The 144,179-nt window shown below is 37.6% G+C and overlaps 3 protein-coding genes across 3 annotated transcripts; 1 reads left to right on the top strand and 2 right to left on the bottom strand.

The window, feature by feature from the left end:
• Positions 1–5,356: 5,356 nt before the first annotated feature.
• On the top strand, positions 5,357–7,297 carry LOC149189631 (uncharacterized). The gene is made up of 2 exons (XM_089413249.1): positions 5,357–6,300; positions 6,866–7,297. Exons 1-2 carry the CDS (start codon positions 5,730–5,732, stop codon positions 7,120–7,122), a joined length of 828 nt encoding a protein of 275 aa, XP_089269375.1. The 5' UTR covers positions 5,357–5,729; the 3' UTR covers positions 7,123–7,297.
• Positions 7,298–17,844: 10,547 nt separating this feature from the next.
• Positions 17,845–19,875, bottom strand: LOC149189630 (uncharacterized). The gene is made up of 2 exons (XM_089413248.1): positions 18,843–19,875; positions 17,845–18,276 (listed from the first exon to the last, which is right to left on the bottom strand). Exons 1-2 carry the CDS (start codon positions 19,411–19,413, stop codon positions 18,113–18,115), a joined length of 735 nt encoding a protein of 244 aa, XP_089269374.1. The 5' UTR covers positions 19,414–19,875; the 3' UTR covers positions 17,845–18,112.
• Positions 19,876–39,882: 20,007 nt separating this feature from the next.
• On the bottom strand, positions 39,883–115,696 carry LOC149189629 (uncharacterized). The gene is made up of 4 exons (XM_089410289.1): positions 115,503–115,696; positions 56,400–56,487; positions 55,201–55,774; positions 39,883–39,935 (listed from the first exon to the last, which is right to left on the bottom strand). The coding sequence occupies exons 1-4, from the start codon at positions 115,694–115,696 to the stop codon at positions 39,883–39,885; spliced, it is 909 nt and encodes a 302-aa protein (XP_089266415.1).
• Positions 115,697–144,179: the final 28,483 nt, after the last annotated feature.

The following is a 144,179-nucleotide window of genomic DNA, read 5'->3' as shown; positions in this document are numbered from 1 at the left end:
ATCTGACCAAAACCTGAATGCAATATCGGTAGCCTACAACAGGGATAATAATAATCGATGTAAAGATATTAAGTAAAACCATCAAAATTGAATGCAGTTTCGTCTTAGGTAAGTGTCCGAGAACGATAGGGTTGAGAGAATTTCACAATTTCTTTTGAGATTAGACTTTAAGGGTTTATCCCATACGCAACAACGTTATTGGTAAAATCCATATTCGATGTAAATAGAGACAGCTAAGACAATCAAAATGGATGCAACATTCCTTGTAGGGGCTATTGTTTGAAAAGTGGAGCGAGAGGTTTTTGACAGCATTACGGATGCCATTGAATATTTAGGTAGTGTGAGTAGCTATACTTCGTTGATAAGCGACATTTTTTTCAATGGGTTAATTGAAATGGGTTGTTAGTTTATACAGATTTTAATATGTTCAATTGTCATTGTTATGTTTGATTAACTCTGAATCTCTTCCATTGTTATATATAACAATGGTGACGTTGACTTTTACACAAGAATGAGTAATGTTCGTCACTAAGTCATTTTTTATTTTTATTTAAATGAATACTTTTATATTTTTTATAAATCCATAGATCTGTTCGAGTGATGATAGATTTGGTTCTCTTGCATTTTATGTTGCAATTATATATACTTTTATTTTACTATGTCTATGAATCAAACTGCTACAACTTTAGATGGCTAAAGTTATAGATAGATTAAGAGTAGAAGTTGAACTATTGGAAGTAATTCTTCCATGTTATGTGTAGTTGTCATTGTAAGTCCCTAAGTGTCAGTCTAGAAGGGATTGACTCCTATGTAATAGGTTGGATTCATGAAGGTATTGATTCCTATGTAGTGAGTTGGAGTCATGATCTAGATTTGTCGAAGTCAGTTTGTTAAGTGATGAATAATATTATAATGTGATTTATATTGTGTAAATTCTCGGTCTCTCTTCATGTCTCTATTTTCTAACATAGTATCAGAGCAGATACTGGCTTAAATCCATGATGGGAGCGCCAGGAAAATGCGAGATATCTTGAGTGTTATTGTCTCTATACATATTAGTATAGATGTATAAGAGTTCATTTTTAGGGTGAATATTTTTTGTGATCCTATGTGTAGATATGTTTTTCTTTTCGTTTTCTTCACGCCATCTTTCTATCTGTAAAATTTTGTTTGTGCTTATCTTCCTGGAACTTGAAAAAGGAACTTGTCGTTAGTTCTGGTGGATATCTATCCAATGATAGGTCTGTTGGGAATAGGGAGAAGGGTGCAGAAGGCAGGTGGTTGATTGAAACGATGAGGGAGTAGAATTCATTTAAGCGTCTATTGATATGGCTTTTTACGGGTGGCCTTCTTGTAGACTGGGGCTTCTTGTAGATGGAAGTGGGTCTCGTTTTTTGCTTCTGTGGGGACGCTATCTCTGAACCAGAACTTGTATTTTTCTTGCTCATGTTACACACTGCGACGTCTGGCATCAGAGATGGATACCTTGGGTTTCCCGAGATCTGTAGTAGCGCTACACAGCATTTTTAAACCAGGAAAGTGTGATAGACTTTTTTTTTTTTTAAGAATTTTAACAGAAACTGGATTTAAATGAAAAGATTCTTGCAATTCAACATCAGACGGAAGAAACAATGGAATCGTGATAAAGTGATCTGTCATTGGTGCAGTATGTTTGTGTTCACAACAGATGGAGATTTCATACGCGAATCGATCGCAAGGTAAACACCGTGTTTGACGTAGTTGACAATTTCTCGTATGGGATTCATTGTGAAGCTTACTTTAGAGAGTTGGTCGTGGTGGGATCATGGAGCATTGTCGGATGTTGCTGCAAAGTTTTGAGAAATTGACTTTGTGTTTTGTTGAAACCAAAATACAATGTATATGCATGGTCTTAAGTCAAAACAGTTGGCCAAAGGAATACACGCAAATTCCTTTCATAAGCTTATGAGAAAAGATGATATGAGATCATACATTATGACTCACAAATTATTCAGGCTTGGAGAAACGTTGTGTTCAATGTGAGCTGGAGGAGAGTAATGAGGGATCCGAGAATGAGCCGATTGGATCTCGGGAGTCTACAATTTATGCTGCTACGAGTACATGTTGCATGTTGCACGATGATACTTGGACTCAACCTGTCCGCGTGTTGAAGTTTTGAAGCCAGTGTCATGGAGCTTGGAGCCAAGACTAGTATTGTGTCAAGGAGTTGACTAATGCGTGTACCTGTCTGATGTCGATTGGAATTCATGCTCAGATATTATGCAGCCCTCAAGCGTGGAATTAAAATTGTCTATTGTGGCAATGATGGTGGGTCAATCTTTTAGGGTTTATTTTTGGTCTCTGATAGCGTCTGATCTGGGTCTGATTTGTAATGTTAGCGTGATTTTATTCTAATCATATAAAATAACAGGAAAACATTTTTCAAGTGAATGGTTATTAATATTTTTTTGGTGCCTACGAGAACATATTATTGCCTTGGTTATGTTGAGTTTCTTATATGTTAATGTGTCTTATCATTTTTCGGTGTTTCAAGAACATTAGTTACACGTTTTTTTCATATGTATGAAAGTGTATATGTTTAAAAGGTCGTTTTCTTCATATGTATGAAAGTGTATATGTCTAAAAGGTCAATTGTATGATGGACTGCTCGATAAACTCAGTATATAGACAACTTACCTATATAAATGTATTTCGATGGGTACTACTAGGATGGAAGCATGTCCAGAGAGATATTCAATATTTAGGCTATTCTTCGAGGTAGTCAAGAAGTTTCAATTGTACAAAGTTTGTCAACGATTGTCAGAGGCTTTTATGTTTCAAATGGAGGTCAAGTGATAGCTTGAAGATGCGCTGGAGAAGAAAGAACGTGTTTGCGAGATTCCACAGTGGATGTGAGTGCTGATGAAGACCAATGAGACAAATATCATGCTGTTGTAATATGTGTTTTCCATGTAAGCATTAAAGAAGTGCGTTGGAAGTAAATTTTTCCATGTCATATGTAGTTGTCATTGTGAGTCCCTGGCATTAGTATAGAAATTGTTGATTCCTATGTAGTGAATTGCAATCCTGATTTAGATGAGTGTCAGTGTGTTATGAAATGATATTTTAGGGTCCACGAGACTAAAACTAGTTTCGCTTTTTACAATTCAATCCTTTTCCGATTCAAATTGATGATGAGCTAGCCCAACCTTCCAACAATCCCCTTGCTAAAAAGGCAATGCCAAGAAACTGATGCTAACATGTTCTCATAACTTTCTCTGATGTCTTTCAATGTATCACATTCCAAAATGAAATGTTTTTCCAATTCCACATCCCTAGACGTGCAAAATGTACACACCCATTTTTTCCAAGCCTTTTTAGGCTTTTTCCACTGTTCTGTTTCACACCGAAGTTGATGTGAGTTGGTGGTTATTTGAGCAATAAGAACCTTTTCTCAGCACCAAATGCTAGCTCCAATGAACTCTTTTGGTTGTAGATCACACGTAGGGTTCAATTCCTCAATGTAATATTTATTTTTTCTACCCAAATCTTTTCCCCATACCTTTTTACAAAACTTCTTCATAACAAAATCCTTTAGCTTCTTGCTATTTGTGGGACATGCATTGAGGTAGATATTCCATTTTTGCATCCATGTGTAGTTTTGTTTCATTCATGTTTTCTTTCTTTCACTCATCCCTTCATTGAAGATAACATTAGGCCATCTAACTACTCTCATTTTCTCAATTCTTTTTAGATATCTTATGAGTCACACCATAGCAATTACTTCAATGGGAGTTGGTCATGTTTCACTCAACATTATCTGAACTTTTTATTTTGAACTGGCTCATAATCAAGTGTTTTTGGATTTTCTCAATTTGTTTCCATTTTGAGATGGGAGTGCTGTTAGCCCACAATTCAACCCATATAGCATCACTAGACAAACTAAGAGTCCAAAAAGCACTTTAATCGTTTTCCAATCCCACAACTCTCCCTCTCTAGATCTGTTTTGAGGAGCATATAATGCTTTCCACCCTCATAAAATTCTCTTCTTTCTACAGTCTGCCCAATTAAATTTATTGTTCAAATCAATCCCAGTATACTTATACTCATTTACTTCAAAAATATTTTCTGAAAAGAAAATTATGCTAGCTCTACTTCCTTTTATTAAAAAATATGCTTGCTCTACTTATATTCTATATAATATATATATATATGTAATTATTGTGAGGAATAATATTATAGTATAATTTGTCTGGTGTAAAATCTAACTGTCCCCCGTCTCTCTATTTCTAACATGAAGTGTTCGAACAAGAGTGAATCTAGGAGTAAGTCAGCCTCTCTATCACGATCAAGGTTTTATCATCACGGCCGCATGTTGGTCGCAACTCATTCTCCATATCCAAGTCGTGGTCGCTTTCCAAGACACCACATTCAATGTGTATCTGGAGCTCTAATTGGAGCCGGAGCCTGACCGGATTTTGCCAGATCTGGAGACTAAAAAGAAATGTCAGCCACGTGTCAGACGGACCAATCCACTATATAGTGAGAGAGTTGTTGACAATGGATTGACACTGCAATTGCACAATGTTGTTTTTTATCAAGTAATATGAAGTAGGAGTGTTCTATAATGAAATTTTTTTGGAGATTTTGGTGACAGAATCCGGACAAGAAATGAGGTTAAATCTTGATTTGTTGTAATTAAATGGTTTTTTAACTGCATATTTGGATTCAGCACCCTGGAAAACTTCTGGGACGCTTTGATTGTGCAGAAACTAGCTATCAAACTTGCGATTCCAATAAATTGCTGAGGGATTTTGACATGAAAAGGCCACTGGAAAAGCTTCCAAAAAATCACATTATAAACAACTTCTATGAAGTATACCCGCGAATTCCTTAGGGAGTAGTCTACGGAGGCAGTAGAATGGCCCCTTTTCCGGAGTAGTCTACGGAGGCAGTAGAATGGCCCCTTTTCCGGCTCCGGCTGCCGGAAATTTCTTCCTCTTCCGCCACCATCTCTCCGCTTCTCCGCCACCCTCCCGGTCCGCCCTGACATTTCCCTGACATTCCTGCCTGACATTCCTGAGCTGTAATTCCCTCGCGAAGTAATCCCCATTCCCTCCATTCGAATTCAACACCCGCGCCCATTCCCTCCCTTCGAATTGTGGTTTCGCTGTGCTCTGATCCTCTGCGAACTCCTTCCGCACTGCAGCTCGGAGGCCCCTTACTCTGGTTTCGCTGTGCTCTGATCCTCTGCGAACTCCTTCCGCATCGCAGGTACCCTCCAAAACACAGTGGTTGGCGGTGGTGCTGTCGCTAGCAATCTCCTCCGTCTTCAGCGTTCCAAAACACTTATTGGAGGGCGAGCGGCGAGCCCCTTAGAAGCATCCTACGACTGAATACGTGCACTCATAATGAACCACATAATAGGATATTCCATTTTTTTTTGTTGATTTGTGCAGACAGGTGCGGAGGAAGAAGAGGATCGCAAGTTACCTGTTACCTCTTTTCTGCAGCTTGCCTTTCTAGGCCTTTATAAATTCGAAGCAACAAGAGGAATGGGGTACCGCAGTCCTGGTCCCATTGACCCCTCAGCCCAGCACCCGGCAAGATTTGATTCCTCGTGCGCGCAGAGAGGTACAGAAACTTTTCCAGTCTATCATTCGCCTTTAAATTGGAGCACTCACTCTGGTAAAGTCTCGGTATTACAGATACCCGAGATTGAGGCGAACTGACCAAGGGGCGACCGCGTTATGATGAAAGATTATATGGAGAAAAAGGGGAAGGTGTCCGGGAGCAGGCCGAATGCAAGTAATGGATCACTGCATAGACATGCTCACATGAGCAGCTCTGGTGGAGCAGTTGGGGTTCATGGACTTCATGGCAATCCCAATCTCAGGCAACAAGATGATCATCATCAGGGGCGTAGCATCCAAAGATCTCGGAGCTTCTGTGGGCGCCCTTTTCAAAATGAAAAAGTTGGGGCAGCTTCATCTACATCATCAAAATTGAAAAAGAATGCAGGGACGATGAAGAGAAGGCCAAAGACACATCCAGAGCTTCTCAATCGGGACGATCGCCCTGTTTTAATGAAAAACAAGAAGATGAATACTCCACTGGAGGCATTAAGCGCTAATAAGTTACTGGTTACCGTCACGGTTGCGCAGAGCATTGGTCCTCTGCGTTTATTACTCTCTAAAGATGCAGCAGTGGAGGATGTGATTAAAGCAGCACTGGTTCTTTATGCCAAGGAAGGGCGTAAACCACTTCTCAGCAGTGATCCAACTTCCTTTGGCCTCCATTACTCACAGTTCAGCATCGACTGTAAGTATTTTGATTTGTTAGTACTTGAATTTGTTTGTTCTTGTTTTGTAAAACTGCATTAAATTTTTTACAATATATTTTCAAGAAGTTTAAACTTTGATCCCCTGTATTTTCTAATCTTCAGAATTTAACTGCATTTAAGCCTGTGATACAAAATATTTTCAAGAACTTTAAACTTTGATCCCCTGTATTTTCTAATGTTCGGAATTTAACAGCATTTGAACCTGTGATACAAAATATTTTTTAATGTTCGGAATTTAACAGCGTCTGAACCTGTGATACAAAATATTTTCAAGAACTTTAAACTTTGATCCCCTGTATTTTCTAATGTTCGGAATTTAACTGCACTTAAACCTGTGATACACGATAATTTCAAGAACTTTAAACTTTGATCCCCTGTATTTTCTAATATTTGGAATTTTACTGCATTTAAACCTGTGATCAAGTGATGGCTAAACAGATTTAGGTAACCAGCAGATTATCATCCCATTCTGTTTGTTTGAACTAACTGAATATTTTTCGCCTCTTTTAACTCTGTATCTGAGTAATTGGACTTTAATTGCAGGTTTAAATCCAACTGATAAAATTAAGGACCTAGGTTCCCGCAATTTCTTCTTATGTTCGAAGGAGAAAGCAAAGGAGAACTGCATACTAAGTTTCCAGAGAGGAGAAACAGTTGTTTCAGAACGTTTGTGCTTATCTCCATCTCCATGTGGAAAAGATGTCCAGAATATTTCTAGAACAACACAACCGTGGTACAAGCAGCTGATTCAGAATTTCTTGATGGATTGGGATTTTCTGGTACAGAAACTGAACATTTGATATATACATTCGAAGAAGCTGGGTGATGTTTATGCGTCTGGCGCTCCATTGACTGTTGCGCGAAATAACACCTTTGTTCATACGGCAATGGCGGGAGTGGTGGACCAGATCTGCAGAATTTTACCCAGCCGTTCGGTTGTTGTTATCCTTACCAATATACTGGAAAATTTTCCCACGCTGTGAGAAGGAAATTTACTAATCAGAGATACAAGGCAAATCTTGTAAATATTCATTTGCTTTATTTTTCAGTGAAATATAATTTCCTTCTAAAAATATTGATTAAAATAATATGCAGCGTGGAGAAATTGAAACTAAAACTGTCCGGATTAATTATTTTATTTTATGTTTTGTTTTTTTATTGGAATTTAGTTATATTATTTTATTTTATTGTGTAATCCCACAAATTACGATTTTTATTATTTAAAATATATTTTAAAAAGTATGAATAATCAATATTTCAATAAAATGTGAATTATATAGATTTCAAATTTATTATTTTAACAAGTATATGTCAAATTTTAGATAAAAATGAAAAAGAAGTCTAGGTCAAATTTTAGAATATTTTAAAAAATATGAATAATCAATATTTCAATAAAATGTGAATTATATAGATTTTATAACTCAAATTTATCATTTTAACAAGTCTATTTCAAATTCTAGATAAAAATGAAAAACAAGTCTATGTCAAATTTTAGATAAAAATGAAAAAAATACGAAAACATAATAAATTAAAAACTATTCAATTTAAACTCACATTCTTAACTCTGATTTAATAACTGGCTCAGTTTTAATTAACATAAATCGAAAAAAAATGATATTATTTTCCACGAGATATAACCAAAGTTCAAGATGAATAGGTTCCTGTTCATCCTTACAACTACATGACCTACGCCTATTTCTTGAAAATTTGTCTTGTCATCTCAACTATATGACCTACACCTATTTCTTGAAAATTTGTCTTGTCATCTCAAAGAATATTATCCTTGAGATGGTGGTTCTCCCTTCAAGATGCTTTGCTACTTTTGTCAATTTCTAGAACATTACTAAAATATAGTTATGTTCCCAATGGGTGGAACCTTGGTATAAGCATAGAATGCAAGTGAGAGAGGAGTTAATTAGAGTGATGGTTAAGCCTAGTTGTAGATTTTAACATTTTATTACAGTAGTAAATTTTTTGAGTGTACTTCATCTTAGAGTATTGAAACGTTCCTCCCGTTTCAAGTAGGCAACCTTCATCATAAGAGAATAAAAATAACTTGTAAAAGTGGATAATCCACTTATAATATTTAGGGCATTTTGATACTTTAGCATGAATTATATTCCAAAAGATCTATTATTATTTTAGTTTTTTTTTTTAAATTCAATAGTTTAGAGATTAAATACTCAACAAGGTAGGATCATCTTAATTGTTAGGTAGGATCATCTTAATAAAGATAAGGGATTTGAGTATTTATAGTGTAAGGGAAGAATTTAGAATTTGTAATATAAATAAGGATTTATATAAAAAGTTGTACATTTATATTTGAAAAAATAATTATACAAATAAACTAGTGAGGTTGTAAGAAGTGATTGTGTGGGAATATTGTGAGTAAGAATAACAAATGACAATCTTAGAGCTTTAAAACCAAGGTATTGTCGATGTTTTAGGATTTTTAATAGTTGGAAATTGGGTTTGTTGAATTTTTTGATAAAAATGTCTTAAATGCTTTATGTTGGGTGTGCGTTATGTTCTTTCTACGACTAGTCCCACACACTACATGTTGCGCTAGGTACAACGGGGATATCATGGCAGGTGGTAGTGGGCATTGCCTTGAGATTTTTTTTCATGTGAACCCAATAATAGCACAGGGGATTCACTTAATGAACCTCTGACATATAACATGCGTTCGTGACATATTAAACAATACCTACATATTGGAAAATCCCTCTAAAAATCACATTATTTACCCCCCTACCAATATGAATGCAATACAACTTCCCAATTTAAAAATCCCCTACTTTCACTAGATATTGTAGGTATCTATTTTTTCATTAACTTTTTTTATACCCATTTATATTTTTTCATTAACTTTAAGCTCCCTTTTTCATATTTGTCAATATAAAAACCCTTTACCCCCTATCTATCCCCCAATATATTATGTCATTTTTCCCTCAATACATATCCCCCAATATGAACCCACGTGGCAAGCTATTGCCTGTGTTCCCTGCATCTGTGCGAGCTTGCCTTCAATTGTTGCTGTGGTGGTGAAGGTCTCATTGATCTAAGGCTCAATGCACACCTTCAAGACTGATTCTTTGAGCCATGTTGCGTCCACCTGTTCTTTCAGCGCTTTGGCATGTTGCACCTGAGGGAGCCTCTGAGTGAGGGCCACCATCTGCGCAGTTCCTTTCACGCTCTCATACTTCTACTGGAGTTCTCACGCCTCTGTTTCTAAGCGCTGGATGTTGGGGTCCTCTTGCAGGTTTGTGAGGACCTCAAATGACTCCTCCAACATTCTAGTGCAGTCTCTCACTGCACTTCTGATCTCGTTTAGTCCCACTGTAATAGCATTGCCACGCTATTCTTTTACCTCCGGAGGGGGGGATGATTGCGCCTTTAATCACAGCTCTACGATTTGAAGGTTCAGCTCCAACTAAAGTTTTTTCATTTCCTCCCATGACTCGCGCACCCCTGGTGCTATCCTGTGGATGTGCACCTCTGTTGGTGTGTCTGTTGGGATGGTCAACTCAAGGATGCTTTGACAAGCTTTGTCCAGTACCTGTACCAGTTGTCAATTTTTCGACACCACTTTGTCGCGCTACAAGCTCAACTGTTCCATGTTGATTTTCTGCTCGCTTAGTACTTGCAGCACACGGCTCTCCCTAGCCCGTAGTTCTACAGTAATCTCATCCTGCAGAATGTATAATTTCTCCCACGGGAGTGTAGCCATGTTGATGTTGATACCCTTCAATGTGCTAATCGTAGGCTTGTCAGCCTCATTTGTTGTCCCCAGTGCCCCCTTCGGCAGCACTATGGTATTTGTCACCTGAGCACATAGCATCTGCCCTACTGCCGTTATCTCGACTGTGAGGCTGGTCAAAAGGGTACCAGCCTGAGGAGTGTGCACCTGCAATTCCTACAACTGCTCTCTGAAGGCCCCCAACTCAATCTGGTTCTCCTAAACAAAATTCTAGAGGACCTCGGAGGTGACATCGTGCACTGTCTCACCGATGTCATGCAAATCACCGTCAGTAAGGGTGATCAGGTCAATAGACAACTTCAATGCCTTGACCTTCTTGTGCCGCCCCATCCACTCAGTTGGGTGCTAGCACTTCAACTTTGTTGACGCGGTTTGTGGGTCCGCGCCTCCCTCCTATTCATTTGCTTCCTGCCCATGCGAAGGCGACTTTTGGTCCTTGTGGGCCTTTTCGGCTGCCTCCTGCGCTGCTGCTACTGTGCAGCCTTTTTCTGTTCAGCTGGTGTCTGTGTAGCGTCCCGCGCCTCCTGCACTTCTATTGCGGCTTCCTCCTTCCTTCTCTTCTCTGCCAACTGCGCCATGTGCAGTTTGGCCTCTGCCTTCTTCCTATGCGCTACAGATTTCTCTATTGCCGCAATGTCTGGAGCGCGCAACTCTGATGGCCATGTCTCTAGTACATTCAAGACTACATCGTCCATGGCTACAAAGGGTAGCTCTTTCCATTTCTTGGCTGGGTCCTTGCGTGCTATGATGTATATGTTGTGGAGGTCCACCTTAAACACTGAAAAAATTTGCAGGTTGTTGTTGACAGTGGGTGATAACCTCAGCTTGCGGTTGATCCCCATTTTGAGGTTCATCTCCATGAACACCCAAAATATCTTACTATCGCAGATCCGGTTTGCATCCTTTGTGGCCTAAAGCGAAGCGTACTTCGTGGCCTCCCACAGATCCTTGTCAATTGTGGGGAACTGACTATCCTCCGGTAATTGAGAAAAAGTCTTTGCGCGTGGTTGTACCCTTGGACCTTGCAGAAGGATCATGCTCCATAGATCCGGTGGGCGACTACGATAACGATGATGAATTGGACTACTTCTACAAGATAACCATGTGAGAGCAAGACTAGGTGAATTCGACTGTGGATGGATGAATCTCATGGAAGCACGAAAGCTCCTGCACATTGGATTTGGACAAGGAAATAGAACAATGGCAGAACCAGTGACATGAGGTAACCACACTGAACTGTAACATGATGACGAGATCCTGTGTTGCGTATCGATGGAGGTGAGGGATCTGCCTATGTATGATGGGTTAAGTGAGGTGGATGACTTCCTGAGCAGATTTGAAAGTGAGGTGCCAGAACACAACGTTTCGAAGCTTTGAAGTGGGTACTGTGCGCTATGCCTGTGAAGTGGTGGGGTCCGCACCAAAGAAGCTTTGAGGATTGGTGCAAATGTAGAAGGATGATGTGCATGCAGTTTGGGAAGCCTCAGATGCAGTTAACAGACAATATTGTCAAACGAAACGGTCCGCGCGCCCACCTATCTATATGGATGTAGAAATATGGTGCGAAAACTACGCGGATGCACACAGTCTTCGCATTAGGAAACACAATCAGTAAGTAGGTGTGGGAAAGGAAATGGCATGAACAACCCCTCTGGTTGGAGCCGTGAAGTATGGAAAGACCAAGTGTGGAGAAGGATATCCATGTAGAAGCCTTTAACAAAGTATGTGAAGCGCTTAACAAGGTCCATAATGCGTAGCGGACTGACTGGGAATTGCCCGTACCAGTGGTTCTATGGGCCTATAGAACCACGTGTAAGAACCTGACGGTGCAGGCACCTCTGAGGTTGGAGTATGAAGCAAACACTGTAAGCCCCATAGAGCATGAAATACCTAGTCTATGCATGGAAGCACCAGTAGATACGAAGGTTCGCGGAACCTTGGAAGAAGAAATCCAACAGGGCAATTTTAGGCTCCAAGAACTTGAGAAAGAAAGGGTACGATTAAGGAAGAAAAGTGCTTTGGTAGAAGCAGAAATCAAAAAGTTGGAGGATGAGATAAAGGAATATTTTCTTGATAAGAAGACTTGTGTGATAACACAGGATGCGCACGATCACGTTGACAAGTTTGAGGACTATCGTCACAAATTGATCAGTCTGATGCCTTGGCTTGGACCACACATTACTAAGCGAATCAACTAGGGTGGCACGCTACAGATGATAAAGTGCGCGACGCCGCCAGTAACAATAAAAGATGGGAATTTTCCATGAAAAGTGACGGATGATTAGATGACACCCTATATAGGTGGCGTGACCACTTGATTAGTTGTGGAAAGTATAGTCTTAATGCTCCTGGCAGTTGAAAGGAGGCGCAGGACTATAAACTATTCTGCCCGAGAGCTGTGCGATGCTGGAGCTGCGCGCAGAAGCAAAGAGTCACAAGGTTCACGCCTGCACAAGGGGGGCTAAGCTACCACGTAAGTTGGCTAGAAAATGACTGTTGAAGTCACTATTCATGATGTGATGCTCGACTTGAGACCAAATGGAGTGGGCGACAGGCATTTAAGATGTGATTTATGGGCAAGATTTGGGAAAATCTGCTGCCAAGGGAGCATTAATGAACCGAATTTGGGGGGAATAGTCGAATTCAAATTCAAAAGGTGCTATAAATTACAAAGGGATGCCCAGCACACAACACTTGGTCATTTTCAAATTGAGCAGTTTTATACCCCACATAGCCTGAGTAGAGCCCTGTTTGACCTGTGCAAAATGTTAATTGAGCCCCTGAGTACGCGAGTGATAGATTTTTGGTCGGACACGATGGAAACATCTGAGGAAGTTATGGAAATCATAGAGATGACGGCCGAAGAGGCCGTGCAGGCCCTGACTGTGGGAGATGCCTTGAAGGTGCCGAGATTGTGGCAAAAATCCCTAAATCCCCATGCATGCCAAGACCAAAGAAATACAAACAAGCGATGGTTCCCGTATGTGTGTCCCTGCTAAACCCGCTGTGCACTAGGCCGACAATGGAGGAGAAGGGGAAAGCCATTAACATAGAAACCAACGAGGAGAAGGAAGACCTGGAGGACCTTATCATCGAAGAAGACGATGATGAAGGCATGGAGGAGGAAACTGAGCTAGCACACCCTCCAACAAAGCTACCTACCTATATCCCCCCACGGAAGGGGAAGGCTAAAGTTCCCAAGGATCTTGACGAGAGCAAGAGCTCTCTCAAGACCCTGCTCCTCCCAAACAACATCATTTTTTAGGGTGTGCACCGGGGATAGGTGCCTAGCTTAAAATTTGAAGATTGGGATCTCACTGACCACGAGAAGTTCCCTCACCTAGAGACCGCGCAACTCATAAAGCCTAAGCATAACACTGCAACAGGGGTTACCGAATTAGAGCCGTGAAAATGGTTGCGTGGAGTGGAAAGGCAGGGTTAATAAACTTGGTTTGGGTGTCGCATTTCCACCAGCGCCCTAATAACAATTTTTGTCATCAGGCAGTTGCTCTGCCTGGTGCATGGTGGGTATTTGTGGCTGGAGGAGCCCATCCCCATCACGGAACACTTGATTCACCACATCACCTGGCTGCCATGCGAAGGAGAGGACCCCACAGATATCTCGAAGGGGAAATGTAGTGACTTGGCCATTGTGGAGGCCATGAAGAAGAAATATAAACTGGAAAATAAGAAGAGGGGCTACACCATATCCATCATCAATGACAAAGCAGTAAGAGTGGCGACCCAAATACTGGTAGGTAAGGTTATGCACAAGTGCCACGCAGACAAGGTACCCATGGCAATGGTAGCACTTGATGAGCAGTGCACGGAGAGGGTCCAATTTAACTGGTTCGAGTTCCTCTGCAAGGAATTCTTGGAGAACTAGCGTGAAGCTCAAGAACAAGGCAAAACGTTCCACTATGCATGGCTTCTGCTATCCATAGTGCTCGTGGCAAGGGAATTGCCGGAGGATAGTCAGTTCCCCACAATTGACAAGGATCTGTGGGAGGCCACGAAGTACGCTTCGCTTTAGGCCACAAAGGATGCAAACCGGATCTGCGATAGTAAGATATTTTGGGTGTTCATGGAGATGAACCTCAAAATGGGGATCAACCGCAAGCTGAGGTTATCACCCACTGTCAACAACAGCCTGCAAATTTTTTCAGTGTTTAAGGTGGACCTCCACAACATATACATCATAGCACGCAAGGACCCAGCCAAGAAATGGAAAGAGCTACCCTTTGTAGCCATGGACGATGTAGTCTTGAATGTACTAGAGACATGGCCATCAGAGTTGCGCGCTCCAGACATTGCGGCAATAGAGAAATCTGTAGCGCATAGGAAGAAGGCGGAGGCCAAACTGCACATGGCGCAGTTGGCAGAGAAGAGAAGGAAGGAGGAAGCCGCAATAGAAGTGCAGGAGGCGCGGGACGCTACACAGACACCAGCTGAACAGAAAAAGGCTGCACAGTAGCAGCAGCGCAGGAGGCAGCCGAAAAGGCCCACGAGGACCAAAAGTCGCCTTCGCATGGGCAGGAAGCAAATGAATAGGAGGGAGGCGCGGACCCACAAACCGCATCAACAAAGTTGAAGTGCTAGCACCCAACTGAGTGGATGGGGCGGCACAAGAAGGTCAAGGCATTGAAGTTGTCTATTGACCTGATCACCCTTACTGACGGTGATTTGCATGACATCGGTGAGACAGTGCACGATGTCACCTCCGAGGTCCTCTAGAATTTTGTTTAGGAGAACCAGATTGAGTTGGGGGCCTTCAGAGAGCAGTTGTAGGAATTGCAGGTGCACACTCCTTAGGCTGGTACCCTTTTGACCAGCCTCACAGTCGAGATAACGGCAGTAGGGCAGATGCTATGTGCTCAGGTGACAAATACCATAGTGCTGCCGAAGGGGGCACTGGGGACAACAAATGAGGCTGACAAGCCTACAATTAGCACATTGAAGGGTATCAACATCAACATGGCTACACTCCCGTGGGAGAAATTATACATTCTGCAGGATGCGATTACTGTAGAACTACGGGCTAGGGAGAGCCGTGTGCTGCAAGTACTAAGCGAGCAGAAAATCAACATGGAACAGTTGAGCTTGCAGCGCGACAAAGTGGTGTCGAAAAATTGACAACTGGTACAGGTACTGGACAAAGCTTGTCAAAGCATCCTTGAGTTGACCATCCCAACAAACACACCAACAGAGGTGCACATCCACAGGATAGCACCAGGGGTGCGCGAGTCATGGGAGGAAATGAAAAAACTTTAGTTGGAGCTGAACCTTCAAATCGTAGAGCTGTGATTAAAGGCGCAATCATCCCCCCCTCCGGAGGTAAAAGAATAGCGTGGCAATGCTATTACAGTGGGACTAAACGAGATCAGAAGTGCAGTGAGAGACTGCACTAGAATGTTGGAGGAGTCATTTGAGGTCCTCACAAACCTGCAAGAGGACCCCAACATCCAGCGCTTAGAAACAGAGGCGTGAGAACTCCAGTAGAAGTATGAGAGCGTGAAAGGAACTGCGCAGATGGTGGCCCTCACTCAGAGGCTCCCTCAGGTGCAACATGCCAAAGCGCTGAAAGAACAGGTGGACGCAACATGGCTCAAAGAATCAGTCTTGAAGGTGTGCATTGAGCCTTGGATCAATGAGACCTTCACCACCACAGCAACAATTGAAGGCAAGCTCCCACAGATGCAGGGAACACAGGCAATAGCTTGCCACGTGGGTTCATATTGGGGGATATGTATTGAGGGAAAAATGACATAATATATTGGGGGATAGATAGGGGGTAAAGGGTTTTTATATTGACAAATATGAAAAAGGGAGCTTAAAGTTAATGAAAAAATATAAATGGGTATAAAAAAAGTTAATGAAAAAATAGATACCTACAATATCTAGTGAAAGTAGGGGATTTTTAAATTGGGAAGTTGTATTGCATTCATATTGGTAGGGGGGTAAATAATGTGATTTTTAGAGGGATTTTCCAATATGTAGGTATTGTTTAATATGTCACGAACGCATGTTATATGTCAGAGGTTCATTAAGTGAATCCCCTGTGCTATTATTGGGTTCACATGAAAAAAAATCTCAAGGCAATGCCCACTACCACCTGCCATGATATCCCCGTTGTACCCAGCACAACATGTAGTGTGTGGGACTAGTCGTAGAAAGAACATAACGCACACCCAACATAAAGCATTTAAGACATTTTTATCAAAAAATTCAACAAACCCAATTTCCAACTATTAAAAATCCTAAAACATCGACAATACCTTGGTTTTAAAGCTCTAAGATTGTCATTTGTTATTCCTACTCACAATATTCCCACACAATCACTTCTTACAACCTCACTAGTTTATTTGTATAATTATTTTTTCAAATATAAATGTACAACTTTTTATATAAATCCTTATTTATATTACAAATTCTAAATTCTTCCCTTACACTATAAATACTCAAATCCCTTATCTTTATTAAGATGATCCTACCTAACAATTAAGATGATCCTACCTTGTTGAGTATTTAATCTCTAAACTATTGAATTTAAAAAAAAAAACTAAAATAATAATAGATCTTTTGGAATATAATTCATGCTAAAGTATCAAAATGCCCTAAATATTATAAGTGGATTATCCACTTTACAAGTTATTTTTATTCTCTTATGATGAAGGTTGCCTACTTGAAACGAGAGGAACGTTTCAATACTCTAAGATGAAGTACACTCAAAAAATTTACTACTGTAATAAAATGTTAAAATCTACAACTAGGCTTAACCATCACTCTAATTAACTCCTCTCTCACTTGCATTCTATGCTTATACCAAGGTTCCACCCATTGGGAACATAACTATATTTTAGTAATGTTCTAGAAATTGACAAAAGTAGCAAAGCATCTTGAAGGGAGAACCACCATCTCAAGGATAATATTCTTTGAGATGACAAGACAAATTTTCAAGAAATAGGTGTAGGTCATATAGTTGAGATGACAAGACAAATTTTCAAGAAATAGGCGTAGGTCATGTAGTTGTAAGGATGAACAGGAACCTATTCATCTTGAACTTTGGTTATATCTCATGGAAAATAATATCATTTTTTTTCGATTTATGTTAATTAAAACTGAGCCAGTTATTAAATCAGAGTTAAGAATGTGAGTTTAAATTGAATAGTTTTTAATGGTTAAGAATGTGAGTTTAAATTGAATAGTTTTTAATTTATTATGTTTTCGTATTTTTTTCATTTTTATCTAAAATTTGACATAGACTTGTTTTTCATTTTTATCTAGAATTTGAAATAGACTTGTTAAAATGATAAATTTGAGTTATAAAATCTATATAATTCACATTTTATTGAAATATTGATTATTCATATTTTTTAAAATATTCTAAAATTTGACCTAGACTTCTTTTTCATTTTTATCTAAAATTTGACATATACTTGTTAAAATAATAAATTTGAAATCTATATAATTCACATTTTATTGAAATATTGATTATTCATACTTTTCAAAATATATTTTAAATCATAAAAATCGTAATTTGTGGGATTACACAATAAAATAAAATAATATAACTAAATTCCAATTAAAAAAAAAACTTAAAATAAAATAATTAAGCCGGGCAGGTTTAGTTTCAATTTCTCCACGCTGCATATTATTTTAATCAATATTTTTAGAAGGAATTATATTTCACTGAAAAATAAAGCAATGAATATTTACAAGATTTGCCTTGTATGTCTGATTAGTAAATTTCCTTCTCACAGGGTGGGAAAATTTTCCAGTATATTGGTAAGGATAACAACAACCGAACGGCTGGGTAAAATTCTGCAGATCTGGTCCACCACTCCCGCCATTGCCGTATGAACAAAGGTGTTATTTCGCGCAACAGTCAATGGAGCGCCAGACGCATAAACATCACCCAGCTTCTTCGAATGTATATATCAAATGTTCAGTTTCTGTACCAGAAAATCCCAATCCATCAAGAAATTCTGAATCAGCTGCTTGTACCACGGTTGTGTTGTTCTAGAAATATTCTAGACATCTTTTCCACATGAAGATGGAGATAAGCACAAACGTTCTGAAACAACTGTTTCTCCTCTCTGGAAACTTAGTATGCAGTTCTCCTTTGCTTTCTCCTTCGAACATAAGAAGAAATTGCGGGAACCTAGGTCCTTAATTTTATCAGTTGGATTTAAACCTGCAATTAAAGTCCAATTACTCAGATACAGAGTTAAAAGAGGCGAAAAATATTCAGTTAGTTCAAACAAACAGAATGGGATGATAATCTGCTGGTTACCTAAATCTGTTTAGCCATCACTTGATCACAGGTTTAAATGCAGTAAAATTCCAAATATTAGAAAATACAGGGGATCAAAGTTTAAAGTTCTTGAAATTATCGTGTATCACAGGTTTAAGTGCAGTTAAATTCCGAACATTAGAAAATACAGGGGATCAAAGTTTAAAGTTCTTGAAAATATTTTGTATCACAGGTTCAGACGCTGTTAAATTCCGAACATTAGAAAATATTTTGTATCACAGGTTCAAATGCTGTTAAATTCCGAACATTAGAAAATACAGGGGATCAAAGTTTAAAGTTCTTGAAAATATTTTGTATCACAGGCTTAAATGCAGTTAAATTCTGAAGATTAGAAAATACAGGGGATCAAAGTTTAAACTTCTTGAAAATATATTGTAAAAAAATTTAATGCAGTTTTACAAAACAAGAACAAACAAATTCAAGTACTAACAAATCAAAATACTTACAGTCGATGCTGAACTGTGAGTAATGGAGGCCAAAGGAAGTTGGATCACTGCTGAGAAGTGGTTTACGCCCTTCCTTGGCATAAAGAACCAGTGCTGCTTTAATCACATCCTCCACTGCTGCATCTTTAGAGAGTAATAAACGCAGAGGACCAATGCTCTGCGCAACCGTGACGCTAACCAGTAACTTATTAGCGCTTAATGCCTCCAGTGGAGTATTCATCTTCTTGTTTTTCATTAAAACAGGGCGATCGTCCCGATTGAGAAGCTCTGGATGTGTCTTTGGCCTTCTCATCATTGTCCCTGCATTCTTTTTCAATTTTGATGATGTAGATGAAGCTGCCCCAACTTTTTCAGTTTGAAAAGGGCGCCCACAGAAGCTCCGAGATCTTCGGATGCTACGCCCCTGATGATGATCATCTTGTTGCCTGAGATTGGGATTGCCATGAAGTCCATGAACCCCAACTGCTCCACCAGAGCTGCTCATGTGAGCATGTCTATGCAGTGATCCATTACTTGCATTCGGCCTGCTCCCGGACACCTTCCCCTTTTTCTCCATGTAATCTTTCATCATAACGCGGTCGCCCCTTGGTCAGTTCGCCTCAATCTCGGGTATCTGTAATACCGAGACTTTACCAGAGTGAGTGCTCCAATTTAAAGGCGAATGATAGACTGGAAAAGTTTCTGTACCTCTCTGTGCGCACGAGGAATCAAATCTTGCCGGGTGCTGGGCTGAGGGGTCAATGGGACCAGGACTGCGGTACCCCATTCCTCTTGTTGCTTCGAATTTATAAAGGCCTAGAAAGGCAAGCTGCAGAAAAGAGGTAACAGGTAACTTGCGATCCTCTTCTTCCTCCGCACCTGTCTGCACAAATCAACAAAAAAAAATGGAATATCCTATTATGTGGTTCATTATGAGTGCACGTATGCAGTCGTAGGATGCTTCTAAGGGGCTCGCCGCTCGCCCTCCAATAAGTGTTTTGGAACGCTGAAGACGGAGGAGATTGCTAGCGACAGCACCACCGCCAACCACTGTGTTTTGGAGGGTACCTGCGATGCGGAAGGAGTTCGCAGAGGATCAGAGCACAGCGAAACCAGAGTAAGGGGCCTCCGAGCTGCAGTGCGGAAGGAGTTCGCAGAGGATCAGAGCACAGCGAAACCACAATTCGAATGGAGGGAATGGGCGCGGGTGTTGAATTCGAATGGAGGGAATGGGGATTACTTCGCGAGGGAATTACAGCTCAGGAATGTCAGGAATGTCAGGCAGGAATGTCAGGGAAATGTCAGGGCGGACCGGGAGGGTGGCGGAGAACGGGCGGAGAGATGGTGGCGGAAGAGGGAGAAATTTCCGGCAGCCGGAGCCGGACAATTTTCCAGCCGGTGCCGGAAAAGGGGCCATTCTACTGCCTCGGTAGACTACTCCATTCCTTAGCTAGCTGCACGATGTTTTTGGGAAAGAGAGCTTTTCGGTGGCAGCTTAATTGCTGTCATAAGACGGCTATTGACCACCTTGCTTTTACTGCTTTATATCAATTGATTATCAATGGTTGTTGTTTCAAGCTAACTTATGGATGCTCAGAGGTCCCTTTGAAAAGTCTTGCGTTATTTTGGCAAGTTTCTCTTTTTCTTGAAGTTTATTTGATATTTCTGACTGCACATGTTTTGTTGTCCGCCAAGGGAAGGGTTTGCGCGCACCGGAAGCATGGTGAGCCCGTCCCTTTAAACAATATAATTTGTTTTAGGAATTGTCTTTGGGATTTGGGGATGAGATTTAGGAATAGCCCCGACATTTCAAAGCTCCATTTGAAAGTTGCGTTGCGCAGGTCTACAAGCTTAAACAATAACTTCTTTCGGTTACCAGCAAGGATTGCGGAGTTATTGTAGCATCAATTTTAAATTCAAAAGCTTCAAGGAACACTTCCCGCAATGCATTTTTACTGTTACAATCCTCTAGAACCTGTTGTTATTCAGACAATGTGAAAGTTGGAGGCTGCTCAAAGTGAGGCTAATTATTTTAGTTCCCTTGAAGTAATCTTCATGGATGGCATAGTCCATGGACCCCTCTCTCTACAACCTAATATGCCATTAAAATATAATTTAATGTGTAAAAGGGAAAATTTGTTCGATTTAAAGCCTTGAAGGTTTGATTTGTATATTCGGTAAAGCATTGCCTTGCATACCTAATTTGGCTTTTTTCTTTTCTTTTCATATTGTCGTGTAAGTTATTGGAAACACATAATAGATTTTATGTGGTGAAAAATTTATCTCTATATGTAAAATTATTGCAGGATGTTTTTGATAAGTTGGAAACTGATCAACTTCATAACAGGGTCTTTATTTTCAATCATTCATTTTTCTAATTCAAATAGAGAACGCAACACATCACAATCAAGTTTATAATATTATGGCTAAGAAAATAAAATAGGTGGATAGTCTTGGGATACAAATGACAATTGAATATTATGGTTAAAAAAATAAAATAGGTGGATAGTCTTGGGATGCAAATGGGAATGTCTTTCGAAAATATCGTAGAAGAGTTTGAGACTCAGGTCAACCTTCATAATGATTTGGAAGAGAAAATTAAGAATCTCTCGGATCTAGAAAATGTTATCTGGAATTTGCAAGATGGAAGTGAAAGATGTTTAGTGAATTGGAAAATTTGCATATTAAAAATCTTAGTCGAAATGCTTTGTGAAAAAACTGCCCCTCTTCCCGCAGATAAAAATAGGGGCTTGAGAAAGAAAATTACAATGAATTTTTGTTACATTTGAATAATAAGAATGAGATTATTTAGGGATTGCAATAGTGCACATAGAACCTTGAACTAGAAATCATTCAACTACAAAATCTGCCCCTCTTCCCGTAGATAAAAATAGGGGCTTGAGAAAGAAGATTACAATGAATTTTTGTTACATTTGAATAATAAGAATGAGATTATTTAGGGATTGCAATAGTGCACATAGAACCTTGAACTAGAAATCATTCAACTACAAAATATTGCGAGAGACTGTTATGATCTTTGATTGTATCTTTGATGTTGATATGCTTTTTTCTAGGCTCACCTACTTCGTAATGATCTTTGATTGTATCTTTGATATTGATATGCTTTTTTCATTACACACTTTTAATGTAGAGTATAAGTAAATGAAAGTTAAAAATGTTATTTTGTTTATTAAAAGGTATTTTCTATTTTTCAATATTTATTGGAAAGGGGATATATAAAATTATTAATTTGATTTTGAAATACCATATTTTTAATAATATTTTGTTTTTCAATATTAATTAATAAAAATATTTCAATACTTAAAATATTACAATACCAACTTTAATAAATATATTTATATTGCATATTGGAAATATATATGTTTTGATTACGTAGGGAATTCCATATAATAAGGTTTGAAATTATGGTAAGAATTTATTCTACCGGTCATATAATAGAATTGAATATAAAATTGGATATAAGTGAAAAAGATAATAATATTGCAACCCACTTAAATTAGATCAAAATAACTTTCCTTTAAAAAAAACATATCTCACTTTACACGGTTGGACTCAACTCTTTTATGTGCTAATGAGTTGGATCCCACTCTTTTATGTGCTAATGAGAAAAATGACATGGGCGAAATTTAATCTATATGTGAATTTCAAATTTTTTCGTTTTATCTATTTGAATATTTCTTTTAGTTATTAATTTCAGTGATAGTTTATTTAATTTATTATACATTTTTATTATATTAATTTATTATTATTATTATTAAATCGTTAGTATTATTAATTTATTTTGATGGTTAGACTTTCTAAAATGAATTTATTAATGGTTATTTATTAGGAAATAATTTATTTTTAATCTTTAGTTTATCAGCTAAATAGAACACTAGGCTGTGGATGCATTTTTATACTCTCAATGATAGCATGATATATTGCAAACAAAAAACCAATAACAGTCATATGACCATGGGTTCTGGTACAGAGAAACAAAGGTCGAGAGATCTGTCCAAAAGACTGAACTCCTTTGTTGTTTGCCGTAAAATTCAGTGTAAAGAGGGTATGATAGTTTCTTTAATTTCTTCGCCTACGGAATGATTCTCGGAGCAAGAAACAAAGATCAAAACGTTCACCCAAAAGCCTGAACTGATTTGTTGTTTGCAGATTTATTTCAATAGAAACATATTCAGAGTACAATGGGTCTTGGTGGTAGAGTGTTTTAGCGCATTACTTGTTTACACAGTCGTCAACATAATAGTTAAAAAAGAGTCCCCCAAATGCTTGATCTGATTCGTTGTTTGCAGATTATTCTGCGAGAGCAGTTAGGGTCCCTTTTGTTTAATTTATTGACCCTTGGCGGGAGAAGCAAAGATTGAAACGTTCTTCACAAGTCTTGGACATATTCGTTATTAGCGAAATTATTTGAATCCGTCTATACTCATGGAGGAAAAGTGTCGTATTATCCATTTAATTTATTCACCCACAAAATGGTTCCTGGTAGAAGAAACGAAGAGCAGAAGATTCCCTGAAGGCTTGAATTCATTAGTTGTTTGTACATTAATAGATTACCACCATATTCAGCGTAGAAGAGTCAGGGTTGTTGTTGTTTAATTTATTCACCCACATAACGGTTCTTAGTGGCGGAAACAAGGATTCGAACATTCCCCCAAAGACTTGAGCACTCGTTGTTTGCAGACTGATATGAATACCATCATATTCGGCATAGAACAGTCGGTGTATTTTATGTTGAAGGAGTCACGGTATTCAGTTTTTAAATTTATTCATCCAAATAATGGTTCACAGTATGGTTCTTGGCGGAAGAAACAAAAAACTCAAGATTCCTCGAGAAGCTTGAATCATTGGTTGATTGAGGAAATATTTGGAAAAATCTTATTTCTACCACTATAGGATCATTAATGCGCTACTACATGCGTCGGAGATAGACGTTTATAACACGCCCAGGGGTAACACGCCGTTTTTTATTTTTATTATCTAGTCATCTCTGACTATCTCCGGCACATGTAACCACGCATTAATGATCCTACAGTGGTGGAAATAGGATTTTCCAAATATTTGAATGTAAGCTTATCTTTCGATTTAATTTATTCATTAGCATAATGAGCGTTTAAAGATGAGTGGGACATGTTATGGGAATATTCAATTGGATAAATATTATTTCCTCCCGATCCAGTCCTCTCTCTCTCGCCAGGGCACGACGTATCGTTTCTGTAGGGAAAGGACAACGGCAAAGAAGATTTCCGCATGAGGTCAGCGGTCAGGTAATTGTGATGATTAGATGCCTGCCAGGACGCGACTACCGGGAATTTAACCGCGAAATTCAGTGTGGATCTAACAACTCTGCGATGATTAGGGCAAGCTAGCCAAGGTGATCACCATAGATCTAACAACTCCCACATGTTTTCGGATTATGGAATTAAACTGAAAAACGTATCGGTCTGCACAGAATGATGTATCGTGCCTGCCAGGAACAGACAAACCACAACAATGAGTTTCGCATGAGGTCAGCTGGTCAGCTAATCTCTGTAGTTGGGTGCTGGCAGTACACGACCATGGAATTCGTCTTGGATGGAACAGGCAAACCACAAAAATGAGTTTCGCATGAGGTCAGCTGGTCAGCTAATCTCTGGAGCTGGGTGCTGGCAGTACACGACTTGGATCTAAAAGCTTCCCAAGCGATTTCTTATTATATAACCAAGCAGGAATGTATGGGATCAGCCCGAAGATCTCAAAAAATGATCAAATATAAGTGAAATGAGAAAAGTACAAGCATAAAAAATTACTACACCCCATGGTAAAAGGTTAGTTTTATGTTATGGATAATTTATTATATTAGTGTGTTTCATAGAAATTATTAAATTTGTTAATGTAAGTGATTAAGTTCATATAATTTAAATGTGTTTGCAATGTTTAAGTTGGGAAATTTATTTAAATATTTAAATATGCAGTTGTTGAAGGTTGATGCTGGGGAAGATCTTCGATTTGGAGAGAAGAAAAGGCCAGACTGGGACTTTGAGTTTAAGTCGATTGTTGGTTTTTTCAATATTTTGGAATTGGACGGATATAGGGGCGGTCAAAAAATTAATCGCACTTATTTGTCCAATTCCCTGATATTCGGGGAATCAACAATCCACATAAAGATAGCCATACTAGGATGGTATTGCGATAGCCATACTAGGATGGTATTGCGATGCTGCTTTGAAAGATCCCTAATTTGGAGAGAAGAAAAGCCAATAGGGAGATGGTATTGCCATATTCATAGGAAGTACTTTTCTATTCTATTATAGAGAACATTTCTTAATAATATAGTTGTTTAAAGGTTGTTAGTTCAATGCAAGATTACTACCTTAATTTGAATATTATTGAAAAAACAAAAAGTTTTACATTTTATATATATTATTAAACAAAATATTTTTATGGTTTCTAGAGAGACAATAATATGTTTTTAATTATAACTATAATTTTTATCAAACAAAAATGAGTTGTCTTAAAAAATAATAATATTTGTCTTCTATACTGTTTTTATAAAAATATTTTTTTAAAACAATAATTTGAGACATTAAATTGAAAAATATTTAAATCAATTTATAAATTTTTAAAAACACTTCAATTTTCTTTTTAATCTCAAATTAAAACAATTTACTCAAAAGTTGTAAATATACCGGTATAACATATATACGATCATATACATCACAAAGTGGCAAGTTTTTATTTTTTTGTGGCGCGATTAACTTACACACCCTCGTACATTTAATGGTTGAATAACCAAATATCAAAATAATCCCCCAGATGTTTGATCTGATTCGTTGTTTGCAGATTAATCAGCGAGAACTGCAAGGATTTTGATTTTATTTTTGGTTCTTGGCGGGAGAAGCAAAGATTCAAACGTTTCTTTGCAAGTCTTTGGACACATTCGTTATTAGCGACATTGAGGAAAAGTGTCGCATTATCCGTTTAATTTATTCACCCACTAAATGGTTCTTGGTGGAAGAAATAAAGAGCAAAAGATTCCCCTAAAGCCTTGAACTCATTAGTTGTGGGTAGAATTAATAGATTACCACTCTAAAAGGCAGGGTTGTTTTTGTTTAATTTATTAAGTCTAGAAGTTTATTTTACAGTCTATTATAAAGGTGATGTATAAGTATGTTTGTTCAATTTGGAGTTGACACGTATCTCTTAAGTGTTACTTTTAAAATAAAAATAAAATATTCTCTAACTTGAAAAAAAATGTCTAACTATAATAAGAAAAATAAATAAATAATGTTATCAATGTTTAATTACTTGTCCAAATGACATGATATAATTTGGTGTAAAGTAATTAGAAGTAAAAAAATGCTTAAACTTTATAATTTTCAAAAATATTTTAAACACCTATCTTAAATAAACTATTTGAAGATGTATGTTAATTAATTTCTAGATATCAACTTCATATATGTATATATAGAAAGAAATGTTAAATTAAAATATTTTAATGTTGTATATAATAAAATATCTTACATGGGTTATAAATAAAATATTTTAATATAAATTAATATTAGTGTATACTTAAAAATATATTAATAATGACGAAATCATTTTAATAGTGATAAAATAGTTCAATCACACATTATTTAAAATATTTTATATTTTGTTTATATATATATATATATATATATATGTGGTTAAAACATTTGAAATGGTTTAGTATTTTACATTTTTATATGTTTAAATATATGATGTTGTTGTCAAAATTCAACAAAATTTTTTTGGACTTACAAATTTAAACCATGTGATTTTTATAGCATTTAAAAACACAATTTAACCAATAAAATAATTATACATTAATTTTTCTCAACTCATATTAAATCCGTACTTAAAATAAATTTATCCGAGTTCAGCGATATAGCCATATTCTTAATGACCGAGACAAGGTTCAAACCTTCCTCCACGGGCTTGAACCCATTCGTTGTTTCCATACTCAAAGGAATACCTCATATTCTATGTTTAATTATTTTTTTTACGCACATAATTGTTTACATTGTTATTTGAATACGTGAATATTCAACGTAGATGAGTCACGGTATTCATTTATAAAATTTGTTCACACAAATAATGGTTCACGAGATGGTTGGGTGGAAGAAACAAAAACCTAAGATTCCTCCCGAACCTTGAATCAGGTTGATTGCAGAATTATTTGAATGTAAGCTTGTCTTTCGATTTAATTTATTCATCGGCGTAATGAGCGCTTAAATATAAAAACATAAGTGAAATAAGAAAACTACAAGTATAAAAAGTTACTACACCCCATGGTATAAGTTTTATGTTATTAATGTATAAAAATACAAGTGAAATATGGTAAAAGTAAATTTTATGTTAAGGGTCGTGAATTATAATCTTGCGTTTCACTAATTTTTTTTGTAAATGTAAGTGATTAAGATTTTATAATTTAAATTTAAATATTTAAAAATGCATTCGCTGAAGGTTGTTGCTTTGAAATTCTACTTGATTTGAAGAGAGGAAAAGTTAATACTTATATTGATGGGTTAGAAAATAGAGAGATCGAAGAGTCATTACATACAATTCCAAAACACATTTTAGTATATTTATTTTTATTGATCACAACAACTACACATATTTAGAACATAAATCTCTAAATTCCACATATCTAGATCATAAATACAACTCATATATAGGAAACACTAATTTCTACACACTTGGGAACTTTCAATGACAACACATGGAAGAATTACTTCCAATACCCTACCTTAATGATTACATGGAAAACATTGAAAACACATTACAACAACAAGCATAATCTTTGTCTCATTTGTCTTCATCAATAATTACATGCACTCTGGAATCTCGCAAAAAACCGCTCTTTCACCACCACATCTTCGAGCTATCACTTGACCTCCATTTAAAACTTAACAGCTTTTAACCATTGTTCATGAACTTTGCAAGATCAATAATGTTGACACATATGTTCATCAAGGCTTCCGCAATAAGAATCGTCAAGTAATGAACCATCCTATGGACCAACCAAAATTTGTCGGATATTTTGCTTTTGGCTATATGTAAGTGGCTAGGATGGAGGTTTGGATACTGAATGTGTTGAAAAGTTGATCAAACAACTTGACCTTACTAATACACAAGAATTGATGTTTTAAACACCAAGGATTCCAATTTAAGAACCACCAACCCTTTTTATAACCAATAAAGACACACATGAATTGATGTTCTAGACACTAGGGCTTTCATTTTAAGAACCACCAACCCTTTTTATAACCAATAAAAGAAAAAACACCAACCACAAAAACGTACAAAGACAAAATCAATGACCGTGCTTTATTGATCTGTGCAAATAAGATCAAATATAATAATAATAACTTTGCATATTGGTATTTTCCATTAGATTTGCACCTTTTGGATCTCGATCTCTAGATAAAAAATACCACAATCTTTTATTATTTTAGATATAGAATGAGAATGCTAACATTCCACCTGCACGCTGCAACTGTACATCTTGCACCATTTAATAATCTTGAGAACTGCCATTTGAAACATGTGGACATTGCTCACAATTGTAGATCCACACTAGATCAAACCAAATCTATGATAATCCAACGTCTTCACAAACAGATCTTCTCTTCTTTTACAAATATTTGTCCACAACGGAACTTCGCACAATAGCACCAACACTAAATCTTCACAATTCTCCTTTGCATGAAACTATCCACAATCCAAACACAGATCAAATATTCATACAACAAATAGATCAAACACTCGATTAAACTAATCTATGTATAAAGGAGTATCATGGTTAAAATTGTATGATCTCAGCCCCTCTCGTGAGAGAGTCAATGTTGAACCAACTCTGATACCATGTTAGAAAATAGAGAGAGATCAAAGAGCGATTACACACAACACCAAAACACACTTTAATATCTTTATTAATCACAATAGTTACACATATATCGGACATAAATCTCTGACTTCCACACATCTAGATCATAACTACAACTCATACATAGGAAACAATAACTTCTAGATTGACACTTGGGAAATAAGAAAAATATAAGTATAAACAATTCCTACACCCCATGGTATAAGTTTATGTTATGAATTGATAAAAATATTAATGAAATAAGAAAAATACCAATATAAAAAATTCCTAAAATCTATGGTAAAAGTAATGTTTATGTTATGGGTTGTTTATTATATTCTTTTGTTTCACTAAAACTTTATTAGAAATTATTATATTTGTAAATGTAAGTGATTAAGTTTATATAACTTAAATGTTTTTAGGAATGTTTAATTTGGGAAATTTATTTAAATATTTAAAAATATAGTTGTTGAAGGTTGTTGCGTTGAAAGCTAGCAGATTTGGAGAGAGGAAAGCCAATACTTATATTGACGAGAGGTACTTCTCTATTTGAGCTAGATTATCAAGATAACACATTATGAAATTCCAAGCATTATGGTCATAAGAAAAAACAGTAAATCTGTGGTAACTTTCCCTTTGGGTGGCCACATCCTTGGTGGAAAAAACAACAACATTCGTGAGTCTTGGTGAGGTTAGGGTGCATCTTTATTAGTGTGACAAAAATTGATTGACTTGGATTCAATTTAGTTAACCGAGTCAATTGTCAAGGGATCTAAATGGTCTCCAAATTACATTAGAGGTTGGTTTGGTTTTGAATCAATTCGTTTAGTGTCTAATCTAGCTGGCTCAATACCAAATTTGTTTAATTGATTGAGTTTGTACCTACTTGGTCAAGATGATATTGATTTTACACCTTAATGACTTGTCTAATATATTTAAAAAAATTGACTAACTTGTATCACTATTCAAATACACTAACATAATTGAGAATAGAGTTGAAGGCATTTGGAAAAAGTAGAATGGTAGTCCTTAAGGGATGTTGTCTTCAAAACTATTTTTGATGAAGCAAGTCATGTAAGGTGTCCCAATAGTAGGGAACCACCATGTTTTTTCATAAATCATTGAGGTCTGAGAATACAACCTATGAGCTTAGAGATTGGTGGCCTTAAGTGTTTCTCTCGCCATAAAGCTACTTCTCATTGAGTTGCTATGGTTGGCTTGTGCTGGTTCATACCTCCATTGACTTCAAATTTCAAAATCCCCATTAACCATGTAATACATTAAGGAATTTATAATTTTATAAGCAAGGAGGACAAGTTGAAACTTGCCTCCAATCTTCCTTAAAATAAAACACAAGTTTCAAGTAGGTTGAGGGTGAACTTGTAATTAATTAGATATGTGACAACTTGTAGAGAACCCAAAAAATTTATCTCTACAAGCACTAATTTCTTATTTTATGTTCACTTTTCCATCTCATCAGACCATCTCAAGTTGGACTGCTAGAAGATGGAATTTGTAAGGGTCTATTGTAATGTGTGGTAACTTCCATTCAATAGGATGCCCTCTTCTAATTTTCTTAAAGAAGGAAAAAATGCTTTGAAAATTAGGCTTGAAATATGAATTAGTAAAGGGTATTCTCAAATGGACTTGAAATGAAAGACCAATATGATTTTAATGACTTAGATGAATGAAAAATGCTTAGCTATTTAAGTTTGAATTAACGTTGGCACAAAACTTATAACAATCCAAATTTCTCCCTATTTGAAGTACTGAACCAGGTGTACAAGCTTGTTGTTGGCTACAATTTAAGATTCTTTGATATTGTGATATTTGGGAGTGATATTTCTCAAGAATTATACTACTATGCTAAATGCCACTTACTAGAACAAATGCCGAGAACAAGTGTTAGGAAGCCTTTTGAAAGTTGTAATGGACCAAAATTGTGTACTTTGTTTTACAAACATTGGCATTATCAATCAATAAAACAAGTTTTTATCCATTAACTACAAACCATTATATTAAGGATGATTCTTTTGGAAATTCTACAGAGTCTATACCACTGTTGTTATAGCTCAAGCATGAGATCTATTTAAAGGCCATTGTTCTTGTTGGGCTTCGTAATTCATACAATTTTCTTATCTTATTTCTTATTTTTATGATTTTTTCTAAGACATTTTATGTGCAGAATGTGATAACTTGCACAATATAGATTCTAGAAAGGAGTCAATGGCCTTTCATTATTTTATCTCTTTTGAATTGGTTTAAACCACGAAAGGCATGGTTTACTTACGATTTGAATTGTTATTTGAACATGGATATCTAAAACCTGATGGTGTTCCCGGGAAGAGTTAAGGAAGAACAAGTTATGTGGGACTATTCAGGTTAAATATAGCTAGCTAAATAAGATTTACATCTATCTTAGATGAATCAGTTGGAGAAACCAACCCCGATATGTCAAGAAACAATGGATATTTTTGTAATTTGAATAGGGAATCTCGAGAATCTTTAGATTCTGAGGATTGCTATCTATTTGAAATAGGTTCATTTTGTAATATAAGAATGAGGGATTGAACCTTAGTAAAAAACAAGAGACCGCGAGATATAATTTTTTTGATCTATATTATAAAACTCTATAGACATTTCTTGTAATTTTCTTGTTATAATTTAATGGATACATTTATGGTTCAACTTTAACTTATTGCATTGAGTTAGCCATGAGGTAGTTGAATTTTAGCTATCCTTTCTTGTATTATTAAGTTTTCATTTCGATTTCAATTCTTGTTAATCAATTATTTAGTTCTTTAGATATACTTGTTGTTAATCAGATTTGTTGTCAAGGTGTCAGTTTTTGCAGCAGCTATAGTTGAATATCAAAGAGTCATATTTGTTGCAATTTATTCTTTAGAGTGTTATCTTTCCTTATTGTTTCTTTTTTATTAATGTAGAATTGTTAAATTGATATCATTTCTTGTGAATCCATTTCTAACTATAATTGTTGTTCCTTTCTTGTAGATGTAATTCCTTAGGAAATAACTTTGTATTCAGTTGGATTGTTTACTGTTTTTGGCAGAAGACTTAGTGATATGATTCCTTTAGTAGTATTGATTGTTTAATATTGAAGTCTCGAAGTCAAGTATGAGTTGTTTCTTTTAGTAAGTGTGAGTTTTTCTTTTCATTCATATGCATTTATTTTCCATTAGGACCATCAAGTTAGGTGACATTAACACTGTCTCTTGCACAAACTATGTTGATAATCTCGAAATAAATAGATGAAACTCCGGGTTGATGATTCAATGTGTAGAATTAAGTTGGTCCTTTAGGAACAACAAAATGGCCCAACATTTTGGTTTCGTTACTAGGAAGGTTGTCAAATAAGTGTTATCTATATATCTGAAGGATTGGGTATTAAAGACCAAAGGTAAGAACCCACACATGCACTAAGTAAAAATCTTGTGCCAGTGCCTACCCTCAGTTGATACATTTAGATTTTTTCTATTGTGTATGACTAGGAAGAAGCATAGGACTACAAACCAGGTAGCTATAGATCAAAAATCTACCCAAAAGACCACTAAAACCCAAGGAAAAGTTGGCCTTGGAAGAATGACCTTTATAGATGAAATCATTTGCAAATCAGACTCTCAAGCATTGGTAGGTCCCCGAACAGTATTTGGGAATGGTTCTACTATTTCCCCTGGAGTAGCAGGGTCATCTATTGTATCTAACATTGAGATTCGTGATACAACTATAGGATATGAGAAAATATTTCCAGATACAACTGTTAGGCATCTCAATCCTTCTAGTAAAACTGAGGGGAATTCTTGCAATTTTAAAGAAGGGGAAGGTGAGAGGAGTGAGCCATACCCACAACTTTCTGAGGTGAAATTTCCTACAACACCTGTTGTAAGGTGAGAATCTAAAGTTCTTGATATGAATAGTGTTGTGACACTTGGTCAAAGTCTGGAACCTCGCCAACATATTATTTTCTGGATAATAGCTCTTGATCATGAGATTATAGAAGATTACTGGTAGATCTTTAACCAAATGGAAAACACAATAGCAGGAACACAAACTTCAACCATAGAGTATCCTATTGTTGATCCAGATGATAATGCACCAATTAAGGCTATCCTGTTATAGAATATTCCAAATTTCTATGGAATGGGTTCTGAGGATCCTGGTGAATTTTTGTTTGAGTTTGATGTTCTATGTCAGGGTTATGATTATACTAATGACCCTAAAAAATTAAAACTATTTCCTTCTACCTTAAATGGAGTAACATTACATTGGTTCATGGGATTAGGGGGTGGTACTATAACCTCATGGGGCCAAATGAAAGAGGCCTTCCTTACTAAGTATCAGGACTATTCCTCATCTAGGGATTTAAAACAAGAAATATTTAAAATGATATCAAAAGATGATGAAACTTTGGAAGAATATCTTGAAAGATTTTAATATAATTTGCAAAGATCACCATACACTACTATACCCAAAGATATATTGAAAACTGGTTTGATTAGGGTCATTAAAGATGAATGGATATAAACAGTTAATTTAATGGGACATGGTGACATTTCCAAAGAGGAATATGATGATATCATAAAACTGTGTATTAGGTGCTCACAAGGTAGTACACAAACCAAATATGGAATTCGAGATCCTCTAAGCAGATCTATCATAACTACAGGTGAAGGAGTTACACAAGCAAAAATTGGTAATCCTTTAGAATATTTTAAAACTCACATTTTGAGTACATAAGTACATAGTTGGATATCTTGCAGGTGAAGAAAAAGCAGGTTAATGGAGAATAATCCCTTCCTTTTTTCTATCCCTGTTTTGAGAAGAAGTAGAGTCACAAAAAATTTCTGTTGGACACAATTAAAATATGTGCTATTTGTGCTAAAGATCACTCAACTAAATGTTTTCCTTCATTCCTTGGATTGAAGGTTGTATTCAAAGAGGCTGAGGAAGATCTAGAGCCCACATACCTTATGATACAGTGACGATAGTGGCAGACCCGCCCTCTAGTTATGATGCATGACCCTTCTCTATTTTATTCTGGACAGTATGCTCAAAAATAGATTCCTAGATCAATGTGGCAAGATCAACAACCTTTAAATACCACCTGGCAATCTCAACCATACTCAAGCTTGCCCTGGATAAACTAGCCATTTGCTGGACACTTATGGCCATATCAAAGATATCCTACATCTTCATGGCAGAATCCATTCAAATAAAATTTCATATCCCGCGCATTGGACAAATTTACCTACTCAGGGACCAACGTGGTCTAAGAACTGGGAGCATCCTGCGAGACCAATTAATCAATCTGTCAGAACATTGCCTCAATCACAACCACCAATAAAATCTCCACTCCAGTTAGCCCCAAATGTTCCACCTCCATTGCGTCTTCAATTACCTGCTCAACTAAATCCTAATTTGAATAATAGGCTCATCCAATATTTTGAGATCTTTGAAAACTCACGTTGTGGTTCTACCTCTTTTGCATGTAATGAGCTGCGATTGAGATCTGTATGGACTATCTTTCTAGAATATAGTATATGAAACCAAGGGCAGGAAGACAATGAAAATCCTATTTCAGCCTTTGGAGGAACATCCCTTTTCCACCATAATTTTCACTGAAACAGAGGCACCTGACAAGAAAACCACACAACAAGAGCCTATTATAACTACAAATGTTGCTCCTCCATTACCCGAGAGACTTACTGTGATCAAACCACCGGTATATTATGGTTTTGATCTCATAGGGGAACTAGTTTTTTGTGTTAAAATTCATCTTCTCTAGGCTATCTGGGATGTCCCAATCTATGCTAGAACCATTAAAGAACTGTGTGTCAAGAAGGCTGGGAGAAAACAAAAAGACTCTCCTATAGTCCATGTCGTTAGGACACTTTCTGATCTCATCTTGGGGAAGAAAATACCTATTAAATATGATGACCCTGGAAACCTAGTAGTTACTATTGAAATTTAGCTTCACAACTTCCCAAACACATTAGTGGACTTAGGAGACACAATAAACATTTTTGACTATAGAAACTTGTGGGATTGGAATCACAACATTAAAACCAACCTGCATTATGTTGGAATTAGCTCACTGGTTAGTAGTAAAACTAGAAGAAACTTTGGATGATATTATCATTTCAGTAGATTCCTGGGAGTATCTATTGGACTTTATAGTTATTAATCCTAGAAATAGGTTGAATGGACATCCTCTGATATTGGGCAGACCACAGTTGGCAACTGCAAACACATATATAGGTTGTCCAACTAGAAACATGACAATTGAAAAAGGGACTGTCGTTACAAATATTATCTTATATCTGCCCGCTAGAGCCAACCTATCAGTCAACTACTATCAATCGTTTACTCCCAAATATCAGGAAGAAAATTTGCATTCTCCCCTTAATATGGATGAAGCTCTTACTTTTGAAAGGAGAACTGAGGATGATGTAATTAATGGTTGTATTAAACAACCTTCTACTATTGGGAATCCAACATGTCAAATGTTAAAAACTATGCTTGATAATGAAGCCCAGGGAGATCCACTAGAGGTTATAAATAATGAACCTATATCGACAACTACATTCCATAATAGTGTTCCCATCGCAATTGAGCCTGGTAAGAATTTGAACATTAATGCTAATCTGGAAAAACTGCAACGTAAAAAATTAATTCAAATCCTCCAAAAATATAAATAGACTTTTTCTTGAGATATTCTCATATGAGAGGCATCAATCCCCAACTGTGTATACATCACATTTATATAGAAACACAAAAGAATTAATTTTAGACAACTATGGCTAAGAAAATAAAATAGTTTGATAGTTTTTGGATACAAATGAGAATGCATTTCCACAATATCAAAGAAGAATTTGAGACTAAGGTCAACCTTCATTATTCTTTGGACGAGAAAAATGAGAATCTCTCCCATTTAGAAAATGTTATATTGAATTTTCAAGATGGAAGAGAAATATTCTTAGTGAATAGAAAAAGTTTCATATTAAAAACCTCAGTGGAAATGCTTTGTGAATAAGTTTCCCCTCTTCAAGTAGATAAAAATAGATTGTTAACATTATGGGTTAACAATAAGAACAAGAAGAAGACAAATCAATGGCACATAACACAAGATGTATATGGGTAAAGACACTACTCAAAACTCCGCTATCTGTATTACATATATTAGAAATATGAGTGAAGATACAAATCTTGTTCTCATTAGAAAAATTCTACACAATTATTTTCAACTCTCTCAGTGCACAAACTAGCTCAAGCTAAATCCTTAGCCTATTCATCATCTCTCTAAGCCTCTAATATCTTGTGTAATTCCTAGGATGAATAACTTGAATTTAAAGAGAATTCATGCTTCCAAAACTGCACAATACAAACATAGGATCAATCTCTAATGCATGCATGATATTTACACTCCAGTAAATAATACCATTGATAATATACTGTCTCTGGACTCTAGTCTCAAATGGGTCTTTCTCTGAGCTAACATGCATGAGTTTCTTATGAGGGAATCTTTAGTTAACTGGAGTAGCACTAGTGGATACATTAGTGCACCAACTCACTGTTAGTCCTCTATTAGTTCCAAAAACAAGTTAGAACTAATTTCACTGAACTTAACTCAATAAACTGAGTGTTGGGACTCAGAAATGGCATATTTTCATCCACCTTTTTCTTCACTATTCCTTACATTTCATCATCCCATTAACCTTTTATCATATCATTTTCATAAATACATTTGGGTTTCACCTTCTTATTTTCCATTTTATTCATTTTTGTATTACAAGTGAATTTATGATTAAATATTAGAAAATATACATATTTTTATATATATCTCAAGAATATGTGAGTTTTGTGATGTGTACGAAATATGTGAAGAATTAATATGTCCTCCACCATATTAAGGAGATAATTATGCAAGCCTATTCCTAAGGAGAAAATCATGTTGGTTGGCATATCTTATCCATATCTCGTCCACCATATTAAGGAGATAATTATGCAAGCCTATTCGTAAGGAGAAAATCATGGAGGATTTGGTTAGCATATCTTATCCAAGATATGTGAGAGATTTGTGGAGGATTCAAAGGGATCATCTTTTGTAATAATGGGAAAGTAGTTGAAAATGCTTGAGAGATTTGTGGAGGATTCAAAGGGATCATATCTTGTAATAGTGGGAAATTAGTTGAGAGTGCTTGAGAGAATATTGGATATGTAATTATGAAATGGTTATTTTCCTCATGTATATAAGAGAGTGCTCTCTCTTCATTTTGATAATAATGAATAATGGAAATATTGTGAGCTCACATATGTTGTTTGTCATTCAATTCTTCACATGTTGTAATTGTTTTTCCCTTATGCAATTTCCTGCTTTCCTATTTAGTGTTTCAATGCCTTCCTAGATTAATTTGATTTCAGTAATTTAGATTAAATTAGTTCCACTTCGGTCCTGCATATATAGTGCATGTGCCTCGTAAGTCTACGAACCTCGGATTGACAAATTAAATAGTTGGGCAAGTAATACAACATAATTAAACGATAATATTTTCACCCAACATTTTGGCGCCATTGCCGGGGAGGCACGATGGATTGAAGTTTAGTTTGATTTTTCATGCAAGTGTGAATTTCAATTTCTGCAAGTGTGTTTGATTTTCGCAATTGTGAAGAGTGTTTGATGAATTCATGGTTCATGGTTGTAATTGAAGAATTCAATTACTAAATTAATGAGCAGTCCTTGTAAGAGGGTTTAATTGAGTATTGAATTCAAGATTATCTCTGTGGTTGTTGTTTTTTTCAATTTTTAGTGTGCTGATTTGGAAGAGTTTTTGTGAACTAAAACCTTGTAAAAGGATTAAAAACTCAGAAAATTATTAGCACTCTGTTTTTAGTATGTAAGAATTCCCTTTTCAACATGGTTTAACAATGAGTTTCAGCTTGGAACTACTCACTCAGAACCTTGCAGAAGTCGGAATCTCCTCTTCCTTGGAAGAGGAGATCTTGACAAGAATTAAAGGTTCAACTACTCCCCAAGAAACAAAAAAAGATTCAACATCTGAAGAATCCTGCATTTCTGATGGTGAAAAATCATTCGAACAAGAGATCGAGGAAGAAGAACAACAAACCAGAGAAGAAGAACAGGAGTTACAACATGATCTAAGTGAGAGAAACTGTGCTTATCAAAGCTTTATCGAACAATGGTTCCAGGTAAGTACTAGATTAGATTCATCTTTTATTTTTTAGTTGATTTGCAGTTACAGCAACTAGACTCATTCACTTTCGAATATTTTCATCCATCATTTAAAAAATTGCTTCTGGATATATTGTTGTTATTGCTAGGTGAATGGCTTCATTGGAAGTTTAATTACACGTAACTAATTTTTTTCTAATTAGTATAGAGTAGGTAGGATTTCATTTTGAGTTTTTAGCTTTGCTTTTACCTAGAATAAATATGCTCTCCTCCGCGCTTAGTGCAATCGCGAGGATCAAAAGATAGGGATGATTTAGACTAATTTCAAGAATAAATAAATGTTTTGCAATATGCAAATCATTATGTCCATTTGTTAAAAAAAAATTGAGAGAAAGTTTAGTTTGTTTCTAAACTTTAGTTTTTTATTGATTAAAAAAAAAAAAAAAAATTAAAAACTAACCATTTTGTTTTTGTAAAGATAGGGTTAATTTCAATTTTTTTTAAACTTTAATAAAAAAAAATTCATTAAAAGAAAAAAATAAAAATTAAAAAACAAAAAATTAAAAAAAATATAAAAATAAAAATAAAAATAAAAATAAAACAACCAACCAGCGTACTCACAAAAACAAAAAAATAAAACATAAAAAATATTAAACGCATTGCCGAAAAAAAAGAAAAAAGAAAAAAAAGAAAAGGGCATTGCATATTGCAGGCCTGAGACTGCAGATTCACCAACACAATTCCGACGACCTTGGCACGCCCGGTAATGCTAAAATAAATAAATAAACATTGATTTTCTTGGGTTGATTTTCTTTGCAGCTTTATCCAAACTGCAGCTAAATTGCTCGATCAACATGCTCGAATTACTATTTTTGTCATCGATAATTACAAAATGCCCATAGGAGGAGATAACAATTTGATTTTGCAGTTATTAATCCAAGAATGGAGGCGGCAGTTTAGCCAGATTTCAGCAAGTAACTCCCGATTTCTCTACATGCACAGATTTGATACATAATTTTGCGTCCAGATTCCCTTTACCGTTAACGCAGATGATGCATCACCACTTTAGTTGACGCCGTAGCCAGCGCTGCCTGGAGGGATTCAACGTTTTGTATTCGATATTGATAATGACATCTATACGGTGGGAATCATTCTAATCAGGCCCTCACACTTAATCCACCAAGTTGAGGATAACTGTTTGGCTTTCAATCCATTCATTGAAAGGATTGAAAGGATCATAGATTTTGAAACCATGAAGTCGACTGTTTTTCTCCAGTGTGCATCTATACTCCCTTTTTTTAATGTGTTATCTCTATAGTATCTGGAGTGGCTTATGTATCTGTTACGATTGATCTGGCCTTAATTGCCGCATTCATTGGACCCCAAAACCTGGTGAGAGCTGATGTTCAAGTTAATCTGCCGATTCCTCCCGTTGTGTGGGATGAAACACTCACCAACTACACACAGAATTATCCAAATCAGAGGAAAGGTGACTGCGCTTTGAAGCACTCGAACAACCCTTATGGCGAAAATATCTTCAGGGGATCAAGTGGTACTAACTGGCAGCCAGGTGATGCAGACACTACATGGATCAAGGAAAAAAGCTTTTTCAATTATGGACAGAGTCTGTGCCCTCAGGCGATATTTGGGAAATGTGGGAACTACAGTCAGATAGTGTGGAGGAGCTCCGTGAAAATCATATGCGCAAGGGTCGTCTGCAACAATGGGGGCGTTTTCATGATATGCAACTATGATCCCCCTGGCAATGTTCTGGGTCGACCAGCGTATTAAGGATCCAACGCATCTGAGCTTCATTCTGTTCAACTATAATACGCATTTTTTTTGCAATAATGCCCTCCATGTCTCGACACTGATGCTCTGATATCCAATGCTTGCGATAAAGTCATCGAAGATGAGCGCAAGTCAAAGATAGATAAGGAGACGACAAAGCTCAAACAGAAGATCATTCACATGATGTTAAGTGGCAAAGGGGACGAATTGAAGCCCAGTTCCTGCAATTCTGTCAATGGAGAAATGTTAATGGATAATCAGGAATGTACATTTGTACCTCGAATGCTATGAAGGGATGAATATTTTGATCATTAAATGAGGAATGATCGATGGAGATGGCACACGAAGGTGACAATTTTTATGCAGGAATGGTGCTAAGTTTTTCAGAGTGAAGACAATATAATGCAAAAGTGATTTTTCGAAATCACATCATTGGACGCTTGAAGGAACTAATTCTTCACTGCACATATCATGACATTTTCCACTACAAAAAAATCCTTTTGCGTCATGACTACTCACCTATTTCCTTGCAAACGCCTAGACCATCCTTATGTTTCAGCCCATCTTCCATTACCTTATCTTTCATGACTTCATGCACGCCTATTTTTCTGAATCACATACATTCCTTTATCCTTTTTAGTTTATTTTTGCCTTCTAGTTTTCCTTTTGAATAAAACTCATTCCCTTTCCATGATTACACTGCCTTGTTTTCCTCGCCATGCTGATCCACACTGCTTGTCCGTGAGTTCTTTCCATTTATATTCCTACCAAATATTTTTGTACAAACTCGCGTTGACTGATGTGGGATTCCTTAAGGCCCACCTTTCAACAAGTCTTGCCCCATCGACATTAGCACCTTATCTGGGAAATAGACTAGAGTTCCTTTTGAGTACCTAGAGGCTTGCATGCCTTAATGGCAAGTTCTCTCGCTGACGATCATGGGAATACATCAATGTCCCTTGATCCTTAGATCTTGCAAATGGCTCGACGTCAACCCCTTTATTCGCATTTCGCAAGATGTACTCGAGTACCTTGGCACTCATTGACATCAATGGTGAGTTGCCTCGCATTGGTTAATGGCATGCATCAATGGCTGGTAATCCAATGATTTATTTTCATGCTCGACATCAACACATTCTTTTACATGATTAGAATTGTACCAAGAAGTTTAGTAGCAGGTGAAGAGTATACACTTTTTCACGACTACCTCAGCAGTTACAACAACATGAATTCTGATCTATGAGAGTACCACAGTTCCACTTTCAGCATTTATCTTTTCCATGATTCAGCATCAGCAGTTCAGATTCCTTCATTTCCCAGGATCCAGTTACAACAACATCAGTCACATTTTCCTGATCTAGCAACAACAATAGCTACATTCCTATTGCATACTTCATCATTCTTGGGTAAGTAGAGGTATGTTGATTTTTAATCTTTAATCATGCAATTCCTTATATGCTGACTTGAATATTTTGGAAAATTCCCTCACCATGCTACATTTCCTTTCATGAACCATGTCAAGTTGCATGAGGACATGCAACCAATTCAGTTGGGGGGGGGGGGGGGGGGGGGGGCGCAGAGAACTATATTCACTAGATATTCACTACCATGATTCCATTTCTTCACCACTATCACTCCATTTTTCTCATTTACCATTCACCAACATTTATTTTCCAATGATACTTTGTTGCACTTTGCTTCATACGCAATATTGGCATGCTTAATTAATATTACAAAAGGGCTTTCTTATGCACATTATGATTTCCAGTGAGTGTTTACATTATTATTGAAGAAAAGAGAACAGAAAACGAAATGAATGTTGTTAACACAAGAACCAACATTCTTTCTATTCATGGTGGTCACACAAGAACCAACCATAAGAAAATGTAAGTTGTTACTCATGTCTTTCACATATCCTAGAAACATTCATTATTAAAAGACATCATCATGTAAAAGCCAAAGTTCAAGATGCCAAACGTTCTTAAAGGGACCCATGCATGGTTGCATGAGGACATGCAACAAGTTCGGTTGGGGAGGATGTTGGGACTCAGAAATGGCATATTTTCATCCACCTTTTTCTTCACTATTCCTTACATTTCATCATCCCATTAACCTTTTATCATATCATTTTCATAAAAACATTTGGGTTTCACCTTCTTATTTTCCATTTTATTCATTTTTGTATTACAAGTGAATTTATGATTAAATACTAGAAAATATACATATTTTTATATATATTTCAAGAATATGTGAGTTTTGTGATGTGTAGGAAATATGTGAAGAATTAATATCTCCTCCGCCATATTAAGGAGATACTTATGCAAGCCTATTCCTAAGGAGAAAATCATGTTGGTTGGCATATCTTATCCATATCTCCTCCACCATATTAAGGAGATAAGTATGCAAGCCTATTTCTAAGGAGAAAATCATGGAGGATTTGGTTAGCATATCTTATCCAAGATATGTGAAAGATTTGTGGAGGATTCAAAGGGATCATATTTTGTAATAATGGGAAAGTAGTTGAAAATTCTTGAGAGATTTGTGGAGGATTCAAAGGGATCATATCTTGTAATAATGGGAAATTAGTTGAGAGCGCTTGAGAGAATATTGGATATGTAATTATGAAATGGTTATCTTCCTCATGTATATAAGAGAGTGCTCTCTCTTAATTTTGATAATAATTAATAATGGAAAGATTGTGAGCTCACATATGTTGTTTTTCATTCAATTCTTCACATGTTGTAATTGTTTTTTTCCCTTATGCAATTTCCTGCTTTCCTAGTTAGTGTTTCAATGCCTTCCTAGATTAATTTGATTTCAGTAATTTAGATTAAATTAGTTCCACTTCGGTACTGCATATATAGTTCATGTGCCTTGTAAGTCTACGAACCTCGGATTGACAAATTAAATAGTTGGGCAAGTACTACAACAGAATTAAACAATAATATGTTCACCCAACACTGAGTGATCTAATTTCCAACTCAATTTAAACTCATACTAGACCCCTAAAATTTAGGGATAACATGTACATGACTATAGAAATACTATCAAATCGAAATTCATAATCTAACTAAGTTAATTAAACTTAATTAACTATTTACAAGTTGTTCTGAGAATAGAATTCAATTTTAATTTTTAGGTTAATTCAAGGACAAATTAAACTCGAATTTCTTGTTGCCATTTCTAAAAACTCCCTCTCAACAACAAAGGGATTATCGACTAACCTGATCCTATCTCCGTGAAACTCGAATTTTCATCTTGACAATGCCTTTGTCAAAATGTCAGTGATCCGGATTTAGACAGGAACGCAATAGATTACAGAGATAACCATAAATACAGAGATGCAATAACCATAAACACATAGATGCAGCGGAAATAATGATTCATTTCATTAATGGAAAATACTGAATACAACCAGAAATGGAAATAAACCAGCTAGGGCGATGGTAGCTATCTCTGAGAAGAGATGTGCGGCTACATGCCTCTGAACTGTTCCGAACTGTGTTACAATGAGGCTCGAAGGCCTATTTATTGTTGAGAAACAATGGAAAACCCTTCACATCCCGAAACCTAACCCTAGAAGATGAAACGCCAAATTGTGGGCCCCGTTTGGGTAAATTGGTACATCAATTTCCCGGGGTCGTAACTTTGGCATACGATCTCCGTTTGACGCGTACCATAGCTCGTTAGAAAGATCTATCCGAGCACTACCACTTTGGGAAGGGCAACATCGGTCTATAGACCCATGTTGCCCCCAAATTCCCAAAAAAACGTCGTTTAGGGCCTCAAAACGGCTCCGGAAGTTCAGGACCCGAAAAACTGCTAAAAATAGTAAGTTGTGCTACAATTAAGGAAACTGAAAAGACTGAAAGAGACAGTTGTGGGGGTCCAAATGGGTTGGTGGGTGGCCACCAACATCCACCTGGATCATTCCTCCCCCCTTAGGAAGCAATGGTCCCCATTGCGTTGAGTTCCTCCATCTGCTGAACTTGTCCTGCAATCTCTGATGTGTCCAGTGATGGTGGGAAGCATGGTCGACGATGGTCCACATTGAACATTTGGTGCAGGCGAAGGAATGGAGGAATTATGTGCTCCAAAGCATTGTTCCCCATAGCCTTGGTACTGCTATAAGGACCATGTCGGTGTGGTCTGAGCTTCTGATGGGTTCTGGTAAGGCGTTCTTTCTGTCGATGCAACCAGACTTTGTTGCCCACCTGAAACTTATGTGGTACCCCTGTGGGTGAGGAGAAGTTGTTCCTGTGTTCTGTCATGACCGTATCCTTTTGCTGCTGCTGCTGCATGGAGGAACCCTTTGCAGGGGTCATGGATGTAGCAACGATCTTCCCCTTACTTTGGGAGTGAACCAGACAAATGAATTTCCTGGTCTGTGATATGAGCTTGCTGCCTTTCTTAGCAGTGATCAAAGATGTGGCAGTAGGTGGAGCTACCTCTGGTATCCTGTATACTGAATCACCCAAAGAAATAATGACAACGCGAGGCCTTGACTCATACACAGCATGTCGCCTCCACAAGTATGGCTGGCCTAATAGTACATCACAAACATCCAGAGGTGTAACATCACACAATACCTCGTCTGTGAATGGTTTGATGCTGTATGGAAGGCGGCACTGCTGGCGAACTTTGAGATCTCGTCCTTCATGAAGCCACCCGATACTGTACGGCTGTGGGTGTGGTGTAGTTGGTAGGCCCAACCGCTTCACGACCTCTGCTGAAACCAGGTTCTTTTGGCTGCCACTGTCGACAATGAATTGCAGCGGCGAACCCTTCACCCACATCTGTGAGTGGAAAAGACGCTCCCCTTCCTCTGGATTTTCGGGCTCATCTTTCTGGATCTTGGCGGTGGCAACAGTGGCACTGGGATCCGCATCAATGATCTGCCTCCCTTTACCATTCCCCTTGTCGGGTTCTGGCTCAGGATCGGAACATGCATCTGATTCGGAAGCCTTCAACTCGGCCACCAGTGACTGCTTGGTCCGACACTCACTTGTGTTATGAGTGGGACTCTTGTGGAACTCACACCACTTCCCTGTGTCTTTCTTCGGCTTCATGGTGTTGTTCTTTTCTTGCGGCTTCGACGGGTTGTATTGGGTCACCCCGCCTTGGCTTTGTCCTTTGGGCTTCGGATTTGCAGATCCAAAGTCTCGCTTCTTCTGTTTGAACTTTTGCTCGATTTTGACAGCATATCGGTACGCCGTGCCGAGCGAGGAGATGTTCAAGAACACCATCTCTTCCTGGATGTATCTGTGCAGGCAGCCGCGGTATTTGAGTACCAGATGCAGCTCAGAATCTTTGATACCCAACTGTGTGCGAAGGGTATGAAAAATGTTTGTGAACTCCGGCACATCTTGGTCTCGTCCCTGCCGCAATGTGGTCCATTTGATGTATTTGTCCTCATAGCTTCCGACAGGGTAGTACTGCTCCTTGATGGCATCCCGAAAGTCATTCCAAGTGGGTGCGGCTGAAAATAGTGAGCCTGTACTTTCATCCTTCTGCTCGCAGTAGGTTTCCCACCAGTCCTTGACGTGGGGGGCTGCTTTGAGAAGAGCGAAAACGATCTTTTCCCGACTTGAAAATTCATGAACAGAAAAATACCCATCTAGCAGATTTAACCATTTATCTACGGCATCTGCGTCTATTTGACCCTCGAATATGGGGATTTCAAAATTAACTTGTACCTTGAACGGTGTGGCGTTTCCAGAGTTGCTGCTGGAAGCCGATGCGTCACTTCTGGGTAGCCGCTGAAGGATCTGCGCAAAGCTATCCATCATCGCGTTCCTTTGCCGCTCGAGCGCTTCTTCGAGCAAGATTTTGATAGGATCTCCTGCCCCCTCGTCTTTCTTCTCATCCGCCATGGGAGGCCGTCGGGATGTGCGAGGCTGGTCTTGCAAAGGTTCGACCAGTTCAAGCCCTAACTCCTTATATCCCGACCTCGTTGGGGACATGCAAAGAAAAACAGAGAAAAAACGGACCGCTCTGATACCACTGATCCGGATTTAGACAGGAACGCAATAGATTACAGAGATAACCATAAATACAGAGATGCAATAACCATAAACACATAGATGCAGCGGAAATAATGATTCATTTCATTAATGGAAAATACTGAATACAACCAGAAATGGAAATAAACCAGCTAGGGCGATGGTAGCTATCTCTGAGAAGAGATGTGCGGCTACATGCCTCTGAACTGTTCCGAACTGTGTTACAATGAGGCTCGAAGGCCTATTTATTGTTGAGAAACAATGGAAAACCCTTCACATCCCGAAACCTAACCCTAGAAGATGAAACGCCAAATTGTGGGCCCCGTTTGGGTAAATTGGTACATCAATTTCCCGGGGTCGTAACTTTGGCATACGATCTCCGTTTGACGCGTACCATAGCTCGTTAGAAAGATCTATCCGAGCACTACCACTTTGGGAAGGGCAACATCGGTCTATAGACCCATGTTGCCCCCAAATTCCCAAAAAAACGTCGTTTAGGGCCTCAAAACGGCTCCGGAAGTTCAGGACCCGAAAAACTGCTAAAAATAGTAAGTTGTGCTACAATTAAGGAAACTGAAAAGACTGAAAGAGACAGTTGTGGGGGTCCAAATGGGTTGGTGGGTGGCCACCAACATCCACCTGGATCAGTCAGTATCTTCGTCCTCCATGGGAATGTACTCTAACAACATAATCCACCTCAATACATAATCTATGAGATGATGATATCAGATATCAATATGCTTGGACCGATCATGAAAAACTAGATTTTCATAGAGTTTGATACAACTTTGATTATCATAGTAAATCAAATTTGGATCCATCTACTGACCAAACAAACTAACCAGGATCTTCCTCATCCAGATGGCCTCATATATTGGCTGACTCGCATCCATGTACTCTACCTCTACCAAACTAAGTGCAACCAAACTCTGTTTCTTGTTGTACCAAGGAATTGTCGTTGACCCAAAACCGAAGATCCCTCCTAATGTGATCCTCTTGTCAGATGGACTCCCTATCCAATCAGCATCGTTGAAGCCTTGAAGCTTCACTCCCTCTTTCCGTCTGTACCATAATCCATACTGAGTAGCACCCCTGAGGTATCTTAACACATGTTTTTCCGCCTTCCAATACAGCTTGGTAGGCCTAACCATTGCTTGACTAAAATGGTTAAATGCATATCACATATCCAGTCGTGTTTTCACCAAGTACAAGAGTGAACCCACAAGCTGCCTATAAATAGTGGCTTCCACTACTTCCCCTGAAGTAGCATCCTTCTTCCTCCAGTTACCTGCTAGAGAAGTCTCCATGGGTTTGCTGCTCTGCATGCAGAATCTACTGAGTATCTCATTTCCATACTTTCCTTGAGACACAAGCAACCCCCCATCATCCTACCATACCTCCATTCCAAGAAGGTAATGCATGATCCCTATGTCCATTTCAAACTCTCTTGCAAGGTCCTCCTTGCAAGAATTGATCAACTGATGATCACCAGTGAGTATAAGATCATCAACAAAAAGTGCAATGATCAACAATTTACCTTCCACCACTATGTGGTACAGGTTCACATCCGCTTCACTCTTCATGAATCCCAACCCAGAGAAGTAGATATCTATCCTGGTGTACCAAGCACGAGGTGCTTGTGTTAGCCCATACAACACTCTGTTGAGCCAGCACACATGCGACTGATGGTCAAAGGTTTCAAAACCTTCAGGATGCTCTATGTACACCTCTTTCTCAATCATGCGATTAAGGAAGGTTGTCTTTACATACATCTAATGTATCTTCCAAGCCATCTGTGTTGATAATGCCAATATAGATCTGATTGATGAGTACTTTGCAACATGAGCAAATGTCTCATCATAGTCAATCCCCTCTACCTGTGAAAAGCCACGAGCCACAAATCTAGCCTTATGCTTCTCCACACTACCATGTAAAGCTTGATTTACCTTGTAAAGCTAACAAGAGCTCACAACTAACTTGTCCTCCGGTCTTGGGACCACATCCCAAACATTGTTATGAAGTATGGAGTCATACTCCTCCACCATGGCATCAACCCAAAACGGTTGCTGCACTGCTTTCTTAAAGGAAGATGGCTCTGTCACAACACATTCGCCCATAAGAGCCATGTATCTAGTGTACCTCTCAGGTGACCTCCTTTGCCCTTGTTGAGAAGTGGGTGCTCCCACATTATCCCGTGCATCATCCAACAATCTGTTAGGCTCTCTAGTGTGCTTTCTTCCCTCTCTGGAAGACTCTTCTTGAGTGGATGTCTCCACTTCCTGATTCTCTACATGTGGCTGCTCCACATCGATATGAGGCTCCTCAACCTTAGGAGATAAAAGCTCCTCATCCGCATGTAGCTCAAACTCCCTCTCAAGGGAAACTCACATGGCCTTCTCCTCATCGAATATGACATCCCTCTGAACCACTTCCATCCTGTTGGTCGACAATTACAGCCAATAGTTGTGAGGTGTATCATTGTAACCCACAAATATCACCAACTCTATTGTCAACTCAAGCTTCATTCATGCATCTTTGATCACATGGCAATATACCGATGACCCAAAAATCCTGAAGTGAACAACATCTGGCCTCTTACTGGAATAAACCTCCTCTGGTGTCTTCATCTCAAGTATCTAACGTGGGCTACGGTTCTTAACATAAACCATTGTGTTGCATGCCTTAGCTCGCAAGTGTAGTGGTAGGCCCTGATTATGCAATATCGCCCTCGCTTCCCCTACTATGCTTCTATTCTTCCTCTCGGCCACCCCATTCTGCTGAGGGTTATGGGGTGTCATCAACTCTCGTTTAATACCTTCCGCTGCATAGAAGTTCTTAAACTCGTTTGAGACATACTCACCACCATTATCACTATGTAGAGATTTACCCTTCTTGCTTGACTCTTTCTCCACCAATTATTTAAGCTCACAAAATTTCATGAAGGTTTGATCCTTTTTTTGCATGAAAAATATCCAGCAGCATTTTCAAGAAAAGTCATCAACAAATATAACATAATACCTGTGTTTGGACCTGGACATTGTCGAGAATGGTCGAGACACATTTGAATGGACTCACTCTAGGATAGACTCTGCTCGAATGTCTTTATCATGAAAGGAAGACTTGGTGTATTTTCCCAAATTACACCCCTTACATGTATCAACTTGCTCAAGTGTACCTTTGGGAAGATCGGTACAGATCTGCTGCGGTATCTCCAAAGCCCCATGATGCAAGTGGCCTAATCACCTGTGCCACAACTTGCCAGCATATCGACTCTACACCCTTTCTTCTTTTGTGCTCAAAGAAACACACTCCTCTACCTCCAACTTATAGAGATTCTTTTCTCGAATCCCTACCTTCTTTACTTGACCCATGGCTATGTGTCGAAGGAACACCTTTCCTTTCGAGAAGATCATGTCATAGCCTCTATCCTCAAGAATGGAAACAGATACCAAGTTCTTCTTCTACCCGAGCACATACATAACATTATTCAAGGTTAGTAGAGCCCCATGCTCCCTCTAAAAAGTAATTGTGCCCAATCTAGTAACACTATACTTCTCGTCGTCACCCATCGCAATATGCATCTATAGATCTTTCTCCTCTAAGTCACTGAATAAATCTTTATTGCTAGTCATGTGGAACGAAGCTCCATTGTCTAAGTACCATACACTTCCCATTGTTGATGACACCATGCATGCAATGAGAGAAAATTCAAATTCGAATTGAGACGCCAAAGCCTCACCCGTCACTCCTCCAGAAGATTTCTTCTTGGACTTCTTTAGTGGACAATTTGTAGCAAAATGGCCCAACTCATGATAATGAAAGAACTTAACTTTCGTCATGTCTTTCTTCTTACCTCCATTATAAGAATCCAATTTGGAATGGGAAGCTTTCCATTTCCATTTCTTCATCTTAATTGTTGAGGCACATTTCTCTTCATCATCAGTCTTTGGTGAAGAGACATCCCTGGTGTTCCTCCTGATCTCCTCCTGCATCAAATTTGATCACAGTCATTCCCAATCTAGTAGATTCTCCTGATCATTGACAGAGTCCTAATAACTATGCCAACTCTTTGGGAGTCCTAGAAGAGCAAGATTCACCATATCATCCTCGAAAACCATGATTGCAACACTTCCAAGTTCACCACGACACTGAGTAAACTTTGTCAAGTATTTTGGAATCATGTCGCCTTTCTCCATTTTGATTTTTTGAAGTTTGTCCTTTAGTGTCAATTTCCTTTGGTCACTTCTCTTATAATACAAGTCTTGCAATTATTTCCACATAGCATACGAAGTTTCCTTGCCATGGAGACTCGAGACAATGTGGTCTCAAACTCCCTAAAGGATTATCTACCTTGTCTTCACCACACACTTCTTCCATTCGACCAAATTATGTGCATCCGATGTTGCTGGCTTAGGAATTTCTTGATCAATGAGTTTATTTAAGATATTATCCTCTACCATAGCCTCCATTCTATCCCTCCAGGCTATAAAAATTGAGCTGCCTTCCAAGGCATACTCGAGCCGCAAACCGTAGAACGCCATATGATGATCCCAAAGTATTTATTGTAAATTTGAATTTCACGTGTAACCCAAAACTCAAAACTTGGAAATCACCTCTAGTATATTTTTCTGTGCTTCGATATCATATAGAAAATCTTGTAGATTCACAAGCTCATGCAATGTATTAAATCACAAGACAAAAATCTACTTTTACTTTCAACCAGCGGAAGCCAATAGATCGATGAAAACAACTAGAACAAGAACAAGATAAATCAATGGCACATAATAAAAGATGTATCCGGGAAATCCATTGCTCGAAACCTCGCTATCTGTATTACATATATCAGAAATATGAGTGAAGATATAAAGCTTGTTCTCACTAGAAAATTTTTGCATAAGTATGCTCAATTCTCTCAGCTCACAAGCTAGCTCATGCTAAATCCTTAGCTTATTCAGCAACTCTCCAAGCCTCTAATAGCTTGCGTAATACCTAGGATGAATAACCTATATTTAAAGGGAATTCATGCTTCCGAAACTGTGCAATATAAACATAGGATCAATCTCTAATGCATGTGTGATATTTACAATCCAGTAAATAATACCCTGATAGTACATTGTCCCTGCACTCTAGTCTCAACTGGGTATTTCTCTGAACTGACATGCATGAGTTTCTCATGAGGGAATATTTAGTTAATTGGAGTAGCACTATTGGATGTACTAGTGCACCAACTGACTGTCATTCCTTTATTAGTTCCAAAAACAATTTAGAACTAATTTAACTGAGCTTAACTTAGTAAATTGAGTGATCTAATTTCCAACTCAATTTAAACTCATTCCGGACCCCTAAAATTTAGGGAGAACATATGCATGACTACAGAAAGACTTCCAACTCGAAATTCCTAAGCTAATTAAGTTAATTAAACTTAATTAACTATTTTACAAGTTGCTATGAGAATAGAATTCGATTTTAATTCTCTGTCTAATTCAAGGACAAATTAAACTAGAATTTCTTGTTGCCATTTCTCAACAAAGGCTAAGATAGAGAGAAGGATACACAAATATGGAGGGGGGAAGAGAGGGGGAGAGAGAAGGAGAGAGGGATGGAGAAAGTGACAGGGTTGGAGAGAGAGAGAGAGAGAGGGAGGTAGGAGAGAAAGGGACAGCGAGGAAGGACAAGAGAGGAGAGAGGGAGGGAGAGAGAGGAGGAGAGAGGGAGGGACAAAGAGATGGAGTTAGAAGGGGAGAGAGGGAGGGAAGAAGAATGAAATAGAGGGAGAAAAGTGGAGAGAGAGAGTGATAGGGATTGACAAGGGAGAGATTGAGAGAGTGTGAATATGTTTGGGGGTAAGATAGAGAGAAAAAGGAGAGATGGAGGGCGATATAGATATGAATGAAGGGGTGGTAAGGGAAGAAGATTTCTTTCACTAGATGCATTGATTTAAGTGTAGATGGTTATTTTTAATCCTATTTGCTTGCACTATATGCATTGATTTCATTGTATATGGTGACTTATAATCCTATTTGATTTTTTGCATTATATGCATTGATTTTAATATAGATGATGATTTCTAACAGTATTTGGTTGTTTGCACTAGATGCATTGATTTCAGTGTAGATGTTGATTTCTAATCCTATTTGATTACTTGCAATAGATGCATTGATTTTAGTGTAGATGTTGATTTCTAATCCTATTTGATTGCTTGCACTAGATGCATTGATTTCAGTGTCATTTTTTTCTAATTCTATTTGATTTCTTTCACTAGATGCATTAATTTTAGTGTACATGTTGATTTCTAATTCCATTTGATTGCTTTCACTAGATGTATTGATTTCACTATAGATGTTGATTTCCAATTATATTTGATTGCTTGCACTAGATGCATTGAGTTCAATGTAGATGTTGATTTCTAATCCTGTTTTATTGATTGCATTAGATGCATTAATTTTAGTGAAGATGTTGTTTTCTAATCGTATTTGATTGCTTGCATTAGATGCATTTATTTCATTGTAGATTTTTTTTCTAATCCTATTTGATTGCTTGTATTAGATGTATTTATTTCAGTGTAAATGTTGAGTTTTTATTTGATGTGACTAGATGTATGATGGTACATTAATTTTACAGCGATTGGATTAATAGTGTGATTGATTTTAGTGTAAGCACACATAAATTATTAACAACGTACATTGAGTTTTGTGTTATAGTAATTCAACCTATTAATATTGGAGAGAAAGAGAGAAGGTAAGATGTTTACTACAATAGTTCGAGATAAAGATTTGAATGGTTTACGATTGTCGTTTTTATATAATCGATATATGAAAACTTGGCAAAACCTACAAGGGTGACAATAAGAATAGTAGAAAAAAATAGTTTGAGATTAATCACAATGAAGACTATTTGTAATTGTCTACATTTTTATTATTCAACACTATTACAATGTCACTTGGTATTCAAAAAAAATATTTCATCATTAAAGTTATTAGAAATATTTATCATCTCAAGCGACTAAGGTAACTTAGAAAATTAAAAAATAAAAATGCTCTTGAAGATATATTTAGTAATACACGGAGGGACGCTATTAAGAATTAATTAGTTGTCAAAAATTGTGATACCTAAAATTAAATGAAATAGATGTGCACTATTAAAAAGCCTGCAAACTATTGACAAAATTGTCTCCCTTCTTCATCACCACTAATTACTAATAGACAATTACATACACATATATAAATATAAAACAATAACTATAGCCTTCACAAACATTACCACCCAAATCCAAACATATTAACACACAAACCACTCAAAACATATAAACATAGACTTACAAACCATTCAAAGAAAACAACATAGACTAAATTAAAGAAGAGAATGATATAGACATGTTAAACAAAAAAAAACATAATGTAAATTTCAAAGTATAAAGCATATCTCAAACATATACAAAATAATGATAATCTAAAAAAATGACATTGTTGACCTCAATTGGAACCAGCGAATCCATCTAAATCCGTCTCTATCATGTCCCAAGAAATCTCAAATTTCTAAAAAGACAAACTTTCATTTTAGAAAATCTTTTGGTCTTCATTTCTTCCACCAAAAACCATTTTATAGCTAATACTAGACTTCTCCTCAATGAGTATAGACGTATTCAAATAATATCAATAATTGTTGAATTGAGGCTTATGTGATCCATAACATTTATCAAGAAGAGCTTCGGCGTAAATCACATGTATAAAACCTTTTTCGACGCGTTTTGAACCAACTAGTGTGGTTCATCGTCAGGACAAGTTGAGGAGTCAGATCCTGGCTGCCAATTATATAGGGAGAACAGATCATCCAAACATCTAGGTTGACTAGGTTGACCATCAACGACTATCTAAAACGGCTAGATTATAAATAATAATAAAATATTAATAAGTCAAAGGTAATATATTAGTTATTCTATTTTATCATATTAATATATCTTTCTTGGGTTAATAAATTACTTAATTTAACTCATTTATAATTTATTTGATCACACCACTCTAGATAAGTAAAAGGGTGGGGGGGGGAGTTTATAGAATGTTAAATTATTTTATTATATTTATATACTAAATTATCTAATTCTAATTTATTTAATCAATTGTATCATGACTAAAGGGGATTTATTTGTTTATTGATTATTATTATTATTTTTTTTGGAACAAATTATTTATGAGTATTGGTTAAAATTGATTTATATTCTTATTTTTATTTTACTTATATGGTAAAGGTATAAACTTAGTAACAAATAGGAATGATAATATTAATAAATTTTTTGATAAGGAAATAGTAATAAAAATTAAAATGACCGTCAATTTCTTATTTAAAACAAGTAGGACAAGAATAGGACAAAAGTAAACGACTAAATAAAAAGGGAACCCTAGGAGGAGGGAAAAGACAACTCTAAGGAGAAGGAACTGGGGAAGAAGGGGAAACCTTGATGAGACTAAGAGGAAAGGGCAGGGATCCAGCAACGAGTGATCTTCCAGTCATCATCTCTATTGATATTGTTAGGCCTTTTTTCAATTTCAATCGATTCCCTGAATTTACGGTGATGGAACTGCACAACCTTGGTAATAACCTTGGCCTCCACAATACAAACATGTTGCTTGGCCTTTTCCGCATGCTCTGCTAATGCTGAAGACTTGGTTCTCCCATGTCTAAGGTCAGTTGCATGTTCATTTATCCTTTGATGGATGGAGCGCCCAATTTCCCTGATATAGGGTGTCCCACAAGAACAGGGGATCAAGTAGACACCCTTCATGTCCTTAGGGTCAATGGGATCTTTCACCGAATGGAGGGATTTATGAATGGTGTTGAGGGGCCTAAATTTTGAGGAAATATTATACTTCTTAAGGATCCGAGCAATCTTGCCCATGGTTCCCTGGACATAGGGAAGATGGACACCTATCAGGTGTTCTTTAGGTTCTTTTCTACTAACAGAATTTTTAGAGGCTTTAAGGAAAGCCTTTTGACATAGATGCCTACTATATCCGTTCTTCACAAAGACATTAAGGAGATGGGATTTTCCTTATCGAAGCTCTTATTATCAGAAATCCTAAGGGAACGAGTAGCGAGGGTGTTGAGAACCCCCAATTTTTGAGTGGGGAAAAGATGGGAATCGACATGAAGATACTGCTCAGTATGTGTTTTCTTCTGGAACACTGAGTGGGAGAGGGAACCGTCCTTATTCTTAGAAATAAGAATATCCAAGAAGGGGAGGCCCATTGACTTCTTTTTCCATGGTGAACTTAATGGCAAAGGATTGACAGTTAAGGTGATTGAAGAAGAGATCCAACTCCTCTTGGCCATGGGACTAGATGACATTAGTGTCATCAACATACCTTTTCCAAAGCTTGGGTAGGAGACGGGCCGAGGCTAAAGCTCTGGCTTCGAAATTTTCCATAAAAAGATTCGCAACAATAGGGGAAAGGGGTGAGCCCATGGCAACACCACAGGTCTGTTCAAAGAACTCACCCTTGAAACAGAAACAAGTGGAAGTGAGACAAATCTCAACCAGTTGGGCGGTATCGGGATTTGTTAGGCGATAGATCACTTCCAAGGCCTCCTTTATAGGGATAGAAGTGTAAAGGGATACCACATCAAAGATGACGAGTATGTTTTCAAGGTCATGCTTAATATCCTTAAGCTCATTAATGAAGGAAGCAAAGTCTTTCACGAAGGACTCTATATGGCCAACTAGGGGCTTAAGCTTAAGGGCAGGGAACTTGGCTAGAAGGTAGGTCGGACAACCAATGGTGTTGAGAATACGCCTCAAGGGGCCCCCTTCTTTGTGAATCTTTGGCAACCCATAGATCCTGGGAGTAATGGGACTACTCTTAATGAGTTTATGGCAAAGGGAATTCACAGAGCTACTGGATTTGATGGCAAGAGCCACCGCCTTAGAAATCTTCTTAAGATGGTTCTTGGGCAGAATTTTATAACTGCCACTATTCTGAAGATGATCTAACATCTTCTTGCGGTAATCATCCCTGTTAAGGGTGACCGCAGCTCCCCCTTTGTCAGCCTTCAGAACGACGATGTCTTTGTCCTGGTTTAAGGTTTTAAGGGCAATGAATTCCTCATTACTGAGGTTATTTAGGGGGGCTTAGCCTTTCTAAGGAAGAGAGCAAAATCCTACCTAATAGTGTCCTTGATATTATCTGGAAGATCTTTAATCCCGTATTCCATGTCGTAAATAATATCATCCACCGGGATTTTTCTAGGGGCTAGGGTAAAGTTTAAACCTTTGCCAAAAAATCTAAAAACAGATGGGGAAAAAGAGAAACTAGACAAGTTAAAAACTCTATTGTTCTGAGAGGGAGGGGGAAGAATATTCTCGTCTAAGTTCAAGACCTCATTGTTTTTGTTAAAATAGTTATTATTCTCCGGCGATAAATTAATATCATTGTCATTACTAATGTTAATGTTATTGTTAATAGATTCATTATCAATATTATTATTATTATTAATATTATCCTCGTTATTAATAACACACAAATTATTAATATTAATATTATTATTATAATTACATAACTTACCATCATCATTATTATTATTATTATTATTATTATTATTTGTATTATTATTATTATTATTAATATTAGATACAAAATTATTGTTATTATTATAATTACGTGAAATATTAAAACAAAACATATGCGAATGGCACTTACCACGCAGCGGTGAGCTCTTACAGAATCTCCGGCTGGTAGCATCAACACTGCGGGAGGCAGAAGGAACTGGCGACAACAGAATGCCACGCTGCATAGGTAAACAATTACATAGGCTAGCAACAACAATGATGGGGGAGGCAGAAAGATCCAGCGACATAGAGATTTGAGTGTTGTCATCCTTAGAAAGGCTAAGCTCCTCCAGAAGAACCTCAGTAATGAGGAATTCATTGCCCTTAAAACCTTAAACTAGAACAAAGATATCGTCGTTCTGAAGGCTGACAAAGGGGGAGTTGCGGTCATCCTTAACAGGGATGATTACCGCAAGAAGATGTTAGAGCATCTTCACAATAGTGGCAGTTATAAAGAGTTGCCCAAGAACCCTCTTAAGAAGATTTCTAAGGTAGTGGCTCTGTGAATTCCCTTTGCCATAAACTCATTGAGATTAGTCCCATTACTCCTAGGATCTATGGGTTGCCAAAGATTCACAAAGAAGGGCCCCCCCTGAGGTCTATTGTCAACACCATTGGTGGTCCGACCTACCTTCTAGCCAAGTTCCTTGCCCTTAAGCTTAAGCCCCTAGTTGGCCATACAGAGTCCTTTGTGAAAAACTCTGCTTCCTTCATTAATGAGCTTAAGGATATTAAGCTTGACCCTAAAAACATCCTTTTCAGCTTTGAAGTAGTCTCCCTTTACACTTGTATCCCTATAAAGGAGGCCTTGGAAGTGATCTATCACCTAACAGATCCCGATACCGCTCAGCTGGTTGAGATTTGTCTCACTTCCACTTTTTTCTATTTCAAGGGTGAGTTCTTTGAACAAACCTGTGGTGTTGCCATGGGATCACCCCTTTCCCCTATTGTTGCAAATATTTTTATGGAATATTTTGAAGCCAAAGCTTTAGCCTCGGCCCGTCTCCTACCAAAGCTTTGGAAAAGGTATGTTGATGACACTAATGTCATCTGGTCCTATGGCTAAGAAGAGTTGGATCTCTTCTTCAATCACCTCAACTGTCAATCCTCTGCCATTAAGTTCACCATGGAAAAAGAAGTCAATGGTTGCCTCCCCTTCTTGGATATTCTTATTTCTAAGAATAAGGACGGTTCCCTCTCCCACTAAGTGTTCCGGAAGAAAACGCATATTGAGCAGTATCTTCATGCCAATTCCCATCATTTCCCTACTCAAAAATTGGGGGTTATCAACACCCTCGCCACTCGTGCCCTTAGGATTTATGATAATAAGAGCTTCGATAAGGAAAAATCCCATCTCCTTAATGTCTTTATGGAGAATGGCTATAGTAGGCGCCAAGGTCAGAAGGCTTTCCTTAGAGCCTCTAAAAATTCTGTTAGTAGAAAATAACCTAAAGAACTCCTGCTAGGTGTCCATCTTCCCTATGTCCAGGGAACCATAGACAAGATTGCTCGGATCCTTAAGAAGTATAATATTCCCTCAAAATTTAGGCCCCTCAACACCATTCGTAAATCCCTCCGTTCGGTGAAAGATCTCATTGACCCTAAGGACATGAAGGGTGTCTACTTGATCCCGTGTTCTTGTGGGACACCCTATATAAGGGAAACTGGGCGCTCCATCCATCAAAGAATAAATGAACATGCAACTGACCTAAGACATGGGAGAACCAAGTCTTCAGCATTAGCAGAGCATGCGGAAAATACCAAGCATCATGTTTGCATTGAGGAGGCCAAGGTTATTACCAAGGTTGCGCAGTTCCATCACTGTAAATTCAGGGAAGCGATTGAAATTGAAAAAAGGCCTAACAATCTCAATAGAGATGATGGCTGGAAGATCAGTCGTAGCTGGATCCCTTCCCTTTCTTCTTAGTCTCATCAAGGTTTCCCTTTATTCCCCTGTTCCTTCTCTTTAGAGTTGTCTTTTCCCTCCTCCTAGGGTTCTCTTTTTATTTAGTCTTTTACTTTTGTCATGTTCTTGTTCTACTTGTTTTAAATAAGAAATTAACGGTCATTTTAATTTTTATTACTATTTCATTATCAATTTTTTTTTTAATATTATTATGCCTGTTTGTTACTAAGTTTCTATCTTTACCATATAAGTAAAATACAAATAAAAATAAAAATAACAATATAAATCAATTTTAACCCATACTCATAAATAATTTGTTCCAAAAAAACAAAAATAAATAAATAAACCCCCTTTATTCATGATACAATTGATTAAATAAATTAGAATTAGGTAATTTAGTATATAAATATAATAAAATAATTTAACATTCTATAAAAACCCCCCTTTTACTTATCCAGAGTGGTATGATCAAATAAGTTATAAATGAGTTAAATTAAGTAATTTATTAACCCAAGAAAGATATATTAATATGATAAAATAGAATAATTAATATATTAACTTTGATTTATTAGTATTTTAATATTATTTTTAATTTAGTCGTTTTAGATAGTTGTTGATGGTCAACCTAGTCACCCTAACCATTTGGATGATCTGTGCTCCCTATATAATTGGCATCCAGGACTGACTCCTCAAATTGTCCTGACCATGAACCACACTAGTTGGTTGAAAACACGTCGACAAAACTTTTCTACATGTAATTTATGCCGAAACTCTTCTTAATAAATATCAATAATAACAAACATGTCGAGAACTTAGGAAGAACATTCGAATCTTTGCTTTTCCGGCCGAGAAACATTATCCAGGTCAATAAATTAAAAAAAAAAAAAATCCTGGCTTCTCGCTAAATATTCTGCTAACAACGAATAAGATCAACCATATGGGGGAATATTTTGAACTTTGTTTCTTCAGCCATTAACTATTATGTGGGTTTGTAAGTTCATTCCCAAAAAAACCAAAAAAAAAGTAATCCTATATGTCTGCAAGCAAGTAATGAGCTAAAGTCATTTATCACCCTAAAATAGATTCATTTAATTTTGGATTTATTAATTAAATTAATTTAGATTCATTTAACTGTGGATTTATAATAGATTGAGAAATCAAATTGTCTGGATCCATTTTTTGAGTGTGAAATTTGAAAAAAGAAATTTACAAACTCTAAAAATTTGATCCCGTGAATCCCGTCAATATGTATAACTAAAGAATTAAATAGATACAATCTAGTTTAATTAAAAACCTATTAGTAGGAGGAAATGCTTTAGCTCATTACTTTCTTGCAAACATATTTGATTACGATCATATGCAGCACAGCAGAGAGTAATCAAGGTTTTTTGGTTTTTTTCGGAATGAACTTACAAACCCACATAATAGTTAATGGTGGAAGAAACAAAGATCAAAATATTCCCCCAGATGCTTGATCTGATTCGTTGTTTGCAGATTATTCAGCGACAACTGCCAGAATTTTTGTCCTTTTTTTTAATTTTATTGACCCTCATCATGGTTCTTGGCGGGAGAAGCAAAGATTCAAACGTTTCTTCGCAAGTCTTTGGACACATTCGTTATTAGCGATATTATTTGAATACGTGTATACTCATTGAGGAGAAGTGTCGTATTATCCGTTTAATTTATTCACCCACAAAGTGGTTCCCTGTGGAAGAAACAAAGACCAATGGTTCCTTGTCGAAGGAACAAAGACCAAAATATTCCCCTCAAGGCTTCAATTCATTCGTTGTTGGTAGAATTAATAGATTACCAGCATATTCGGCGTAGAGGTGTCAGGGTTGTTTTTGTTTAATTTATCCGAAGCAAGGATTCAAGGATTCAAACATTCCTCCAAAGTCTTGAAAATATTCGTTGATTGCAGACTTAAATGAATACCATAATATTCGGCGTGGAACAGTCGGTGTAATTTATTCTGTTTTAAAATTTATTCACCCAAATAATGGTTCACCGTAACCAAAAAACCTAACATTCCCGCAGAACCGTGAATCATTGGTCGATTGCAGAATTATTTGAATGTCACCTTATCTTTCGATTTTATTTATTCATCGGCATAATGATCGTTTAAAGATCAGTAGGATATATTACGGGAATATTCAATTGGAAAAATATTACTTCCTCGGGATCGAACCCGATCCAGTCCTTCCTCGCTTGCCAGGAAACGACGTATCGTTTCTGTAGGGAAAGGACAACGGCAAAGAAGAGTTCCGCATGAGGTCAGGGGTGACGCAATTGTGATGATTAGGTGCCTGCCAGGACGCGACTATCAGTGTGGATCTAACAACTCTTCGATGATAAGGACAAGCTAGACAAGGTGATCACCATGGATCTAACAACTCCCACATGTTTTCGAATTACGGAATTAAACTGAAAAACGTATCAGTCTGCAGAGAATGATGTATCGCATCTGCCAGGAACAGACAAACCACAAAAATGAGTTTCGCATGAGGTCAGCTGGTCATCTAATCTCTGTAACTGGCAGTACACGACTATGAAATTCGACTTGAATCTAAAAGCTTCCCAAACGACTTCTTATTATATAACCAAACAGGAATGGAACTCAAAAAATTATATTTTAATTATATTCACCATGGATCTAACAACTCCCACATGTTTTCTTATTACAGAATTCAACTAAAAACATATAATTCTGCAGAGACGATGTATCGTGCCTGCGAGGAACAGACAAACCACAAAGAGGAGTTTCGCATGAGGTCAGGTGGTCAGCTGTCAGCTAATTGCCGTAATCGGATCAGCCTGAAGATCTCAAAAAATGATAAAAATATAATTGAAATAAGAAAAATACAAGTATAAAAAATTCCTACACCCCATGTTATAAGTTTTATGTTATGAATTGATAAAAATATAAGTGAAATAAGAAAACTGCAAGTATAAAAAATTCCTAGACTACATGGTAAAAGTAATTTTTTTGTTATGGATTCTTTTTATATTTTTGTGTTTCACTGAAAATTTATTAGAAAATTATTTAATTTGTAAATTTAAGTGATTAAGTTTATATAATTTAAATGTGATTAGGAATGTTTAAGTTGGGAAATTTATTTAAATATTTAAAGATGCAGTTGTCGAAGGTTGTTGCTTTGAAAGCTACTGGATTGGGAGAAGGGAAAATATATTGACGAGAGGCATTTTTGAATTTGAGCTACATTATAGAGACAACATATTATGACATTTCAAGCACTGTGGCGATAAGAGAAAACAATAAATAGGTTGTAACTTCCTCTCTTCGGGTGGCCACATCCTTGGTGGGAAAAACCAAAAACAATGTTTGTGAGTATGGGTGAGGTTAGGGTGCATCTTTATTAGCTGTTGAAGGTTGTTGTTTTGAAAGCTACTGGATTGGGAGAAAGGAAAAACCAATACTCATATTGACGAGAGGTATTTTTCAATTTGAGCTACATTATCGAGATAACATATTATGACATTTCAAGAATTATGGCGAAAGAGGAAACAATAAATAGGTGGTAACTTCCTCTTAGGGTGGCCACATCCTTGGTGGAAAAAACAGAAAACAATGTTTGTGAGTCTTGGTGAGGTTAGGGTGCATCTTTATTAGCGTGACAAAAATTGATTGACTTGGATTCGATTTAGTTGGCCGAGTCAATTGTCAAGGGATCTAACGGGTCTCCAAATTGGATTAGAGATTGGTTTGGTTTTGAATCGGTTCTTTCAGTGTCTGAACCAGCTGGCTCAATACCAAATTTGTTTAACTGATTGAGTTTGTACTTACTTGGCCGAGATGATATTTAATAGATTAACTAACTTAGATCACTGTTCAGACACACTAACATAATTAAGAATAGAGTTGAAGGCATTTGCAAAGAGCAGAATGGTAGTCCCTAAGGGATGATGTCTGCAGAACTATTTTAGATGAAACAAGTTATGTAATGTGTCCCAATACTAGAGCACCATGTTTTTGCATCAATCATTGAGGTGTGAGATACAACTTATGAGCTTAGATTTGGTGGCCTTAAGTGGTTTCTCAGGCCACAAAGCTGTTTCTAATTGAGTTGCTATGGTTGGTTTGGGCGGGTTCATACTTCCATCGACTTTAAATTTCAAAATCCCCATTAAATATTTAAATTTTAATTAACGTTGGGCACGAAACTTATAACAATCCAAATCTCTCCCTGCTTGAACTACTGAACCAGACGTGTAAGCTTGTTGTTGGCTGCAATTTAAGTTTCTTTGATTTTGTGAGTTTTGGGAGTGATATTTGTCAAGAATTCTTCTCCTATTCTAAATGCCTCTTACTAGAACAAATGCCGAGAAAGAAGCCTTTTGCAAGTTTTAATGGCCAAAAGTTCTGTACTTAATTATTATAAATATTAGCATTATCAATCAATAAAACAAGCTTTTCTCCATTAACTACAAATCATAATATTAAGGATGATTCTTTTGGCAATTCTGCAGAGTTTATAGCACTGGCGTTATAGCTCGAGCAAGAGATGTATTTAAAGCCCATCATTTCCTTATTTTGGGTTTTAATACCTTTTTCCCGAAGGTTCTGAAATTACGATTCCTTCATAGGAACTCCCAAGAAGGAAACAACTAGTTGAATTTAACTAAAAAATCAATTATGTTAATAAAATCAAGGTAACGCAGATGAAAAATTAATTATGTTAATAAGATCAAGGTCATGGTGATGTAATTATTTGACATTTGAAAGCTATGCGTTACTTGCAACCTAATTTATCGTAACATATGTGTTTTTGAAATGGTCAATTGGTATGGGATATTTGGTTAGAAAATTCATGCCTTGAAAAATTCAAGGCTATGAGAATTTTTACTTACACTTTTAGTTTATTGCTTTTAGATAAGGTTTTAAAATGATGAAGTGCATAAGAACTTTTTGGATATACCAAATATGTATAAAAAAGGAATATACTCATAGAGAAATTATATTGAGAGGTATTTTCTATTGTTTTGTTAAAAAAGTCTAGTTCTCTTAAGTTAAGTTATTTTTTAAATAATTTAATTCTATTTATTTGTATGTAGTTGGAAAAATTGTTTTGTAATCATTAATATTTACTTAAAATGTTTAAGTTCTTTTAACCAATTTACATTTTTTTTACTAGATTGCACATGTCCAACCCCATCCCCAATGTGCAATCTTATGCAAGACCATACATGTCACGCCCCTACACCTGCGGTAGTTTTCCAACTTCTTATAGCGAGGTGCGGCACTACCAATCATTTTCTTTTCACCAATACTTACAATTGTAGACTACCCCTAACATTCCGCTTATCCTACTTAGTTTGTGTTTCACAACCAATTATTATTAATGTGTTCCTTTATACAAATAAAAGCCCATAACATTCACATAAACAATATTATACAAGAGAAATTCACAACAGTATAAAGGGAGGGGCAACTCCCAGCAATATGAGTCTGCCCGAATCAATATATATAATCTTATATATTAGCAGTTGTTGGGTCCCAGCCTTGTCTTCCTAGCCTCCTCATTCCCCTTTTTTTAGGTCTTAGGGTTTCCGTCTTCCCTCTCCTTAAGATGTGTTGTAGGCGGTTGGTCCCCCCTTTTTTCCCGGTTTTCTCCCCGTTAATCCCTGCATCCTATAGTATTAGTACGGTTTAGTCCTATTATTATGGGGTTTTTGTATTATTAAAAGGTTAATTATAATTAGATTAGATTTTTGTTTCCATAATTTCATTATTTATGCATTCATATTTATTTATACTATACCTTTAGAATTGAAATTCTCGTTAATTAATTTCTTATATATTTGATTAGTAAAAGCCCTCTTTAAACCTTATAAGTAATAATATAAATTTGTATCGAATAAATAGTGATTAATTAACGAATATTATTTATTAAATTTATTATAAAATTGTGAGATGAGATCTAATTTTACCTTTGGAACATTAGACTTAAATGATAAATAAGAAAATATTATTGATAAATATATGATATACCAATAGTATTAGTTAGTTTGGGTTAGTTTCTTTTTATAGATATTCAATTATTAATAAACTTGTACTTTAACAATCCTTAACTATGTTATTTACTAAATACTATTGGTTTGTGTCTTAATAATGGTGGAATTATTAAGTAAATACAGATTATTTAATTAATATTAATTATTATATATAACTTATTGATTTCGAATGGGCCATTATATTTAAATAATAAATAAAAAAATGATATATTATTCGCATATTCATCTATTAAAAAACAAAGGGACCTTAGATTTAAATAATTATCATTAAATAATTATACAATTACCTAATGTAACTAAATGGTAATTTAATACTATTTGTTTGTATTTAAATAATATTGGAATAATAATATATATAGATTATTTAATAAATATGAATTATTATACTAGATATAATTTATTAATTTAATGATATAACAAGAATATTAGTGGTTTGACTAGGACTATTAGGTCAAAATTAGCCGTTGACAATATAGCCGTTGGAGTCTCTGCACACTCTATTTAAACAAGCTGAGCCGGATTGGTTCTTCAACTTGTCCTGACGATGAACGACACTGGTTGGTTCGAAACGCGTCAACAAAAGATTGGTTATGTGATTTTGCCGAAGATTTTCTAAACAATATATAATCTTCTTTTACAAGTACAAGTTAAATCTTGGGAAACCCGAAATTTACACTTACCCAATTTTCTAACTTCAGAAAAATCGGTTGCCCAGCTTGTCGACGCCTCCACATGGTCGCCGCACGACTCACCAACCCTTCGTTCACCTCGTTGCACAATCATGTTGTTTTCCCAACTTGGGTGTGCCTCGTCGTAACTAAGTCGCCACACACGGGTGCCTCTGCATGAGTCACACCTCCATTCACAATCTCAACACTTCATTGTTTCCACCGTTTCGTCGTGCACGACGCGCCCTCACTTGGTCACATGTTCGCACGATTTTTCGTTTCAGCGTGCACGGCATGCCCTCGCCCGGCCGCACGTCCACCCGTTCACCCATTCACCCAACTCTTCCATCCGAACTCATTCACCCGAGTCGCCACACAACTTCACCCTGGTCGCCACATGACTTCACCCGGTTCGCCCGAACGACCTCACCTGGGTCACCCGAACGACCTCGCCTGGGTCGCCCGAACGACCTCACCCGGGTCGCCACACGACCTCGCTCGGGTCGCCAGAATGACCTCGTCCGAGTTTTGCCAGAACGAATTTTCTGAATGACTTTCCTGAACGAATTCTCAAACGACTTTCTCGAATGAATTCTTGAACGATTTTGTCGAACGAATTCTCGAGACTTTCTCTGTCCTCAACACTTGAGTAGTTTTGGATGCTTCTGTATAAAATTATCATCCTCCCTTGTGGAATCTTCAGTAGATAAGTTCTTCCACTTGATGAGATACTCTGAAATGGATATATTTCATAGTTGTTGAGTTCTTGTTTCTATGACTGCTTCCGGTTCCAATATAATTTTTCCTTCCTCGTCAAGTTCTGGTAATATTGTTTGAACTGGGAGCTTGTCGCCTATAACCTTCTTTAAACATGAAACATGGAAAATTGGGTGCACTCGAGAAGCTGTAGGAAGCTCCAATTTGTATGCCATAGTACCAATCTTTTGCAACACCTTGTATGGACCATAATACTTTGGTGACAATTTGCTATCGTTCTTAGCTTGCTTGAGGGACATTTGTTTATATGGTTGTAGTCGTAGGAATACCCAATCACCTACATCAAAACTTCTTTCACTACGATGTTGATCTGCCTGGTGTTTCATTCTATTCTGTGCCAACAAGAGGTTATCCTTTAAGAGTTGGAGAACTTGTTGTTAAAGCTCGATGTGATGTTCCACTACTTGAACCTTAGAATTTTCTCTTAAATATGATGTGATGGATGGTGGCTGATATCCATAAAGTTCCATAAGTGGGGTCATTTTTGTTGCAGTATCAAAGGAAGTGTTATACCACCATTCCGCCAGAGGAAACCATTTGACCCATTGTGTCATTTTATCAGATACAAAGCAACGAAGATATCCTTCCAAACATTTGTTTACAATCTCCGTTTGCCCATGAGATTGAGGATGATAAGATGAGCTATGAGCTAACTGAGTACCAAGACAAGAAAATAATTCAGTCCAAAAATTTCTTATAAAAATGGGATCTCTATCACTTACAATAAATTTTTGGTTTCCATGTAGCTTTTGAATTGTTTCCATAAATGCCGTAGAAACTGTACTGGATTTAAATGGATGTGATAATGCACAAAAGTGTGCATACTTGGTAGGTCTGTCAACTACCACCATGATGACACTCTTTCCCTCAAACTTGGGTAAACATGTGATAAAATCCATTGAAACCTCCTCCAAACATTGGCTTGGAATGGATAAAGGCTGTAATAGACATGGTGTCTTAATTGCTTTAGCTTTATTTTGCTGGCATACCAAACATTCTGCCACAAACTTTTGAATATCCGATTTAAGGCCTTCCCAAAAAAATTCCTTCTTAGCCCTGTGGTAAGTTTCTAAAAATCCTGAGTGCCCTCTCAAGGGAGAAGCATGCAATTCCATAAGAATCTTTGTTTGAGTTGGGAATTCTTACAGAGGTATAAGCGATCTTTGTACCATAACGAATCATTTTTCCAGCTAAATGTATCAGATGTATTGGAATCTTGTTGTAACTTTCGAATCAGTTCCCACACTTCTTCATCATTCTTCCATTCCTCCCTTGCTTTGTTTATTCAATTTGGTTGGATAATAGAAATGGTGCACAACAATGCTTCCACATCCTCATCCTTTCTTAAGAGTGCATCTACCATAACATTTTGCTTCCCTTTTTTGTATATGATTTCAAAATCATAACCCAACATCCTTGTGACCCATTTTTGTTGTTCTTCAAAGGATAATATTTGTTCTAAGAAGTATTTAAGGCTATTATGATCCGTTTTTACCTTGAAGTGTCTTCCCATTAGGTAGGGTCACCATTTCTTAAGTGCATGTAGTATTGCCAACATTTCCTTCTCATAAATAGCTTTGTGTAAATACTTTCCCTTGATTGGATGAATTTCAAAAGAAATGGGTCTTTCATCTTGCATTAAAACAATACCAATTCCATTTCTAGAAGCATCACATTCCAAAATAAAGGTTTTTGTGAAGTCTGGTGTAACTAAGACTGGTGCTTGGCACATTGCCTCTTTAAGATCTTCGAAGGCTTTTGTTTCTTCTGGAGTCCATGAAAATGCATATTTCTTCAACAATGTTGTTAGAGGTGTTGCTATTTTCCCATAATTCTTAACAAACTTGTGATAATACCCTGTCAACCCAAGAAATCTTCACAAATGCTTTATAGATGTTGGGATTTCCCATTCCTTAATGGATTCAATTTTGCTAGGGTCTACCTTAACTCCTTCATGAGATACAATATGACCTAGATATTCCACCTCTTGTATTCCAAAGAAACATTTGGATCTTTTTGCATATAATTGTTTCTCCTCCAATAGTTCTAGCACCCTGTCAACGTGTTCAACATGATCCTTCCAAGACTTGCTGTAGATTAGTATATCATCAAAAAATACTAACACAAATTTTCTAAGGAAGGGTTTGAAAATGGAATTCATCAAACCTTGAAATGTAGAAGGTGCATTGGTAAGGCCAAAAGGCATGATCAAAACCTCATAGTGACCCTCACAAGTTCTAAATGTTGTTTTCGAAATGTCTTGAGTCTTTATTCTGATTTGATGATATCCTGAAGGAAGATCTAACTTGGTGAAGTAAATTGATCCATGCAATTCATCCAATAATTCATTAATGACAGGAATGGAAAACTTATCTTTAATAGTGAGCTTGTTGAGCTCCCTATAATTCGGACACATGCGCCATGATCCATCCTTCTTGTGCGCTAATACTACTGGAGTAGAGAAAGAACTTTGGCTAGGTTGAATTATACCAGCCTCAAACATTTCTGCAACCATACCTTCAATTTCACTCTTTTGGGAATAGGGATATCTGTACAGCCTGATGTTTGGAGGAACACTTCCTGGAATCAAATGAAGAGCATGATCATGATCATGAATAGGTGGGAGAGCTTTAGGAGTCTCAAATACCTTGGAATGATTGTCCAAGGCTTTTTGGAGATCTGGAGCAATAGATGAATTCGATGTGGAAACATCTTGTGAACATAATTGTGCAATTACACCTCGTTGTTCCTTTTTTAGAAGCTTTGTCATACCGTTAGAACTTATTATCTTTCCCAGTGTCCCTGCAATACCCCTTAATTCAACTTCCTTTCCTTCCGCATAAAATTTCATGAAAATCTCTTGAAAGTTAAAAGCTATTGTACCCAAGGATTGTAGCCATTGAACTCCTCGTACAACAACAGCACCTCCCATTGGAATGGAAAGCATGGGGCTTTTCAATACATATTCTCCCATGGATAGCTTGATATTATGGCACTTTCCAAAGCAATTTATCGTTCCTCCATTTGCAACCATCACTTGACACTCTGGTGCTGGGTATAGGAAGTAATTCAATTCTTTTGCTATCTTACAATGAATAAAATTGTGGGTACTTCCTGAATCAATGAACATTATTACCTTTTTCTTCTTGATTTGTATTTCTATTTGACGTGGTTAAAACCCTCAAAGAGGGAAATAGTCCACGGCCTGTGCCAACGTGGCTACTACAGGCAATTTATTAATCAAAGAATGAAAATTTACATAAGCTTCTCTCATGCACGGATTACCCGAACAATGACCCTCCATGCGCTTTAAATAGAACTCATGGACCAATCGGGTGTCAAGCCACGGATCAAGTGTCGGTAATACCGAGGAGAGAGTGAACCGTCGGATCACTACATATCGTGACCGTCGGATTGTAAGTTACAAAATGTACAACGGTAAAGAAACACACTTTACCTAACTCTATACCTAACTCTATACTAGACCAAGTTGAACTTAACTATTTCCTATGTGTCGGAATATCCTAACATCCCCCCTTAAGAACAACTTGGGATAGGATTGAAGGATTTACAAATATGACACAATAGGAGAAGGAAGGAGGCACTAGAGCCTATCCCCCCTTAGTGACAACTTCCTGAACTCCAAGCATATATCGAAGTTTAGTGAACTTCGCCTCTGTGAGAGCCTTTGTGAAGATGTCTGCAACCTGATCATCTGTTGAACAATATTGCACTTCAAGAACATGGTCATGAATGAGCTTTCTGATGAAGTGCATGTGTAGTTCAATGTGTTTGTTGCGCTGATGCTGGACTGGATCTTTGCATAGCTGAATGGCACTTTGATTATCACACCAAAGTGTGGTTGGATGCTGCTGCTCAAAGCCAAACTCTGATAGGATCTGACGAAGCCACAAGGCTTCCTTACTAGCTTCCACGGCACCACGATACTCTGCTTCTGCTGACGAAAGAGAAATGGCAGCCTGTTTCTTACAAGCCCATGTAATAGGTCCTGAACCAAGAGTGAAGACATAACCGGCAGTAGACTTCCGATCATCAGGGTCACCAGCCCAATCAGAATCAGTGAAACCAACTAATAGAGGAGCTGCTTTGGCACTGTAATGAATCCCAAACTATATTGTACCTCGAACATAACGAAGTATTCTTTTAGCTGCTTTCCAATGACTTTCACCGGGGTTTTGCATAAAACGAGCAACAAGGCCAACAACAAAGGAAAGGTCAGGATGAGTATGAGTTAAATACAAGAGTTTTCCTACAAGTTGACGGTATAAGGTAGCATCAACTTCAGGAGAAGTACACGAGACTGAAAGTTTGACTCCAGACTGAAATGGAGAAGGGGATGGCTTACAGTCGTCCATGTGAAAATGACGAAGAATATCACAAGCATACTTGGACTGGGAAAGGGAAATACCCTCCTTGGATTGCAAGACTTGAAGACCGAGAAAATAGTGTAAGTGTCCTAAGTCTGTCATTTCAAATTTCTTTTTAAGGCTGGACTTCACATGGTTTATAAGGTTGGGATCACTACCAGTAAGAATAAGATCATCAACATAAAGAACAAGGATGATAAGAGAGTTTCCCACTTTCTTGGTGTAGACAGTATTGTCAGAATAACACCTAGAAAAGCCAGATTCTAAAAGAAAACTATCGATTTTGGCATACCAAGCCCGAGGAGCTTGCTTGAGACCATAAAGAGATTTCTTAAGTTGACATAAAAGGCTGGAGTCTGTTTGGATGAAGCCAATGGGTTGTTCCATATAGATTTCTTCATGCAAGTCCCCATGCAAGAAGGCAGATTTAACATCCATCTGATGGACTTCCCATTTTAAAGAGGCAGCAAGGGAAAGAACAAGGCGGATAGAGTTCATTTTAGCAACAGGGGAGAAGGTTTCAGTGTAGTCAATGCCTTCAACCTGTGAAAAGCCCTTAGCAACAAGACGAGCTTTATGTTTATCAACTTTCCCATCTGGTCCATACTTGGTTCTGTAAACCCATTTACATCTAACAAGTTTGCGTCCCTTTGGTAGAGGAACAAGATCCCATGTATCATTTACCAACAATGAATGATATTCTTCATTCATAGCTGCTTCCCAATGTGGATGGCCTGAAGCTTCTGCAAAAGTGTCAGGATCATGATTTACTGGAGCTTGAGCCAGTAAAGAAGAGGCTCTTTCAAACTGAGAACGTGTACGTCGCTGATCTGTAGGATCACCGGCAAGATCACCTGCTGCATCCCGAGTAGCACGGACCCATCTTGGAAGTTGAGGATCCTGAGAAGGTGGGGGAGGATTATCATCCTCACTTTCATCATCTGAAGAAGAAATGTTTTCAAAAGTAGAAGAGATAGGAAGAGGTAGCACATCCGCCGGACTAGGCTCGCAGGCCGATTTATTTTCATCAAATTTTACATCTCTTCTAATGATAACATTTTTGGACTTAAATGGAATAAGTCTATAACCTTTTACATCTTCAGAATATCCAACAAAAGTACATTTCTCACTCTTAGGTTCTAAAGATTTATGCTTTTCATCTGGAATATGGGCCCATGCTTCACTTCTAAAAACACGAAAGTGACTTACATCTGGTTTAATGGAACTCCAAGCTTCTTTTGGAGTGATATTCTTTAGAACCTTAGTAGGAGTGCGATTGATTATATAATTTGCACAATTAATTGCTTCGGCCCAAAAACTAAGACTGAGTCCTTTAGATTGCAGCATACAATTAGCCATTTCCTTTAAGGTGCGATTTTTCCTTTCAGCTACACCATTTTGTTGTGGAGTGTATGGAACAGTATGTTGCATTTGAATTCCATTTTCGGTGCAAAAGTTGATAAATGTGTTTTTAACATATTCTCCACCATTATCAGTTCTTAGCTTAAGAATTTGATGTCCATATTGTTTTTCAACAAAGACTTTGAAGGCCAAAAATGTGTTAAATACTTCGCTCTTGAGTTTTAAGAAGTATACCCAAGTGCGTCTGGAGAAATCATCAATGAAAGTTAAGAAATACTTGCAGCCAGAGAATGAAGCAACAGGAAGTGGACCACATAAATCACTGTGCACAAGCTGTAAAGGGGCTGAGGCGTGCCAAGAGGCACGTTTTTCAAAACTGTCTCGATGATGTTTTCCGAGTACACATCCGGAACAAACACCATCTATGCAAGATACCATAGGAAGACCTGTCACCATATTTTCTTTACATAGATGCTGAAGGGAGCGATAGTTTAAGTGACCAAATCGCTCATGCCAAAGTTTGCTCACTTCATCATTATGAGCAACAAATACTGAGGGAAGATTTGATGACCCAAAGTTGTGAAACTTATACAACCTTGTGGAATCATCAGCAATATCAGTAGCTAGAATCTGTTTAGGATCTCTCAGATCCTTGATTACAACATCATGAGGTGAAAATTCAACAATTTTACCTTCACCTGAATGAGTTATCTGATATACAGATAGAAGGTTGCAGGATAAGGTTGGAACACATAATACATCATTAAACTGACCATTGTCTAGATGAACAGTTCCAGTCCCTACAACATTAAGAGATCTATCATCACCAACATATATACTTTTGGTGTTACAATCATTTAAAGAAGAAAACATGGCTTGGTTTTTGGCCATGTGATAAGAGGCTCCAGAATCAATGAGCCACTCATGAGAATGAGAAGAAGAAGATACATTTAATGCATAACCAGACTGAGATGATTGACAATGACATGCAGAAAGTGCCATTCCTGAAGTTGAAGTTGAAGTATGCTCCACATGGATGTTATGTTTCTTCATTGCGGCTTCTAAGGCTTCCATCTTCTTAAAGCATTTAGATTCTAAGTGGCCATCTCGATTACAAAAGTTACAATGTCTATCAGTCTTCTTCCATTTGTTTTTATTGGTCTTATCATTTTGCTGAAATGATCTTTCAGTTTGAGGCTGAGTTTGCTTAGGACCCTTGTTTGGTTTAGGACCATTCTTTTTAGGATAGGACTTCTTAGGATTCTTTGAATTTGGTTGCTGCTGGGCGGCTAACGCTTTCTTGGAAGAGTTTCCAAGATTAAGAAGACCAAGGTGTAAGAGTTTTTCTTGTTCTCTTATTAAGGAATCACAAAAAGAGTCAAAGGAAGGGGCCTTGTAGTCTTTTCCTTGACAAATGAAAGCTTCCCTTGTAGAATGGAAAGTGGAAACAAATACAGAGTAGGCTGGTCCCAACTTAGTAAGGATGGAATAAATAAGGTTAATATCTTCTTTCTTAACCTTAACACCTTCCAAGAGATATCTAAGGGTCTTGAATTTGGACAAGAAATCTTCAATGCAAGAAAAATTATTAGGATCCAATGTAAGCAACTCATTTTCAAGTTGATGGGCTCTAATTTCATTTTTAATCCCAAAAACGTTAGTGATTTGTTCCAATGCTTCATGAGGAGTATCAAGTTCTGCAATATGGAATCTAAGATCAGGAGAAATAGACATCCCTATCAAACCACGTGCTTGATCTTGTCTATTTTCCCATTTTGCAGCCTTGTCTTCATCTTTTGGTTTCTTCTCTTGGCCTGTGGCTATTCGGTAGAGACCTTTACTTCTAAGTAAATCTTCCATGTAGGATATCCATTGGAAGTAGTTAGTGCTGTCAAGAATGACTTGGCATGGACTTTCCATTTAAAAAAAAAAAAACTGAAGCTGAAGATGCTTAAAGTAAGTGTTCCAATGGATAGATCTCGAAAAATTAGGCGGTTTTAAAAAAAACGGCTCTGAAAAAGGCTTCCGGATGAAGAAGTTATGGCTTTTTGAAAAAAAAATGTTGAAGTTGCCGGCAAAGTGCGCGAATGTGCGGAAATGAAAAAATATGCCCCCACAAAATGGAGACTTGAACCCAAGACCTCTACTCTCTTAAAATAGCTTTGAACCAATTGATCTATACAAAAAATTAGAGAGAGAGAGAGAGAGAGAGAGAGAGAGCGAGCGAGGGGGGCCTCGGTTTCCATGCTTGCCTTGAGAAAGTTCTTTTTCCCTACAAAACACAAAACCCAACACGGACATGCAAAGAAAACGAACCTTATGGCTCGAAGTTAGCTTTAGCCAAAAAACTAAATATTTTTAAAAATGAACCTTGCGGCTCAAAGTTAGCTTTAGCCGAAAAACTAAATATTTTTCTCAATGTTTCTGATTTTCCGAGATCACACTAAGGTGCAGGGAAAAGAGCATACGCATGAGAAAAATCCTTCCTTTCTGTTTCTGATTTGCCCAGATCGCACAGAGTCGCAGGGCAAAGAGCATACGCAGAAATGAAAGGTATAGATCTGGTTAAAAAAAAGCTAAATAAACTGAAACCGAAATAAGTAGAGAGAAAATAACAGTAAACTGCAAATAAAGACTGTATACCTCCAGATCTTAAAAATGATGCAGCTAGAGCTACCGGAAACCTTTTCGCGTGAAACGAAAGGGGTTCCTCACTGGAATAGATGCTCTGGACACAACAGAGCAGTCCTCTCGGTCCGAAAGCAGTCAGAAACAGCAGATCTAGGAAACGGCAGTCGGATGCAGTTCTACCGGCTTCAGATTTGGATCACCAACGGACGCGGCCCTCAAATAGCCTGATACCATGTAGGAATTTATAGGGTAATTTCCTAAGAAAGAACACCAAAAGGACACCGCTCACAACCAGATCACAGATCAATACACCAGTATTTTTGACGTGGTTAAAACCCTCAAAGAGGGAAACAGTCCACGACTTGCGCCAACATGGCTACTACAGGCAATTTATTAATAAAAGAATGAAAATTTACATAAGCTTCTCTCATGCATGGATTACCCGAACAATGACCCTCCATGCGCTTTAAATAGAACTCATGGACCAATCGGGTGTCAAGCCACGGATCAAGTGTCGGTAATACCGAGGAGAGAGTGAACCGTCGGATCACTACATATCATGACCGTCGGATTGTAAGTTACAAAATGTACAACGGTAAAGAAACACACTTTACCTAACTCTATACCTAACTCTATACTAGACCAAGTTGAACTTAACTATTTCCTATGTGTCAGAATATCCTAACAATTTCTATCTTGATGGTTTGAGGAGTGGTAATTCCAGCCAATGCATTACAAGATATGGTCAGATTCATTTCTTCTTTATCTAGGCTTTGTTCCTGGAGTATATCCTCTTCTTTTGACCTTTCTTGCTCATTTTCTTCTTCCTCTTCACAATCTATGTAGAATAGTTTCTTCTCGGCACACTTATAACCTTTAGTGTATTTGCTATCACAACTATAACAAAGCCCTTTTTCTCTTTTTTCTTCCAATTGTTGTGGTGTCAACTTTATAGATTGTGGAAGGCTCGGAGAAACAACACTTCCATATTTATAGTTGTGAGTGGTATGCTTCCTGGTTTCCATAATTTTTCTTTCCATTTTCCTTGCTAACCTGAATGCCTTTTCTAATGAATCACGTTCCCAAAGGCAAACATCATGTTAGATATTATCCTTTAAAGTCCCTATGAACAAATCAATCCTATGCTCCTCTGGAATATTTTTTACCCTTATGTTCAATTTTTGGAACTCCTCAATGTGATCCATTATTGAACCCTTTTGTTTGAGACTTATCAATTGGCTAAAAAAAGTGTTTCTTTTTGTATCCTCATAATGTGCTGTCAATTCTTCCGTAAAAATTTCCCAAGTGATAATTTGTTTATGAGAACAAAGCCATTGATACCATACAAACTGATTTGGTTCCAAATATAAAGTTGCAATATGTACCTTTTGTGTGTTTTTCACATTATTGAGATCGAAAAATTGCTCCATCTGTAATATCCATGTTGCAGGATCCTTGCCATCAAACTTCCTCATATCGATTTTTGGAATATGGTGGGTCTTCGATCCAACATTAGAGTCTATGGAATCATGATTAACATTTCTTTTGTTTTCATCATGAGTTTCCTTTACTACCCTTTCAACATTAATGACCATTTCTTGTAGTAACTTATTCATATTTATCTTCAATTCTTCCATCTTATCATCCATGCTATCTATTTTAGCGTCCATGCCATTTATCTTAGCTTCCATGCCATCAATCTTAGCTTCTATGCCTTTCTTTAAGAAATCCATATTAACTTCTACACCTTTCTTTAAAACCTCCATCTTAGCTTCTACATCTTTCTTTAAACCATCCATCTTAGATTTTGTTACTTTTTGTGCAAGTGACACTTGTTGTAATTGGTCTCGTAATTTTGATATATCATGTTGCATTTCTTCCTCTTTTTCATGAGTCATGCTAGAGCTTTCTGGTTGCTTACTAGTTGTTTGCATTTTCTTTCCTTGAGGCATCAATTACCAATAATAATGCTTTACTATTCCCTTTGAATTCCTTCAAACTAATTTTTCAAACCAAGTTTATGCAAAAATGAAAAAAAAAAAACTACAGACGTTTTTTCACTTTGTAGGAGCTTGATATTGAATCTGATGTATCTCTGCAATTTCGAATCATCCAATTCTGAAATTGTGATTTGTAGTAGCCCTCTGCGTCCTATTTCCAATGCCACCAGTCTGATCCAAATTGGATTCTCCAAGGAAGAGTTATGCACAATCTCCCAAGATGACCTGATTATAGACCTTTCCAAAAGAGCGAACTTGTATGAAGTGCCAGGTGTCACTGTTTCGGCCTTTGGCTCTGAAAAATATATACAAGAAAGTAAAGTCCATCCTCTTTCTGTACCTTCTTACAAAATTTCAATCCTATGCTCAGAGAGAAAGTTATGACGATTTTCCCCAAGTCACCTGTTTGGAACGTAATTCAGGAGTCTGCAAAAAGACCAACTTCCTCAGATCATATCTCCGCAAATATAGCGCAAAAAGCTCTGAAATTCAGATCTAAGGTTTAGTGCGATTTCTTCTCAAATGGGTTTTTTTTTCACTTTTGAAACATCGTAGAAAAAAGTTATAGTGAAAATGCCACGATGACCTATTTGGAGCAGTGAAACCCTAGAATCCAAAACTCTGATACCAAATGTTATGAAACCAACTCACAAAAAGATAGAAAAGATAGATCAACGCCTTAGAATTCAACCTCTTCGAGCGGGCAACCTCCTTTACATTACATAAATGAACAATTAATGGATGATTCAAATGACAAAACCTCATTTCTATATATAGGAGTTTAAGAGGTCACAATATAACCAAGCCGACCTAACAATAATAATATAAGGGCACAAAAATAACAATAGAGGGATTCTATGGGGCACAGTAATAACAATATGGGGTCAATATGGGCACAACAATATTAATAAGGGATATAACTACAATATTAATGGGGGCATCACTAGTATTATGGGGACCTAACAAATTGAAGAAAAACTCAGAGCAACATAATGAGATGTTGCCAAAGAAGAAGGTAATGAGGCCTTGTATTTTTAATTATGATAATTGTTTTTATGGTTATAGGATTTGTTGAAAATGAGTCAGACATATTTCAAATTGAGGAGTTAGTTTTAGAACTGAAGAAAAATTGGAAGTTGTCAGGACAGACATGTTGATGAGGAAAAAAAATCATGAAGATACTATTCTTGAAGAAGTTAAATTGATTGTTAGAATCAGTCAGGAAAGTGAAGGACAATTACTAAGGGTTGTCAAGGAAGAAGAAGGAAAATATGTTGGAACTGATGAACAACATAGTGATGTATTTGAGGGGAATCAACTACAAAGGAAATTGGAGGACGATTTACTTTTTCAAAGTAAATTTACAGATATTGAATAGAGGTTGTTTTGACAGCAAGAAGAGTGTAAGGATGAAAGGGCGGTAGTAAGGATCCAACAACTTCAAAGAAAAGACAGCAAACAACAGTTTGAAGGTGAGTGGACAGAGTACAACAACAATTGGCAAAGTAATTATTAGTAAAAGGATAAATTGGACATAGAGATTGAAAGAATAATAAGATTGATGATGAAGGTGCCTTAGAAGAAAATAGTAGTAAGAAGACCAAGGAGCAGCAGAAAGAGAAAGACAATAGGAGACTATGAAGGCATAGCTAGTAGAGAAAAGCAAGATAAAGTGTGGAAACCTAGAGAACAACAACAAACAACATCAACAACCAAAGGAAAATTATAGAACAAAGTAGGGGATCTAGGGAGACAAAAGAAAAAAGCACATGATCAGGAGATCATGATTATTTTAACCTTGGGAGTTTGATGCAGGAGCATTGGCTCAGAAACATCATTGTATTCTAGTAGACATAGGAGGTCTTGAATTTTCAAAGAATTTGGATTCCTATGTATGTAATTATTAATTTTTTGAGTGGTTATAGTAGAAATTAATTAGATATTGTGAGGATATTTGTAAATTCTCTCGAATGTAGGAGAACATGGGTGATTAATGATGATGAGAGAGTTAGAAATCAATTGTAAGTCTTGGACTAGAAAGTGGTTTCATGATTCGAGGAGCTAGAGAGGATTCGTAGGGATAAGTAGGAGTCAAAAGTAGACTTATAGGATATTTAACATTTAGTTCAACAAATTAAGGATCTGAACCAGAATTAGTTCAATAGAACCTTTTGCATAAATGTAAGCCTAAAAGGCATAAAAATTTAGTAGTTAGAGAGTAAATAGAGGAGTAGTTAGAGAGTATTTAGAGGAGTCAGTCAGTCAGACTGTAAGCCTACGGGAAAGAGAGGAGCAAAGACCACTGATATAGAAGATCAAGCCAAGGAAAAAGTTCTTGTGTAAATACTTGTTTAATAATACAAACAACTTGATTCTGAGTTCATGTGTGTGTATTAAGTAATTGAGATGTATATGGTATTGTTGTGGCCAGCAACAACCCCCCCTAATTCAGCCTAATATCAGTCATAATGATAGATTGAATAGGGGACCCTTAGTTAATTTCCAAAAAAAAAAAAAAAAAACAAAGACTTCTTTTGAAATTACAAGCATAAAACGTAGAAAAAGGTCCTTAGATGGCTTAAGCCTAGACCTGTGTTCATAAAAAAACAAATCCTAAGAGATGCCTTCGTTTCACCCCTAAAAACCAATATACGCACCGCCTCGGTATTAATGAACGACATCGCATCGCAATACACTAGCGTCCATAAAGAAAAGCTTCAAAGTCCGCTGATCTGCGATGTTGCGATCACGCGATCGCATATCGCAGAAATGAGGCTGGGCACATTGGCAAACATTTGAATCATTGTGATCTGCGATATGGCGATCTGCGATGTTGTGATCACTAACCTTTGCGATTGCGCGACATGCGAGGATGAGTTGGCAAGTCATAAAAGCACCTCGGTACGACTCTTTCGGGCACGCCACCCAAAGAAAAATCCACTTACCATTACCTGACTTGGGAATTATGCGCATTCAATGTTAGTAATGAATTAGTTGTTAGTTATTAAGTGGCATAAAGACGCGTGCCTTAATGCGGATTTGTTTCACGTAAGGTGGCGTATCTAATCTATCTCTTGCATTTAAAAGTCTCCCATCACCCTTCTGATCAATCTTTCCATTTTCGTTCGTAACCTGCAGGAGCAAAGTGTGAAGGCAAAACCAAATAGAAACGCTAAGCGAGATGGGGAAGAAGAACAAAGCTCAGAGCTCAGAGACAAGGGAAAAGACCAAAGAGATTGCGCCCCTCTACACAGATACTACATGCAATAAAGATGCAGGCATCTCAACTTGGGAAGGCATGTATAAGATATTGGAGGAAGAAAATCCGAGAATAATCAAGGTAACTGCTGCTGTCGCAGGTGCATCACATTCTTCAGAGGCATCCCTGGAAGATCTAGCATGTTCTTTCCTCCATAGGATAGCAGTGAGGCCAAAGATCTTGCCATACACGGACATGATCAAATGGATACTAGATGATGCGGAGTTGCACCATAGACAGTTCAAGGTCCAGGGACATGGGCCCGTAGGATCGTTTGCAGCTCAAGACCTGAAGCTCATGTATCATCTACCCGAGCTGCAAGCGACCTACAACGCAGAATTTGTTGAGAAGTTCGCAGCAGAAAATCCGGACCTATCAGACACAACTAAGGAGTGGTCAAGAAGAGATGAACCATTAAAGAAAGATAAGAATGGTATGTATAGCACTGGTTCTCTTACTTCTCCATATTGCTTTGCTACAGCCATGCTCTGTAGAATATTCGGCAAGCCAGATATCAATAAATTTTCACCTGAATGGCTACCGCTGATTGATGCCGCGACTAGCTCTGAGATAGTCGATTAGGCCAAAATCCTTTCTGACACTCTGTACATGGCAGTCCTCCACTACCGTTCTAAAAGATCCCACTCCCAAAGAATCTATCCGCCTTTTTATTTGTCTGCCTACATAATGGATTCTGTCTATCTCGTATCAAAATTCCCTACCATGGGTTGGCAATGGACTACCCAGGACCCATTGCCTATTCATGTCTATCATAAAATTCTGTGGGATTCCCAGTTCGCCCCCCATTTTTACCAGATTTGCCATGGACTTATATTACCCATACAGAAGATAATATACGATAAAGATCTCCCAAGATGCTCTCCCGAGGCACAGATTGATATCATCTCCATCGCAAAATGGTTTGGAGAAGAATGGTTTACCTATATCCGAGTTTTTGGAAGCACAGTACCCCCGCATGTCCTACCCTTATATATCCCAGATAAATTGTTGGCTCGAGAAATCGCTTATCAGACTTGTTCTGAAGGTGGTTTAACTAAGGACCTAAAGAACAAAAAGAAGGCCATTTGGCCTCAATTCCCAGTCACGTGTGGGGTCTTCTCTTTATTCGATGTAGGGCACGCTTTTGGTGAGGTGGAGAATGTGACATGTCTCCAACTATTTAAACTCCCACCAAGGCCATTCGACCCAAATAAAGTCGCCCAGGAATTTACAACTAGCGTCAGGATAAGTGTTTTCTCTGGACAGAAAGATCCGTTTGACGATCTTTTTCAGGGAAAAAACTCGCTCAAAGAAGTTTTGCAGGAAGCACAATCGAGGCTGTCCCCGGACGACCTCCGGAAATTCACATTGTATAGAGAAAGGAGGCTGGCTAACTTCTTATGCAGAATGGTTTATCTTTATTGATTTATATTCTGATATCAGTTGAATGATCTTTATTACCAGCTGATGTTAGAAATATTTCTAGATCGCATAACAAAAGAAACATCCCGGGTTAATGTAAATTCTGTGTGTTGTTTTTCATTTGATTATAGTAATTTAGATTCAAGTTTGCAAGATAGATTTACAGTAGTTTTAGAACGTTTCTTAGAAATAACCTAACCAAAATTCCACACACACACACATACACATCCCATGCATCGGGAAGCTGGTCCTGTCATCCCCAGTCGGACCCGCTACTCCAAACGGGCAAGGAGCCGCCAACCAGGTTCCGGACCGGGTGGGTATCCCCCTTGTTGTTGACCCGACCTCAGGGCCCTCAACATTTCTGGCGCTAGAAGGAGGGCCTGAGCATATTGTCTGTTGGAATGTTTTTAAACTAGAAATCCTGGAAAAGGATGCCTGCTCACAGAATTCCAATTTGGAGTTGCATCCATGTTCCTACTTCTTCCAACACTCCACCAGATGTGGTAAGACTACTATCTCAGGTAAAATTCAATGGTGAGAATAATTCTTCTGCATTTCATCATGCCCTGCATTTTATTCAAACAGTTTTGAGTGCTGATATTCAAAAAATTGACGAAGGCGTTTTATGCAGGATTTTCACTCTTACATTCACAGCAGAAGCTAGAAGATGGTGCAGAAACCTCCCAGTTGCATCAATCCACAGCTGGGACCAATTCGTTAGAGCTTTCATCTTGGAATTTGATTGCTATGAATATGACCAGGTATACGATGAAATCGACCATCTGCGGAAACAAGACGAGCCCGTAAGGGATTTCAATATACGATTTCATCTTAAATGTCTACAATATGATCTTGAAGATGAACTCACAGATGAAGAACCTTCGGATTATGATGAGTGTTTCCTACCTCCTGTACCTGATCAGACAGAATTTAGTCTAGGAGTTTTGCATGCTCTAACATCAGAAAACGCAGGCGAAAGTACTGAAAGGGAAGGTGCCCTGACATCAGAAGTTGACTTTAATATAAAGTCAGACAACATCATTTCAAATCAACAACTCCTGGTGCCAAGGTTAGATCCACCTACTGTTTCTCTTTCAAAAAGTATCGACGCAAAAAGGTATGATCTAAAGCTCGATGCTTATTGTGAATCTGATGAACGAGGTTTATTTGATAATTTTAAATACATTGTTCCAGATCTACATTTTTCTCTTTACCCCGATGTTTTTAGTAATGACGATCTTCTCCCTCATAGTATCAAGTCTATTCCAACAGAGGGTTATTCAAACGAGACATAAATGGGTTTCCGAAATAAAGAGACCACTATATCACAGTCTACGACTCATATCAAGCAAGAGCTGCCTCATCTCCCTTGTCTAAAAACACATAATGAAAAAGAGGAACCTAGGGAAAATTGTAAAGTCTTTCGTGATAATTGCTTTGATAATTATGATGATATTAAATTGTCGCAAGTAACTCAACTAGGGTCAGATTATAAGAAACATCTTAGATCAGAAACTGTTCCGTCTAACCCTCATCTCAAAGCAAAATCTCATTTGAATAATTTTACTATCCGAGACGATACTCCTATCTACGATTCATATCCAGAGGAGATCTCCATCCCTGATCACAATCATGATTCAATTCCTGATTCACAGAACCCGGCCAGTTCTTGTGAAAAACACAGAGTTTCAAGTAACTCCCAGACGTGCGACACCACTGTATATATAGATACCCAATCATTTATTTTTCACTCACTTTCATTTTGTACAAAATCAGACTTATTTTTAAATTTGCAGAACTTTGATAGATTAGATTCTGGCGATTTATATATAAAAACTCTCATCTCAAACGAAATCGCTAAAAACTCAAAGTCAACAATCAACGGGTTACAAGCCATCGAGATTAAACAACCTATTTCACAAATCGGCTTGTTATCCTTTCTATTGAAAGATCACTGATTTATGAAAGAGATTCATCCCAATTTTTGTGATCCAATAGTTACTCAGTTGGAAAAAACCTATCATTAGAAGACGAAATCAGACAAGATTCCAACTAAGTTTATCAGTTCCTATTTCCTAGCCAACAATTTCTATCCAAGGGGAATTCAATTCTTTTTACTGATGCTTGGGAGACCCATACGGCTAGGAATAATAATGAATCGTTGGTTCCATTGGAAATATCATTTTTCTTAGTTATTTCCTATTTTTAATTAGAGTAGGAGTAGTGGTAATTTAGATAGGGTATTAGTTTGCTTTCAATAAAGTTAGGCAAAGTCAGTTGTATTCTCTACATGACCCTAGATAACAATTGCCCATCCAAAATAAAGTTTGTGCCGGCTAAACAGTATTTGACGGTTACTGAAGAAACCTTGTCTCTGTTAAAGATTTTGGAATTTCAGCTCTTATGAACAGAGAATTTTCTGGGAGTCTGACCTTTATTATCAATAGATCTTTAACCCAGAGATGATGTTAAAGTTCAAACCCAGAAATTTTTTAAAGAAAGTTATCTCGGCGAGGAATTCGTTTTTAGATCAGCACAATGAAAGGTATCAGTATTAGAATAAATATTCTCTATAAAAGCAACCATTATCAAAAGCAACCCTATCATTTGTCGTCCAGAACTTTCTTAAGGAAAGAGAATTTGACTTCCTCCCTGCTAAAGGAAAATGCAACGTTCAGAGAGATGACCCAGAAAGATGCTATATCTCGAAGAATAAGAGGTCTCATCACGAGCCGACTTATCATGATCACAGATGTTATAACTTGCTGACTTTGCCAAAACTGTCTACCAAAACAGGGCAACGACTCAAGATTGTTGCGATCAAAAGACAAGGGGTCTCATCACGAGCCAGCTTGTTCAGCAAAAGTATAAATCGAGTGAGTGACTGTGTCATAATTTGGCCACCAAACCAAGACATTGTTCTTTAGAGATTATTTAAAAAAAAAAAAAAAAGGATCAGCAAAGGTATATTTCTTTTGAAAAAGTTGTTAAAAAACCCGAAGCTGGATAAAGGATCATTCTTGGATAATAGGTAACCCTGTCGAGGCTATGGACGCCTGCTGGTAGCAGTGGCTCTACCTTCGACAAAAGGGCATTCTTAAAATAGGGTTGATACATAAGAGAACTCTTTATTTCTATGTCTTAACATGGCCAAGTAGTAACTGATCTAAACTCGGAAAACAACCTGGGAATGCAAGTAATTGAAATAAGATGGGGATAAAACAAAACATCATTGATGCTTTGAAGTATTGTTTGTGATTATCTTTTTATAATAAAGTTCGAATTTCCTGAGAAAATTTTTAAAAGAAAAATCCGAAAACATCAATAGAAAAAGAGCAGAGATAACTGGTTCTCCCAAGTGAATCGCCAATTGTTGTGGCCAGCAACAACCCCCCCTAATTCAGCCTAATATCAGTCATAATGATAGATTGAATAGGGGACCCTTAGTTAATTTCCAAAAAAAAAAAAAAAACAAAGACTTCTTCTGAAATTACAAGCATAAAACGTAGAAAAAGGTCCTTAGATGACTTAAGCCTAGACCTGTGTTCATAAAAAAACAAATCCTAAGAGATGCCTTCGTTTCACCCCTAAAAACCAATATGCGCACCGCCTCGGTATTAATGAACGACATCGCATCGCAATACACTAGCGTCCATAAAGAAAAGCTTCAAAGTCCGCCGATCTGCGATGTTGCAATCGCGCGATCACATATCGCAGAAATGAGGCTGGGCACGTTGGCAAACATTTGAATCATTGCGATCTGCGATATAGGGATCTGCGATGTTGCGATCACTAACCTTTGCGATCGCGCAACATGCGAGGATGAGTTGGCAAGTCATAAAAGCACCTCGGTACGACTCTTTCGGGCACGCCACCCAAAGAAAAATCCACTTACCATTACCTGACTTGGGAATTATGCGCATTCAATGTTAGTAATGAATTAGTTGTCAGTTATTAAGTGGCATAAAGATGCGTGCCTTAATGCGGATTTGTTTCACGTAAGGTGGCGTATCTAATCTATCTCTTGCATTTAAAACTCTCCCATCACCCTTCTGATCAATCTTTCCATTTTCGTTCGTAACCTGCAGGAGCAAAGTGCGAAGGCAAAACCGAACAGAAACGCTAAGCGAGATGGGGAAGAAGAATAAAGCTCAGAGCTCAGAGACAAGGGAAAAGACCAAAGAGATGGCGCCCCTCTACACAGATACTGCATGCAATAAAGATGCAGGCATCTCAACTTGGGAAGGCATGTATAAGATATTGGAGGAAGAAAATCCAAGAATAATCAAGGTAACTGCTGTTGTCGCAGGTGCATCACGTTCTTCAGAGGCATCCCTGGAAGATCTAGCATGTTCTTTCCTCCATAGGATAGCAGCGAGGCCAAAGATCCTGCCATACACGGACATGATCAAATGGATACTAGATGATGCGGAGTTGCACCATAGACAGTTCAAGGTCCAGGGACATGGGCCCGTAGGATCGTTTTCAGCTCAAGACCTGAAGCTCATGTATCATCTACCCGAGCCGCAAGCGACCTACAATGCAGAATTTGTTGAGAAGTTCGCAGCAGAAAATCTGGACCTATCAGACACAACTAAGGAGTGGTCAAGAAGAGATGAGCCATTAAAGAAAGATAAGAACGGTATGTATAGCACTGGTTCTCTTACTTCTCCATATTGCTTTGCTGCAGCCATGCTCTGTAGAATATTCGGCAAGCTAGATATCAATAAATTTTCACCTGAATGGCTACCGCTGATTGATGCCGCGACTAGCTCTGAGATAGTCGATTGGGCCAAAATCCTTTCTGACACTCTGTACATGGCAGTCCTCCACTACCGTTCTAAAAGATCCCACTCCCAAAGAGTCTATCCGCCTTTTTATTTGTCTGCCTACATAATGGATTCTGTCTGTCTCGTATCAAAATTCCCTACCATGGGTTGGCAATGGACTACCCAGGACCCATTGCCTATTCATGTCTATCATAAAATTCTGTGGGATTCCCAGTTCGCCCCCCATTTTTACCAGATTTGCCATGGACTTATATTACCCATACACAAGATAATATACGATAAAGATCCCCCAAGATGCTCTCCCGAGGCACATATTGATATCATCTCCATCGCAAAATGGTTTGGAGAAGAATGGTTTACCTATATCCGAGTTTTTGGAAGCACAGTACCCCCGCATGTCCTACCCTTATATATCCCAGATAAATTGTTGGCTCGAGAAATCGCTTATCAAACTTGTTCTGAAGGTGGTTTAACTAAGGACCTAAAGAACAAAAAGAAGGCCATTTGGCCTCAATTCCCAGTCACGTGTGGGGTCTTCTCTTTATTCGATGTAGGGCACGCTTTTGGTGAGGTGGAGAATGTGACGTGTCTCCAACTATTTAAACTCCCACCAAGGCCATTCGACCCAAATAAAGTCGCCCAGGAATTTACAACTAGCATCAGGATAAGTGTTTTCTCTGGACAGAAAGATCCGTTTGACGATCTTTTTCAAGGAAAAAACTCGCTCAAAGAAGTTTTGCAGGAAGCACGATCGAGGTTGTCCCCGGACGACCTCCGGAAATTCACATTGTATAGAGAAAGGAGGCTGGCTAACTTCTTATGCAGAATGGTTTATCTTTATTGATTTATATTCTGATATCAGTTGAATGATCTTTATTACCAACTGATGTTAGAAATCTTTCTAGATCGCATAACAAAAGAAACATCCCGGGTTAATGTAAATTCTGTGTGTTGTTTTTCATTTGATTATAGTAATTTAGATTCAAGTTTGCAAGATAGATTTACAGTAGTTTTAGAACGTTTCTTAGAAATAACCTAACCAAAATTCCACACACACACACATACACATCCCATGCATCGGGAAGCTGGTCCCGTCATCCCCAGTCGGACCCGCTACTCCAAAAGGGCAAGGAGCCGCCAACCAGGTTCTAGACCGGGTGGGTATCCCCCTTGTTGTTGACTCGACCTCAGGGCCCTCAACAAGTATATGATCTTGAGTTATTCTGTGTAACATGGGTTACAGGTGCAGATCTAGAATCAAAGGTGAAATATAGAGAAGTGTAACATAACAACTTCCAACTACGGTTGGGTAGAAGTTGTTGAGGTAGCTCCACAGTTGCGATTGTGGGTAGAGTTGTCTTAGAGATAACAATTCCAGCAAAAGAAGTGTTGGGTAGAATTGTTAGTTAGCAAGAGGTTCGAGGAGAGAACCATAGAGCTTGTGTTATGACTTTGTACACATCGATGGTATAGGAAGAAGCCTTTAGTGTTACAGTGAAGCGGAGGAGCATAAAGGCGCGAGTGGAGTTAAGTTAAGGAGAAAGTTGTTCCAGAACATTGAAGGAACAGAACCTTGAAGAAATTCAAGTCCACAGGAGGACATTGAAGAAACGACATAAACCCAAAGTAAAGAGTAGTGGGGGTAGAGAGTGTACGGAAGCTTGATCGCCGTTGAAGTCCCACAATTGATCCTGGCCATCGATCGCAAAAGTCAATGCTCACGTCACAGTCAACTGTGGGATTAAGTGAGTTGATAACCCGTGTGCTAGTTGAAGGGCCGCAGATCATAGGATTTAAAGGCCTCGTCATCTAACAGATATTGGGCTGTAAAGAGATTGAACGTTAACTGCAAGGGTAGACTCGAACTTATATAGATCGAGTGCTTATAATTCTCATCGGCTCCGTAAAGGTATTAAAATTCGTGTAATTGATCCACCTGATATCGTTGTGGACCGTCGGATCAAGCATATCTTGATCAACGGTTATAAAGCGTGGGGTTAGTTTGTTGATCAGGAAAAAGTGCAGCCGTTGGATTGAAGGCAAGATCGACGATGGAGAAAGATCGTGATAAAGAAATTGGAAGAGGACCTGAGGAGGTTAGAGGCACAGATTTTATGTTATTTGAAGTCCGGTTGTGTTGTCGCATGTCGCATGTGAAAGGCGATGAAGGCACATGATGGGGTGATGCGATATTGCGACAACCGTTGATCTGATGGACGAAATCAACGGTGGAAAAGGATCATCGCATATCGCAAGTCGGGAGTTCCGAAAGTATATCCTATTGAGTTGAAAGGTTTCGAGAAAAGGATGAAGGGTTGAGTTATAAAGTCCCGATAGAAAGATTGATGAAGGGTTAGACTATAGAAAGTCTAATGAAATGTATTCACATGAGATTAAAAGAAGGGTCCTTAAACCTTAGCTTATGAAGGTTTGACCGAACATGTCATAGAAAGTCTTTGGACGAATGCGATTATGCATTTTTATATGCATATTGTGGGTATAACGGGTTTTACTTGCCTCAGGATGATAGGTATTACTGTAATTATTAAGATATTGTGTACACTATCTTTGGTAGGAGCATCTATTTTGGGATTTAAGGTCCTTTTTCTTTGTAATTAATGAGACAATTAAATGGAGTAAAATTGTAAACAAATAGAAGGTCAAACGAATGATACTTTTGGCATGCTGTGTACAGGGAAATCAAAGATAATTCTTTATTCTTTCGTATTTATGTATCTTTAATGAGATTATATATATTAATAAATGTTTGTAATGTGAATTTTTATATTTGAGTTGGGTATGTTCATAGAACCCACAGCATCTATATCTACGTGTGTAAAAGAGTTGTTGGAAAAGAAGCAAGATATACAATCAAGTGAGATGGTATCCAAATAGAAGACCATTTGAGAGGTTTTTTATTTATTACTCTAAGGTGGTTCGTTGATTTTTATTTTTTTCCTAATTGAGATGACACATTTATTTAAAGTGTGTCACATTCAATGGAAGAGCACTTAACTTTCCATCACGAGTTTGGTGGTGTGATTCAATTGCCTTAACATGAATTAATCACTGAAGAAACAATAATATTCATATTTTATATTTAGAAATTCATATTCTATATTTTGTTTCTAAAGAGAAAATTTTATTGTCTTTACAGAGACAATAACTAGGTTTAAAGATATATTATCTTTATAGAGACAATATGTGTTTAATCGTAGCTATGGTCCTTTGAGAGACAAAAATGAATTGTCTTTTCAGAGACAATAATACTTGTGTTCTATATTGTCTTTCTAGAGACAATTTTTTAAGACAATAATTTGAGACACTTACTTGAATATAATATTTAAGACAATCTGAAAATTCCTTATTTTCTAAAATGAAGGCAATTTACTTTTAAAAAAAATGTTTTAAAACCCACCTCCACGTAGTAGTAATGCGTTTAGCGAATTGAGCGATGCTTTTGTGATAGAAATAGTTTTGGCTGAAACTTAATTGTTCTCAAAAGAATTTCGATATTGACCACCTTGTTTTTACTTATTTATATCGATTGATTATGAATGGCTGTTGTTTCAAGCTAACTTATGGATGCTGAAAGGGCCATTTGAAAAGTATGGCGTTATTTTGACAAGTTTTTAATTTTATTTTTTTATAGAGATTATTTGATATTTCTAACTGCACATGTTTTGTTGTCCACCAAGGGAAGGGTTTTCTATAGTTTGTTAAGAGCGCACCGGAAGCATGGTGAGCCCTACCTTTTAAACAAGATGCTTTTGTTTGGAATTGTCTTTAGGTTTGGATTTGGGGATTGGATTTGGGGATGAGATATAGGAAAAATTCCTGCAGTTCAATGTTCCATTTGAGAGTTTTGTTGCATATGCCTACAAGCCAAAACTATAACTTCTTTGGGTTACTACAAACATTGTGGAGTAATTATAGCATCAATTTTAGCTTCAATAACTTGATCTCTTCCCGCAATGCATTTTTACTGTTACAATACACCAAAACCTGTTGTTTTGCAGAAAATGTAAAAGTTGTTGGTGACTACTCAAAGTGAGGCTAATTATTTAGTTCCCTTGGAACAATTTTCATGGATGACATACTCTATGGACCCCTCTCTACAACCTAATATACCATTAAAATTCAATTTAATGTGTAAAAGGGAAAGTTTCTTCTATTTAAAACCTTGGGAAAGTTTCTTCTATTTAAAACCTTGAAGATTTGATTTGTATATTCGGTAAAGAATTTCCTTGCATACCTAGTTTGGCCCTTCCTTTTTCATATGGCATGAATTATACTTCTGCAAAAATAATTTGGCCATGTCACTATTTATTAGTCAGTCTGCATTGTGTAAGTTAGTGGAAATATATAATTGATTTTATGTTGTGAACAATTAATCATAATGTGTAAAAGATTGCAGGATGTTTTTGACAAAAAAGAAATTAATGAACTTGATAAGAGGGTCCTTCATTTACAATCATTCATTTCTCTCTTTCCGTTAGAGAAAGAAACGCACAATAATTAATTTTAGACTATCATGGATAAGAAAATAAAAAGGTTGATAGTTTTAGGATGCAAATGAGAATGTTTCTCCAAAATATTACAGAAGAATTTCAAACTAAGGTCGACCTTATTGATGACTTGGACGAGAAAAAATCTCTCTCGTTTAGAAAATATTATCTCGAATTTGTAAGATGAAAGATAAATATGCTCAGTGAATAAGAAAAAGTTGCATATTTAAATGCCGTAGTGGAAATGCTTTGTGAAGAAGATGCCCCTCTTCAAGCTGATAACAACAGATTGTTTAATCAATATGGGGCCTTGAAAGAAAATTACAATGAATTTTTGTTACAGTTGAATAATACGAATGCGATTCTTTAGGCATTGCAACTGGAAATCATTCTAACTACGAAATGTTGTGAAGGAGACTATTATCGTTGATTTTTTTAGGCTCACTTATTATTTCTTCCCCTCTAATGATCTTGATTGTATTTTTGATGTTGATGTGTGTCTTTTTATGATTTTGTTAAACTTAAATTTATGGAGAGTATAAGTAATTAAAAGTTAAAAATGATTTTTTTTTTGTTAATAGGTGTTTTCTATTCCCCAATACTAAAGAGATATAAAGAGATATGTAATTGATGAAATTCTTGATTTGATTTGGAGATGGCATATTTTTTAATAATAAAAGAATTTTTTCAATGTCAATTAAGTAAATTTAATACCAATTTTAAGAAATATCTTTATATTCTGTATCAGGAATATGTATGTTTTGATTATGAGAGACTTTTATAGATACAAAAAGGTTTGGAACCATTATGAGAATATACTCATTATGAGTTCAACATCTCACATGGCATAATTGAACACATGTGAGGAGGATAATGATATTTCACCCAACCACCTGAGCTGTGAGGAGGATAATGATATTTCACCCAACCACCTGAGCTAGATTGAAATAACACATGCGAGGAAGAAATTGACATTTTTCCCAACCACTTGAGCTAGATCGAAATAGCTCTCCTTAGAGAAGGACATCCACCTTTTACCATTGGATCCATTAACCACTTTAGGCTACTCAAAATACATGGGGCTAAGCTTTGATCCATTTATGTATGGATAGGTTATGAGATCATTTTTAATATAATAGATCTATATACATACAACCACACATTTCCCTCAACCACTTTAGCTAGATGAAAATTACTCTCTTTAAAAGAGGACATCTCACATTACACCATTGGATCCAACCCTTTTGGGATAATGAAAAGAATGACACATGGTGAAATTTGATTCATATGTGAATTTCAATTTTCTTTTAATCTATTTGAACATTTAATATTTTATTTCTTGTTGTCAAGTTGTCTAAGTTCTCGAGAGATTACATTAGGTCTGACTTGTGCCTTGAGAAATCACGACACTCAGGGCATCTAAGCCATGAAAATGACACGAGGATCTGAGTGTCATCTAAGCCATGAAAATGACACGAGGATCACACTCTGCTTGGGGCACACTAGCCCTTAACATGGCTCGATTTTTTACCACGAAGTTTCAAACTGGTGACCTTTACATCATAGACTGGCTTAATAGTACACCCTAAACTTAGCAGTGAACCCTCTATTATATTCTCCGTGAGTGAATATTTAAATTTTGTAATTATTATTTTAAAGAGATTTATTTTTAAATTTTATTTAATTTATTATCATTAACGATTTATTTTGATGGTTACAGTTTCTATGATGAATTTATTAAAGGTTATAATTATGACTTATTAGGAAATAATTTATTTTTAATCTTTTCAATTTTATTTATCAGCCAAATAGAAGGCTAGGCTGTAGATGCATTTTTATACTCTCAACGCAACCAATGAAGTAAAGGTCGAAAGGTTCCTCCAAAAGCTTGATTTCTTAAGCGTAAAGCGGGTATGATAATTTCTCTACTTTCTTCACCTACTACGCAGTGGTTCTCGGAGCAAGAAACAAACATCAAAACGTTCACCCAAAAGCCTGAACTCATTCCCGTTTGCAAATTTATTTCAATACGAGCATATTGAGAGTACAAAAATGAAGGTATTTTTTTGTTTCGTTAATTACGCACACATTATTTGTTGCTTGTAAATGGTTTTAGCTCATTACTTGTTTGCAAACATATTTGAATCCAATTATGTGCAGCCCAGAGTTGTCAAGTTTGGATATTCCCCAAATGCTTGATCTGATTCGTAGTTTGTAGATTCTTCGGCCAAAGCAGCCATGGTATTTGTTTTCAATTATTTTAGACTCGGATAATGGTTCTTGGCTGGAGAAGCAAATATTCGAACGTTCTTCCTTCCTAAGTTTTGGACACATTCGTTATAAGGGAGGAAAAGTGTCGTACTATCCGTTTAATTTGTTCACCCACAAAATTGGGTTCCCGGTGGAAGAATCTTTGTTTTGATGCAGAAAGTAAAATCCCAGAAATTTATGCAGAGTGACAACACAGTAACAGATTAAACAGAATATTGCGTGGTAGAACTGGAAAATGACTATTTCTTTTTTTAGTTTTGTTTTCACCAGCGCACCACAATTTGCTCCGTGATTTTCTCATCGTTTTTATACTTTAGACATACTTGTAACAACATTTTATTTTTTATTTTTTCATAATATTCCTAATATTCAATAGGAGAAGGGTAGAAATTAAAAAAGGTAGGGTGGGCCAGCACAAGAATCTAATTTCTTAATTTTTCGCTAATTTTACACGGATATTTACCTTTACTTAACGCATGAGTGATGGAGGATTTTGTATTCTTGTTTTTGCAACACATTCACTCAACATCTTTTTAACTGGAAAAAAAATAAAAAAAAAATCTGCTCATTGTAACAAAAAAACAAACTACTTGCTTGATGTGCTTGTGTATTTCGGAAAATGGTTGTTGTCACTTGTTTAATGCGGTGGTTGGAAGAAATTTTTCAACATTCTCTCTTAATCACAATCACAAATATTCATTATCCCCAAATAATCTCTCAAATGAATCAATTATCTCCTTAAAAAAATGTAGGAAGTTATTTGAGATGTATTTTCCACCTCTGTCAATAGTCAAAACTTTGATGTAGTGTCCATTTTGCTTTTCAACAAAAGCTTTGTATTGACGGAAGCACTCAAACACTTCAATGTTTTGTCTCAAGAAGTAGATCCATATCTTCCTTTTATAACCATTTGTAACCGTCAAGGAATAATAGCTACCACCAATTCATATGGTGTGCATTGGTCCACATAAATGCCAATGGAAAATCTCCAAGGGTGTCTTTGCACTTACTTTCTTGCTAGAAATGATTCTCTATGTTGTTTTCCCAAGATGCATCCTTCACATATGTTATATGTTTTTCTATGAGTGGAAATCCCTTAATCATGGCCTTCCTATGCAACAAATTTAAGCGTCCAAAATTAAGATGACGAAAGCCATAGTCAATTTTCATCCTTGACCTCTACATGAAAATTTGTTTTTGTAACAACAACTACCTTTCTTTCATCTTGTGAATCCATTGACAATTGTTCTTGTGCACCTTCTTCCCTCTAATATGGTTTTATATTGAGGGCTTACATCATGTTTCTTGTCATTTTCACTTTTGTAACCAACTACTTGCTTGGAAATTTATCCAAGATTGTGCACTCTCCACTTTTAAAGAAGACTTTGTAGCCTTTTGCATGAGTTGTCCTATGCTTATCAAATGGTGCTTCAAACCAGCGACAAAATATATGTCTAAAATATATTTCTTCTCCCCCTTCTTTGTTAGGATGTTGACTCTTCCTTTTCCCATCACTGACATTTTATTATCGGTCCCTAATATCACTTAAGAGTTCAAACTTTCACCTAGTTCGGAAAACATTTCTATGTTTCCTATCATGTGGTTGCTACAAGTTGAATCTAGAAAGCATACATCTTTTTGTTTATCTCGTGCTACATTGCATAATAAAAACATGTTGTCTTGGTTTTAATTTTCTTATGTGAAATTTGAATTTGGTTTGTTACTAAGATCATGTTGCTTCTTCGTACATTCATTTGCTTAATGTCCATACTTCTTACAATAATGACATCGAGCTTGAGATTTGGATATTGATTGGTGCCTTTTCTACTTGAGCTTAAAGGGCTTCCTCTTCCAACTCTCTATGGATTTCTTCCTCTTCCTTTAGAATTTGATCTTCCTCTGCCTCTACTTTGACCAATGGAAACTTGTGTCCTGAAGACATGCTCCAATGAAGTATTTGATGTTATATTCCACTTATGTTTATGATAAATCAATGATGCATGAATCTCATCCACTAAAAATTATGAAAGATCATTTGCCTCTTCTATGGTTACAATAGCAACATCAAATCTGGATGAAAAACTCTTTAAAATTTTCTCAACTATCCTCCTTTCTTAAGTCTCTCACCATGAGACATGATCTGAGTATCTAATCCAATAACTTGTGTGAAAAAGGATTTTATATTCTTATAAACATTCATGCATATGGTGTCAAAATATATTCTTAACATTTTTAGTTTAGTTGTCTTCACTTTTTCCATGCCTAGATAGGATGTCTAGAGAATATCGCATGCTTGCTTGTACTTTGTTGCTACTGCAATCCTTGGAAATATGCTCTCATGCACAACTTGAAAGATGTAGAAGAGGTATTTTAAATCCTTATTTCTATTGTTTTTCAACAAATCATTTTCTACTTGTGTCAAAGCATTGTATGATGGTATTTTCTACTTGTGCCAAAGCATTGTATGGTGGTGCATCCATTCTCCACCAAGTCCCAAATATCTTGAGAAGAAAATAGAACCCTCATTGTAAGAACCCAATAGTCATAATTTTGCATTAAACTGATATATTTGTGAGTTAGTCAAGCTTGTGCTTGATGTTGTTGCCATCTTTAACTATTAGAGAAGAAACTTCTTTCTTGCAAATCTATTTTGGTAAATTTGTTTTCAAACGAACCTTTGACACCAAAATTCCTTGCAATGAAAATATTTTCCCAAATGTACTTCTTGAACCTGCTCTGATACCACTTTTTGTTTGAGGCAGAAAGTAAGACCCATAAATTCACAGTAGAACTGAAAAAATCTCTCTGCTTTAGCATGCAACCAAAATATTTTGTATTAAGATTTTATGAGATGCAAAAACAATCACAAACCTAAAAACTTCATCTCAAGTGAAAAATGTAAACTTTTACACATTTAACTACTCTTTTATTTATGTAGTAACTCACTGACCCATAATTTTTTTTTTTCACTAGTCCACAATAATATTCAAAACATACATTCATGTAGTAATAATATGACGAGACTAGAAATTGAAAAAGGTATTGCTCCACATTACAAGCTTGGAGTTAACATTCATCAACTTCACATGGATATTTAGATTCAGTTAAAATGCATAAGTGTTAATGGACAACAAAACTCTTTTGCATAATATTCAAAACATACATTCATGTGTAAAGACTAGAAATTGAAAAAGTTATTGCTCCAAAGTAACCTGGATACTTACTATGAGTTATGAGTTAAATGCATAGTAACCTGGCTATTTACTATGAGTTAAATGCAACAAAAAATTGCTGATGTAGGGATGGAGGATTTACTCTTTGCAACAAAATATTGCTCGCCTAATCTGCTTATTTATTCTGGAGAATGGTTGTTGCTAGTTGTTTAATGCGGTGGTTAAGAGTAAATCTTCCATTGCAACAAAAAATTGCTTTCCTAATCTGCTTATTTATTCTGGAGAATGGTTGTTGCTGATTGTTTAATGCGGTGGTTAAGAGTAATTTTCCAACAAAGAACTAGAGCCAAAAGATTCTCCAAAGTCTTGAACTCATTCGTTGATGGTAGAATTAATAGATTTCCGACCTATTAAGCGTAGAAGAGTCGGGGTTAATTTTGTTTAATTTAACGTTTGTTAATAACCGAAACAAGGATTCAAACATTACTCCAAATGCTTGAACATATTCGTTGTTTTAAAATTTAAATTAATACCATCATTTTCAACTTTGCACAATCGGTGTATTCTATATTGTAGGAGTCACACGGTATTCCATTTTAAAATTTATTCTTCCAAATAATGATTCACCAAAGGCTTATTTTATGACCACTGTGAATGTGAATGTGGTGTATAAGTATGTTTATTTTTTTAAATAAAAATATAATATTTTTTAAATAGAAAAGTAATATGGACTACAATAAAAAAATGTTATTCTTATTTAATGTTATATATAATAAAATATCTAATGTGAATTATGAGTAAAATATTTTAATATTGACATATATTTTAAAATATATTAATAATAAAAAAACCAGTTTAATTTTAAAATATATTAATAATAAAAAAACCAGTTTAATAAGCACATTATGTAATGTCAATAGATCTATCTTAAATAATGATCTAGATATTTAACATTTGTAAAGAAATCTAATTTATTCACATGCAAAGTTCTTCAGAATGAAAAATACAATGTGTAATTTCTCATTCTTATAATTTTGTATATGACCTTGTGAGAAACACCTTAAAATGTGTAGCAGATATTGAAGATCCCCAAGGTGGTGGAATTCCAATCGGCTACGACTGTGTTCGTGTGAATAAAAACTTGTTTTCATAGGCAGAGTGCATCGATCCAACCAGAGAAAAATGAGTAGTATTTATATTTATGATTTTGTTTCTGTCTGACAGAGCCGCGGAGGTGATATTACCAATATGCGCTACTTCTTTGCCTTTTCCGTTTGTTCCTCCACAGGACGTATCTATTTTGCTGTGGGCAGGACAGGAATGGCAATCCTTTGGCATCTGCAGAAGCTTATGATGTGGAGGATAAGTGGGAAGTTCTTCCTCCTATGAGCCAACCACGCGACGAATGTCATGGTGTCTATGGAAGGAAAATTTATGTTTATAAGTGGGCGCAAAAGGATGGGGTATAGCCGATTGGAGGGAAGTGCATAAGTTTTCGATTTGAGGGAGGGAAGGTAAATATGTAGAGTTTAGGAGGATTTTTAATTTCATGTTAAGTGAGCATTACTCGATGTAATGAGTGTTAAGTGAATTATTTAAAAATCATGGAAAATTGTTTAGTTAGGACTATCTCTCATGGAAATGGTCATAGATGAATGACTAAATTAAAGCAGTTGAATTCCAAAAAATGATATCTAATATAATGCACTGCTAAAACTGTTCAATAATTAATTTATTATTATCTGTGATAGTTATTAATGTTATTAATTTATTTGATGGTTGAATTTTTAAAGATAAACTTATGAATGGTTAGAGATGACGAAAATAATTTATTTTTAATCTTAAATTTAATGTATCACCTAACCAGAAGAGAAATATCTATGGGCTAGGTTATAGATGTATTATTTTTATTCTCAATGCAACGATGTTATAAGGCAAACAACAAAACAATAATAGTAATATGACCATGGGCTCCGGTATAAGAGAAAGGGTCAAAATATTCCTTCATGAGGCCTAACTCCTTTGTTGTTTGCCGCAAATTTTTTTGAATACAATACTAACTCCTTTGTTTTTTCTGATGGAACTGGGAAGACTCACCGAAGTGAGCTTCATCATTGCATTGAAAACATGAAAATTTATACATCCTCGCTACCATAGAAACTACAACAACTGTAATTATTTCTTCAACTACTCCTACCGACTTCACCGCTTGCCACCGACTAGCTGCCATGGGTACATGCGTTGGGTGGCGTGATTATTCTAACAAAACTCCCCTTAATCATGACGACCTAAATTTTAAAGTACCTACTGGTTTCAGTCTTAGTTAGGCCTTACAACAGTACATAAAAAAAACTTGATAAGGGGGCTTTCATATTTTGGTGCTGGTTTCACATAGCACCACTCTCTTTAGTGGACACAGTGTTGCAAACATTCCTATCTGTCAACACTCCACTAGATTTACGTAGACACTTTTATTTGTCAACACTCCACTGGATCTACGCCTTTTTTGTCAAATCCTTTCACCACCAACCTTGCTTTATATCTCTCATTATTTTCATCGCCTTCATGTGTAATCTTGTAAACCCATTCGTTTTGTAGAGGCTTTCTACCTTTTGGGAGGTTTACCAATTCCCATGTTTTATTTTCCAGCAAAGAGTTCATTTCTTCTTCCATTTCTTTCTTCCATTCTTTATTGTGCTCAACTTTACAAGCTTCTTGAAAACAATTAGGCTCACCTTCATTAGTCAACAAAATATAGTTTGAAGGAGGATACCTTTGTGAAGGCTTATGAGCCCTAAAAGATTTGCGAACCGACTGTGGTGATGCATTATTAGGTTGAATCTACTGTAAAGGTTCCTGCAAGGTTCCTTCTTCTTGGTGTTCATCATTTTCCATTGAATGTTCTTCCTACTCTTGAATTTGTTGTTCATTTTCTTGCATTGGTGGGATTTTTTCATGGTGCTCTTCAAACCTGCCAATAACTTTCTTGATCTCCAGCTCACCTACAATCCTCTTAAACATTTCTAACTCATTAAATATAACATCCCTTCTTCTAATAATTTTATGTTTGACTGGATCCCATAGACGATTACCAAATTCTTCATCCGCATATCCCAAAAAAATACATTTCATAGATTTAACATCTAGCTTAGTTCTATTTTCTTTGGGAATATGTACAAATGCTTCACATCCAAATATTTTCATGTTAGAATAATTCAACTTCTTACCAGTCCAAACTTCTTTAGGGATACCACCATCCAAGGTTGTAGTTGGAGATATATTTATGAGGTATGTTCAAGGAAAGTATATCATATTATTGTTATATGTGAATGACATGTTGATTGTTGGGCATGATAAGAGTAAGATCAATAGATTGAAGAAAGATTTGGGTAGCAAATTTGCAATGAAGGATTTGGGACCAGCACAACATATATTGGGCATGCGGATTATGTGTGATAGGAAAAACAAAAGGTTGTGGTTGTCACAAGAAAAATATATCAAGAAGGTGTTTGACAGGTTTAAAATGAAGGATGCCAAGCCAATTGGTACACCCCTTGTAGCCCACTTCAAGATGAGTACTAAATTATGTCCTAGTGATGACAAGGAGAAGGAAGAGATGAGCGGAATGCCTTATGCTTCAGTAGTCGACATCTTGATGTATGTCGTGGTATGCACACTACCAGACATTGCATATTTAGTGGGAGTAGTAAGCATGTTCATTGCCAAACCAATCAAACAACATTGGAAAACAATAAAATTGATTTTGAGGTATCTCAAGGGTACTAGTCATTATTGTTTATGTTTTGGTCATAATGACATTGTGATTGAAGGATTTACAGATGCAGATATGGCTGGAGATATAGACACTAGAAAGTCCACCATAGATTATTTGTATACATTTTCAAGTGCAACAGTGTCTTGGATGTCAAGGATACAAAGAATAATAGCTCTCTCTACAATAGAACTAGAGTACACAGCTATAACAAAAGCTTGTAAAGAGATGTTGTGGATGTAGTGATTCCTAGGAGAGATAGGAATAAAGCAAGAAAAGTATGTGTTATATTGTGATAGTCAGAGTGTCATTCACTTCGCGAAAAACAAAAACATTTGACTAAAAAACCAAGCACATTGACTTAAGGTACCATTGGATCTGGCATGTGTTGGAAGAAGGACAATTATCCTTGGAAAAGATCCATAGAGATAGGAACCCTGATATGCTCACTAAGATTCTACCAAGAAATAGACATGAGTTATGTAGAGGCATGGTAGGACTCTCGGTGTGACTTGAATGATGACTCTTATTTGGCTTCAAGTGGGAGAATGTTAAGTGTCAAGCCAAACCGGCGCACCTAATGTTGGCACTTATCACAGCACCACACATGCAAGATTCTAGATAGATCCTCCTTCAACCTTTATAAATTTGTAATTTCTCTAGCTAAAACGTGCAAGCCAAGGACCAAATCCTCCTTGTAAGGTGAAGGATTTCATTCTCCATTAATAATATATTTGTGTTATTCTTTTCTTTCTCCATTTTTCTGTCCGTCTGATTATTCTCTGCTATTGTCCTATTAATACGTTGTTTGCTCTAAACTAACAGTTTGCGGCACACTTATTTGAATAAGAGCTTATTTAGCGTAAAAAGGGCACGATATTTTCTTTAATTTATTCACCCAACCAATGGTTCACAGAGGAAGAGACAAAGATCCAAACACTCACCCAAAGGCTTGAACTCTTTAGATGTCTGCAAATTTTGTTTAATAGGAACATACTCAGAGTAGTATAGTGAAGGAACATTTTTTGTTTGGTTTATTTCATGATGCATATAATGATTATTGGTGTTAGAAACAAATATCCAAACATTATTGCATTAGCTTTAGTTCATTACTTGTTTGCATAAATATTTCAATAAGATCATATGCACTGCAGCGCAGATTGATGAAGGTATTTTTGGTTTAACTTATACACCCATATTATACTTAATGGTGCAAGAAACAAAGATCAAAAGATTTCCCCTGAAATGCTTCATCTCATTCATTGTTTGTAGAATTATTTGAATACTATCATATACAGCGTAGATCTGTCAGGGTATTGTTTGTTCAATTTATTGATCCAGATAATGGTTCAAACGTTTAATTTATTATTCAAACTTTTATCCAATGTTCTCCATAGTTCTGACAACTCCCACATGTTTTTCTTATTACGAATCAGTCCGCAGAGAACGACGCATCGTGTCTGTGAGGTACGGACAAGCGGAAAGAGCTAATCAGTCATTTTCAGGGTATTTAATGTTTGGGACATGCACTCAGCTTAGTTCCATAACACGCGAAAGCTAAAATATTAATTAATGTCAAAATTTGACTTTCGCCTGTTATTGCGCGGCGTGCATATCCCGAGACATTAAATACCGCTGATTAGCGCTTTCCCGGACAAGCCACAAAGAGGTAGCATCTAATTATCTGTAATGAGTTGCTGCCAGCTGTTTCGTGGATGTGACTCAATGGTTAAATAAGGAGGTAGACTATATCGGTTTGTGAGCTACTCCGACGTAATTTCTTTAATTGGAAAAAAACGAAATGCTGTTCACAGCACGCGACTATTAAAAATTAGGAAAACAATTCCATTCAGATCTCAAAGGTTCCAAAAATATTTCCTATTATATAATTAAAGTAGGAATATATCGGATCAGACCAATGATCTCGAAATGTTATAAAAAGATAAGTGAGGCAAGAAAAGCACAAGTAGAAAATATTACTACTACACCAAGTTTCATCATATTTTTGTTTTTTCAATTAAATTGGATTAGAAACTATTAAAATTGGAATCGAAATTCTTAAAAGTGGAAATTTAAACTATTTAGTTTATATAATTTAAATGTTTTATAAAATTTACCGGATGTAAAATTCTTTTAATTATTGTAAAATATGCAAATTTTTGTTTTTATTAAATTTATATTATGATTTATATTTTAGATATTATAAAATATAATTTTTTTTGTTTTTATTAAGTTTATATTATGATTTTTATTTTATTTTTAATTTAATTAAAAATAATTAGAGTTGTAAATTGAATTTTTTAAATGTTGAATTTATTTATATATTCAAAAATACAATAAAAGAAAATATAATTTTATTAATATTTATAGAATCCGATAATAATTGCTAAATTATAAATTTATCTTAAAAAATATATACATAGAAAAAGTAAAAAAAAAAATATTAAAATTAAATATAATTTTATTTTATTTGATATTTAGTATAATATGATATTTAATATTATATTATTTTTATCCATTTTCAATAAAAATGGGAAAAAAAATAGAATATTTGAAATTTTGAAGACAGATGATAAGAACTATCTTTATCAAAACTATTAATAAATTATATTCAAATAAATTATTTCCTTTAAATAATAATAAAATATAAATGATACATTTTCTATAATTAAATAATCAAATAATCAATATAATTGATAATTTATTTTAATATTAAATTATTATTAAATAACATGTTTAGTAAATTATTTTTCATGATTCATCATTCAATTTATAAGTTCTTTTGAATCATAATGTTTTATATCATATTGTGCTAGTTGAATATGTATTTTAAATATTCTAATTTATTATGGAAGTTTGAAATTAATTTAAATATAGAATAAAATATACAATTATTATAAATTTTATAATTTATTAGTTTTTGATATAGCTTTCTATTTCGTTCTTGTAAGGGTTTTTCTTTCGTCCCTCTTAAGTCTTCTCTTATGGGATGGTATATCTTCAGGACGGGGATGCCCCTCTCCTAAAAAATTATCGTGATTAGAAATAGCTTAGTGCATGGCACAACAACCAGAGCACCTTGTCACTTGCCACCATGGACACAAGGCTCAACAAAATCTAATATAACCAGTAACAAAAAATCTTTGATAGAGATTAATTGGCAAAATTAAAATCATGGGCGATGTTGAGCCAAAGTAGTGAAAGATATGAAGTTTGAAGTTCAATATATGAAATACCAAGCTTTGATTCATAAATTTCTAGCTATGTGGCCCATAGAAAGGTCTCTAATCACTTGGATTTAGAATATGCAATTTTGGAAAGAAAGATATAACCACAAAAAATAAGACTTCTTAGTTACACCAGCGTATATGGCTCTTTTTCCTAATGCAACAATTTTGGAACGAGGAGGCATTGGATGGAATTGAAAATATAATATAGACATTTTAAAAAAAAATTGAGGCAAAAAAATACATAGATATACCTCATATGCTTGGATCTTTGTTTGTATGAACATATCAAAGCTCCTTCCCACTTCTATAGATATTTGCATAAATAGTTGTTGGATTATGAGCATGTTCCTTTTAGATGTAGGAGGTTCCCTAGGTATGGATACTTATTATGGGATTGTCCATTAAACTAGAAGGGAACTCATCAAGAATAATAAAGAAAAAAGAGCTCAGAGATTTGAAAAAGTGACAATTAGAAGACAAAACACTGGCCAACAAGAAGCTCCAAAAGCTAGAGAAAACTCGGGATCCAAAAAAAAATTTGTAGCTTTAGAGGATGATACATAAATGGTTGATACCCAAAGTCTGAAAAATAAATTTGTAGAATAGGGCTCTGTTGTAGCGGCTACAACCACCCTCCAAAAATTTTGGCTCGCATGCAAATTTCGAAGCCCACCTTGGATCCTGTGATCAATCATTCCTTGGTCACTTGTTGGTAAGATGATGATCTCAAGCTCCCCTCCTTGATCTTAAGAGTTGTTCATGTTCTCCTATTTATGCAACATGTGTCATCTTTGGCATAGGGATTGTTGTTTGTCATGCAAAGGGAATGTTGTTTTGCTTCAAGGGAAATCTTATGCGTATGAGCTGTTTTCATTACATAGACATGTTTCACACTCACCTCACACACTCTTGTCGCGAAGGTTGTTGCACCAAGAAGACTATGTTTTATAAATTCTGGATGAATTACATTGTATCACTAAGTATTTGCGTGTGATCATAGTCGAGTCCTATCACCTTTTACATATGTTCCTTAATCTCATACTTAGCCAATTTCTCGAGCAACCTAGCCTCATCCAACTTCCAAAAACTATGCACTTTGCTTTTGCAACCCTCAATATTTTTCCCTTGCCTGTTAGAACTGTGTAGTATACAGAGACCCTAGCCTCCCTTGGCATCCAAAACTACACAGTGGTTTCCTCCAATGACCTTCCCAGTCAGAACCCATTGTCATCAAAAATTGCGCAGTATTGTCCCTCAGCTGGTCAGTCTGCCTTGAAACCTAAAACTTCACAAATATTTCCTCCCGAAACCCATCCCGCAGAAGTGCCATGCATCCAGAAACTGCATAGTATATCCTCTCAACTGTCCAAGCTGCACTGCACTTAGAAACTGCATAGAGGTGTCGTTATAAGACCCAATCTCACAACAATGTCATGTACCATAAAACTACGTAGTGTTTTGCAAGTTGTCTTGTTTGTCTAGCATGAAGGAACCGTGCAGACGAGCCTCCTAGGGCCTCATTCTGGCATCAATCATTGCCTATTGAGACTGCGCTGATCCATCTTTCAGTGAATACATGAAAAGGTGACAAGCTAAGATCACTCCCAAGGAGTTGAGGAGAAGGACCAAGAGACTAAGTGATGACAAAAGATTTGGACCACATGGATACTCTATCTGATGCATGATCATCTTGAGGGTAAGTATGGTAAGTAAAGAACACCTTTCAGAGTACATATCTTAGTTGAGTTTGTAGGACTTCTTGTCATTGTCATATCAACTTGTCTTCATTGACATGTATGTGTGAAAAAAAAAAGTCATTTCATGTGCTTCCTCTACATGTCTTGTTTCCTTTTCACCTGTTTGACCAACTGTCGTCTTTGGCATGTTGACTGCTATGTCATGGTTGTGACCTTGTTCTGGTGATATTGAAGGTTTTTATTTGTTTTCATGAGTTGTCTTGACTATTTAAAAACCCATCATACTCACACACAAAGTTGTAGACATTGTCGCGTAGGTGTCGTCACGATCGTTCAATGACCCATCTTAAGTGTTGCACTTGTCTCTCTCACCTTTAGACAGTCGCACTAAGCACATGTTGTATTGTTGGTTTGAGGTGTCCTGTCATCGAGTCATGCTAAGTGTGTCTTCACAAGGTCATATATACACAAGTTCGCAACTCACACACTTCACCATTTTTCCCAAAAATATATCGACCAGAGAACCTTCCATCAACTTGACCTCCACTGAGCTACACTACACAGTCTCAATCTTAAGTGACCCTGGATTGTTGCCTAGAATTGCACAGAGCTTGAGGTTGTCCTCCAAGGAATCTAGAAATGAGCCAGCTGACACCATCCTAGACCTACGCAAAAGTTTTCCAAGAAGCCATTCCAGTCTGTGCTTCCCACAAGACCATCTAGAAAGCCTCCCTGTGGTCAACTGGAAGGTATGACTTGAGTTGTGACATAAGGATGCGCTCATATCCAAAACTACACAATAGTTGTCTAGACATGATGGATATGCCTTTTTTTCCTGTCACTGAATTGTCCCAAGAAATTTCGCAGTTTTGTCAGGAAATCACCCTGCTAGCTTGCTCTTCTCTCCTGCTGAAAAATGCGTAGTTTTCACTAGAAGTAATCTTGTTGCTCGACACTCCACTCATCTCGGAAACTACGTAGTCATGTCCTACATTGGCTCTCTCTTAGAAATGTGCAATTTTGACTAGTAGCTCTCGTAGCCTGATCCCAGCCTCCTGCGAAAAAACTGCACAACTTTCACTACTAGTGCTTCCTATTGCATGCACTGTCTCCCCAGAAGAACTACACAATTCTGCCTCCCAGTTGAGCCCTCTCCCACAGAGTCACTGCTCTCCCAGACTGCTCAAATTGGCCTCCTAATGAACTCTGCTTAAATTTTCCCGACAGTGATCCATAGTTGCACAACGTGGCTTGAGCTACACTCTATGGAGTCTCAGTACCTTGTCCTCACTCCTAGTCACCCAGACCGATCATGCAAAACAATACATCATGGTATATTAGGAGATTTATGGATTTAATGTCGTTGTTTCATGAGTGATTGCAGAAGTAGGTACATGAATGGAACATGGTGCAATGACGAATGGGATGAAGAAGCAGCGCATGCTAGAAGACTTGCTTGCGGTTGGACGAACATGCGAAGCATACTAAGTAGCAAGTGAAGGAGATACATACACATGCATGAAACATCAAACAAATACCAAGACCATCAAATACCCTACACACTTCGTCATGCAGAGGTGAAGATATGATACACCAAGAGCATACTCATCACCCAACAACATAGCAACTCGACATGGACACCATAGTCAACATGTTCATGTCAACAGTGTCATGTCGAGTTATGTAATGAATCTTCTCGACCACATCACTACTATGGGCCATACTTGTTGTCATCAATGTTATGTAACATGGAAGTCCAAGAGACCCACAGATGAAGTTGAAGATTCATGTAATTCGAAGTCATGTAAGTCGAACAGTCATGAGCGAAATTGAAGAGTCACAAGGGTTAGTTCACCCTTGGCTATATATATCCCCTCATTCTACATGAAAAAGGACTTTTCACCTTGGCTCCTCCCACATAGCCTTGAGATTTTGTAATATTTTCTTTGAGGAGCAAGGAGTGGCTCCAGCACTTCACTACCGGGGCTAGTCATGTATGGTGTACGAGTGTGTCTTGAAACTTTTGCTTAATTCAGAAGCCTTTCACGGCCAACACATTTTCATGCATGTGTTGTATTCATTTGTAAGACTATTCTTTAAACACTTGTAATGCGTGTGTTCTTAACTTGTACTAGGATAGTTGAACTACTTCGGTTATTCTAGTGCATATATTGTTGAAGATGTGTTGTAATAGTTTATATTGTTGTCTCGTCCGTGTGGACTACTCCACTGGACACTACACATATTCGTTCTTGTATATTTGTTATAACATTTGTCGCATCTGTGTGGACTACTTTGCTAGGTGTTGTATGTGCTATTCATTTACCTTCGTGTTTCTGACTGCTGCATCCATGTGGACTACTCCACCAAAGGTTATGCAGATCTTGCTGTGTTGTGTTCATCTCTACCTATGTTGGGACTACTCCCTCTCGACCAGTGACTCACTTTCACCCTACCCTCTGCAGTAAGGAACTTAGACATAAGCTACATTAAGCACTCACTAAGCACACATACCTCGCTTTTTGATGACCAAGTACATCACTCTCATGTGATGACAAGCAAGAGCTAAGACATATCTTTAAGATAATGGCAACCGGGCCATCGTACTAGATGGTACTCCTACACCAAATGGTGTGAGGTTTAGTTGGGACTTCATACCAGGGATATCACCTAAATGTTGGTGGGTCCAACACCGTCAACATTTCTAGTTCTAGAAGGAGGGCCAGATGAAAAGCTGAGCCCATTGCATCCAGTTTGAATCACTTATAAAAATGAATCTTACACAAATTCTTCTCTTGTGGTTGTTTCCCCGATTTCTCCCTTAATCAAATATCACTCATTGATGAGCTTCTTGATCACTTGTCCTTGTTAAAGTTTGACGGTGGGGAAAAAATTTCCATAACCAAGCACAATTTTTATTTTCTTCGTTTTTGCGAATCTCATGAAATCAATAGTGAAGATCTTATTTGTGTACTTTTCTTTCTTACTCTTGAAGGTCGTGTTAATAAGTGGTGTCATACCCTACCACCTAATTCATCCATTCCCTTCTTACTCTCCTCAAGGAGCTCCATCAAGACTTTGATAAGTATAACCACCAAGATGTCTATGAAATAATCTCTCATTTAAAAATGAAGCCTAGTGAATCAATTGAGGAATTTTCTACTTGCTTCCCTCACCTCTGTCACAAAATTCCTAAATAGTTTTTGGACCTTGACTTCATGAGCTAAGAGTTGAAATTCTTGGTTCATGTTTCCTAACACGATGAACCTCTTGATTTCCCTTCTTCCTCGACTCTTGCGGATCATGAGGCCCCTTAGTTTGCAGAGGAGTAGCCCAACACCCTATTTTTTCCTTCTCCTCCTCCTTTTCTGGTGTCGAAGTGGGTGCCTGTGCAGAGGTTGCCCCCTGCAGCAATTGTAAAGCTGAGAAATCTGCACAGAGGGTGCCCCCTCATAGCGGTCGCAAAGCTGATAAAGCTGCGTAACATTTTCCTGACCCATCTTCTGAGTCGTCTCCCACTCCAATGGAGGAAATTCTAGAATGGCTTAGAAAGCCTATGGTGAAAACTCATTCCTCCATTCAACAAGAGGACATCACCATTCATAACCCAAGTCTCGAGTTTGATCAACATCTTTTCCGTCCTTCGTCATATACAAGCCATGAATCCTTGTACCATGACTCACTTGATCAATCCACTTCACCAGCTAGTTGTGTGCATTCTCTTGATTCTCAAGCTGATGGCTGAAATTGCGGTCATATGCAAGGCAATCTCATTACGCAGGTGGAGGAGAAGAAAGGTGAAGACACAATCAATTCCTCTATGCTTCAAAATGGTTCACATCAAGATAATGAGCTTCCATTCATGAATGTTTCTCAACCTTTAATTTTGGTGAAACATCATGAAAAATTAATTATTTCAATCAGCCTTTAGCCTTGGGCTATCATCACTCCCATGCTTCCATAAGTTGTGATGAATAGCTAAGCACATCATGTGATCTGTTGTTCTCTCATGTACACTCAGACTTTGATCTAGAATGCGCTCTGGTTAAAGCAAACATCCATATCAAAACTTCCGTTCCACCTCACTTTCCCATGTGTCCTACAATTCATGAAGCATCTACAAGTAGAGAAGATACTCCCTATTCTCTTTCTTCTTCATCTGATGAGTTATCTCCTTGATCGACACAAGGAAATGAGGTTGTCCATGATAAAAACAGTCTCAATGCACATGAATCTTCCCACTCATAATCATCTTGTATGTTGCATGAAGACAACTCGTCAAGTTGGCTTGCTGAAGCTAAGAAGTTTGATGAAACCTGTGACAGAGATGGCTTCCATTCTAAGAGAATATTTGAAGTCAAAAAAAAAATGATCCTCAAGCCATGCATGATTTGGTTCACATCTCAAAATGCAATTTTTCAAGTCTGGAAAGTTTAAGGATGTTCTAGCGAGTCAAGGCACTTCAATGTCCGTTGACAGTTATGTCATGAACTCGTGACTTTGGTAAGCCTCTCAAACCAAATCATATCTAGTTTCTCACACACAATCTGTCTATCTACATGGTTTCACTCGACGTGGATCTCTGTGCAAGAAATATTTACTACTCTGCATGTGATATTCAAGATTTCAAAATTTCACTCATGACTAAATCGACGAGTCTGTTACATTGTGTCCATCTTCATGCACGTGTCATACATCTAATTCGGGTTGGGAGTGTCCGTATCTCATGCAATCATGGAATTGTAAAGTTGATTATCTCAAAGACTTCCTTTGTTTAGAATCATAGTTATCGAATTTTCACTCTCGTGATCACCTCTTTTATCTTCTTGCGAATCTTTCACTTCAAATATGCCTTCTCATCATGCCATCAATCTCCCTCTGTGATGACGAGCACATAGGATATCACGCAAATCAAGTTCCTCTCATTTCACCACACCCCAACTAGCTTCACACATTCACAGTGTTGGTATCCATTCTACATTCTTGTGATGACCATCACGCCTGAGCAATTTTTCACCATTTGCAGGTGGGTGTTCTATCATATCTAGCGCAAAATGAACTTGGTTCCATCATTAAGAGCATTCACAAGATTGTGCAAAATTTTTCTTTGTTGATGTCAAACTAGTAATCTGGCATCTCAACCAACTCGTCTGATCTTTCTTCTATCTTAGGTGACTGTCATGCAGTTTCTCATTTTCCTAGTAGTACATCCAATGACAGTTGCTTTGCGCACTATGATCTCCACCATGTAACATCTTTCTCCTCACACTTGTGTCAAGTAGGTGAGGCACTTCAGCCAACACTAATGGCTATGGAAGGTCATCACTATCTTCACATGACTGATGAGAATGATAAAAACTATCTATCCGTACCAGATTCCCATCGTGATCCCCTTTCTCGAATCAGAAATCTATGTTTTCAAAGATGACGAGTCATTGAAAACAACCATCACAAATTTGACAATTCAATTGCTGAATGGTTGGAAAAAACTTACTTGGCGAGTCATGCTGCAAGTAACAAATTTTTGTCCTTCCTTGCACTCGCTAAGAAACTTGGTGCAGATGACTACACACTTGCAAGGGGATTCCGAGGCTTGTTGAAAAATTGTAGTCATCGAAGAGGTAAACATGTGTGTTGGGTGGTTGTGACATATCTTTCTTCCGACAGGAATGACCTTCTCTCTCATGTGCAAGATTGTCAAGTTTTTCTATTTTCTATTGCACATTATTTTCTTATCTGTTTTAATCGTTTGTATCATTTTGGTTGCAGGTCGAGTATGCCTATGGTTTCTTCACTAGAAATTTCATTTCATGCAACCCTAATTGTTTAGCGTAGGAGTAGGAGTAGCATTTCCTTTCTTGCTTTGCTTTTATTTCTAGTTTGCATGTTTTTTTTCTTTCTGACTTGGTTTGGTTTTCTTGCTTGCTTGCTTTTCGTTTCTTGTTTTTCTTTTTCTTTCCTTCTTATTTTTGCTTTTTGATTTCTTTTCTTGCTTGTATCCATAGGTTAGCCTCACATGAAACCATGTTTCACTCTCGAGACAAGCCGGGAAAATCTAAGGGGACTTGTAGAGTTATCAACATATGGTTATGTATTGTTCTCTCTCTTTGTGAAGATATTTTTGCTTTCAGTCATTGATACCCTGATGGAAAATACGTTTTGTTCAAATCGAGTCTTGGTGAAAACACAACGCTTACACTACTAACTAGTACCGCCTACTCTATTTGGTCCTTTATGTTAAACCTTGTCAACTGAATCAAGTAGAATAAGATGAGGGGGGAACCTTAACATGGATGTCAGAGGTATATGAAAGGTACTTTGAAGGAACAACCTCTTTTGCTATCAATAAGTTGGGATCCCTCTTCAACCTCTGAAATAAATAAGTACCTATGCACAGTTCTTTGAAAATCAAGGAAATGGAAAAAATAAAATAAGGCGAAAGAAGAGAAAGGATTCCTACACAGAGAGGTGATGCAAGTAACTCCACCGAGGTATTGACCAAGCTCGTTGGCAGTGGAGTGATTCTTATGTTCAGGCATGACTACGGTGGGGTATTGTCTAGGCCTGCTAGCAGCAAAGCAACACCAGAGATGAAACCTAAAATATGACAGTTATATTACTTGTGCACCCATATACTCATCATCCCCAATCGAAACAACATAGTTGACTTGGCTTGGAATGTGTGCTAACTTATCAAGAGAATGGTAGGGGCTACATCTTCCACACAAGCTAGTGCAGAGACCATCACGTTCAAAGAATCGAATAATACTTCTGGAGAGGTTAGACTCAAATTTCATGAAACAAGGTCCATACAGAGAGCTGAAGTTCTACCAATGTGTCGCCAATGTTGTAGCGGCTACAACCACCCTCCAAAATTTTGTCTTACATGCAAATTTTGGAGCCTACCTTGGATCCTGCAATTGATCGTTCCTTGGTCACTTGTTAGTAAGCTAATGAATCTCAGGTTGCCCTCCTTGATCTTAAGAGTTGTTCATGTTCTCATATTTATGCAACATGTGTCATCTTTGGGCATAGGGATTGTTTTTTTCATGCAAAGGGAGTGTTGTTTTTATTCAAGGGAAATATTGTCCGTATGAGTTCTTGTCATTACATCGACATGTTTAACAGTCACTTCATGCATTCTTGTCGCAAAGGTTGTTTCATCAACTAGAGTATGTTTTATAAATTATGGATGGTCTAAGTTGTATCACTAAGTGTTCGTGCATGATCATAGTCGAGTCCTATCACTATTTACATATGTTCCTTGATCTCACACTTAACCAATTTCTTGAGAAACCTAGCCTCATCTAACTTCCCAAAACTATGCACTTTGCTTTTGCAACCCTCAATCTTTTTCCCTTCCCGTTGGAACTATGTGGTGCACAGAGACACCAACCCCCTTTGCATCCAAAAATGCGTAGCAATTTTCTCCAGTGACCTTCCCAGATGGAACTGATCATCATCAGAAATTGTGCAATATTATCCCTCAGCTTCTTATTCTGCCTTGCAACATGAAACTAAGTAGATGTGTCCTCCTAGAACCCATCCTGCAACAATGCCTTGCAACATGAAACTAAGTAGATGTGTCCTCCTAGAACCCATCCTGCAACAATGCCTTGCATATAGAAACTGCGCAATATTGCCTCTCAGTTGCCCAGGATGCATTGCACTCAGAAACTGTGTAGATGTGTCCTCACAAGACCCCATCCTGCAACAGTGTCCTATGCCTCTAAATTGTGTAGTGTTGTCCAAGTTGTCTTATGTGCCTTGCATGAAGAAACTATACAAATGGGCCTCTCAGGGATTCATTTCGGCATGAGTCACTGCCCACTAAAATTTCGATGATCTATCTTTCAGTGACTACAGGAAAAGGTGACAAGCTAAGATCACTCCTAAGGAGTTGAGGAGAAGGACCAAGAGACTAAGTGATGGCGAAAGATCAAGACCACATGCAGACTCTGTCAGATGCATGATCATCTTGAGGGTAAGTATGGTAAGTAAAGAACACCTTTCGAAGTACAATCTTAGTTGAGTTTTCTAGATTGTTTGTCATTGTCATATCATCTTGGCTTCAGTAACATGCATTTGTGCAAACACAAAATTCATTTCATGCCTTTCCTCTACATGTCTTGCTTCCTTTTCGCTTGTTTGACCAACTATCGTCTTTGGCATGTTGACTGCTATGTCATGCCTGCGACCTTGCTATGGTGATATCGAAGGTTTTTCTTTGTGTGCATGAGTTTTTTCGACTATGTAAACACCCATTGTACTCACACACAAAGTTGTAGACATTGTCACGTAAGTTTTGTCACGATCGTTCAATGATCCATCTTAAGTGTGACACTTGTTGCTTTCACATTTAAATGGTCGCATTGAGCACATGTTGTCTTGTTGGTTTGAGGTGTCATGTTGTTATATCATGCTAAGTGTGTGTTCACAAGGTCATATATACACGAGTTCACTTGCTCACACACACAACTATTTTCCTTGAAAATTTGTCGACCAGACAACCTTCCATCAACCATATTTCCAATCAGTTGCACTACGTAGTCGTAGCCCTCTGTGACCCTACATTGTTGCCCAAAACTATGCAGAGCTCGAGGCTGTCCTCCTGGGTAGCCTACACTGTGTAATTCTGAAAATGAGGCAGTTGAATGTCTCCCAGAACTATGTAGAATTTTTCCAAGAAGTCATTCCAGTCTCTGCTTCCTGTAAGACCATCCACCAAACCTCCATTTGGTCAACTGAAAGATCTAACTAGAGTTGTGACCCAGGGCTACACTCATCCCCAAAAATGTGCAGTAGCTATCCACCCTGCTTGCCTGCATTGGTTAGGGAAATTGCATAGACATGAGGGATAGGCCTCTGCTTCCTATCACTGCACTGTCCCGAAAAATTACACAGTTTTTCTAGGCAGTACCTCTACTGGCCTTCTCTACTCTCCTGTTGAAAACTACACAATTTTCACTGATATTCCTCCTGGTGCCCGACACTCCACTCAGCTCGGAAACTGCGTAGTCATGTCCTGCCTTGAATGTCTCCTAGAACTGTGTAGTTCTGACTAGCATATCCTACAGTCTGATCCTATACTCCTTCGAAAAACTGCATAGTTTTCATTGAAAATGCTTCCTGCTGCCCACACTACCTCCTCTGAAAAACAACATAATTTTTCCTCCTAGTTGGGCTCACTCCCGCAGATGTCACTACTATCCCAAACTACTCAAATCAACCTCCCAGTGACTACTGTGTAGTTTTTCATGACAATGTCCCAGATTCCCACATCATGGTCTGAGGTGTACTTTGGGCAGTCTTAGTACCTTGCCCGCTCTCCTGGTCACCCAGACCGATCATGCAAAGCAATGCATCATAGTAGATTAGGATATTTCTAGATTTGATGCTATCTTGTCATGAGTGATTGTAGAAGCAGGTACATGAATGGAGCATGGCATGAAAACGAATGGGATGAAGAGGGATCACATGCTAGAACAATTGCTTGGAGTTGGACGAACATGAAAAGAATACCAAGTAGCAAGCAAAGGAGATAGATACACATGCATGAACCATCAAGAAAATACCAAGACCATCAAAGACCCCGCACACTTCCTCATGCAGAGGTGAAGCTATGATACACCAAGAGCATACTCATCACCCAACATCATAATAGCTAGACATGGACACCACAGTCAGTATGTTCATGTCAGCAGTGTCATGAGTCATCTCAGTCACATCGCTACTATGGGCCATACTTGTTGTCATCAATGTAATGTAACTTGGAAGTCCAAGAGACCCACGGATGAAGTTGAAGAGTCATGTAAGTTGAACAATGATGAGGGAAGTCGAAGAGGCACAAGGGTCAGTTCTCCCTTGGCTATATATATGCTCACATTGTACATGCGAAAGGACTTTTCACCTTGGCTCCTCCCACATATCCTTGAGAGTCTGTAATCTTTTCATTGAGGAGTGAGCAATGGATCCAATTCTCCAATACTACGGCTAGTCATGTATGGTGTACGAATGTGTCTTGGAACATTCGCTTAATTCAAAAGCTTGTCATAGGCAACCACGTTTTTATGCATGTGTTGTATTTGTTTGTAACACTATTCTTTAAACTCTTGTAATTCTTGTTTTCTTAACTTGTTCTAGATAGGTTAACTACTTCGGTTATTCTAATGCATATATTGTAGAAGATGTGTTGTAATGGTTGTGTTAGGGTCATATAATTTATAGGATCTCAAGGTAATTGAGTGTTATATCTCAGGAACCCTATTTTGTAAATACTTGTCAATTTTCCAATGATTTCCAAATAAAATAAAAAATAGAATAAAAAATGAAAAGACGGTTAATAAAGAAGAGAAATAAATAGAAAAACAAAAATATTGAAAAGGAAGAAAGATTGAACCCACCAAAAGAAAGAAAATAAAAAAAGAATAATACTGAAACTATTGCAAGTCTAAATGCCACTACTCATGGATAGTTTTTGCTTCATTTATGTAAAATAAAAGTTGTGTGCAACTTGTTCAAAATGCCGCAATCATTATTTTTAGTTTAATCATACAATTTAATCATGATTAAACTCCTTTAAATTTTTGCAAATTAGATAGAGAATAAAGGTTTATCCAACAATTTAATCTGGGCAAATCATTATTTAGGTAGAAAATGACATTGACCAAACTATTTAATCTGCGTCAATAGGAGAAATAAGGGATAGGCTTGATAGTTTTTCATGTTGCATAAAAGAAAATAAAAATGGGTTTGCTAGTCTAAGTGCACCCTACAGAAAAAAATAAAAAATGCTAGTCTAGCTAAGTGTAGGTAGATTAGGAGATTTGGCAAATATTTGTATATACAAATTTTATCCTAAGTTTGACGATATCATGAAAGGTCAGGATATGCATGATGGGATAAAGTATTTCGAAATGTTTCATTTTTCATCCTTTATCCTAAGTTCAAGGCAGAAAAATGCTCGCTGGGATAAAAGTGTTTTATAAATTACTTTTTTTTTCTTATCCTAAGTTCGAAAAGAAATAACAAAGTGCAAGTGGACAAATTTTGTTTTTCATTTATGATTAAAGGTCAACAGCTTTGAGCTCCTCGAGATCGGATCCCTTGCTTCATTCACGTACCTCGTCCTTTCCCGCCCCCCCTTTGCATTCTTCCTTTACCGTCGGGATGGGGGGGGGGGGTGGGGAGGTCCGGAAGATGGTTTCCACCACCGGGCCTTACCCCTTACATAGCGTGTTGTGGTGATTTCGCACCCCCCCTGACCAATACCATTTACCGCCTGCTGCCCCCTTCAGAAACTACCTTTCCATTATCCATTCTTCCACACCCCACCACTCTTCCTCCGCCATTCTTCGCCTGCGACCCCGTCCAGGAACTGCCTTTCCATTATCCATTCTTCTCTGCCCCACCAATCTTCCTCCACCATTCTCCGCCCGCAACCTGTCATGACCATTGGGCCAATTGAATGCATCACTAGCCAAATACCCGTTCTTCATTTATTTCGTTTTCCCTAGGTAACCATTTAGTAATGGTCCCGCGCCACTTCCAACGGGACTTTGTCGCAGTGTTTAAAAATCCCTCTGAGTTTCTCATTCTCCTCCTTTTTCACTCCTAATTTTTTCTATTGTTCACAGTTTCTGACAATGATCTCTATCAGAACCTTTCTGCATCCAGACTGCAAGAGGAATTGACTTTCTTCCATTTTCACCTGATAGTTCGTTATTTTGCTGACCTCGATAATCCTCCTTTACAAATTCTTTCGATTCATTATTTACAGTGATGCCTCCTAAGATTAAAACCCAGGATAAGACCATTAACTCTTTAATTCCCCCTTCCATAGATTTGGATCATATACCATTAGCGGATAGAGATTATAGGATCAATGACACTTAATGTGATTTTGATTTTCTGGAACTATTTTGTTGGCTAGAGGTTAAGCACATAGATAAACTAATGAGATTAGACTCTAGGAGTCAAATATCCCCCATTATATTTTTCCCTTGACATTCCAAGCCCCAAAATTTACTAGAATATGTCAAAAATGCTATGTCCCAGCCCAAAGAGCCATAATTTCCCCTTCACGTGACATTCCTTTCACCATTACAACCAAATCCATTGATCAAATGATGTTGGCCCCCACTATGGAAAATGCTGCCCCTTTCTCCCTAGAAACCCTCAGCCAACTTTATCAGATGTTGTACTTTGCCACTCGAGCCAGAAGTTTTATTGCCACAAAATGCCCAATTGCCCAAGAAGAATCCTCCATATCCTTATTCCATTTTCCCTGATCAAGCCAAGTATATTATTTCCATCATTTCTTACATTTTCAGCTATCATTCTGATTAGTGGGTAGATGAGCCCATCTTAGGATTCCTCTCCATATTTTCCATAGACTGTAAACCCTCCACCATATTCAAATTCAGCCAATTCTTCGGTGACAATATTCATGAAAAATTTATTAAGTTTCCTATAGAGAAAGTGTTCAATTATACCTCTATTTTGATTTACATTTTCATCTATTATCAAGTAGACAAGTTCAGTTTTTCATTGCAGAAGTTGGATGAAGCAGGGAACCAACAACTAGTGATCTTTTGGACCTCATTGGTCATGGAAGAACAACATGAATTCACCTATAAGAAATTTATTGAATACTTTGTTCATCCAACCATGGACATCCTCAATAGTTCAATACAACCCAAAATTAGTGAGGAAATCAAGAGTATTCTCCATCTCTCCGACCAAGCAATGATTGGTGATTGGTATCTATATCAGAACTACACAGAGATTAGAGTCTATGGATTTGAATTTCCCCCATACAAAGTCCCCAAGTAGCTCCCAATAAGGATCTTTGCACTGGAGTATATCAAGCAGATGTTGAACTCATATGACATTTACTTTGTAGTGGACTGGAAGAAGGAACAATTCAAAATAAAAACACAGGTGGGCCCATTTGTGTGAAACACCAGGAAAACAGGAGAGGAGGTAGATAAAATAGTGAAGAGGATGAAGTTCATCTTGAGCTTCACATGGTAATATGACCCCTGTGGAATCTTCTCAAAGCTCAGAGTGGAAAACAAGAACACTCCTTACATTCACATTTCAAGCCCAGACATAGAGCAGTGTGCTAATCAGATGGAGTGGCCAGAAAATGCCTTGTAGGAAGCTAAAGAGTAGCTTGTTTCTACATCTAGTTTGCAGACCTCTGTTCCTCAAGAAAAAAATCAAGCAAAAGGCAGAGAGAGGAAGGATCATCATCTACTACTAGAAGTGAAGCCAGAGAATTCAAAATCAGTTATAGAAAGAGACCCAAGGTAACTCATAGACCAGAAGTAGAGAAATAAACTAAAGAGAAGGTAACCATCATCATCACAGATTCACCACTTGCAACCACCAAGTTCACAACATCTCCTTCTGAACCTTCATCTTCATAAGGTCATAAGGAGAATGAGCTGGAAACAAAAACTTTCGAAACAGATAAAGAGAAGACAATTTTAGACAGGTATAGGGAGATAAAGCTCAGGAATGAGATTCTCAAAAGCAACACTTATAACCAATTCTGCAAGCAGACTTCTAGCTCACAAAGTAGATTGCTGTCAATATTTGATACAGAGCATGGTAAAATGAAGATGGCCTTTCTTGTGGCCTATATTCCACAACCCAAATCAACAACAGACTACAGGAGAATCACTTTTGAATTCAGCACAATGGACATACATCCCATTGATGAAATGGATATGCACAAGCAAACTGGTGTGATGATATCCTCCACTCTGACTAACAATTCGATGTCTTTATCCAAATTACAGGTTTCTTTTGCAAATGTACAGTCACAATTAAAGAAGGAGAAAGTCTCTTCCTTAGCCAAAGATAAAAGGATCAAGTCTTTGGAAGACTTGGTGATCAAGATAGGGTATGATCCGAAGGATGTTAATGCTACTGAGGAGATTATTAGAAAGAAGAACTTGGACATTGCAGCATTGAGGAAACAACTCAAGCTTCCCTCCATACAAGATCCAATGACCAAGGACATTGAAGAGGGTGAAGCACAGAAAGCAGATATGATGAAATTGATTATAGACCAAAATATACAGATTAGGCAGATGAAGGCAAAGTTGGACAAACTGATAAAGGAGAAGGAAGACAACCTAAAGATGGCTATTGTCCCCTTGGATGTTGTACCTCTTTCTAAACTGCCATCAACAGGAGCCACCTCTGTAGATACTTCTTCAACTCAGACTCCTAGTGCTAAACAAGTCACACAGACACTTCAAAACATGTCATTTTAGTCAAAGGAAATTGAGACTTTATAGGGCCAACTCAAAGCTTTGGAAGTCCAAACGGCCAAAGATGAAGTTGGTCAGACTACTGAATTGGAGAAATCCCAGAGAATGTTAGAAACGTTGCACCAGGTAGAGAGAGACACTTCACTTGACAAGACCTTGGCCCAAGCCAAGGAAAATCTTTGGATGAACATATTATACTCTATGAATGAGATTTGGCCTTCTATCTAAATCATATTTAATTAGAAACAGCTAATAGAGAAGGCAACATAAACTATTTTGCAAGGAAAGGAGAAGCTGCGAGAGATGCGTGTTAGCCTCCTGCTGCAGCAGGTTAATCATCTTTCATGATCGACAGTTTTACATGCCAAATATGTCGTGCTATGCATGCTGAAATGCTCCATATTTGCTACAGATGGCCGAAAAGTATCCACAAGAGTAGGCTGGTCTAAGGGCCACTGCTGTGTTCCAATTTTGATAAAGCAATCCATTTTTGGGTTGAGGCAGTTTTTTCAGTTGGAGGTACTCAGGCTGGAGTTCACTAACATCTTTTTTTCTCATCACCCTTATTATGTAACTCCCTATTAGTTTTTCCCTCCCCCTATTAAAATCATGTATATAATTCCCCCTATGTAAATACCCCTCCCTGGCATTATAGCCATACTTTCTACTAAGTCCGGGAAATCTCAGTCCATCTGGGACTGTTTTTAGCCCATCCGAGTCATTGAGGAACTAGTTTGACATCTGGTCAGCTAGCAACCTCTCCCTTAACCCTAAAAACCCCCAAAAAACCCACATTCCGCCCCTAACCCAAAGTTCCTGCGCATAAACATTAACCCGCGCCTTTATTTAACCCCGCAAACCCGTTTTCCTAAGTCTATAACCCGTCGCGCATATTAAATTTGGAATATTCCTGTGAATATTCCCGCCTGTTAACCCCATATCTTGTCGCGTAGGCCGCCAGCCGTCCGATCCATAGCCCCGCTGATCTATGGCTGGCGGGCATCCTTATCCTCGACGCGCCCGGCCTTTAAAGTCCAGGAGTTCGGCGGTTTTGGCGCCGTAATCCCGCCACGTGTCAGGCGTCGGGTTGTGGCAGAGCCCCTCCCTCTGAAACCGCCATCCCCCATAAGCGGTGCGCCACATACCGCTTACCGCCCGGTGACATCACCAGCCCACATCACCCCTGCACAGTCAACAGCCCACGTCACCCCCTTGTACAGTCGCCCAATCAGTCACCCGCCTGCGTGGCCTCTTGCCACGTCACTGCCACGTGTCCCGCCACTGTACCTACCACCTCATCGACCGTACGTGATGACATCATGCTGACGTCATCCCGCCACGTCGCCATGATGACGTCATGCTGACGTCACCTGCCCTACAATGTTGATGTCATCAGCCCTTTGTTTGACGCAGAGGCGCGAAAGTCGCACCTCGGAGCCCCGGAATAGAATTCTGAGGAAGTTTTTGATGAGCGATTTGCGCCTATCGCTCATCGCAGGATTTTTTGGGCCAAAATGGAGAATCTTCAGGGAATCTTTAAGGAATCTTCGCTCCATGCAGCCCCAGGAAGCCCGAAAAGGCGCAGAAATGATCCGTTTTCTTCACAGAGCATGCTGAAAGGATCAGAAAACAATTTCAAAGGTGCAGAGGCCGAACAACGGCCATTAATTCGTGATTAGACCCGTAGTACTTCAGATCAGCAGCCCAGATTTTGTCAAAGAGTGTCAGAGAAGGAGAAGACGCCAAAGAGTATCAGCTGAAGATATTTTAGTGGCTCGAAGCAGCTAAGAATTAATGAGCCCATCAGGAAGTCAAATCAGGCAGCTAAAGCCCATTCCTGCACTCAAATCACAACTTAAACTTAAATGCAGGCAGGCTTCGAGGAACAGGAACCCATGCATATTTATTTCAGAAGACACTACATCAAGCCACCAAGGACCACATCATTCACTTATTTATGATACGACGACCCTCAACACCGCTCAAGAGATTTTTTGCATTTAATTCCAGATAGAGTTAGGTCAATAAATGATGTTTTATGACCTGATTAGGTCAAGTTGTAATAAAAGCAGTAGATAGAAAGTTTTGCCCTATATATACCACCCTCTGTATAGGTTTAAGGGTTGGTCAATTGAGAATTTCATTAGAGACTCGCATTGTACACCTGATTTTTTCCATAATCAAAGATTGCTGAAAGCTCGGAGAAAGAACTGTCTGTTGTTGATGAATGTTTTGAAAAGCTGAAGATGGAATTCCTGCGCTGCGGCCTGAAGCAATAAGTGCCTCTTATCTCTGTTTATGTGTTTGCCATTATCTAAATAGCAGGAAGAAAGAATAGCCTAGAATAAGTTTAAACACTCTCTATGCTCAATTTCTGCTATTTCTCTGTGTTTTTCGTCTAAATGAATTGGTTATGAGTATGAATTCCTCCCGGCTCGTATTTACCCCAATTCACCTGTGCTGGCCAATTACCTAGGGATTCTTAACTGCCCCTAGGTAGCGCCCTGTTACTTTCTCTGTTAAGTCGATTGAGAGATTCTTAACTGCCTCTCATTGCTTGGCATCTCTTCCGTCCATAAAACCTGAAGGTTGCTTCGACCTCAGCTATCTGGCTCCATCTTCCCTCACTGCGATTAAAGAAATATAACAACATTTCTCCTCCTTGACTCCACGCCCAATGGTTCGAGAAACTTAGACTATACACTGCCTCTCCACCTGAAGAATCAATTTTCCCACCAAAACAAAACAAAGAACCCCCTGAACCCAAGACCTAGCCTAAAATCCTTTCAAACAAAGTTAAATCTAAAAGAGAGAGCCCTCTCTGATTGCAGGTGGGCTAGAACCTGCAGTCCAAAGTTGGTTTGTGGTTACCTCGGCCGTATCCCTTTCTTAACCTTCAGGGACAACCTGAGTGATAACATAATGGCGACTCCGCTGGGGAACTATCCTCAGTTAATTTTACAAATTTTCGCAAAGAAAGTTGGAAAGCTCCACCAAGAGAACCAGACCTTCAGAAGCATTATTACAAGTTCAGTTCTGATCTGTGATGGTGGACAGAGATCAGGCACTTCATAGCTGAGTCATCCACCTGGCGGCTCCACTTTATTTTCAAACAAGACTCCACTGGAGGAGCGAACCTGAAAAGGGAATGCTCTAAAAAAAGTTTTTCTTCTTCTTCTTCTTCAAAAAAAAAAAAAAGGTTTTCAAGGTTTCAGAACACCAGTTCAGCCAAGTAATCCCACGTCCAAGAGCTAATAGCGAGAGGCGATGACAAGAGCTGTGGCAGATCTTGCAACAGAGCAAGCTTTAGATGAATTCAGGAAGCTATTATCCCAGTATGAGCTCGATCAAGATTTTGTTAGGACTGTGCTGCTGAAGGTCAAAACAATAGAGCAGCCTCAAATCAGAATATGTTTACTAGGCCTGATTGTTGAAGAACATGAAAATGAAATTAAATTGTTGCATTCTGAAATACAGTCATATGATTTTCTTAGTCCTAAAGAGTTCTTCCAAAATCTTCCTCCTCCTAGTCATAAGGAAATTATGCTACCTGTTAGCTTACAGATTAATGTGGACCATGCTCTCAAGAGTAAGAAAGATGTACTGGCTGCAGAGGTAGGTCCTGAGGATACAGTTGTTCCATCAGACAAAGAAAGCCTAGAAGAGACTCTCCCGCATGATGCTTTTATAGACCCTATAGCAGAATACATGGAGGATTATCTCTTCCCAAACTCTGTAGCAAATTTTCTGTATGAAAACCAAGATAATCTGCAAATACCTCCATATGTCATAATCTGGATTGTGAGAGCACATAACCAAGCAGTGCCTTTGATTTCACCGACTATCAGTCAAGCAGTTGGTTTTCTTCTACAAGTGCTTAAGTGGCTGCATTGGTTATTTCACTTCATCTAACAGCAAAGTAAGTGTTGGTTAGGGTAGGTAGGTAGGTAGGAGCAGCCAGCCAAGAGAAATTCGCAGAACACAGTAACAGTTGAATACAAGGTAGTCTGACCTGCTGTTCTTGACTTTTCACAAGGAAAAGCCATCCCCAAGTGGAGCCACTGTTAGCCTCCTACTGCAGCAGGTTAATCATCTTTCATGATCGACAATTTTACATTCCAAATATGTCGTGCTATGCATGCTGCAATGCTCCATATTTGCTACAAATGGCCAAAAAGTATCCACAAGAGTAGGCTGGTCTAAGGGCCACTGTTGTGTTCCAATTTTTATAAAGCAATCCATTTTTGGGTTGAGGCAGTTTTTTCAGTTGGAGGTACTCAGGCTGGAGTTCACTAACATCTTTTTTTCTCATCACCCTTATTATGTAACTCCCTATTAGTTTTTCCCTCCCCCTATTAAAATCATGTATATAATTCCCCCTATGTAAATACCCCTCCATGGCATTATAGCCATACTTTCTACTAAGTCCGGGAAATCTCAGTCCATCTGGGACTGTTTTTAGCCCATCCGAGTCATTGAGGAACTAGTTTGACATCTGGTCAGCTAGCAACCTCTCCCTTAACCCTAAAAACCCCCAAAAAACCCACATTCCGCCCCTAACCCAAAGTTCCTGCGCATAAACATTAACCCGCGCCTTTATTTAACCCCGCAAACCCGTTTTCCTAAGTCTATAACCCACCGCACATATTAAATTTGGAATATTCCTATGAATATTCCCGCCCGTTAACCCCATATGCCGTCGCCTCCGCCGCGAGCCGTCCGATCCAAAGCCCCGTAGATCTACGGCTGGCGGGCATCCTTATCCCCGACGCGCCCGACTTTTAAAGTCCAGGAGTTCGGCGGTTTTGCCGCCGTACTCCCGCCACGCGTCAGGCGCCGGGTTGTGGCGGAGCCCCTCCCTCTGAAACCGCCATCCCCCATAAGCGGTACGCCACATACCGCTTACCGCCCGGTGACGTCACGAGCCCACGTCACCCCTGCACAGTCAACAGCCCACGTCACCCCCCTTGTACAGTCGCCCGATCAGTCACCCGCCTCTGTGGCCTCCTGCCATGTCACTGCCACGTGTCCCGCCACCGTACCTGCCACATCATCGACCCTATGTGATGACATCATGCTGATGTCATCCCACCATGTCGCCATGCTGACGTCACCCGCCGTACAATGCTGACGTCATGCTGATGTCATCAGCCCTTTTTTTGACGAAGAGGCGCGAAAGTCGCACTTCGGAGCCCCGGAATCGAATTCTGAGGCAGTTTTTGATGAGCGATTTGCGCCTAGATCGCTCATCGCAGGATATTTTGGCCAAAATGGAGAATCTTCAGGGAATATTTAAGGAATCTTTGCTCCATGCAGCCCGAAAAGGCGCAGAAATGATCGGTTTTCTTCACAGAGCATGCCAAAAGGATCAGAAAACAATTTCAAAGGCGCAGAGGCCGAACAACGACCATTAATTCGTGATTAGACCCGTAGTACATCAGATCAACAGCCCAGATTTTGTCAAAGAGTATCAGAGAAGGAGAAGACGCCAAATAGTATCAGCTGAAGATATTTTAGTGGCTCGAAGTAGCTAAGAATTAATGAGCCCACCAGGAAGTCAAATCAGGCAGCTAAAGCCCATTCCGGCACTCAAATCACAGCTTAAACTTAAATGCACGCAGGCTTCGAGGAACAGGAACCCATGCATATTTATTTCAGAAGAAACTACATCAAGCCACCAAGGACCACATCATTCACTTATTTCTGATACGACGACCCTCAACGCCGCTCAAGAGATTTTTTGCATTTAATTCCAGATAGAGTTAGGTCAATAAATGATGTTTTATGACCTGATTAGGTCAAGTTGTAATAAAAGCAGTAGATAGAAAGTTTTGCCTATATATACCACCCTCTGAATAGTTTTAAGGGTTGGTCAATTGAGAATTTCATTAGAGACTCGCATTGTACACCTGAGTTTTTCCATAATCAAAGATTGCTGAAAGCTCGGAGAAAGAACTATCTGTTGTTGATGAATGTTTTGAAAAGCTGAAGATGGAATTCCTGCGCTGTGGCCTGAAGCAATAAGTGCCTCTTATCTCTGTTTATGTGTTTTCCATTATCTAAATAGTAGGAAGAAAGAATAGCCTAGAATAAGTTTAAACACTCTCTATGCTCAATTTCTGTTATTTCTCTGTGTTTTTTGTCTAAATGAATTGGTTATGAGTATGAATTCCTCCCGGCTCGTATTTACCCCAGTTCACCTGTGCTGGCCAATTACCTAGGGATTCTTAACTACCCCTAGGTAGCACCCTGTTACTTTCTCTATTAAGTCGATTGAGAGATTCTTAACTGCCTCTTGTTTAGTCAATTTAGTGTTTCTAAATTGATGTCATTAATTGTCAACCCGGGGCTCGTAAGCTGATGAAGTGAAGGTGTACTATATGTACTTAAGCAACCTCTTAGATCTTTTTGTCGTTTGGGGGTGTTGTTTGTGGTCAATTTATCTTCCTAAGATGGAATGGAGATTTTATAAACAGATGAGTGAGTGTGTGTGTAAGGTGATTTCTAAATGAGTGAGTGTGTGTTACAGGTGATTTCTAACTACCTTCTAAACTTGCAAAGAAAAATCTTGAAAGAAATAACTTGAAATGAAACTGAAAGCAAAGAACCACTTTCTAATGGCACTAGACACTATTCATGCTGCTGCAAATAAAAAGGTAAGAAAACCACTTTAAAAACCAATGATAATGTTTATCTCTTCCTAACTCTCTGCTTCCAACATATGGTACTATGTAAAACACGATTAGGAAGTAGTTAGAGATGAGTTTAAAAAGTGATAAAAAATGAGAAAAATCTACTTTAAAGACTAGTTATAATGTTCAACTCTTCCTAACTCTCTGCTTTCAGCATATGGAATTATGTGAAGCACGATTAGAAAGTAGTTAAAGATTAGTCTAAAAAGTACTCAAAGCCAGCTGTAATTTATTAGTATTCTGATCTCTAAAAGATGAACAACTTATGATAAAGAGACCATCAATATGTTAACATACAACTTTGAGAAACTAAACTAGAAATCAGCTATGAAAATAGAGTAAAGGCAGCAACTTTGAATATGTCAACTGAAAATACCATCAGATATAAAGCAAATACACAAAGAGAAAACAATCCCGGGTTAAAAACCTGCAAAAGAACAATACTGATCAGTTTAAAATAAATGCTGGAAATGAAATGACATGAGATCAAATGGTACACTATTATACATGATGAAAGAAATAGAAATTGTTGAAAGCAGGAAAATGAATCAAACACTATGTACACGGGCTGTCATAGATGGGGGCCCTCCATCCACGCAACCAACTTAAAAGATCAGCTACGAAAAGGTGAACAGAACAGTCTTCTTTTTATAAAACCAGCATGTCAAAATACAGTGAAAAGTGCTGTAGGAACAGCCTTCTAAAACAGAGTTTTTATAACAGAATCAGCGCAGTAATTACAATATTCAAAAAGCTAATCTATAAGCGTTGGCACACGCTTTATTTATAAGCATAGAGGCAACTACTCTTTGCGTGAACTAAGCAACTACAGCCTATCTTATTAACTACGCAGCAACACGCAGTCTTAGCTAATTAACTTGTGCAGCAAACACGTAGGCAACTCCGTGCACTTTTGAGGGAAACGGTCATCATGGGAGACAAATCTATGTTTGGATCCTGTCTTTAGCTGTCTTCGTGGCGTGGAGGAGGTGCCAGCTATAGTTCCGTGTCCCAACTGCTCACGGCTCCCGTGCCACCGTTTAGAACTTGACCGTTTGACCGAGGGAATACCTGCGTTGACCAAGGGCATACGTGACTGGTTTGGCTCAACCAATAGCATACGATCCATGTGTACATCCAACCCAACATGCCCATGTGGCTCATTCCTTGAGAAGACACGTGGAGCATATCAAACAACAAAAAGGCTGCAGAATCTCTAAACAGCTGCGGAATTGCTGAACAGCTGCGGAAACTCTGTTTATATGTCAAAAATCTAAACCAACAGTAAAACATAAGCAAAGTTAACCAATTATGCTTAAAGACATCAAATGTAATGATCTGGGTAAGTTTATGCGGAAAATAGAGCAAAAGAGAGGGATAAGTGAGGAAAAGCTGTAGGTAATGATGGATAATCAAGTGCAAGTTAGAGGCTCTACATACCCCCACTACGAGGGTGTTGCATGTCCTCATGCAACGAAAACATTGTTTAATCCACCTGCTGAGATGCCTCTGCTAAGACATCTAGTCTTCTGCTCTTCCTTTGTGTGGCCACATTGACTCTTGGTCTTTTCATCAAACATCTGAATTTTAAATTGATCAAAGCTCTGCTTAACTTCCTGCATTTCTTCTTGAACTTTTTGTTTTCCTTTTGCCAAAGGCCCATATGAAGCATGGTATTATCTTGGACCATCTTGTCCACATTGCTCTGTTCCTTCAGTTTTTCATTTTCTTGTTTGATGTGGTGATTTAGTACCTCTAGCTCAAATACTTCTTGCTTCAGTGATTGAACTTGTTGTTCAAGAGGTAGAACAGTGCTTGGACCAGCAACAGCTTGTTCTAATGTTTCCAAGTAGTTATATACTCTCTGCTGGTATGGGTCAATCTCTGGTGACCTCTTTGGTCTAGGCTCATGCTTAAATTCAGGTTCATGTTCAAATTCAGGCTCATGCTCAAAAGGACTTTCCTCACGTGGAGGGCTAGTCTCAACCTGCTCAACATGTGGAGAGCTTTTGTCAAAGTCAAGTCTTGTAGCAACCTTTTTAGGTGTGCTCAAGTCAATAAAGAATGACTCTTTGTTCTTTGTGGCCCCCATTTTGCTTTGTAACCTGCTGCTCCTTCTCACGGTGGTGATGCTCTGTTTTTCTTTTTGTTGCTTCTGTTTTTGTTTTTGCATCTTCTTGGAAAGGGCAGCCTCATGAAGTTGGGCCAACCTATGTGCCAATGGCTGAGTGTCCTCTTCACTGGAATTCTCAGGAGTAAGGTAGGATTCTTGGGCTATGGCTTTTCCTTTATCTTTCTTTTGTTTCTTCCTACTCTCCTTTTTCTTTTGAGCAGCTTCTTGTACAATTTCTTGCAGGGTTTCTGTAATGATTCCTTGGGCTATTTGATCAATTTCTACAGCAGGTTCAGGGTCAATTTCATGTTCAGAATGATGGGCAACATTTTCTTCTTCAACAAGGTCTTGGACAACAGTTTCTGGGGTAACCTCTTCTCTTTTTCTTCTACTCTTTCTAGGCACAGAGGCTTCTCCTGCCCCTTCGAAGTGGTTTCTCAAAAGAAATCTTTCTCAGGTATCCCTTTTGGCCTTTAACTATTCTTCAACTAGTATTTTGACAAGCCCATGATGGTATAAATGTGGCTCAATGTTTCTTGGGTTTCTTTGGACTATTGAGCACATTTTTCTAAGGCTTGAGAGTAAAAAGTATGGCAGGTTAATGTCATGCTCTCCTAAGAAATGCATCATAATTTTGGCATGATAAACATATAGAACTCCAAACCTTCCCTCACATGTAAAATTTTTTTGTACTAGTAGAAGAAGAGCTGTCCATTCTTCTTTGACAAGATTAACAGGGATTCCTTTTGTAAAGATGCTAGTGTCCATACCTGGATTCTTCAGAATTTGCTTCCATTGTTGGTCTTGTACTGATCGGTTTTTGAACCATCTCTCTCCAGTTTGTGGTAGTGAAGTGGCCTGTGCCAAATTGCTCTCGGTGACTGTGAATTTCAGATCTCCTATCTCCACTTGGTTGTCTTTCTCTTTGAAAGAACGTGCAAAAGTCTTTGTGACCTCTCTATGATAACCCTTGAATTTTTGAATGCACTGGAGCCAATTTGCCTTTTGCAAAGGGTCTTTGACTTGGGGATATCCTTCCAGAAATTTGGAGCCCTCTGGCTCTGCCCTCAGAAGTTTACCCATCGATTCTCTGGCTCTGTTTTAATACTCTTGAGGAAGGGTTATACGGTTTCAACAGTGGCTTTAACTCAACAGCTTCACGGCTTCAACAGTGGTTTCCACACAGTAGACTTACGGCTTCAACACAACAGCCGTAATACATTCACAACAGTGGTCAAAGTTTAACAGAGGAGAGAAACAAAACAGAGTATGGTTACGATGACAGAGTGGTGAATAAGGCATAGCAGTGGAAAGCAAGGAAAATGCGGAAGTGAAACAACTGCGTGAATGAGATAATACATGCGTAGGAGGGTTATGAATGATGGGAAGAAACGGTTAAGTCCTTAGACTTCGGTCATGAGTGTACATTTGGCTGCGGAATCATAACGCAGAGAGTCGTAGTACAATTGTCTACGTCACTTAGGTACGAAAATTTAAATGGAAACGCAGCCGTGTGTGGGCTTTTAAATCGTGATGAATGGTGGTTGTTAAGGCTGAGAGATACGAGGATTTCGGTCGAGTAATGGAGAGGATTGGCAATCATTACATTGAATGGCAAAAAACACAACCCGTAAACTATGCAAAATGTTATAACTATAGGTTTAGAAATTAGATCATACCTTAGGTGTCCGCGTTTTGATTCCTTTTGCTGATATGACATTAACCTTTCATTGTTTGTTGCTGCTACATGACCTTTCAATTTTTGCTGATGACCTTTGGACTGTAGATTCCTTCTTTAAACACACTGTGTTTTTTTTTTATGCAGGTGCAGAAAGTGTATTGGCTGCGGAATTGGGATATTGGCTGTGGAATTGCTCCTCAGCTGCAGAAACTGCAGAAATACCCTTCTGACTGCACAAAACAACTTTAGCTGTGTAAAAATAAATCTGACAATGACTTTATTGGTGGAATGGAATGTAATGGATGGATGAATGGAAAGAAATGAGGTGGAGTGAGAGTGGTTGAATGAATAAGATGGTGAATGAAGTGGATGAAATGGCGAAATGAGATGGAAGAGAGAGAGATTTTTTTATTTTATTTTGGAAAACATGAGGTGTCAGGTGACCCTGATTTTCACCTCAGGTTTTTTGCATAAGACTGCCAATCAGAGATTGGTTTTCAGGCTTATACACTTATTCTTTTTTTTTTTTTTTTTTTCAAAAACCAAAGATTAGGCTGATGGAGGAGAAGAATCCTTCTCCACCAACCTGATTGCAGAATCTTCTTTAAACAACTTGACAAATTCCTCTTTTGAGAGTGGCCTCTGGTAGATTTTCAGGCGATGGCCATTCACAATAAGAGGAGTATGAAATTCATCAATAGTTTTCACTCGAACTGCTCCATTACTAAAGACTTCATCAACCTCATATGGCCCAAGCCAATGAGTTTGAAATTTTCCTTTGAAGTCCTTAAACTTTGAATCAAACAATAGAGCCCAATCTCCTTTCTGAAACTTTCTTTCTTTGATATGACGATCATGCCATTTAGATCTTTGGTGCTGAACTAGATCGGTCCTTAGAATTGCATCGTGTCTTATTTCATCTAGCTCATTTAGCTGGTCCATTCTGTGTCTTTGGGCTTCTGTGAGGCTCATTCCCAATTGGACTGCCATCTTGAAGGTCTTGATTTGGAACTCAATGGGAAGCAGGACTTCCTTCCCATAAACAAGTTCATAGGGAGAATGTCCTGTTGTGTTCCTCCATGTGGTTCGATAGGCCCATAAGGCTTCAGGAAGCCTTTCCGCCCAATCTCTTCTATGAAGATAAACAGTCTTGGTGATGATGCCTTCAAACAATTTATTGGTAGATTCCACTTGGCCATTGGATTGCGGATGGTAGGGAGTAGATGTTCTGTGCTTGATCTTATATTCCTCCATCAGCTTCTCCATCAATTTAGATGTAAATTGGCTGCCCTGATCTGTTACAATTTCCCTTGGGACACCAAAACGAGTGAAAATATCCTCAAAAAGAAATTGAACAACTGAATTTTTAGTGGCAGAAGGCAATGCCTTGGCTTCTACCCACTTAGTAACATAATCAGTACAAACCAGTATATACTTCTTTTGCTTTGATGGTGGATTAATTGGTCCAACGAAATCTAGAGCCCATTTCTCAAAGGGTTCGATGCATACCTGAGGTTGTAGTGGCATTTCATTTGAAGGAGTTGGTCTCCCAACTCTTTGGCAGCTGTCACACCTTCTAACATACTGCTTTGCATCTTTAAAGAGAGAAGGCCAATAATATACTAGAGAAAGGATTTTATAGGCTGTCCTCTTGTCAGCAAAGTGTCCGCCGCAAGGTTCATCATGACATGCCTTAAGGATGTCAGGCATTTCATCTTCCCGAACACATCTTCTGATTATACAATCTGGCCCTGTTTTGAACAATTCATTAGAAATCCAAGAATAATGTGAACTCTCCTGAATGATTTTCCTTTTCTCATTAGGAAATAAGTGTAGAGGTAGCTTCCCTGTAACTAGATAATTAGCCATATCTGCATACCAAGGAGTCTTGGTAGTTACTACAAACAAGTATTCATCTGGAAACTTATCTTCTACTGGAGAATCTTCATTAGTGTTTTGGATTCTAGACAAGAAATCAGCTACTGTGTTTTGTTTTCCAGGTCTATCTAACACAGTAATGTTGAATTCTTGTAAGAGTAAACGTCATCTTGTAACTCTACCATTAGTAACAGGTTTGTTCATTAAATATCTTATGGCAGAGTGATCAGTATGGACAAAGGTTTCATAGCCGGTTATGTAGTGTCTAAACTTATTGATTGCATGTACCACAGCTAAGAACTCTTTTTCTGTAACAGTATAATTTAACTCAGTGGGAGTCAAATTTTTACTGGTGTAATAAATGGCATAAGGGATCAAATCCTTTTGTCCCAAAACAGCTCCTAGAGCTCAGTATCTGAAGCATCAGTAGAAATGTGGAAAGGGAGTTTCCAATTTGGCCCCCTTAAGATGGGTGCTTCAGATATTCTAGTCTTTAAAGCTTCAAAGGCAGATTGACACTCAGGATCCTATTTGAACTCACAGTCTTTGGTAATCAATTTGAAAAGAGGAGATGCGATCTTAGTGAAGTTTTCAATAAATCTTCTGTAATATCCAGTAAACCCAAGAAAACTTCTAACATCTTTCTGGCAATTTGGAACAGGTAACTTAGAGATGACTTCAACTTTGGATCTATCAACCTTAATTCCATCTCCTGAAATATGATGTCCTAAAACAATCCCTTCAGTAAACATCATAAAACACTTTTCATGACTTAAAGAAAGATTTGTTTCCTTACATCTTATCAGTACTTTTTCCAAATTTTCCAAAGCTTCTTCAAATGTATTACCATAAACTGTGAAATCGTCCATGTATACCTCTACACAATCATGAATCAGATCTGAAAAGATTCCTAGTACAGCCCTTTGAAATGTAGCGGGTGCATTGCACAATCCAAAAGGGAGTACTCGGTAGGCAAAAGTTCCCCAAGGACAAGTAAATGTGGTTTTGTCTTGATCTTCAGGTGCTACCTGAATTTGATTATACCCACTAAAACCATCCAGGAATGAGAAATACTTTTTACCTGCTAAAGTGTCTAGTACCTGATCAATAAAAGGTAGAGGGAAATGATCCTTTAAGGTTGCCTTGTTCAATTCTCGATAATCAATGCAAACTCTCCATTTACCATTCTTTTTGGGCACTATAACCAAGGGAGAAACCCATTGGCTATCTGAAATGGGGTAAATGAAGTTTACCTTGAGCAATTTCTGGAGTTCTGCTTTCACGATTTCCCTAAGGTTTGGATTCATCCTTCTTTGTGGTTGCCTAATAGGTCTGCTGTTTTCTTCAATATAGATGTGATGAATACAAGTCTTAGGATCGATTCCTTTCATGTCAGTGTATTCCCATGCAAATGCAGTGGAATGTTTTTGCAAAAGTTTAGTTAATTCTTGTTGTTGTGGTCTTTCCAAGTTTTTGTTAATGTTCAATATTTTTCCTGGAAGGATTTCAACTGTAGAACTACCAAACTCTTCCATTGAGAAGAGAGACATCTGTCTAGAGGAGAGATATTCAATGTCTGCATCTAACTGAAACTGTGTAGAGTCATATTCTAAAGGTATTTCAAAATTTTCTAATGTATTTAGAATTTGACTATCTTCACTGATCTTAGAGATGGTTAGAACAGGTTGAATAGTATCCTCATCATCAACCCACTCATCTTCTCCTATTTCTGTTATTGCCTTTGCTGGAGGATACAAGTTGAATTTCTTGGTGGAATTACCATCTGATATATACATGTCCCCAGACCTACAACTTATGAAAGCGTCAGCTGTGGCCAGCCAAGGTCTTCCTAAAATAAGAGGATGTCCTCCTAGATTGTTCTTGGGAGTTAAGATCATAAAATCAACTGGATATTCCCAAGAGTCTAGGGAGACTGGAATGTCTTCCAATACCCCATCAGGTTTAATGATTGATCTATCTGCAAGTTGCAGTAAAGTAGGTGTAAAGAGAAGGTTAGGAAGCTTTAACTGATCCATGGTCTGTCTACTCATGATGTTGATCGCGGCTCCTAAGTCAACCAAAGTATTTGGGATTTCAACCCCATTAATATGAGTCTTGACAATAGGGCTACCGGGATCCACATACTTTTGCATGGTAATCTTACCCATCATAATGTCTGCAATTTTTCCAACTAGATGTATCCTTTTGGTATCTCTGGTTCTCTTTCCTGTTTTCTTCAAACTCAACTCCTTTATTGTCTTCGCTAGAATGGGAATTTCCTTAATGGCTTGTAACAAGGGGATCTTGATACAGACATTCTTCAATTCATCTAGAAAACTATAGTCAGGCACCCATATTTGCTTTTCCACTCCTTTGTCAATTTGTAATCTTTCAGGAAAAGGAGGTGTAGCTAAAGGTGTAGGTTGCTCAACTATGGGAGTTGTAGAGGTTGATTCTTTTTCTTTTTCTTTTTGGATATTTTGGTTTTGAAGTGATACTTCAGAAGCCTTATTGACTTTGAGAGATTCTTCCTCAGAAATGCTTGGTTGTTGAACACTTGTAGAAGGTTGATCTAAGATTCTACCTGATCTGAGTTGTACTTCATTGAGAGGAACAACCATATAGGTAGGGAATGGTTGACCTTCCATCATGTAAGCATTTTGAGGGTTCCTATTATTTGGATTTGGTAATGGCTGAGAGGGAAGTTGATTTGATTTCTGCTGGGATTGAAGTGATAGTTGAGAATTTTGATTTTGTGGAGGAGGTTGTTGTTGTTGAGGGTATGGCAATGATAGTTGTTGACCTTGATTTGGAAGTTGTGGAGCCTGCTGATTCTGAAATGATGGAGGATATTGATAGAATTGAGAAAATCTCCCATAAGGATTTTGCATGCTTTGCATCCATGCTTGAAAAGCATTTTGAGGTTGAGGCCAAGGTTGTTGCCAAGGATTCCAATTTGGTTGGGATTGAGAATTCATAGAGTTGTTAAACCCTTGATTCTGTTGCCCTTGCCAAGGTCTCCTTGCAATAAAACAGAGAGATTCAAGTGTATTTGGATCCTCTTGAAAGACTGCTTTGAGGCCAGGTATTGAAGGACAATCCTTAGTCTCATGAGTTTCTGAGCAAATTACACATGTTTCTACAACGTGTGTGTCCAAGGGACATTCCCTTAAAGCATGTTTCTTTCTACATTTCGGGCAAAAAATGGCCAAAGCCTCAGGTTCTGCTTTTTGTTTATTGTGAATCTTAAGGGTATCTAGTTGTTCACTAAGACTCCCTAAGATGTCAGTTTTGAATTCATCAAGCATATTGCCGATTTCAGCCCTACTTACTGATCCTGTTGCAGATTTATTTGCTCTAAGGAGAAAAGGATCTCTAGGCCCTTTTTGAGTTTTTGGTTTGCCTCTTGAGAGATGGATACAAAGTTCTGCTATATCATTGAGTGAAAGTTGAGAAATATCCCCTTTCCCCATCATGTTTAAGATATCTATCCATTCATCCCTAATGGATTTTAATAAGAGGGCTTTTAAGGTCTCTTTATCCAAGCTACTCATTTTTGCTCTTTTCAAATTATATTGAAATATTTCAAGTAAATCTTCTAAGCTCTCATCTTCTCTTTGTATCATTTTAAAAACCTCGTCCTTGTGATTAGTAGGCATACAATAGTCCAAATACCTATCCAAAAATGTCTGTTTCATTTCATCCCAAGACCTAATGGATTGAGTGAGTAACCCCATGAACCATTTCAAGGCTTGATCCTTCAGTGTTGAAGGGAACAATTTGAGTTTCTGAGAGTCATCCAGGTAGTCATAAGTTCGACACACCACTTCAAACTCAAATAAAAATGTTTCAGGGTCCTCAGTTCTTAACCCATGGAAATTTGGGGGGACAGATGGTGATATGTTTTTCATAGTGGCTCGGGAATCCTCATTAACAATGGGAAACCCAAATGAATTATCCCCATCTCTATTTCCTCCTCCAAGGGGACCTCTACCTCCATTATTGTTGTTGTTTCCTCCTCTCCCTCTACCTCTACCTGTACCACCTCCTTCTTCCTCTGCCATGATGGTTCTCCTAGGGATTTCAAAATCTTTTGGTTCCTCTACAAAGGGTGAATGAGAAGAGATTTCTCCTTCTTCTTCACATGATTCCACTTCCTCAATTACAATTGGTCTTTCTGTAGGAGAAAGGGAAGAGTCTCTTCCTGGTTCAAATTCAATAGAAGGTGTAGGATAGTCAACTCTTGGCTCTTGAATTCCAGGAATTCTAGGACTAGGAGTGTCGGTTGGAGATAAGGTTGGTGTCTCTTGTCTATCCCTTGAAGCAGATGGACTTGTAAAAATTGAACTTCGAGCTCTAGCTAAAAACCTTCCCCTAGAATCTCTAGCTCTATGCATGCCATTTTTTATTATTTTTCTTCAAGTCAAGTTAATAGTTCTTTTTCTGATCTTCCAGGTCACTCTTAGGTGCAAGAAGAGAGCATACTCAAGAAACTACCAAATCAATAACTTTCTCTTTTCTGATCCTCCAGATCACCTTGAAGTGCAAGAGGAGAGCATACTTTGATAGGTTATCAACTTCTTTCCTTGAAATTTTTATGATTTTTTTTTTCTAAGAATATGGCTACTTAATTTCACTTCCCTGGCAACGGCGCCAAAATGTTTAGTCAATTTAGTGTTTCTAAATTGATGTCATTAATTGTCAACCCGGGGTTCGTAAGCTGATGAAGTGAAGGTGTACTATATGTACTTAAGCAACCTCTTAGATCTTTTTGTCGTTTGGGGGTGTTGTTTGTGGTCAATTTATCTTCCTAAGATGGAATGGAGATTTTATAAACAGATGAGTGAGTGTGTGTGTAAGGTGATTTCTAAATGAGTGAGTGTGTGTTACAGGTGATTTCTAACTACCTTCTAAACTTGCAAAGAAAAAGCTTGAAAGAAATAACTTGAAATGAAACTGAAAGCAAAGAACCACTTTCTAATGGCACTAGACACTATTCATGCTGCTGCAAATAAAAAGGTAAGAAAACCACTTTAAAAACCAATGATAATGTTTATCTCTTCCTAACTCTCTGCTTCCAACATATGGTACTATGTAAAACACGATTAGGAAGTAGTTAGAGATGAGTTTAAAAAGTGATAAAAAATGAGAAAAATCTACTTTAAAGACTAGTTATAATGTTCAGCTCTTCCTAACTCTCTGCTTTCAGCATATGGAATTATGTGAAGCACGATTAGAAATTAGTTAAAGATTAGTCTAAAAAGTACTCAAAGCCAGCTGTAATTTATTATTATTCTGATCTCTAAAAGATGAACAACTTATGATAAAGAGACCATCAATATGTTAACATACAACTTTGAGAAACTAAACTAGAAATCAGCTATGAAAATAGAGTAAAGGCAGCAACTTTGAATATGTCAACTGAAAATACCATCAGATATAAAGAAAATACACAAAGACAAAACAATCCCGGGTTAAAAACCTGCAAAAGAACAATACTGATCAGTTTAAAATAAATGCTGGAAATGAAATGACATGAGATCAAATGGTACACTATTATACATGATGAAAGAAATAGAAATTGTTGAAAGCAGGAAAATGAAATCAAACACTATGTACACGGGCTGTCATAGATGGGGGCCCTCCATCCACGCAACCAACTTAAAATATCAGCTACGAAAAGGTGAACAGAACAGTCTTCTTTTTATAAAACCAGCATGTCAAAATACAGTGAAAAGTGTTGTAGGAACAACCTTCTAAAACAGAGTTTTTATAACAGAATCAGCGCAGCAATTACAATATTCAAAAAGCTAATCTATAAGCGTTGGCACACGCTTTATTTATAAGCACAGATGCAACTACTCTCTGCGTGAACTAAGCAACTACAACCTAACTTATTAACTACGCAGCAACACGCAGTCTTAGCTAATTAACTTGTGTAGCAAACACGTAGGCAACTCCGTGCACTTTTGAGGGAAACGGTCATCATGGGAGACAAATCTATGTTTGGATCCTGTCTTTAGCTGTCTTCGTGGCGTGGAGGAGGTGCCAGCTATAGTTCCGTGTCCCAACTGCTCACGGCTCCTGTGCCACCGTTTAGAACTTGACCGTTTGACCGAGGGAATACCTGCGTTGACCAAGGGCATACGTGACTGGTTTGGCTCAACCAATAGCATACGATCCATGTGTACATCCAACCCAACATGCCCATGTGGCTCGTTCCTTGAGAAGACAAGTGGAGCATATCAAACAACAAAAAGGCTGCGGAATCTCTGAGCAGGTGCGGAATTGCTGAACAGCTATGGAAACTCTGTTTATATGTCAAAAATCTAAACCAACAGTGAAACATAAGCAAAGTTAACCAATTATGCTTAAAGACATCAAATGTAATGATCTCGGTAAGTTTATGCGGAAAATAGAGCAAAAGAGAGGGATAAGTGAGGAAAAGCTGTAGGTAATGATGGATAATGAAGTGCAAGTTAGAGGCTCTACACCTTTCATTGCTTGGCATCTCTTCCATCCATAAAACCTGAAGGTTGCTTCGACCTCAGCTATCTGGCTCCATCTTCCCTCACTGCGATTAAAGAAATATAACAGCATTTCTCCTCCTTGACTCCACGCCCAATGGTTCGAGAAACTTAGACTATACACTGCCTCTCCACCTGAAGAATCAATTTTCCCACCAAAACAAAACAAATAACCCCCTGAACCCAAGACCTAGCCTAAAATCCTTTCAAACAAAGTTAAATCTAAAAGAGAGAGCCCTCTCTGATTGCAGGTGGGCTAGAACCTGCAGTCCAAAGTTGGTTTGTGGTTACCTCGACCGTATCCCTTTCTTAACCTTCAGGGACAACCTGAGTGATAACAATGCGAACAAAAACTGCCAATATAATTAAATTATTAAATTTAAAGTCTAGATATGAGTTGGAGGAAGTAGGAGTGAGTGAGAGAACTGCCACCATTTTAGAAGTCAAGAAAGTCTTGACAAAGAGAAATCTCATTGATCAGTTGAATGAAAGTTGTGGAACCTTAGAGCTACAAGTAAATAGGTTTACAAACAGGATTGAGGCCTTAATGAAAAAGGGATTTCCCAGTATCTATGTCATAAATGGCAAGTTGATCACTCAGGAAGACTATATCCTGAAGATGAAAGAAGTGGCCAAAAGCAGTGTTAGGTTTAGTGGAATTAAAGGGAGTATGACATCAAATTCATTATTAGAGACCATGTCAAATGATTTCCATGTGCAGAATGAGGGAAAAATGCATTTTTACCATAAAACCAACTTTTGCTAAATACACTAAGCTAGATGGAATTTACCGCAGGGTAACAAAGTTAATAGTGCCAGATGAAAAGAGATGGGAGGAGTTGTTTGATTTACTCGATTGAAGGATAACTCAAGAGTAGTAAAATGACTTTTCTAGTGCAGCCGCCAACACAAACGGTCAGTTCAGCATCTCAACATTGTTTCAGGATGACTCAACAACCAAAACCATAAAAACACAACCACCATTCTCTTCACCAGCCTACGTGGCCTATCCTTGTACCAGGATTAGATGATATTGTTTGTAATTATGCTAATAATACATTGTCAGTTTGACAACGATTTTGTAAAGCATTTTTGTAATTGTTCATTATAAATAGATTGCGGTTCGATGTATTAAGGGTTGATTTCCAAATGTAATTTCCTTCTGCATATTGTAATTCTCAAAGTACTAGAGCATCAATAATACAGGGACCTTTCATAGGATTCATGTGGTGTACTAAATGGTGATGTGACTCTTATATTTATTCATGTAAACATTGTGTTTCCTTTCTCTGTCATTCCGAATTTCTGAATTAATCAATAGAAACTGTGATAAATAGGATTTGTTATCTAGAGTGCCATATTTTGGCTGTAGTTAATTTTAATGTTTTCCACTGAAGTTAGATGAAGGAATTTTTAATTTCTCTTTGGCCTCTACTGAACCTTACACTTCTGCTATTCCAATATTCATTTAATTTCTAAAAAATATCCAGTTAGTGAAACCTAGCTTGCCCTGTGAGAAATCCCCTAAAAATTGATGCAAAACTCCAGTTTATTTTATAGAATCCATAGCCAAATCGAATTGCAGCACTCAAATCAACCGAAGCATTCAAACAAAATAAACAAGCACAATCATAGCTAGCCTAAAACTTACACTAAAAAAAGCTAAATTAAATAGAGAGATCCCTCTTTGAAGTTGGCAGGGATAGATCCCAACTTCCAAGTTCGTTTTGTTGTTTTCCTATGTGTTTACACCCTCAACCTCAAAAATACAGAATGACAACATAGTGGTGACCATACTGTGGAAGAATATTTCTTACTCTGAAACATTATTATTCCCTGGTTTTTAATCAATGTTTTAGTAAACAACTGTAATATTATTATTATGAAATAGATGATCTAAGGTTGTGATTTTGTAAAAATTTTATTGTGCCATTGATTTGATTTTATTTGTCTAATGTTTTTTAATAGAGCTAGCTCTTAAAAGGATTTTCACTAGATCTCATCCTGACCCTAATCCTGTTGAATTCGTAGGTAACCCTGAGAAGTTGGTGAGAAGTAAGAGTTTTACAGAGAGTCAAGGTAGTGCTAGCCCACTGTCTAGATCCGGTTCTCTTCTTGAGAATATTCCTTTTTCAAGGTCTAATTCACTCTTAGAGAAATTTGAAACTATACAATATATAGAGTTTGATTTTCCTTTCCAACATAGTTTTTTTAGATCAAAGTCTCAGGATTTCATAGATCAAGCTATCATTGATAAATCCATACTGCAACCATCCATACCCCAGACCCATCATTTTGAAGTTGATCATGCCTAGAATCCTTACAACTATTTGACAAATTATGAGGTCTAGTTTTAGTGTTGGATCAAGTTATTGAAGAAGCTTTTATTCAACAATCTGTTGAATTTTTTTCTTTGACAATTACAACAACCTATTTATCTAGTCAGTCTTCCCAGTTTGTTCATCTATAGCCTCCCAGTCCTACTCATTCCATAGTTTCAACTTCCTTACCTATGATCTCTCAAACTGTTATTCCTACTATTCCTATAGTTATCAAAACTACACCTCCATTATGTCCATCTTCAGGTCTATCTTCTAGAACAATTATGGCATGTAGATATGCACCATTGGTGTTACGAGGGAAGCTAAATGCTATGCGTGGAGATTACCATTCTCAAATTAGGACCTTTGATAACAATGGTGCTTATAATTCTCAACAGCATGTGGATAGGATGCATGATGTGTTTGACCTCCAAGAAGTAGATGAAGTTGATGTTAAAATGAGATTGTTTGCCCAAATTTTAGGAGGTGATGTCAAGAAATGGTTTACGTTTTTACCTATAGAAAGTATACCAATATTGATGCTTTCAATCAAACCTTTTTGTCTAGATTGGAAATCAAGAAAAATCAACTTCAACTCCTAAATGAATATAAAAGACTGAAAATAAAACCCAATGAAAGTGTGGAAGAATATTGTGAACGATCCAATATTGTTTACAACACCATTCCACAAGACATCAAGCCCTCCCCTAGCCCAGATCTAATTGAATTTCCAGACGGTTTCGATGTAGATATGGAATATCAACTTAGAGAGAGAGACCCGACAACTTTGGAAGAAATGAAAAAGAAATCAATTAAAGTTGAAGCTAACATCTTGGCCAAGAAAGCCAAACTGAAGTCTGAACGCAGAGTTACCATAAAAGAAGAACCTTCTAATTCTGTTGTTGACCATAAGATTGATAATTTAGTGAGAGTAGTGAATTAGATGATGCAAAGAGTAAACATTAATGACCAAACTCAAGTAAGAGAGAACCAAAATGCCCCTCAAACTAGAAACCAAAAATTTAGAAGGAATGTTCCCCAAATTAAACAAAGAGAACAAAATGGTCCAGACCAGGAAGTTCGGCCTCCTTTTTAGGAAAATTACACTGATGATTAGGGGAATATTGTGGAAGATTTAGATGATAATCAATAAATTTGATGGGAATAAGCGATGATGAAGAAGTTTTCCTCACCCACGAGGAGCAGGAACTTTTTCTCCTAGCCCAATCTAAATTGGATTCTGAAGAGTTAGATGAATACAAAGAAGGGTTTGAAAATGCTATAATAGAAGCCCATAAGCAGTACAACCTTAGGAGAGAAAATAATTTAGACACTCTCAATGCAAAAAACTCAGATAATACTGCTAAAGATTCATCTGAAAATGAACTTAGGAAAACCATAGATAGTATTCTTAAGAAAACTGTGGATAATTTTGGTAAAAACAAGGTAGAAATCGTCTCAAAAAGGTTGTTGACATTGTTTCTAAAACTTCTCAAGCAGATGCCCCAACCACCAGTCAACAAAAAGAGCCTATGATAAAACAAATCACATAACAATCTGAAATTTCCAATTCAATTAAGATTCAAACATGGTTCAACATTGAGAATGAACTGGAAAAATTGAAAATCCCCATTCCTCTCACAGAGTTAATGAGAAAAAATATGTACAGACCCCAAGTGATGAAAGCCTTAAACATTGGGGAAAAACTGGCTCTATAAATTTGAATGATGACCAACTTGAACTCTTATTTGGACCAGAAGTTGAGGCTAAACCACAGGAAGGAGGAGTTCCTCCATTCTATGTTAGCCTCAATATTCATGACAAGATTCTCCATAACGCTATGTTAAATTCAGGTGCATCCCACAATTTAATTTCTAAAGTTGTGATGGAAAAATTAGGAATTGACATTACTAGACCCTACAAAGGCTTGTATTCCTTTTATTCTAGCAAAGTTAGATACCTAGTCTTATCAAATATCTATGTGTTACTTTAGCCCAAATCCCTGCTAAAAGTCTAGTAATGGACATAATGGTCATAGACATTTCCCCAAAGTATGGCATCCTATTGTCACGCTCATGGGAGAAAAAATATAAGGTACCCTACAAATGGACATGACCTTTGCTACCATACCAAGTTTTGGACAGCAAAGAAGACTGTATGGGGAGACTTAATGAAATTCATGTTGAGTAGTCAAGATAGACCTCAAAACTATCCACTTTATTCTGTTCATTCAGAGTTGGATTCTTTTATTCTTTACAATAATTGGGATATCAGCACTCAAGAAATCAATGTTGAAACTGAAATTTCGAAAACAAAACCATACCAAACACAAAGAACAGAGCTAAAATATCCTCTTGAACCTCTTTGGAACATGATTTTTGATGGCTCTTGCAACAAACATGGGGTTGAAGTAGGAATTTGGGTAGTGAACACAGGAAATAATCATGATGAAGGTCGCTCATATAGGCTTAATTTTCAATGTACTAATAACATAGTAGAGTATGAAGCCCTCATTTTAGGACTACAATTGTTAAAAAAGTTAGGTGCTAAAAGAATGTCCATTCAAGGGGATGCTGAATTAATTATTAAACAAATTAAGGGAGAATATTCAGCCAAACATCATGGGATGAGATCATACATAAATGTTGTGCTCGACTTCCTAGAGAGTTTTCTTGAATATGACCTTTCTGCAATTCCAAGAAAACAAAACATCATTCCAAACAATCTAGCTTTTTCAGCTAGTTCTTGCAAAATGCCTTATCCTAATCAAGAATATGTATTGGAGGTAAAGCACCAACCAACATTGCTTGATAACATGAGGTATTAGCAGGTATTTGGAAATGATAAACAGATTGAAAGTTTCCTGCAATCCAAAGATGATTTTCGAGATGACAATATTTATTTGGAGCCTGAAGTAGATAGCCAATTTTTTGAACATTCTGATCCAAAAAGATAATTAGATAATTTAGATGTAAATATGCCCTTAGATAAAGTTGTGAATAAGCTAGAATTGCTTGAAATAGACCTAGAAAAAGAAGTGTTTGAAACACTCCATCTTAAAGATAATGTTTTTCCTAGAGGCCTAGTACCATTAGAAGAGCTATTTGATTTAAATGATGTGGCTAAAAAGCCTAAGATTAAGCCCTTAGGAACAACAATTGAGGATTGTAATTTAGGTATTGAAAAATACCCCAAAATCATAAAATTGTCTAAATGAATCCCAAGAGCTTAAAAACAAAAATATATTGCTTTATTCAAGGAATTTATTGATGTTTTTTCCTGGAGCTATGAAGATCTTAAAACATATGACACAAAAATTATACAACACAAAATTCCAATTAAGGAAGATCAGAAACCCTTTAAACAAAAACTTCGCAGAATAAATTTGGTTCTGATGCCTTTAATTGAGAAAGAAATCAAAATAATGTATGATTCCAAAACCATAGTTCCTCTTAGGTACTCTAAATGGGTTTCAAACATTGTTACAACTAGGAAGTAAACATGTGAAATCAGTGTTGGGTTGTGTTATATTTTTTCCATGAATAACCTACGTAGTGAACTGGGGGGTTAGAGGGGGGGTGGAGCCCCTCCTTCATTGTGTCAATTTTGCAGCGAGAGTGGCAGTCCCCCCTGTCCAGGGGGTTTTAGGGGGGAGGGTATCCCCCCTCTACAGGGTTTACGCAGCGCCCCGAGAAATTTTTTTTGGACAATATATTAGGTTGGGCGAACCTACCTATCATTTTCGGTCCATGGTTTTGGACGTGATGGTTTTTGGTCCATGGTATTGGATGCTTCGGCATGTATAAATATGTATTGTAACATTGAAAAGAACATAATGAAAAATCAAGCTAGTAGTCCCGGTTTTGGGATCCAGTGGGAAAATCTCTGTGTATATGTGTTTTATGTGTTATGGTCTCACATTGTTTATTTTCTATGTTTTAGAATTCGTATGCAGGTAATTTCTGTATGGGGTTAAAACCTACATTTGGTATCAGAGATTTTTTGGCTTCAAGGGGACGCCTTTGTTGCTTAGGGGTTTTGCTTGGGCCTGTGGTAGAACTTGTTTAGTGGGAGATCTGTGATATTGATTCTAGTGGTAAAAGAAGATGGCGAGCAGTGGAAAGATAGAGATCGAGAAATTTAATGGTCAGAGTTTTGAGTTGTGGAAACTCAATATAGAGGATCTATTGGTGGATAAAGATCAGTGGATCATGGTAGATCCGGGTACTAAACCAACGGGAGTGATTGATGAAGAATGGAACGAGATGGATCGGAAGGCAAAGAGCACAATACGATTGTGTGTCTTAGATTCAATATTGTTGAATGTATCAGGGGAAATTACGGCAAAGGCTTTATGGGACAAGTTAGGGACTTTGTACCAATCTAAGTCTCTGGTGAATAAAATTTTCCTGCGAGAAAAGTTGTATAACCTGAAGATGAAAGATGGAGACTTGGTGTGAGAGTATCTGAATGCATTTAATACT

This window comes from Pinus tabuliformis, chromosome 3_1 (genome assembly GCF_031772625.1).
Source record: "Pinus tabuliformis cultivar Carrire ecotype Pingquan chromosome 3_1, CPIR1, whole genome shotgun sequence".
NCBI classification, from domain to species: domain Eukaryota; kingdom Viridiplantae; phylum Streptophyta; class Pinopsida; order Pinales; family Pinaceae; genus Pinus; species Pinus tabuliformis.
Note: the sequence above shows the minus strand (reverse complement) of the source record. Positions and strands in the feature narration are given on the sequence as shown.

Excerpts from the sequence above, each read along its gene's own strand:
- LOC149189629 (XM_089410289.1), bottom strand. The coding sequence starts at position 115,696 with ATGAAGAACGGGTATTTGGCTAGTGATGCATTCAATTGGCCCAATGGT. Across the intron at positions 56,488-115,502 it reads GAAGAATGGATAATGGAAAG|CGTGGCATTCTGTTGTCGCC; the intron begins GTAGTTTCTGAA and ends TTACCTATGCAG. Across the intron at positions 55,775-56,399 it reads TAAGAGCTCACCGCTGCGTG|GACAAAGACATCGTCGTTCT; the intron begins GTAAGTGCCATT and ends ACCTTAAACCAG.
- LOC149189631 (XM_089413249.1), top strand. The coding sequence starts at position 5,730 with ATGATGAAAGATTATATGGAGAAAAAGGGGAAGGTGTCCGGGAGCAGG. Across the intron at positions 6,301-6,865 it reads CTCACAGTTCAGCATCGACT|GTTTAAATCCAACTGATAAA; the intron begins GTAAGTATTTTG and ends CTTTAATTGCAG.
- LOC149189630 (XM_089413248.1), bottom strand. The coding sequence starts at position 19,413 with ATGATGAAAGATTACATGGAGAAAAAGGGGAAGGTGTCCGGGAGCAGG. Across the intron at positions 18,277-18,842 it reads CTCACAGTTCAGCATCGACT|GTTTAAATCCAACTGATAAA; the intron begins GTAAGTATTTTG and ends CTTTAATTGCAG.